This window comes from Pseudophryne corroboree, chromosome 6 (genome assembly GCF_028390025.1).
Source record: "Pseudophryne corroboree isolate aPseCor3 chromosome 6, aPseCor3.hap2, whole genome shotgun sequence".
Classification (NCBI taxonomy): domain Eukaryota; kingdom Metazoa; phylum Chordata; class Amphibia; order Anura; family Myobatrachidae; genus Pseudophryne; species Pseudophryne corroboree.
The window spans coordinates 40,842,153-40,986,331 of NC_086449.1; the positions used below are offsets into that span (position 1 = coordinate 40,842,153).

At 47.9% G+C, this 144,179-nt stretch overlaps 1 protein-coding gene across 9 annotated transcripts; it reads left to right on the forward strand.

Moving 5' to 3' along the window:
* The first annotated feature begins 15,018 nt into the window (after positions 1 to 15,018).
* On the forward strand, positions 15,019 to 114,975 carry LOC134936014 (NXPE family member 3-like). Of its 9 annotated transcripts, none has more exons than XM_063930907.1 (8): positions 42,556 to 42,625; positions 43,019 to 43,114; positions 45,370 to 45,546; positions 70,136 to 70,633; positions 75,182 to 75,402; positions 78,526 to 78,596; positions 82,407 to 82,622; positions 114,013 to 114,975. In XM_063930907.1, exons 3-8 carry the CDS (start codon positions 45,499 to 45,501, stop codon positions 114,543 to 114,545), a joined length of 1,587 nt encoding a protein of 528 aa, XP_063786977.1. In that variant the 5' UTR covers positions 42,556 to 42,625; positions 43,019 to 43,114; positions 45,370 to 45,498; the 3' UTR covers positions 114,546 to 114,975. The 9 variants fall into 9 exon arrangements, with proteins under 9 accessions (XP_063786981.1, XP_063786978.1, XP_063786977.1 ...); XM_063930905.1 differs by lacking the exon at positions 42,556 to 42,625 and adding an exon at positions 42,643 to 42,830; XM_063930906.1 differs by lacking the exon at positions 42,556 to 42,625 and adding an exon at positions 42,651 to 42,725.
* The last annotated feature ends 29,204 nt before the right edge of the window (positions 114,976 to 144,179 follow it).

Sequence of the window (144,179 nt, forward strand, 5' to 3'; positions counted from 1 at the left end):
GAAACGGGGCACAACTACTGGGGGCAAATAAAGAGGTGGCACAACTACTGGGGACAAAGAAAGAGGGGGCACAGCTGCTGGGGGCAAAAGAAATGGGACACATCTACTGGGGGCAAAGAAAGAGGGGGCACAACTACTGGGGGCAAAGAAAGAGGGGGCACAATTGCCGGGGGCAAAGCAACAGGGGGCACAACTACTGGGGGCAAAGCAACAGGGGGCACAACTACTGGGGGCAAATCAACTGGGGGGCACAACTACTTGGGGCAAATCTGGGGGCACAGCTACTGGGAGCATAACTGTGGCTACGCCCCTCCCCTATGAGGCCACGCCCCTATTTATTTTGCGCGCACAAACTGTTTTGCCGCAGGGGCGCCAGTGGAAACTTTCGCACTGGGCGCCACAAGGTGTAGAACCGGCCCTGTATGTTACCCTTTAGATAATGTATTTATGTTAGACCTAGGGGTATATTTATTAAGCTCCTGATTTTGACCGATTTTGAGTTTTTTCTTCAAAGTGTCATCTCTGGAATTTACTAAACTCAAATCTCGGTAGTGATGAGGGCATTCGTTTTTTTTTTGAAGGCAAAGAAAAAAAATACAAATGAATACACCATCGGTCAAATACTAGAGATGAGCGCCTGAAATTTTTCGGGTTTTGTGTTTTGGTTTTGGGTTCGGTTCCGCGGCCGTGTTTTGGGTTCGAACGCGTTTTGGCAAAACCTCACCGAATTTTTTTTGTCGGATTCGGGTGTGTTTTGGATTCGGGTGTTTTTTTCCAAAAACACTAAAAAACAGCTTAAATCATAGAATTTGGGGGTCATTTTGATCCCAAAGTATTATTAACCTCAAAAACCATAATTTACACTCATTTTCAGTCTATTCTGAATACCTCACACCTCACAATATTATTTTTAGTCCTAAAATTTGCACCGAGGTCGCTGTGTGAGTAAGATAAGCGACCCTAGTGGCCGACACAAACACCGGGCCCATCTAGGAGTGGCACTGCAGTGTCACGCAGGATGTCCCTTCCAAAAAACCCTCCCCAAACAGCACATGACGCAAAGAAAAAAAGAGGCGCAATGAGGTAGCTGTGTGAGTAAGATTAGCGACCCTAGTGGCCGACACAAACACCGGGCCCATCTAGGAGTGGCACTGCAGTGTCACGCAGGATGGCCCTTCCAAAAAACCCTCCCCAAACAGCACATGACGCAAAGAAAAAAAGAGGCGCAATGAGGTAGCTGTGTGAGTAAGATTAGCGACCCTAGTGGCCGACACAAACACCGGGCCCATCTAGGAGTGGCACTGCAGTGTCACGCAGGATGTCCCTTCCAAAAAACCCTCCCCAAACAGCACATGACGCAAAGAAAAAAAGAGGCGCAATGAGGTAGCTGACTGTGTGAGTAAGATTAGCGACCCTAGTGGCCGTCACAAACACCGGGCCCATCTAGGAGTGGCACTGCAGTGTCACGCAGGATGTCCCTTCCAAAAAAACCCTCCCCAATCAGCACATGATGCAAAGAAAAAGAAAAGAAAAAAGAGGTGCAAGATGGAATTGTCCTTGGGCCCTCCCACCCACCCTTATGTTGTATAAACAAAACAGGACATGCACACTTTAACCAACCCATCATTTCAGTGACAGGGCCTGCCACACGACTGTGACTGATATGACGGGTTGGTTTGGACCCCCCCCAAAAAAGAAGCAATTAATCTCTCCTTGCACAAACTGGCTCTACAGAGGCAAGATGTCCACCTCATCTTCACCCTCCGATATATCACCGTGTACATCCCCCTCCTCACAGATTATCAATTCGTCCCCACTGGAATCCACCATCTCAGCTCCCTGTGTACTTTGTGGAGGCAATTGCTGCTGGTCAATGTCTCCGCGGAGGAATTGATTATAATTCATTTTAATGAACATCATCTTCTCCACATTTTCTGGATGTAACCTCGTACGCCGATTGCTGACAAGGTGAGCGGCGGCACTAAACACTCTTTCGGAGTACACACTTGTGGGAGGGCAACTTAGGTAGAATAAAGCCAGTTTGTGCAAGGGCCTCCAAATTGCCTCTTTTTCCTGCCAGTATAAGTACGGACTGTGTGACGTGCCTACTTGGATGCGGTCACTCATATAATCCTCCACCATTCTATCAATGTTGAGAGAATCATATGCAGTGACAGTAGACGACATGTCCGTAATCGTTGTCAGGTCCTTCAGTCCGGACCAGATGTCAGCATCAGCAGTCGCTCCAGACTGCCCTGCATCACCGCCAGCGGGTGGGCTCGGAATTCTGAGCCTTTTCCTCGCACCCCCAGTTGCGGGAGAATGTGAAGGAGGAGATGTTGACAGGTCGCGTTCCGCTTGACTTGACAATTTTGTCACCAGCAGGTCTTTCAACCCCAGCAGACCTGTGTCTGCCGGAAAGAGAGATCCAAGGTAGGCTTTAAATCTAGGATCGAGCACGGTGGCCAAAATGTAGTGCTCTGATTTCAACAGATTGACCACCCGTGAATCCTTGTTAAGCGAATTAAGGGCTGCATCCACAAGTCCCACATGCCTAGCGGAATCGCTCCCTTTTAGCTCCTTCTTCAATGCCTCCAGCTTCTTCTGCAAAAGCCTGATGAGGGGAATGACCTGACTCAGGCTGGCAGTGTCTGAACTGACTTCACGTGTGGCAAGTTCAAAGGGCATCAGAACCTTGCACAACGTTGAAATCATTCTCCACTGCACTTGAGACAGGTGCATTCCATCTCCTATATCGTGCTCAATTGTATAGGCTTGAATGGCCTTTTGCTGCTCCTCCAACCTCTGAAGCATATAGAGGGTTGAATTCCACCTCGTTACCACTTCTTGCTTCAGATGATGGCAGGGCAGGTTCAGTAGTTTTTGGTGGTGCTCCAGTCTTCTGTACGTGGTGCCTGTACGCCGAAAGTGTCCCGCAATTTTTCTGGCCACCGACAGCATCTCTTGCACGCCCCTGTCGTTTTTTAAAAAATTCTGCACCACCAAATTCAAGGTATGTGCAAAACATGGGACGTGCTGGAATTTGCCCATATTTAATGCACACACAATATTGCTGGCGTTGTCCGATGCCACAAATCCACAGGAGAGTCCAATTGGGGTAAGCCATTCCGCGATGATCTTCCTCAGTTGCCGTAAGAGGTTTTCAGCTGTGTGCGTATTCTGGAAAGCGGTGATACAAAGCGTAGCCTGCCTAGGAAAGAGATGGCGTTTGCGAGATGCTGCTACTGGTGCCGCCGCTGCTGTTCTTGCGGCGGGAGTCCATACATCTACCCAGTGGGCTGTCACAGTCATATAGTCCTGACCCTGCCCTGCTCCACTTGTCCACATGTCCGTGGTTAAGTGGACATTGGGTACAACTGCATTTTTTAGGAGACTGGTGAGTCTTTTTCTGACGTCCGTGTACATTCTCGGTATCGCCTGCCTAGAGAAGTGGAACCTAGATGGTATTTGGTAACGGGGGCACACTGCCTCAATAAATTGTCTAGTTCCCTGTGAACTAACGGCGGATACCGGACGCACGTCTAACACCAACATAGTTGTCAAGGACTCAGTTATCCGCTTTGCAGTAGGATGACTGCTGTGATATTTCATCTTCCTCGCAAAGGACTGTTGAACAGTCAATTGCTTACTGGAAGTAGTACAAGTGGGCTTACGACTTCCCCTCTGGGATGACCATCGACTCCCAGCGGCAACAACAGCAGCGCCAGCAGCAGTAGGCGTTACACGCAAGGATGCATCGGAGGAATCCCAGGCAGGAGAGGACTCGTCAGACTTGCCAGTGACATGGCCTGCAGGACTATTGGCATTCCTGGGGAAGGAGGAAATTGACACTGAGGGAGTTGGTGGGGTGGTTTGCGTGAGCTTGGTTACAAGAGGAAGGGATTTACTGGTCAGTGGACTGCTTCCGCTGTCACCCAAAGTTTTTGAACTTGTCACTGACTTATTATGAATGCGCTGCAGGTGACGTATAAGGGAGGATGTTCCGAGGTGGTTAACGTCCGTACCCCTACTTATTACAGCTTGACAAAGGGAACACACGGCTTGACACCTGTTGTCCGCATTTCTGGTGAAATACCTCCACACCGAAGAGCTGATTTTTTTGGTATTTTCACCTGGCATGTCAACGGCCATATTCCTCCCACGGACAACAGGTGTCTCCCCGGGTGCCTGACTTAAACAAACCACCTCACCATCAGAATCCTCCTGGTCAATTTCCTCCCCAGCGCCAGCAACACCCATATCCTCCTCATCCTGGTGTACTTCAACACTGACATCTTCAATCTGACTATCAGGAACTGGACTGCGGGTGCTCCTTCCAGCACTTGCAGGGGGCGTGCAAATGGTGGAAGGCGCATGCTCTTCACGTCCAGTGTTGGGAAGGTCAGGCATCGCAACCGACACAATTGGACTCTCCTTGTGGATTTGGGATTTCAAAGAACGCACAGTTCTTTGCGGTGCTTTTGCCAGCTTGAGTCTTTTCAGTTTTCTAGCGAGAGGCTGAGTGCTTCCATCCTCATGTGAAGCTGAACCACTAGCCATGAACATAGGCCAGGGCCTCAGCCGTTCCTTGCCACTCCGTGTGGTAAATGGCATATTGGCAAGTTTACGCTTCTCCTCCGACAATTTTATTTTAGGTTTTGGAGTCCTTTTTTTACTGATATTTGGTGTTTTGGTTTTGACATGCTCTGTACTATGCCATTGGGCATCGGCCTTGGCAGACGACGTTGCTGGCATTTCATCGTCTCGGCCATGACTAGTGGCAGCAGCTTCAGCACGAGGTGGAAGTGGATCTTGATCTTTCCCTAATTTTGGAACCTCAACATTTTTGTTCTCCATATTTTAATAGGCACAACTAAAAGGCACCTCAGGTAAACAATGGAGATGGATGGATTGGATACTAGTATACAATTATGGACGGGCTGCCGAGTGCCGACACAGAGGTAGCCACAGCCGTGAACTACCGCACTGTACTGTGTCTGCTGCTAATATATAGACTGGTTGATAAAGAGATAGTATACTCGTAACTAGTATGTATGTATAAAGAAAGAAAAAAAAACCACGGTTAGGTGGTATATACAATTATGGACGGGCTGCCGAGTGCCGACACAGAGGTAGCCACAGCCGTGAACTACCGCACTGTACTGTGTCTGCTGCTAATATATAGACTGGTTGATAAAGAGATAGTATACTCGTAACTAGTATGTATGTATAAAGAAAGAAAAAAAAAACCACGGTTAGGTGGTATATACAATTATGGACGGGCTGCCGAGTGCCGACACAGAGGTAGCCACAGCCGTGAACTACCGCACTGTACTGTGTCTGCTGCTAATATATAGACTGGTTGATAAAGAGATAGTATACTCGTAACTAGTATGTATGTATAAAGAAAGAAAAAAAAACCACGGTTAGGTGGTATATACAATTATGGACGGGCTGCCGAGTGCCGACACAGAGGTAGCCACAGCCGTGAACTACCGCACTGTACTGTGTCTGCTGCTAATATATAGACTGGTTGATAAAGAGATAGTATACTCGTAACTAGTATGTATGTATAAAGAAAGAAAAAAAAACCACGGTTAGGTGGTATATACAATTATGGACGGGCTGCCGAGTGCCGACACAGAGGTAGCCACAGCCGTGAACTACCGCACTGTACTGTGTCTGCTGCTAATATATAGACTGGTTGATAAAGAGATAGTATACTCGTAACTAGTATGTATGTATAAAGAAAGAAAAAAAAACCACGGTTAGGTGGTATATACAATTATGGACGGGCTGCCGAGTGCCGACACAGAGGTAGCCACAGCCGTGAACTACCGCACTGTACTGTGTCTGCTGCTAATATATAGACTGGTTGATAAAGAGATAGTATACTCGTAACTAGTATGTATGTATAAAGAAAGAAAAAAAAACCACGGTTAGGTCACTGGTATATACAATTATGGACGGGCTGCCGAGTGCCGACACAGAGGTAGCCACAGCCGTGAACTACCGCACTGTACTGTGTCTGCTGCTAATATATAGACTGGTTGATAAAGAGATAGTATACTCGTAACTAGTATGTATGTATAAAGAAAGAAAAAAAAACCACGGTTAGGTGGTATATACAATTATGGACGGGCTGCCGAGTGCCGACACAGAGGTAGCCACAGCCGTGAACTACCGCACTGTACTGTGTCTGCTGCTAATATATAGACTGGTTGATAAAGAGATAGTATACTCGTAACTAGTATGTATGTATAAAGAAAGAAAAAAAAACCACGGTTAGGTGGTATATACAATTATGGACGGGCTGCCGAGTGCCGACACAGAGGTAGCCACAGCCGTGAACTACCGCACTGTACTGTGTCTGCTGCTAATATATAGACTGGTTGATAAAGAGATAGTATACTCGTAACTAGTATGTATGTATAAAGAAAGAAAAAAAAACCACGGTTAGGTCACTGGTATATACAATTATGGACGGGCTGCCGAGTGCCGACACAGAGGTAGCCACAGCCGTGAACTACCGCACTGTACTGTGTCTGCTGCTAATATATAGACTGGTTGATAAAGAGATAGTATACTCGTAACTAGTATGTATGTATAAAGAAAGAAAAAAAAACCACGGTTAGGTGGTATATACAATTATGGACGGGCTGCCGAGTGCCGACACAGAGGTAGCCACAGCCGTGAACTACCGCACTGTACTGTGTCTGCTGCTAATATATAGACTGGTTGATAAAGAGATAGTATACTCGTAACTAGTATGTATGTATAAAGAAAGAAAAAAAAAACCACGGTTAGGTGGTATATACAATTATGGACGGGCTGCCGAGTGCCGACACAGAGGTAGCCACAGCCGTGAACTACCGCACTGTACTGTGTCTGCTGCTAATATATAGACTGGTTGATAAAGAGATAGTATACTCGTAACTAGTATGTATGTATAAAGAAAGAAAAAAAAACCACGGTTAGGTGGTATATACAATTATGGACGGGCTGCCGAGTGCCGACACAGAGGTAGCCACAGCCGTGAACTACCGCACTGTACTGTGTCTGCTGCTAATATATAGACTGGTTGATAAAGAGATAGTATACTCGTAACTAGTATGTATGTATAAAGAAAGAAAAAAAAACCACGGTTAGGTCACTGGTATATACAATTATGGACGTGCTGCCGAGTGCCGACACAGAGGTAGCCACAGCCGTGAACTACCGCACTGTACTGTGTCTGCTGCTAATATAGACTGGTTGATAAAGAGATAGTATACTACTAATATTATATACTGGTGGTCAGGTCACTGGTCACTAGTCACACTGGCAGTGGCACTCCTGCAGCAAAAGTGTGCACTGTTTAATTTTAATATAATATTATGTACTCCTGGCTCCTGCTATAACCTATAACTGGCACTGCAGTAGTGCTCCCCAGTCTCCCCCACAATTATAAGCTGTGTGAGCTGAGCAGTCAGACAGATATATAATATATATAGATGATGCAGCACACTGGCCTGAGCCTGAGCAGTGCACACAGATATGGTATGTGACTGAGTCACTGTGTGCTGTGTATCGCTTTTTTCAGGCAGAGAACGGATTATAAATAAAAGTGGTGGTCACTGGTCACTATCAGCAAAACTCTGCACTGTACACTACTGAGTACTCCTAATGCTCCCCAAAATTAGTAAATCAAGTGTCTCTCTAATCTATTCTAATTCTAAACGGAGAGGACGCCAGCCACGTCCTCTCCCTATCAATCTCAATGCACGTGTGAAAATGGCGGCGACGCGCGGCTCCTTATATAGAATCCGAGTCTCGCGATAGAATCCGAGCCTCGCGAGAATCCGACAGCGTCATGATGACGTTCGGGCGCGCTCGGGTTAACCGAGCAAGGCGGGAAGATCCGAGTCGCTCGGACCCGTGAAAAAAAACATGAAGTTCTGGCGGGTTCGGATTCAGAGAAACCGAACCCGCTCATCTCTATCAAATACACCTGTTATTTTATACAACTCTGTAATTTACTAAAAATTCATATTCACAATCACTGCCGGCAATAGCCAAACACTGCCGTGAAAAAAATACAAATCGTAAAAAATAGCCAGTTTTCAAACAGACCTGCTTTTTTTTTACCGTATTCTGATAGGCATGCACATATCAGTGAGATCCGTGCATGTTTATCAGTAGGAAGGGGTGTGAAAGAGTTAAAAATAAGAAAAAAAAATTGTGTGGGGTCCCCCCTCCTAAGCATAACCAGCCTCGGGCTCTTTGAGCCGGTCCTGGTTGTAATAATACAGGAATTTTTTTTACTGGGGTTCCCCCTTATTTTAACAACCAGCACCGGGCTCTGCGCCTGGTCCTGGTGCAAAAATTATGGGGGAGAAAAACGTAGGGGTCCCCCATATTTTTAACACCAGCACTCCACTAGTCAGAGAGATAATGCCACAGCCGGGGGACACTGTTATATTGGTCCCTGCGGCCCTGGCATTAAATCACAAACTAGTCACCCGTGGCTGGGGTACCCGGGAGGAGTGGGGACCCCTTAAATCAAGGGGTCCCCCCCTCCAACCACCCAAGGACCAGGGGTGAAGCCAGAGACTGTCCCCCATCCGTGGGCGGTGGATGGGAGGCTAATAGCCTTTTATGAAAAAAAAATATAGTTTTTTTATAGCAGAACTACAAGTCCCAGCAAGCCTCCCCCGCAAGCTGGTACTTGGAGAACCACAAGTACCAGCATGCGGGTGGTGGTGGTGGGGAACGGGACCGCTGGTACCTGTAGTTCTACTACAAAAAAAATACCCAAATAAAAACAAGAGACACACACACCGTGAAAGTAAAAGTTTAATCAACATACATGCACACTTACATACATACATACTTACCTATGTTGACACGAAGCACTCGGTCCCCTTGTCCAGTAGAATCCAGGGGTAGCTTTAAATAAAATTTATACTTACAAAGAATCCGGGGTAGATCGGTCCTCTTCTTAAAAGTTATAATCCACGTACTTGGAAAAATAAAAAAACGAAATACCCAGACCACGCACTGAAAGGGGTCTATGTTTACACATGGAACCCCTTTCCCTGAATGTCGGGACCCCCCGTGACTCCTGTCAAAGAGGGTCCCTTCAGCCAATCAGGGAGCGCCACGTCATGGCACTCTCCTGATTGGCTGTGCGCTCCTGCACTGTGGATACAACGTAGCTTAGTGCATCTACATTATATCCAATAATGGGAATTTTACAGTCTGCGGTAGACCGCGAGGTTAAGTGGGGTCACTCTTGTAGTTGGCCCCACTTAACTTCGCGGTCTACCGCAGACCGCAAAGATCCCACCATTGGATATAATGTAGCGCCGCTGCGCTACATTGTATCCACAGTGTGCCGCCTGACTGACAGTGCAGGAGCACCCAGCCAATCAGGAGAGTGCATGACATGGCGCTCCCTGATTGGCTGAAGAGACCCTCTTTACAGGAGTCACAGGGGAAAGGGGTTCCATGTGTAAACATGGGACCCCTTTCAGTGCGTGGATCGGGTATTTATTTATTTATTTTGCCAAGTACGTGGATTATAACTTTTAAGAAGAGGACCGATCTACACCGGATTCTTTGTAAATATAATTTTATTATATTTTATATATTTTTTTTTGTAGTAGAACTACAGGTACCAGTGGTCCCATCCCCCCCCCTCGCATGATGGTACTTGTGGTTCTCCAAGTACCAGCTTGCGGGGGAGGCTTGCTGGGACTTGTAGTTCAGCTACAAAAAACAATATTCTTTTTTTCACAAAAGGCTATCAGCCTCCCATCCACCGCCCACGGATGGGGGGACAGCCTCTGGCTTCACCCCTGGTCCTTGAGTGACTGGCGGGGGGGACCCCTTGATTTAAGGGGTCCCCACTCCTCCAGGGTACCCCGGCCAGGGGTGACTAGTTTGTGAGTTAATATAACAGTGTCCCCTGGCTGTGGCATTATCTCTCTGACTAGTGGAGCCCGGTGCTGGTGTTAAAAATACAGGGGATCCCTACGTTTGTTGTCCCCCATATTTTTTGCACCATGACCAGGCGCAGAGCCTGGTGCCGGTTGTTAAAATATTTGGGAAACCCCAGTCAATTTTTCCCTGTATTTTTACAACCAGGACCGGTTCAAAGAGCCCGAGGCTGGTTATGCTTAGGAGGGGGGACCCCACGCAATTTTTTTTCTGATTTTTAACACTTTTTAGACTTCTTTTAAAGTACACAATGAAGCCCTGCACGGATCTCACAGATCCGGCAGGGATTCATTGTGTTAAGTCTGGCAGTGTTTTACTAATCACTCCCGTAAAACACTGCCCGACAATACGAATGACATCGACATCGGAAAACACGAAAATGCAGAATACGACAGCATAGTAAATGAGGCGTAAAACCCCCCAAAAAGTTGCAAATTCACACATTTGATGTCATTTGTGTTTAATCTCCCTCCAAATCTCGACAGTTACGAATCTTAATAAATATACCCCCTAGTTTCCTATTGTTTTCATACACCACAGTGGACGGACATTCAAAGGTTGAGTCATATAAGGTACAATTGTCCCTTTTTGTTTACTCTCTATTGTCCAACAGTGAGCTGACCAGACAAGGTGGCTCTCTGGTTTATGTAAACACTTTGATTAGACTATGTATTGTATTCTAATGTTGTAAGATCCCAAGACACAGAGGTCACACACACACACACACACACACACACACACACACACACACACACACACACACACACACACACACACACACACTATGAAGCTTCTGGAGGTGGCTAAGAAGTGATGTTCTGCCAGGGATCTGCTTGGGGACCCATTATTTTGGATTTATCTGGGACTCTGTGTTGCTAGAAGAGACTCTCTGCTCCCAGACTAAGAAGTAATGTTTTGTCAGGAGGTTGGTTTTTCATCTACCACCAAGCTTGAGTGATGTGGAACCCGATATCTTCACATTTGGTGGCAGCAGTGGGATCACTCAAGGCACCAGCAGAAAGGAATAAACTACAGCAGGCAATGGATTCCGCCCCGCTATGCTACCGATACAACAAGAAGGGAGTCCTGAAAGAACTGTGTCATGCAAGAAAAATTGTATTCAACACAGTGGATAGCAAGGAGTCCCTAATTGGAAAATTGGCTTAATGGGACTTTGAGCACCCTTGTGATGAGGAGGAAGAGGAGGATATGGTCCAGGACTCAGCGGAGGGGACAAGAAATGGAACCAGGGCAGTGGAGCTTGTGGATGGAAGTTCATCAGCATATCAGCAGGCTGGGAAGCCGGATATGTTATTTATATTTATCAAGATGCAGCACATTTGGGAGTACTGGAATGAAGCTCAGTGGGTAATCAGCAGGTGGAGAGTATCCAGCATACAGGACAAGTTGTGTCATCTGGGGAATGCATTCATGCACTGCAGAAGTGAAGCAGCCACATGGAATCTGCTGGGGGAGCCAGAGTTTGTGGAATTTTGGGAGGAAGTGATCTCCACAGTGGCCCAAATGACAGAAAGGATACAATATACAGAGACGGAGGGGCAAGTGCAGAGTAAATTGTCTTCCCGGACAGAGCCAGAGGAAGTGGCATTGGATCGGGGGCCCCTGAATACCCCAGCATGGCAAGACTAGTTTTACAGGGTGGATGCTGAAAGGCACCACCTGCAACAGCTTCTCCCATATCCAAGGGAAGAAGTTGCCCAGTGTTCTATACGGAAGGAAGCACACGTTGAAGTGAAGAAAGCAGTGATCACAATCCAGGCACCCCAGGAGGAACTGCACTACAACTTCCCTTTTGCTGAGATGGAAGATGAGAACTTAGTGAGAGAGTGCCAAGAACTGTCTGCCCAGAATGTTACACTGGAAAAGGATGACTTTGACCAGGTGGATGCAAGGAAGCACTGTCTGTAACCCGTTCTCATCTCCCTGGGGGAATGTCGCAGTGAAACACTCTGTGACCAGCCTGAGCTGTGTTACAACTGGCCATTTGCGGGCTTGGAGGATATAGAAACCATCACAGAGTGCCAGCGAGACATTGAGGAAGAAGTTGCCACTATCACCCGACCACCACTCGAGCAACAGAGCCTCCAAGTATATCCTTCAGGTGAGCACCAACCAGTCCTGGCTACTGAGCCATTTACAGTGTTGTGTTTGGGGGAGGGGGGATTGGCTTTTGAGGGATTAGGCCTGGACAGGGAGCAGTCAGTCCTGTTAGTTTATCTGTAGCCACATGGGGAATTATCAGTGGGAACAGTGAAAGTGGCTTTTGAGGGCGGCAGAGTTAAGAGACAAATTGTTGGATTTTGCTACTTCCCTGCAGCCAATGTTCAATTTGCCTTTGGCAATAGGGCAGGAGCCCCAACATGTTACTGCCATTGGACAGATTTTGGGCATGCAATCCGAGGAGGGTGGAGGAGAGCCCCACACTGTATCTGAGGCCTTGGCAGAGCGCCAGAATCTGCCCGTCCCTATGCAACTGACAAATTTATGTTTGGGACACATGGATAGAATACTCACTCCTGAAATGCCAGAGGCGAGGGATGTAATGCACCACCTGGAGGGAAACTGCTCTCAGCCAGCATCCCACTATTTGCTTGTTCTCATGTGGGAGAACCACGGAACGAGTGGGAGAAGTACAGGAATTTACAAGTATGTTTTGGGACCAGAGTTATTTGCTACCAGGGACGTGAAGAACTGAGCAATTGTGGGTTGCTAATCATAAGTCCACCAGACCCCAAAGGCCGGTCAATAGGCTCTTCAGAAAACATGGCCCTCAGTCCTTTTGACCCAGGTGAGGTTCTGCCCAGGCACATGGCATAGAAGTGGTGGAGGAACTTCTGAACTGCTAATCACCCTCTCACCAAACCTAAGGAAAGACTTACTCGATTGTCCCAACAGCCTCGCTTGGACATTGAGGACTTTACCTACAATTTCCGGGACATTGGGTCTAAAAAGTGGGAGAGGAATGTGAGGAAAAATGAGGTCTGTGACAATTAATATAGCTATGCCTCATTTCCCATGTCATATATGTACTTTTTATACCCATATCCATCTACATCCAATTCGTCTGTTTGTTCATTCTCCATAACATGTCCATTGCTGCTCACCCAATACCGTGTTTAAATCAACCTAAATATTGTTAATATATGCAATTGTTTTATGTTATCTGTTACCCTTTAGATAATGTATTTATGTTAGACCTAGTTTCCTATTGTTTTTATACACTACAGTGGACATTCAAAGGTTGAGTCATATAAGGTGCCATTGTCCCTTTTTGTTTACTCCCTATTGTCCAACAGTGAGCTGACCAGACAGGGTGGCTCTCTGGTTGATGTAATCACCTTGCTTAGAATATGTATTGTATTCCAATGCTGTAAGATCCTAAAGGGCCGTATTCACGGCCCGATTTGGGGAGAGATGTGTGCTGAGCGAACCACTCAGCACACATCTCTACCCCCGCTCAGCACAGCACGGGGGCGCTCATTTCACCCAGCGGGTGAAGTGAGCGACCTGCTAGATTGGCCTGTATGCTGGTCAATCTAGCATCAGCGATAGCGATGCGCGGGGCTGCGCATCACTATCGCTGTGAGGGGTACACACGGAGTGATCGCTGCTTAAAATCTAAGCAATCTAGTCAGATTGCTTAGATTTCAAGCAGTGATCGCTCCGTGAGTACCCCCCTTAAGACACAGAGGTCACACACAACCCTGCAATATGAAGCTTCTGGAGGTATAAGTAGAGCTACCCAGAGAGCTGAAGAGAGAACCTTTGATCCCATGCTAAGAAGTAATATTCTGCCAGGGATCTGCTTGGGGACCCATTATTTTGGATTCATCTGGGACTTTGTATTGATAGAAGAGACTCTCTGCTCCCAGACTAAGAAGTAATGTTCTGTCAGGAGATTGTGGTGGGAATTGTCATGTGGAATTGGATTACAGAAGTGTGCTGAACTGTGTTATAACCTATTCTGTCAATAAACCCCGGTTGCTTTTTCATCTACCACCAAGCTTAAGTGACTTGGAACCCGATATCTTCACATTCTTCAACACCCTCATTATCCTGCAGATGCAATCACTAATTAGCCTGCTTTGAGGCTAAAGGTTGTAAAGTGGGGTACACACGTAGAGATGTGTGCTGAGCGATCTAGCACAGACCGCTCAGCACACATCTCCCCCCCCCCCCCCGCGCTCTCAGGGAGACGGGGGAATCGCTTACTTCACACAGCGGTGAAGTGAGCGACCTGGCTAGATAGTGCCTGCATGCAGGCCAATCTAGTACCGGCGACAGCGACGTACGGGGCCGCGCATCGCTATTGCTATGGGGCATACACATGGAGCGATGACTGCTTCTTTTCTAAAGGTCCATACACACTTAACGATAAAATGAGCGACGTCGCTCATTTTCCCCCTCCTTGAGCGGCGTCGCTCATTTTATCGTCAAGTGTGTATGCCGCCAGCAACGACCGATGCACGTCCCCGCGGGTCGGCAACGATCGTCGCTGTCGGTAGGGCATGCATGAAGGATGTGGACTGTCGTCCACGACCTTCATGCAGGGCTGGCGGAGGTGTGACATCACTGAGCGATATGAGCGGTCATATCGCTCAGTGTGCATAGTCGGCCGCCGGCCGGCCCGGGAGGGGGAAACATTAGACGATGTCGCTCACAGAGCGACATCGTCTAATGTGTATAAGCCTTAAGATATCTAGTCCGATTGCTTAGAAATTAAGCAAAAATGGCTCCAGGTCTACCCCCCTTAAGACTAGAACTGGTCATAATGAATGGAGCCCGTAGCTAGCTTTTACCAAACCTGTTAATTGTTGGCAGAGTATTGCGGTGCCTGGTGCAGTGATGTTAGACCACACACTTAATGAGTTAAACAGCAATACAGGTTTATAAGGTTTACACACAGGTGACTTGGATATACGCTGTAATGATTGGCAATTGGCCCTTTATATCAGACAGCGTAACACAGTGCTGGTAGCAGTACTCATCAGTATGCTGATGTGCCTGTGGTATGTCAGAAGGGGATATTTCTGGTGGTAAGGAATGGAGGACTGCACGTCCGTGCAGTCTGACTCCTGCTGTGGAATCGCCCTGCATTAGAAACACATCAGCGTTCTTGGTGTGATGGAACCATCAGCTGACGTGCGGTTCTCAGAATAGGACTTTGCAAATACCAGACCCTCTGATGTTGATGTCCAGGGGAGCTGCAACAGTGAGGGGTGGACTGATTGTCACACCAGTACAAGGAGGTAACGACATTCAGAACTTAAGGGGTCTATTCATGAAGCAGTGAAAAGTGTGGAGAAGTGAGCCTGTGGAGAAGTTGCCCATGGCAACCAATCAGCATTGAAGTAACATTTATAATTTGCATACTATACAATTGTACGGAGCAGCTGATTGGGTGCCATGGGCAACTTCTCCACAGGCTCACTTCTCCACTCTTTTCACTGTGTAACCCCAGTCTCTGATTATAGTTACAATACTCTTAAATATTAATGTGCCTCCACAAAAACTTTTGTTCTATGCGTGTATTAGCTATAGAAAAGGGATTAGTTTAGGATAACCCTTTAAGTTAATATTATGTTCTCTTTACAGGAGCTCCCTAATTATACTCGTCTCATCGTGGGACAATTACCCTTCCCAATATCACCCAACATCAGGTAAGTATAACACAAAGTATATACCATACTTATCATAGGCTTTTTTTACTTTAACATATAATTTAATTCAATACATAGATGTGTGTGTGTGTGTATGTATATATATATATATATATATATATATATATATATATATTTATTTATTATGACTAACATACACTTGTATACATTAAAATATTAGCTTAGAATAATAGAATGACAAATTTGAACAATTCACATGAAGCATTAGTCCAATAATAGTCCAATTATAGTCCCATAGTCTTATAATTCCAAGAAAGAGTAGTTTTTAGGTCCTCTGTAATCTTGAAAATTTTATATATATATGCATATATATGAATTGTAGATTCCATAACTGCTTTTACCCTATTCCTAGTCTTGAATATATATATATATACTTCCCTTTAACTGCTGAATCCCCTAGTAGAGAGTTAGTAATACTGTAGCAACTCTATTAAGTTATAGTAACAACTGAGCTGTAACATACATCATACTTGCCTACCTGACCCTCTCCATGAGGGAGAAGATGCTCTGTTCCTGGACTTTCCTGGTAATGTATGATTGCCATCACCTGTGGTGAGCTAGTTAATTGATAAGAAAGGTGTTTCACCACAGGTGATGGCAATCATACATTACCAGGAAAGCCCAGGAACAGAGCATTTTCTCCCTCATGGAGAGGGTCACGTAGGCAAGTATGACAAACATTTGTTGCAAAGGGTTCCTCTTTATGCTGAGTAAATTGGTAACAAGTCTTTCCATCTGTAACTTGTTCACTTGGTATGCATACCCACTAGAGGTCACTGTTTCCTTACTTTTGACTATTGTGACCGGTAAGTATATACATATCTCGAGTCCTGTCCCTGTTCTTTCCTTTGTAGAAGTCAATAGATCTTTCTGAAGATGTGCATCAAAGGTTGCTGCCTTTCTTTCTTTCTCTCTACAAGATGCAGGGACTCTGCAGTCAGAAGCGGCCCCTCCTCTCTCTTTCTTACTACTTGAAACAGCGGGGCCGGCTCCGCCTCTGGTGGTAGCTGCGCCTTCTCTCCGCCCTCCGGACGTCTGCTCTCCAGCCTTATAGCCACCGTCAGCGCTGCCTCTACTGATAGCTGCGCCTGCAGCCATCCTCATGTAGCCGCCTCCTCCCCTATCCTCAGCCAATGCCGGAGCTTCGCTACTCAGGAGACAGTCACCTTGCGATTCCAATTCGATGCCGATGCGCGGTCCCGTGCGGTCGGCATCGAAAGAAAAGATAGACTGTGCAGGCAAGCCAATTTTGGCTATCTCTATAGAAGAGATAGTCAAAATTGACACTTAGCCAAAATAGCACATAGCCAGTATCGCAAGCGCATTCATTATGTGCTTGCGGTAAAAACCCCCAAAACGGGGGTTTTACCGCATTTTCAAATTTACTAACACCCTACCGCCGTGTTTTTGGATGGCAACACCATATAAAAGCCTATGGGCTTCTTATCGCCGACCACCGCAAACCGCTGACACCGCCGCAGATGCCAACCCTCCTCCCCCTTTGGCTTACCTTCCTCCAGGCTGCCCTGGACCTGGAAGGTAGTCTCCTCCTCCCCCTAGCAACGCAGCCGGACGTCCTTCCGGCTGCAGGGGGGAGGAGGTGGTGCCGTGGGCAGCCTGCTGCTGCTTCCCGGCATTTAACCAGTGTGGGGACCCCTGGGAGGTGGCGGAGACCCCCCGCAGACCACCTAACAGGTATCGCGGGGGGCCTCCATCACTGCATCGCGATATTGATCGCATGTCTCTTATATATTAGCTCAGATCTGTGACTTTGTGCCTCATTTGCTAATGCTGGGCGGAGTCACAACACTGGGCGGAGTTAGTCAATTGAGTGACAGATCTGGGCAAATCTATAGGAGACTAGGGGGTCATTCCGAGTTGATCGCTAGCTGCCGTTGTTCGCAGCACAGTGATCAGGCTAAAAACCGTAAATTCTGCGTATGGGGCGCAATGCGCACGCACGTCATACTTTCACAAAAGCCGATGTAGTTTTACACAAGCTCTAGCGACGCTTTTCAGTCGCACTGATGATCGTTGAATGATTGACAGGAAGTGGGTGTTTCTGGATGGTAACTGTCCGTTTTCGGGGAGTGTGTGAAAAAACGCAGGCGTGCCAGATAAAAACGCAGGCGTGGCTGGAGAAACGGGGGAGTGGCTGGACGAACGCAGGGCGTGTTTGTGACGTCAAAACAGGAACTAAACAGTCGGAAGTGATCGCAAGCTAGGAGGAGGTCTGGAGCTACTCTGAAACTGCACAATCTATTTTTGTAGCAGCGCTGCGATCCTTTTGTTTGCACTTCTGCTAAGCTAAGATACATTCCCAGAGGGTTCACTATGGCTTACCGACAGTGTGGCGAGTGCAAATGAGCCCCTTGCGGGCTCGCTGCACTCGCCACGCTACGGGCACGGTGGCGCGCTACGCACGCCACACTATTTTATTCTCCCTCCAGGGGGGTCGTGGACCCCCACAAGGGAGAATAAGTGTCGGTATGCCGGCTGTCGGGATCCCGGCACCGGTATACTGTGCGCCGGGATCCCGACAGCCGGCATACTGAAGACCACCCCTCCCAGAGGGCGGTTGCTTAGCGTTTGCACTGCTGCTAAAAGCAGCTAGCTAGCAATCAACTCGGAATGAGGGCCTAGGAGCAGAAGCAGATAGTATGGGCATGGCACAGGCAGGGGTGCATACCTCCCAGTTTTCTTCAGGCAGACAGGGGTGCATACTAGAGATGAGCGCCTGAAATTTTTCGGGTTTTGTGTTTTGGTTTTGGGTTCGGTTCCGCGGCCGTGTTTTGGGTTCGAACGCGTTTTGGCAAAACCTCACCGAATTTTTTTTGTCGGATTCGGGTGTGTTTTGGATTCGGGTGTTTTTTTCCAAAAACACTAAAAAACAGCTTAAATCATAGAATTTGGGGGTCATTTTGATCCCAAAGTATTATTAACCTCAAAAACCATAATTTACACTCATTTTCAGTCTATTCTGAATACCTCACACCTCACAATATTATTTTTAGTCCTAAAATTTGCACCGAGGTCGCTGTGTGAGTAAGATAAGCGACCCTAGTGGCCGACACAAACACCGGGCCCATCTAGGAGTGGCACTGCAGTGTCACGCAGGATGTCCCTTCCAAAAAACCCTCCCCAAACAGCACATGACGCAAAGAAAAAAAGAGGCGCAATGAGGTAGCTGTGTGAGTAAGATTAGCGACCCTAGTGGCCGACACAAACACCGGGCCCATCTAGGAGTGGCACTGCAGTGTCACGCAGGATGGCCCTTCCAAAAAACCCTCCCCAAACAGCACATGACGCAAAGAAAAAAAGAGGCGCAATGAGGTAGCTGTGTGAGTAAGATTAGCGACCCTAGTGGCCGACACAAACACCGGGCCCATCTAGGAGTGGCACTGCAGTGTCACGCAGGATGTCCCTTCCAAAAAACCCTCCCCAAACAGCACATGACGCAAAGAAAAAAAGAGGCGCAATGAGGTAGCTGACTGTGTGAGTAAGATTAGCGACCCTAGTGGCCGACACAAACACCGGGCCCATTTAGGAGTGGCACTGCAGTGTCACGCAGGATGTCCCTTCCAAAAAACTCTCCCCAATCAGCACATGATGCAAAGAAAAATAAAAGAAAAAAGAGGTGCAAGATGGAATTGTCCTTGGGCCCTCCCACCCACCCTTATGTTGTATAAACAAAACAGGACATGCACACTTTAACCAACCCATCATTTCAGTGACAGGGTCTGCCACACGACTGTGACTGATATGACGGGTTGGTTTGGACCCCCCCCAAAAAAGAAGCAATTAATCTCTCCTTGCACAAACTGGCTCTACAGAGGCAAGATGTCCACCTCATCATCACCCTCCGATATATCACCGTGTACATCCCCCTCCTCACAGATTATCAATTCGTCCCCACTGGAATCCACCATCTCAGCTCCCTGTGTACTTTGTGGAGGCAATTGCTGCTGGTCAATGTCTCCGCGGAGGAATTGATTATAATTCATTTTAATGAACATCATCTTCTCCACATTTTCTGGATGTAACCTCGTACGCCGATTGCTGACAAGGTGAGCGGCGGCACTAAACACTCTTTCGGAGTACACACTTGTGGGAGGGCAACTTAGGTAGAATAAAGCCAGTTTGTGCAAGGGCCTCCAAATTGCCTCTTTTTCCTGCCAGTATAAGTACGGACTGTGTGACGTGCCTACTTGGATGCGGTCACTCATATAATCCTCCACCATTCTATCAATGTTGAGAGAATCATATGCAGTGACAGTAGACGACATGTCCGTAATCGTTGTCAGGTCCTTCAGTCCGGACCAGATGTCAGCATCAGCAGTCGCTCCAGACTGCCCTGCATCACCGCCAGCGGGTGGGCTCGGAATTCTGAGCCTTTTCCTCGCACCCCCAGTTGCGGGAGAATGTGAAGGAGGAGATGTTGACAGGTCGCGTTCCGCTTGACTTGACAATTTTGTCACCAGCAGGTCTTTCAACCCCAGCAGACTTGTGTCTGCCGGAAAGAGAGATCCAAGGTAGGCTTTAAATCTAGGATCGAGCACGGTGGCCAAAATGTAGTGCTCTGATTTCAACAGATTGACCACCCGTGAATCCTTGTTAAGCGAATTAAGGGCTCCATCCACAAGTCCCACATGCCTAGCGGAATCGCTCCGTGTTAGCTCCTCCTTCAATGTCTCCAGCTTCTTCTGCAAAAGCCTGATGAGGGGAATGACCTGACTCAGGCTGGCAGTGTCTGAACTGACTTCACGTGTGGCAAGTTCAAAGGGCATCAGAACCTTGCACAACGTTGAAATCATTCTCCACTGCGCTTGAGACAGGTGCATTCCACCTACTATATCGTGCTCAATTGTATAGGCTTGAATGGCCTTTTGCTGCTCCTCCAACCTCTGAAGCATATAGAGGGTTGAATTCCACCTCGTTACCACTTCTTGCTTCAGATGATGGCAGGGCAGGTTCAGTAGTTTTTGGTGGTGCTCCAGTCTTCTGTACGTGGTGCCTGTACGCCGAAAGTGTCCCGCAATTCTTCTGGCCACCGACAGCATCTCTTGCACGCCCCTGTCGTTTTTTAAAAAATTCTGCACCACCAAATTCAAGGTATGTGCAAAACATGGGACGTGCTGGAATTTGCCCATATTTAATGCACACACAATATTGCTGGCGTTGTCCGATGCCACAAATCCACAGGAGAGTCCAATTGGGGTAAGCCATTCCGCGATGATCTTCCTCAGTTGCCGTAAGAGGTTTTCAGCTGTGTGCGTATTCTGGAAAGTGGTGATACAAAGCGTAGCCTGCCTAGGAAAGAGTTGGCGTTTGCGAGATGCTGCTACTGGTGCCGCCGCTGCTGTTCTTGCGGCGGGAGTCCATACATCTACCCAGTGGGCTGTCACAGTCATATAGTCCTGACCCTGCCCTGCTCCACTTGTCCACATGTCCGTGGTTAAGTGGACATTGGGTACAACTGCATTTTTTAGGACACTGGTGAGTCTTTTTCTGACGTCCGTGTACATTCTCGGTATCGCCTGCCTAGAGAAGTGGAACCTAGATGGTATTTGGTAATGGGGGCACACTGCCTCAATAAATTGTCTAGTTCCCTGTGAACTAACGGCGGATACCGGACGCACGTCTAACACCAACATAGTTGTCAAGGCCTCAGTTATCCGCTTTGCAGCAGGATGACTGCTGTGATATTTCATCTTCCTCGCAAAGGACTGTTGGACAGTCAATTGCTTACTGGAAGTAGTACAAGTGGGCTTACGACTTCCCCTCTGGGATGACCATCGACTCCCAGCAGCAACAACAGCAGCGCCAGCAGCAGTAGGCGTTACACGCAAGGATGCATCGGAGGAATCCCAGGCAGGAGAGGACTCGTCAGAATTGCCAGTGACATGGCCTGCAGGACTATTGGCATTCCTGGGGAAGGAGGAAATTGACACTGAGGGAGTTGGTGGTGTGGTTTGCGTGAGCTTGGTTACAAGAGGAAGGGATTTACTGGTCAGTGGACTGCTTCCGCTGTCGCCCAAAGTTTTTGAACTTGTCACTGACTTATTATGAATGCGCTGCAGGTGACGTATAAGGGAGGATGTTCCGAGGTGGTTAACGTCCTTACCCCTACTTATTACAGCTTGACAAAGGCAACACACGGCTTGACACCTGTTGTCCGCTTTTCTGTTGAAATACCTCCACACTGAAGAGCTGATTTTTTTGGTATTTTCACCAGGCATGTCAACGACCATATTCCTCCCACGGACAACAGGTGTCTCCCTGGGTGCCTGACTTAAACAAACCACCTCACCATCAGAATCCTCCTGGTCAATTTCCTCCCCAGCGCCAGCAACACCCATATCCTCCTCATCCTGGTGTACTTCAACATCTTCATCTTCAATCTGACTATCAGGAACTGGACTGCGGGTGCTCCTTCCAGCACTTGCAGGGGGCGTGCAAATGGTGGAAGGCGCATGCTCTTCACGTCCAGTGTTGGGAAGGTCAGGCATCGCAACCGACACAATTGGACTCTCCTTGTGGATTTGGGATTTCGAAGAACGCACAGTTCTTTGCGGTGCTTTTGCCAGCTTGAGTCTTTTCAGTTTTCTAGCGAGAGGCTGAGTGCCTCCATCCTCATGTGAAGCTGAACCACTAGCCATGAACATAGGCCAGGGCCTCAGCCGTTCCTTGCCACTCCGTGTGGTAAATGGCATATTGGCAAGTTTACGCTTCTCCTCCGACAATTTTATTTTAGGTTTTGGAGTCCTTTTTTTTACTGATATTTGGTGTTTTGGATTTGACATGCTCTGTACTATGACATTGGGCATCGGCCTTGGCAGACGACGTTGCTGGCATTTCATCGTCTCGGCCATGACTAGTGGCAGCAGCTTCAGCACGAGGTGGAAGTGGATCTTGATCTTTCCCTAATTTTGGAACCTCAACATTTTTGTTCTCCATATTTTAATAGGCACAACTAAAAGGCACCTCAGGTAAACAATGGAGATGGATACTAGTATACAATTATGGACTGCCTGCCGAGTGCAGACACAGAGGTAGCCACAGCCGTGAACTACCGTACTGTACTGTGTCTGCTGCTAATATAGACTGGTTGATAAAGAGATGTCTATGTAACTATGTATGTATAAAGAAGAAAGAAAAAAAAACCACGGTTAGGTGGTATACAATTATGGACGGACTGCCTGCCGAGTGCAGACACAGAGGTAGCCACAGCCGTGAACTACCGTACTGTACTGTGTCTGCTGCTAATAATATAGACTGGTTGATAAAGAGATGTCGTAGTAGTATGTATGTATAAAGAAGAAAGAAAAAAAAACCACGGTTAGGTGGTATACAATTATGGACGGACTGCCTGCCGAGTGCAGACACAGAGGTAGCCACAGCCGTGAACTACCGTACTGTACTGTGTCTGCTGCTAATATAGACTGGTTGATAAAGAGATGTCTATGTAACTATGTATGTATAAAGAAGAAAGAAAAAAAAAACCACGGTTAGGTGGTATACAATTATGGACGGACTGCCTGCCGAGTGCAGACACAGAGGTAGCCACAGCCGTGAACTACCGTACTGTACTGTGTCTGCTGCTAATAATATAGACTGGTTGATAAAGAGATGTCGTAGTAGTATGTATGTATAAAGAAGAAAGAAAAAAAAACCACGGTTAGGTGGTATACAATTATGGACGGACTGCCTGCCGAGTGCAGACACAGAGGTAGCCACAGCCGTGAACTACCGTACTGTACTGTGTCTGCTGCTAATATAGACTGGTTGATAAAGAGATGTCTATGTAACTATGTATGTATAAAGAAGAAAGAAAAAAAAACCACGGTTAGGTGGTATACAATTATGGACGGACTGCCTGCCGAGTGCAGACACAGAGGTAGCCACAGCCGTGAACTACCGTACTGTACTGTGTCTGCTGCTAATATAGACTGGTTGATAAAGAGATGTCTATGTAACTATGTATGTATAAAGAAGAAAGAAAAAAAAACCACGGTTAGGTGGTATACAATTATGGACGGACTGCCTGCCGAGTGCAGACACAGAGGTAGCCACAGCCGTGAACTACCGTACTGTTCTGTGTCTGCTGCTAATATAGACTGGTTGATAAAGAGATGTCGTAGTAGTATGTATGTATAAAGAAGAAAAAAAAACCACGGTTAGGTGGTATACAATTATGGACGGACTGCCTGCCGAGTGCAGACACAGAGGTAGCCACAGCCGTGAACTACCGTACTGTGTGTGCTGCGACTGGATGATAAATGATATAAAAAATATATATATATCACTACTGCAGCCGGACAGGTATATATTATATATTATATAATGACGGACCTGCTGGACACTGTCTGTCAGCAGAATGAGTTTTATTTTTATAGAATAAAAAAAACAACAACACACAAGTGAAGTCACACGACGAGTGTTTAACTTTTTCAGGCAATCACAATATAAGTATACTACTAACTATACTGGTGGTCAGTGTGGTCAGGTCACTGGTCAGTCACACTGGCAGTGGCACTCCTGCAGCAAAAGTGTGCACTGTTTAATTTTAATATAATATTATGTACTCCTGGCTCCTGCTATAACCTATAACTGGCACTGCAGTGCTCCCCAGTCTCCCCCACAATTATAAGCTGTGTGAGCTGAGCAGTCAGACAGATATATAATATATATAGATGATGCAGCACACTGGGCTGAGCCTGAGCAGTGCACACAGATATGGTATGTGACTGAGTCACTGTGTGTATCGCTTTTTTCAGGCAGAGAACGGATATATTAAATAAACTGCACTGTCTGGTGGTCACTCACTATATAATATTATGTACTCCTGGCTCCTGCTATAACCTATAACTGGCACTGCAGTGCTCCCCAGTCTCCCCCACAATTATAAGCTGTGTGAGCTGAGCAGTCAGACAGATATATAATATATATAGATGATGCAGCACACTGGGCTGAGCCTGAGCAGTGCACACAGATATGGTATGTGACTGAGTCACTGTGTGTATCGCTTTTTTCAGGCAGAGAACGGATATATTAAATAAACTGCACTGTCTGGTGGTCACTCACTAGTAAACTCTCTGCACTCTCTACACTTCTACAGTACTCCTCCTAGTCCTAAGCTCCAGTAAATCTCTCTCTCTTATAATCTAAATGGAGAGGACGCCAGCCACGTCCTCTCCCTATCAATCTCAATGCACGTGTGAAAATGGCCGCGACGCGCGGCTCCTTATATAGAATCCGAGTCTCGCGATAGAATCCGAGCCTCGCGAGAATCCGACAGCGTGATGATGACGTTCGGGCGCGCTCGGGTTAACCGAGCAAGGCGGGAAGATCCGAGTCGCTCGGACCCGTGTAAAAAAACATGAAGTTCGGGCGGGTTCGGATTCAGAGAAACCGAACCCGCTCATCTCTAGTGCATACCTCCCAGTTTTCTTCAGGCAGACAGGGGTGCATACCTCCCAGCTTTCTTCAGGCAGAAGAAGGGACACATGCACAGTGAAAAGGGGCGTGGCCAGCGAAAAGGGCGTGACTTCGCGGGATGACCCGTGATCCCCCATTTTCGTCAGTGAGGGGGCATGCCCAGAACTCTGTGAGCTGCTGGCATGCCCCCAGTGGCGGATTATGAGCCCGGGGGGCCCAGGGCACTTGAGACAGGGGCACCCTATCTCATTGTTGTGACTGCTGTGGGTTCAAGGCCATGGCCTAATCGTAGGAAGCGTGGCCACGCCCCCTTATGCAAATTCCGGGATTTTCCAGGATTTTTATTTTTTATTTTTTAATGGGACTTTGGCCCCTCAGCCAGGGGTAAATCCAGAGGGGGTGGTCGATCCCCCCTTCACCCCCGCACAGGTAGAAGAAAGCAGGGACCCTGCAACACCACAGACCTGCCAACACGCAGCAGCGTGTGCTAACTAGCACAATGCTGCTGCTGTTGCTGGCAGGACGGGGGAGCTTCAGAGCTGGGACAGAGCTACTCCAGCCGGGGGGCCCCCTAAAACTGTGGGGCCTGGGGTACGTACCCCCTGGGGCCCCCCCCTTAATCCGGCTCTGCTGCCAGACACCCCCCTTAATCCGTGCCCCCTGATGCCCCCTCTCCCTCTGTCTCCACTAAATAGACGATGTGCGTCTATTCACCGCTGCTCTGCTAAGCAGAACAGCGAGTACAGGAGCTTCCCAACTGCCCATCCCTCCACCGCGGGACACTGCGGCCCGCGGGTGGGACAGCAGGACAGACCCTTAAAAATAAGATTTTACTCACCGGTAAATCTATTTCTCGTAGTCCGTAGTGGATGCTCCGTAAGGACCATGGGGAATAGACGGGCTCCGCAGGAGACTGGGCACTCTAAAGAAAGATTTAGTACTACCTGGTGTGCACTGGCTCCTCCCTCTATGCCCCTCCTCCAGACCTCAGTTAAGGAAACTGTGCCCGGAAGAGCTGACATTACAAGGAAAGGATTTTGGAATCCAGCCTAAGACTCATACCAGCCACACCAATCACACCGTATAACTTGTGATAACCTTACCCAGTTAACAGTATGAACAAACAACATAGCATCAACCAAAGGATGCCAATATAACATAACCCTTTATTAAGCAATAACTATATACACGTATTGCAGAAATTCCGCACTTGGGACGGGCGCCCATCATCCACTACGGACTACGAGAAATAGATTTACCGGTGAGTAAAATCTTATTTTCTCTAACGTCCTAGTGGATGCTGGGGACTCCGTAAGGATCATGGGGATTATACCAAAGCCTCCAAATGGGCAGGAGAGTGCGGATGACTCTGCAGCACCGAATGGGCAAACACAAGGTCCTCCTCAGCCAGGGTATCAAACTTGTAGAATTTCGCAAAAGTGTTTGAACCCAACCAAGTAGCAGCTCGGCAAAGCTGTAATGCCGAGACCCCTCGGGCAGCCGCCCAAGAAGAGCTCACCTTCCTTGTGGAGTGGGCTTTCACTGATTTTGGATGCTGCAATACTGTCGCAGAATGAGCCTGCTGAATCGTGTTACAGATCCAGCGCGCAATAGTTTGCTTTGAAGCAGGAACACCCAGCTTGTTGGATGCATACAGGATAAACAGCGAGTCAGTCTTCCTGACACCAGCCGTTCTGTTAACATAAATCTTCAAAGCCCGTACCACGTCCAGCAACTTGGAATCCTGCAAGGTCACGAGTAGCCGCAGGCACCACAATAGGTTGGTTCAAATGAAACGAAGACACAACCTTTGGTAGAAATTGCGGACGAGTCCGCAATACTGCCCTGTCCATATGAAAAACCAGATAGGGGCTTTTACATGACAAAGCCGCCAATTCTGACACACGCCTAGCTGACGCTAAGGCCAACAGCATGACCACTTTCCATGTGAGATACTTTAGCTCCACGGTCTTAAGTGGCTCAAACCAGTGAGATTTCAGGAAACCCAAGACCATGTTAAGATCCCGAAGGTGCCACTGGTGACACAAAAGGGGGCTGAATATGCAGCACTCCCTTAACAAACGTCTGAACCTCAGGCAGCGAAGCCAGTTCCTTTTGAAAGAAAATGGATAGGGCCGAAATCTGGACCTTTATGAATCCTAATTTTAGGCCCATAGTCACTCCTGACTAGGAAGTGCAGGAATCGACCCAGCTGGAATTCCTCTGTAGGGGCCTTCCTGGCCTCACACCAAGCAACATATTTTCGCCATATACGGTGATAATGTTTTGCTGTCACGTCTTTCCTAGCCTTTATCAGCGTAGGAATAACTTCATCCGGAATGCCCTTTTCCGCTAGGATCCGGCGTTCAACCGCCATGCCGTCAAACGCAGCCGCGGTAAGTCTTGGAACAGACAGGGCACTTGTTGTAACAGGTCCTGTCTGAGAGGCAGAGGCCACGGGTCCTCTGTGAGCATTTCTTGCAGTTCCGGGTACCAAGTCCTTCTTGGCCAATCCGGAGCTATGAATATTGTTCTCACTCCTCTTTTTCTTACAATTGTCAGCACCTTGGGTATGAGAGGAAGAGGAGGAAAAACACATAGACCGACTGGAACACCCATGGTGTTACTAGTGCGTCCACAGCTATCGCCTGAGGGTCCCTTGACCTGGCGCAATACCTGTTTAGCTTTTTGTTGAGGCGGGACGCCATCATGTCCACCTGTGGGAGTTCCCATCGATTTGCAATCAGCGTGAAGACTTCTTGATGAAGTTCCCACTCTCCCGGGTGGAGGTCGTGTCTCCTGAGGAAGTCTGCTTCCCAGTTGTCGACCCCCGGAATGAACACTGCTGACAGTGCTTGTACGTGATTCTCCGCCCAACGAAGAATCCTGGTGGCTTCTACCATTGCCCCCCTGCTTCTTGTGCCGCCCTGTCGGTTGACATGGGCCACTGCAGTGATGTTGTCTGACTGAATCAGCACTGGTTGGTCTCGAAGCAGAGGCTCCGCTTGGCTTAGGGCGTTGTATATGGCCCTTAGTTCTAGGATATTTATGTGCAGACAAGTCTCCTGACTTGACCACAGCCCTTGGAAGTTTCTTCCCTGAGTGACAGCCCCCCATCCTCGGAGGCTTGCATCCGTGGTCACCAGGACCCAGTCCTGTATGCCGAACCTGCGGCCCTCAAGGAGGTGAGCACTCTGCAGCCACCATAGAAGAGACACCCTTGCCCTGGGGGCCAGGGTAATCAGTTGATGCATCTGAAGATGCGATCCGGACCACTTGTCCAACAGATCCCACTGAAAGATCCTGCTGAAGGGAATGGCTGCGTATGACACCACCATCTTTTCCAGGACTCGCGTTCAGTGATGCACTGACACCTGTTTTGGTTTCAGGAGGTCCCTGACCAGCGTCACGAGCTCCTGAGCCTTCTCCTCCGGGAGAAAAACCTTCTTCTGGCCTGTATCCAGAATCATGCCCAGGAAGGGCAGACGCTTCGTAGGGATCAGCTGCGACTTTGGAATATTCAGAATCCAGCCGTGCTGCCACAACACTTCCTGAGTGTGTGCTACGCTGATCAGTAACTGCTCCCTGGACCTCGCCTTTATGAGGAGATCGTCCAAGTATGGGATAATTGTAACTCCTTGCTTCCGAAGGAGCACCATCATCTCCGCCATCACCTTGGTAAATATTCTCGGTGCCGTGGACAGGCCAAACGGCAGTGTCTGGAATTGGTAAGGACAGTCCTGTACCACAAACCTGAGGTACTCTTGATGAGGCAGATAAATGGGAACATGCAAGTAAGCATCCTTGATGTCCAGAGACACCATGAAATCCCCCTCTTCCAGGCTTGCAATGACCGCTCTGAGCGACTCCATTTTGAACTTGAATTTCTTCAGATAAATATTCAGGGATTTTAAATTCAAGATGGGTCTGACCGAACCGTCCGGTTTCGGTACCACAAACATAGTGGAATAGTAACCCCTTCCCTGTTGAAGGAGGGGAACCTTTACTACCACCTGCTGGAATTATAGCTTGTGAATTGCCGCCAGCACTACCTCCCTTTCCATGGGGGAAGCTGGCAAGGCTGATTTTAGGTAACGGTGAGGGGGCGTCACTTTGAACTCCAGCTTGTATCCCTGAGACACAATTTGTATAGCCCAAGGATCCACCTGTGAGCGAACCCACTGGTGGCTGAAATTTCGGAGACGCGCCCCCCACCGCTCCTGGCTCCGCCTGTGGAGCCCCAGCCCAGCGTCATGCGGTGGATTTAGTGGAAGCCGGGGAGGACTTTTGTTCCTGGGAACCGGCTGCGTGGTGCAGCTTTTTTCCTTCACCCCTGCCTCTGGCAAGAAAGGATGCCCCTCTGACTTTCTTGCTCTTTTGCGAACGAAAGGACTGCATTTGGTAATACGGTGCTTTCTTCGGCTGTGAGGGTACATAAGGCAAGAAATTTGACTTCCCTGCCGTAGCTGTGGAAACTAGGTCCAAGAGACCCTCCCCAAACAACTCCTCACCCGTGTAAGGTAAAACCTCCATGTGTTTTTTAGAGTCGGCATCACCTGTCCACTGCCGAGTCCATAAGACTCTTCTGGCAGAAATGGACATTGCGTATATTCTAGAGCCCAGCAGGCAAATGTCCCTCTGGGCATCGCGCATATATAGGACAGCATCCTTGATATGTCCCAGGGTCAGTAGAACAGTTTCCCTGTCCAGGGTATATATCTCCTCCGAGAGATTATCAGTCCATGCTGCTACAGCACTACACATCCAGGCCGAAGCAATTGCTGGCCTCAGTAGGAGTACCAGAATGTGTATAAACAGACTTCAGGATAGCTTCCTGTTTTCTATCTGCAGGATCCTTTAGGGCGGCCGTATCCTGAGACGGCAGGGCCACCCTCTTAGATAAGCATGTCAACGCCTTGTCTACCCTAGGGGAGGATTCCCAGCGCAACCTGTCTGTTGGCGGGAAAGGATACGCCATCAGTAATCTCTTGGAAATTACTACCTTCCTATCAGGGGAATCCCACGCTTTCTCACATAATTCATTTAATTCATGTGAAGGGGGAAAAGTCACTTCTTGCTTTTTCTCCCCATACATATAAACCCTCTTGTCAGGGATAGGGTTTTCCTCTGATATGTGCAATATATCCTTCATTGCTATAATCATGTAGCGGATGGCTTTAGTCATTTTAGGCTGCAACTTTGCATCATCGTCATCGACACTGGAGTCAGACTCCGTGTCGGCATCTGTGTCAACCATCTGGGATAGTGGGCGCTTGTGAGACCCTGACGGCCTCTGCATTGTAGGATCAGGCATGGGTTGAGACCCTGACTGTCTCAAGGCTACAGACTGATGACAGGACCCCACAAAGGCTTTTGGGGAGACAGAGAGAGAGTATGCCAGCACACACCCCAGCGCTATATAACCCAGGGATTACACTGTAATTTAGTGTCTACCCAGTAGCTGCTGTTTGTGATAATTTGCGCCTAAATTTATGTGCCCCCCCTCTCTTTTTTACCCTTTTTGCACCTGGATACTGCAGGGGAGAGCCTGGGGAGCGTCTTTCCAGCTGAGCTGTGAAGAGAAAATGGCGCTGGTGTGCTGAGGAAGAAGGCCACGCCCCCTCAGCGGCAGGCTTCTGTTCCGCTTCTATGTGTAAAAAATGGCGGGGGCTCGAACATATATCCAGTGCCTGACTGGATATATGTATTATTTTGCCAAAAGGTACCTTAATTGCTGCCCAGGGCGCGCTCCCTGCACCCTACAGTGACCGGAGTGTGCGGGTGTGCTGCGGGAGCAATGGCGCACAGCTGCAGTGCTGTGCGCTACCTTAAGTGAAGACAGGAGTCTTCTGCCGCCGATTTCGATGTCTTCATGCTTCTGCTGCTTCGGTACTTCTGGCTCTGCGAGGGGGACGGCAGCGCGGCTTCGGGAACGGACGATCAAGGTTAGGTACCTGTGTTCGATCCCTCTGGAGCTAATGGTGTCCAGTAGCCTAAGAAGCGCAACCTAGCCGCAGTTAGTAGGTTTGCTTCTCTCCCCTCAGTCCCACGTAGCAGAGAGTCTGTTGCCAGCAGAGGCTCTCTGAAAATAAAAACCTAAACTAAAATACTTTCTTCTTAGCAAGCTCAAGAGAGCCCACTAAAAACACCCAGCTGTGGCCGGGTACAGATTCTAACTGAGGTCTGGAGGAGGGGCATAGAGGGAGGAGCCAGTGCACATCAGGTAGTACTAAATCTTTCTTTAGAGTGCCCAGTCTCCTGCGGAGCCCGTCTATTCCCCATGGTCCTTGCGGAGTCCCCAGCATCCACTAGGACGTTAGAGAAAATGGGACTGTCCCGTGAAAATCGGGACAGTTGGGAGGTATGGGGGTGTGTGAGGGGGTAAGCCGTACAGACAGACGGGCAACGGCTCACTGTGTACTTGACTCCCCCACATCAGCATACTCAGCATGGTCTCTCTGGCGTGGAGGAGCGTCACTTTCTGGCACACTCCACGCTTCTTAGCTGCAGTTTTGTGGGGCACCTGCCGCTGTGCAGGTTCCGTACTGTAATACCCTGATAAGACTCCTTCGTGCGTTGTGTATATGTATGTATGGATATGTGTGTGTATATATATATATATATATATATATATGTGTCTGTGTATGTATGTATGTATGTATATATATATATAATAGAAAACACGGTATGGCACTCCCAATGAATAAAGGTATAATTTGCTCCGGTGCCCTGCGTCAGTCACAGCTGAGAGATAGAATCACAAAATCGCTGGCACTCAAAGAGACTCATAAAGAAAACACAACTGCTATAGCTTTCAGTCAACGTTTCAGGGCTATGCCCTTTTATCAAGACCTACTATACATACAAAAAAGAAAACATTTATACATTACCAGTGACCCCTCGTGTACAGACAACCGCCGCTCTCCGGGAGACCCGCTGACGTCATGGGCGCGCGCCGGCGACCCGGCGTCTCCAGGGGGCGTGGTGAAGACAATTGTGTGACCCGTAACCATGGGGACAAGTGTAAGGGTACTGAAAGGGAACAAATAAAGCAGCCAAATGTAAAAGGAGAGCACAGTATGAGTCAAGAGGCAGTGTAATCAATCTGATAAAGCGGAAATGGCAATAAACAGAGGTTAGACTGTGCAGAATAAAATACAGACATGAACATACGAATATAGAATATGCTGATGCCACAAGCCCTGATATGCTAGCCAGATATAAAATGATAACTAGCATAAATGAATCTATTAATAAACGCATAGAGACTGATAATGCAACAAATACACTAACAAAAGGGCTATGCATTGAGGACTATGAAACAAATGACACAGACTAATAGCTCATAAGAAACATGTATAAGATAGCATATCATTCAAACCAAACGGTTTGACCGTTTGGAGGGTATGTATCCAACGGGCTTCCCTTTGCAATAGAAGACGACCGCGGTTGCCACCCCTAGGGTTGTCAGGAACTCCATCTATTATCTAGTCTACGTCAGCACAAGAGTTTGTCAGTAAGTTGACGGCGGACATAGATAAGTACCGCACAGAATTGATTCAGTTCAAAAAGTCCAAACGTGTCACGGTGGACAAAGATTATCTAGAACAGAAGGTTTATGCGTGGGCTTACAATCGCAACCCCGCTACAGATAGAAGACCAAGATTCAGACGTCACAAGAAATTTAACTTAGACACTGACAACTCTAGTGCGAGATCCTCAAGTGATACAGAATGTGCAGAAGCAACAGCATCAAAAAACTCCAAAAGGCCCCCATCGGGGGTCACTACCAGGGCAAAGCGAGCCCCCAAAAAAGGCGCTACACCCGCCGAGGTGGACAGTGGACGAGGCACTTCAAAAAAGACCACCAGCAAGAAGACATAGTCTTCAATCTATCAACACGCACTCTCACTCCTGATGAAACATCTGTTCTGAATAAAGGACTGTCCTTCGTCCCCATGAAAAAACCTGACGCCTTTCAAAATAAAGTTGACCTCTTTAAATTCGGACGCAGGGTCCGTCTCAAAGAATTCTTTGGTGATGAATCTACCACCGCTGCACTTCTGCCTCCGGTATCCAAACCATCCACTTTTGATCCAGCATCAAGCAACTCCAACATCAAATGCTTTGTCAATCACATGAGCAATATGTATGACAACATGGACATGCAACTTGTCCCCCAAAAGGGCAACCTGAGCAACTCTGAGTACAAGGCATTGAAAAATCTGGGCACATATACAGACATAGTTATACGCCCTGCCGACAAAGGCGGGGGGATAGTCGTCCAGGACCTCATCGCCTACAAAAGTCAAATCTATACCCAACTCCAGGATAATGCCACTTATTCATTATTACCCATGGATCCCACTGTGGCGTACAAAAGGGAGCTGGATGAAATCCTACAGCAGGCCACCCTGGAACACGTTATCGACAATAAAATGAAAGAAGCACTCACACAGGATTGGCCGATTATTCCGGTACTCTACACCATACCTAAACTTCACAAGAACCCCACTAGCCCCCCTGGGCGCCCGATAATTGCGGCTCGTGATTCCTTATACTACATGGTGTCTAAATATTTAGACCACTTTCTTCAACCTGTGGTACAAGACCAAACCACTTGCCTTAAGGACACTACAGCATTTCTTTCCAAGTTGGCTACCCTTACTCCACTTCCAGAGAGACTCCTGATGTGCACGGTCGATGTGGTCAGTCTTTACACCAACATTCCGCACCAGTGCGGTCTGCAGGCTATTAAAAGGGCCATTTCATGTAATATTCATTACACAGGCCCAGATATCAACTTCTTTATTCAATTGCTTGAACTGACCCTGACCCGCAACTACTTCATGTTTGATGGTCGCATCTACTTACAAAGATCTGGATGCGCAATGGGGTCTTGTGTGGCTCCGAGCCTAGCCAACCTATTTATGTGCGAAGTGGAACAAGATCTGTTTTTATCAAACCCGGCTGTAGCACACAAAATTAAGGCCTATTTTCGTTATATCGACGACATCTTCATACTTTGGGCTGACACTGAGGATAACTTTACGAAGGCTATGCAGGACATTAACACAATGGACGTATCCATTAAATTTACCTTTACTACCAGCTTTGAACAAATCAATTACCTCGATGTCCTGATCACACAGGATGAGGCACACAGGCTCCATACCTCTTTATTCGTAAAACCTACGGACAGAAACACCTCGCTGCATGCAGCCAGCTTCCACCCTCCAGCACTAAAGTGGGGCTTGCCGTATTCCCAATTCATCAGAATCCTACGAATCTGTAGTGACCGCACAGATGCCATTTTTCACATCGACCAAATCTCGCGCAAATTCCTCAATAGAGGGTATAAATGGCATCACTTAAAGAAAGCTAAGGAGAGAGCACTGTCACTGGATCGTATGAACCTTCTACAAACTACGACCAAAGAGCAGCAACAGGGTCGGATCCCTTGGCCACAAGATTTCTCTACCTTTAGCGCTACAGCTATGAAAACGGCAAAACGGTTATGGCCTATTCTATCACATGATAAACAGCTGCCAAGACTGGCCAAATCACGGATCTTACCGTCATTCCGTAGAGGAAAAAACATTAAGGACATTGTGGTACATAATGACATCACAAGGATGAAACCTACAGTGCCAATGCACTTTCTTTCACGCAAAGCCGGCAACTACAAGTGCTTGGGTTGCACTACTTGCAGCAGTCTGGAAACTGGCGATTCTTTTTACCATCCTAGATCTGGTAAAAGGTTCAGCATTACTCAATCATTCACCTGTTCCAGTCGATATGTCATATATTACATCAAATGCCCATGTGGGCTCCTGTACATAGGCAAGACAATACGACAATTTAAAGAGCGAATTGCCTTACATCGCTCCAGCATTCGGGCTGCATTGGAAGGACGCGGGTCTGACCAACCCGTTGCCCGTCATTTTAAAGAATTTCAACATAACCTTGCTTCTATCCGCTACAAGATAATAGATGGAGTTCCTGACAACCCTAGGGGTGGCAACCGCGGTCGTCTTCTATTGCAAAGGGAAGCCCGTTGGATACATACCCTCCAAACGGTCAAACCGTTTGGTTTGAATGATATGCTATCTTATACATGTTTCTTATGAGCTATTAGTCTGTGTCATTTGTTTCATAGTCCTCAATGCATAGCCCTTTTGTTAGTGTATTTGTTGCATTATCAGTCTCTATGCGTTTATTAATAGATTCATTTATGCTAGTTATCATTTTATATCTGGCTAGCATATCAGGGCTTGTGGCATCAGCATATTCTATATTCGTATGTTCATGTCTGTATTTTATTCTGCACAGTCTAACCTCTGTTTATTGCCATTTCCGCTTTATCAGATTGATTACACTGCCTCTTGACTCATACTGTGCTCTCCTTTTACATTTGGCTGCTTTATTTGTTCCCTTTCAGTACCCTTACACTTGTCCCCATGGTTACGGGTCACACAATTGTCTTCACCACGCCCCCTGGAGACGCCGGGTCGCCGGCGCGCGCCCATGACGTCAGCGGGTCTCCCGGAGAGCGGCGGTTGTCTGTACACGAGGGGTCACTGGTAATGTATAAATGTTTTCTTTTTTGTATGTATAGTAGGTCTTGATAAAAGGGCATAGCCCTGAAACGTTGACTGAAAGCTATAGCAGTTGTGTTTTCTTTATGAGTCTCTTTGAGTGCCAGCGATTTTGTGATTCTATATATATATATATATATATATAAATATCCCAAATGGGACCGGCACTCTCCTGTCTGGCGTGAGGGTACCCCGGTGCCTTCCGTGGTAAAGATGTAGTAATCCAGAAAAAACAGCGGCACTCGAGGATTTAGTGAAATAGACAAAATTGTATTTAAAGAAAGTTACAAGATGCCGACGTTTCGGGGCTTACAAGCCCCTTTGTCAAGGTGGGGTTCAATATTTGTATTATATGGAGTATTACCTGCATTCCTTTGTTAGTGGTTAAATATTGCACGATGAAAGGGCGTGCGGTGGTGAAGGAGGTGCAGCCCCTTGCGACGGCATGAACAGCACCTGCAGGGCATGATGTACAGAATGTAGCGGGTGCGGGGGGAACTGCGGATGGGGGAGGGTGTCAGTAGATGCTGCGGGTGGAGGGGGGCGGATGCGCGGGGGGGCCCGTATTGGGAAGGGTCGGGAGGTGCTGCGGGTGGGGGAGGGGCAGAGGAGTGGGAGCTGCAGATGGGGGAGGGGTCTGGAGGCACTGCAGCTGGGGGATGTTGCGGATGGGTGAAGGGTTCTGGAGGTGCTGTGGGATGGGAAAGGGTGGGGGTGCCGGGGCTGGGGTAGGGGTCTGAAGGCACGCGGGAGGGGGAGGGGCAGGTGCGGGTGGTGCGGCAGATGGGGAAGGGGGTCCGGAGGTGCTGCTGGTGGTGGAGGGGCAGGTGCGGGGGTGCCGTGGGTGGGGGAGGGGTGGGTGAGGGGGGTGTCTGCAGATGCTGCGGGTGGAAGGTGGTGCAGGTGTGGGGGGAGACATATATGGGGGGTGGACGGGTGGTATAGGGGGTCTGGAGGCACAGCATGTGTGGGAGGGGTGGGGTGCCGCATATGGTGGAGGGGAAGGTGCGGAGGTGTGGTGCATTGGGGAGGGGTCTGGAGGCGCTGCGGGTACGGTACCTGCCAAAAAGGGTATGTGTGATATACGGCATCTGCCCCCACTCTGACCCCTGCTGAATACAACGGCAGCCGCTGCCCTCCCACAGGGGGTTAATAGACTGCCGGTCGCTAGGCAACCCCAGCGGCCGGACCGTGACCTGGAGGAGACTGGGGTGATTGGCCGCCCGTTGAGCGGGAGAAGAAGAGGAGGAGTCGGGTGTGCGCGCGAGTGAGGAGGAGGAGAAGCTGGCAAGCGGGGGAACGGAGAGCAGCGCGACGAAGCGCCGCTACGCTGAGAGAGGGAGAGACGCGACTGCACCCGGCCACAGGGAGACGGAGACCAGCGTGACTAACCGCCGCTACGCTGGGTGGGAGAGCCGCTGGCGGAGGACAGCCACGGCGAAGTTGAAGAGCCGCCTGGAGGAGAGCGCGTCCCGCCGCTGGGCTACTAAGGGGACGTGTGGCGCTGCCTGCTGAGAGGGAGAGGGAGCTGTGTCGATCCTCGGGAGGAGAACTAAAGTACAGGTAGCCACCACGTGGCCAACCCTTTATAACCCCTTCTCTTTCATCTGCTGAACAAGAGGCACACTGTCTACACACACCCCTGCTAGTACATACTGGCCCACTATAAAGCCCGAGTGGTGCACCCAGGAACATTATATCCCCTACCCGCTGTGGAGACTGAAATAGACAGGACACTGAGGCATCATAGCACCCTAACCACCCTCACTTCGGGTCACTACCTCGCTCCCCCGTCACCCACGGAACTTAGGAAAACCGCTAAACTGCAGCACCCACTCCTCTATACCTCCCCTGTGCATTGATCACTCGCCAGACGTGGGGTTCCGTGCTATTGGCAAGGACATACATTGAACTTCCCTGGATTATATATGCATGGGGCCAGAAACCCCTCCTTATTGAGTTCATAGCGCCACCTTGTGGCGCATTCAGCGTACTGCCTAAGTTTGCAAGGAACCTGTTTTTTTCTAAATACCTTCTTGAAATTGTTAAAGTTTTAAACAAGCATTTGTGTCATTATGTTGCCATGTTTATACTAATCTTGGGAATTAAATGTGAAAAAGGTAATGATTCTAATCGCAATGTATTAGGTTTACTAACCCCAAACCCGGTTTCCCTTCGGCAATAAATCTTTGTTACTGTATCCCACCGTAGTGGTCCTTTCATATTTGGGGGTGTTGTCTGTACTGGGGTATCTCCGTCCTTCTGCCCAGGTACTATACAGGTGTCCGCAGATCCCAACGGGCTCCGCACAAGCAGGAATTGGACGACCAGAGGAGCCGCAACGGGACGAACACGAAACTTCAGGTGAGCTCAAGCACGTATCACATATGCAGTAACAGGGCCAGGACAGGGGTGAAGGGGCCAGGACAGGGGTGACGGGGCCAGGACAGGGGTGACGGGGCCAGGACCAGAATAGGGGTAGCAGGGCCAGGATAGGGGTGACAGGGCAAGGCCAGAGGTGACAGGGACATGACAGAACACAGGGCACGGGAGAGATTGGTATTTGGGACATAACAGTGGTGACAGACACCTCTTGGGATCTGCTGCTGGTGGAGACTTGGCATGGCTGACTCTCAGGCTGGAGTCCTGCTTCCTCTGCCCGTCCGCATCCCTCCCCCCACTCCTCAGTCACACAACGCGGACCTCACGCGGCTGCTGGGCACTGTGGTAAGGGGAGACTGGGAGTGACTGGTTAGCCCCCAGGAGACGCTGCAGCTGGAGGGAGGAGGGGGTCATAGCATGCACGCGTTGCGGACCTCGCGGCTGCCGGGCACTGTGGAAAGGGGAGACTGGGAGTGACTGGTTAGCTCCCAGGAGACGCTGCGGCTGGAGGGAGGAGGGGGTCGGAGCCTGCAAGCAGTGTGGACTTCTGCAGCGCAACCCGCCGGCTAAAGTTTGTGAAGGAGCTGGGCGTACCTCACTGCGGGTGGCAGCACTGCAGCTAGCGGTGGGGTTGCTGGGGCTGGAGATAACAGAGGCAGTACGGAACCTGGACAGCGGCAGGTGCCCCACAAAACTGCAGCTAAGGAGCTGGAGTGTGCCAGAAAGTGACGCTCATCCGCACCAGAGAGCCCCTGCTGAGTATGCTGATGTGGGGTGTCAAGCACACAGCGAGCCGGTGCCCATCTGTCTGTACAGCATACCCCCTCACACACCCCCTCACCTCCCAAATGTCCCGATTTTCGCTGGCCAGTCCCATTTTTTGGGGTCTGTACCGCTGTCCCAACCACGGCCGCAGTGTCCCCCGGTGCGGGGGGGAGGGGGGGCAGTTGGGAAGCTCCTGTACTCGCTGTTCTGCTTAGCAGAGCAGCGGTGAATAGACGCACAGCATCTATAGAGAGGGGGCATCAGGGGGTACGGATTAAGAGGAGGGGGGGACCGGCAGCAGAGTCGGATTAAGGGGGGGGGCCCCAGGCCCCACAGTTTTAGGGTGCCCCCGGCTGGAGTAGCTCTGTCCCAGCTCTGAAGCTCCCCCGTCCTGCCAGCAACAGCAGCAGCATTGTGCTAGTTAGCACACGCTGCTGCGTGTTGGCAGGTCTGTGGTGTTGCAGGGAGGCAGCAGCCTCCCTGCTTTCTTCTACCTGTGTGGGTGTGTAGGGGGGAGCGACCACCCCCTGTGTGCTCCTGTACTGACTGACAGGCAGCACGCGGCAGTGTTACAATGTAGCGCCTATGCGCTCCATTGTAACCAATGGTGGGAACTTTCGGCTCAGCGGTGAGGTCACTTTCGGTCAACCGCTGAGCTAAAAGTTCCCACCATTGGTTACAATGTAGCGCATAGGCGCTACATTGTAACACTGCCGTGTGCCGCCTGTCAGTCAGTACAGGAGCACACAGCCGATGAGGAAGGTGCTACAACGTGGCGCTCCCTGATTGGCTGAAGAAACCCACTTAGACAGAAGTCAGAGGGGGTTTCTGGCATTCGGGGAAAGGGGACCCATGTGAAAACATGGGTCCCCTTTCAGTGCGTGGCTCGGGTCTCCGTTTTTTTATTTTTATCAAGTACCTGGATTACAAATGGATTATCCGAGGAGCCTGGTACCCTGGATTTGGTGAGTATAATTTATTCAACAGGTACCCCATGGATTCTACTGGACAAGAGGACCGACCTGCGTGGGGACATAGGTAAGTATGTATGTATGTTTGTGTGGATGGATGTAATAAAACTTTATTTTCAAGGTGTGTGTGTATTGTCTTTTTTTGGGTATTTTTTTAGTAGTAGTACTACAGGTACCAGCGGGCCCGTTTTTCCGCCGCATGCTGGTACTTGTGGTTCTCCAAGTACCAGCATGCGGTGGAGGCTTGCTGGGCCTTGTAGTACTGCTACTAAAAACAATATCTTACACTTTTCAACAAAGGCTATCAGCTCCCCATCCGGAGCCCATTGGATGGGGGGGGACAGCCTCGGGCTTCACCCCTGGCCCTTGGGTGGCTGGGGGGGGGGACCCCTTGATTGAAGGGGTCCCCACTCCCCCAGGGTACCCCGGCCAGGGGTGACTAGTTGGATATTTGATGCCACGGCCGCAGGGCACTATATAAAAGTGACCCCCGGCTGTGGCATTATCTGTCCAGCTAGTGGAGCCCGGTGCTGGTTTTAAAAATACGGGGGACCCCTACGCTTTTTGTCCCCCGTATTTTTGGAACCAGGCGCAGAGCCTGATGCTGGTTGCTTAAATATGGGGGAACCCCTGTAATTTCCCCCCCATATTTCTGCAACCAGGATCGGCTCAAAGAGCCCGAGGCTGGTTTGCCTTAGGAGGGGGGACCCCACGCAATTTTTTTTTATTTATACAGTGCTTATTTAAAAAAAAAAAAAAAAAAATGAACCCCAGCACGGATCACACAGATCCGGCCGAGATTCATTGTGATAAAGTCGGCAGTGTTTTGATAATCACTGCCGTAAAAAACAAAAAAAAAAACACGAATGACATCGACATCGGAACAAACGAAAATGCAGAATACGACAGCTTAGTAAATTAGTCGTAATAAATTTAAAAAGTTGCAATTTTACACTTTCGATGTCATTCGTGATTGAACTTTGACCTTTTTCCGAAAATTACGAATGTTAGTAAATATACCCCTTTGTGTTTTTTCTGTTTTTCATACATTGGGACCGGAGTGGAAATAATTGCTACCTCGATACTGAAGTGAGAGGAATAAAGAACATCATTGTGGATATAAAAGGAATGTATAATCCATTTTTCCATTTTTAAACGCTTATACAAGTATTTTTTCCAGTTTAAATTGTTTTATTGTGTCTTGTCTGGGTGTGGTGACACCCTTTAGGGGGATTATATACGTTAAAGCTGTTTTTTTCTGCGCATATCTCTAAGATAACTTCCTTCTGTGTTTTGGTCTAAACTCCTGCGTTTTTATCTGGCACGCCTGCGTTTTTTCACACACTCCCCGAAAAATGGTCAGTTACCTCCCAGAAACACCCACTTCCTGTCAATCACTCAACGATCATCAGTGCAACTGAAAAGCGTCGCTAGAGCTTGTGTAAAACTACATCGGCTTTGGTGAAAGTACGACCCGCGTACGCCTCATGCACATGCACAGAATTGCCGGTTTTTAGCCTGATCGCTGTGCTGCGATCACAGACAGCTAGCGATCAACTCGGAATGACCCTCTCGTCTCCTATAGATTTGCCCAGATCTGTGACTCATTTGACTAACTCCGCCCAGTGTTGTGACTCCGCCCAGCGTTAGCAAATGAGGCACAAAGTCAAAGATCTGGGCTAATATATAGGAGATATTATATATGCAAGTGAATATATTTATTTATATATTCATATTTATATAGGGCCGGCCCTGCGCTGAGCCTGCCAGCCCAGGAATCAGGATCTCCATAATAACACTGACTCTGCACTACGCGTGAGACTGACTCCGGGCAGCGGCAGCCAGCAGGGAAGCGAGAGCAGTGCGGCCTGTGCACGGGAGGGACCCGCTCAAAGAAGTCTCCGGACTCCAGCGGCGGTGCCCGCGGTCAGGCAAGCAGCACGCACCACCACCACTATGACATTGACAGTGGCTGCAATGGCGCGGCGGCAGGCGTCCTGCCCAAACAGAGGTTGCGCATGTTGTAATGTGCAGCGTGACGTCATGACATCTCGCCGCTCATTACAGATATGCACACAGGGGGGGACTCAGGGAGGAGGAGCCACGTTCGCCGAGCAGGCAGCCGCAGCAGCAGCAGCACAGACAGTGAGTAATACTGGGCTGTGCTGAGCGCTGCTTTGTTGATTGATGACAGCAGACTGAGTGAGCACCCTCTATGTGTGGCGCCTTACTCGTGTGCGTAATTATAGGGCCGGCCCTGGTGACCCGGCACAAACGATGAACGAGCGCGGGGCCGCGCGTCGTTCATCGCTGGTGCCTACACACTGACCGATATGAAAAATATGTCGTTCATTAAAGCCGCTGGGAAAGTGTGAAACAGCCCCCTCCCTGTGTACCTGGCAGTTGTCTGGGGTGTTAAAAGTAATGTTGCGATGTTACCGATGTTCCTATGCTACCGATCTTCCTGGCCGATGTTTGAGAAAATGTTAAAAAAAAAATATGTATAATATTTTTCTTTTTTTTTAAAAACTAAAATCATTTTGGATAAGGTTAAATTCATGTTCATCTAATTTACTCATAAAAAACCCCCCGACAATTTCTGAGTGTTTTTTTTAGGGGGAAAAAAAATCGTCATTTAAGTGGTTAATTGTGGATTTATTTCACAGCTGAGTAAATTAAAACAATGATGTGAATGAGCGTGAGAGGGAGGCTTGGACTGCAGAATCGGGTTCTATTTGATTGCACCTTGTGAGAGAATATGAGACACCTGATTCACCAGTACAAGGAGGTAACAACATACAGAATTTAGGGGTCTATTCATGAGCAGTGAAAAGAGTGGACAAGTGAGCCTGTGGAGAAGTTGCCCATGGCAACCAACCAGCATTGAAGTAACATTTACAATTTGAAAAGAAAAAATGTGTGTGTGTGCGTACTGTCTTTTTAAAGCAGCTGGAAAAATCAGGGGTTTGTGAGGTCCCTGTTTCGTACACTGGGTACGTAGAACAATAATACAAGTGATAACCAGCGCTACTAGATTATAAAAATATTGGTATTAATTAAAAAGATATTGCTAGACGGTATGCATAAAATATAACTTTTTAATTAATATATTTGTAAGATAAAAATTGGTATGCAGGTATCATATGATAAAATGACAGTTTCATTGCATATCTGATTCCAGAATATATTCACCGTACGGACTTAGGACCTTTCTCTGGATTCCTCCTGTAGGCACAAAGGTGGCTGGCGTTGCCCGATGTGGTGTATTCCCCAATAGGTGAGCACACAGCAATGCCCGATGGGAAGTGCCTTAGGGGTGTCCACAGTCTGTGCAAAGATTAGTAGGAGCTTTCTGCTGGAGAGAATGTAATGTCCATTTAGTGTCCCTCAGGTGCTGATACGGAGCCCGCAATGAATATAAAAGTGTCTTTCTTGGCTCAACGCGTTTCCCTGAGTTGTTGTACCCAGAGGCGGATTGGCAATAGGGTTCACAGGGAAGATCCCCGGTGGGCCGATGCACCCGTGGGCCTGTTTTCTTTGAGGACATATGATCCTTTTTCTAGATATAATGAATAAGATGCAAAATAATTTGCATATATGAAAATGACTTTGCAGATGATCTAGTGTATGTTCTGTCTGCCTGCTTGGCTGACATATAAGATTGAGTGAATAGTGATTGGGATACGGTTGGTGTAATAAGCATAAAAGTATATCTTTCTAAATAATTATATAGTTCCCTAAATTCTGAAGATGTATCATATAATGTGCTCATAATATTTAATTTTATTTATTTTTAACTTCCTCCTTGATGCTGGATCATACTTGCCTACCTGCCCCTCTCTATGAGGGAGAAAATGCTCTGTTCCTGGACTTTCCTGGTAATGTACGATTGCCATCACCTGTGGTGAAACACCTTTCTTATCAATTACCTAGCTCACCACAGGTGATGGCAATCATACATTACCAGGAAAGTCCAGGAACAGAGCATTTTCTCCCTCATGGAGAGGGTCAGGTAGGCAAGTATGCCATAGATGCATCATCGCTTGGAAAGTGATAAAATGGAGAGTGAAAAAGTGCCATCCAATCAGCTCCTAACTGACATTTTTCAAACACAGCATGTGACATGGCAGTTAGGAGCTGATTGGCTGGTGCTTTTTCACTCTCATTTTATCACTTTCCAAGCGATGATGCGTCTAGCCCACAGTGAGAAGGGCGGAGAAAATTTTAGGAAGCATTTATCAGCTCAAGTACGCTGTTTAAAATGATCAGTAGAGACTGGTTGCTATCTGCAATTTCTCCACTTCTCCACTCTTTTCACCTCTTGATACATACAAACACCTCTCTCCACTCCAATCTATCCTCAATGCTGCTGCCCGGCTCATTTTCCTCACCAAACGCACTACGTCCACCTCTCCTCTCTTACTAGACCTTCACTGGCTCCCCTTCCCTTTCAGAATCCATTTCAAGCTTCTCACACTCGCTTACAAAGCCCTCACCCACTCCTCTCCCATCTACATCTCTGACCTTATCTCCCTCTACTCCCCCACCCGTCCTCTTCGCTCTGCTAATGCACGCCGACTCTCCTGCCTAGGGATTACTTCCTCCCACTCCTACCTCCAAGATTTTTCACGTGCTGCACCACTTCTCTGGAATTCCCTACCTCTCCCCCTCAGACTCTCCACCTCTCTACAAAGCTTCAAACGGGCTCTCAAGACCCACTTCTTCACCAAACCTAGCCAAATCTCATCCTTACCCTCTGTTCCACGTTCTCTATGTACCCCATCTGTGTCACCCCCGTCTGTCTACCCCTCCCCTTTAGATTGTAAACTCTCACGAGCAGGGCCCTCTTCCCTCATGTGCTTATCCTTTGTCTTACTTTAATAATCTTCAACTGCACCACATCCAGCAGTCTTCTGCCAGCTGATACTTATAGGATCTACACACTGGCTGACATCAGTCAAAGATATGAACGATCTCGTTCATAAATGAACGAGATACCATTCATATCTTTGAGTGTGGAGGCTCCGGCGATGAACAATGCACGGACCCGCGCTCGTTCATCGCTGGTCCCCCGTCGGCTGTACATGCAGGCCAATATGGACGATCTCGTCCATATTTGCCTGCACTTCAATGCAGCCGGGTGACGTGAAGAAACTTCACTCCCCCCGTCACTGCCCCTGCGCCGCCGGGTCGCCCGTCGGCCGTATCCACCGTCGGGCAGCTCGGCAGCGGATCGGCCAATGTGTAGGGCCCTTAATTCCAGTGTCATCTGCTGATGTAACTGTGTATTTACCCTGTACTTGTCCTATACTGTCATCAACTGTAAGTTGCTGTTTTCCTGTTTGATTATTTATGTACTCTGTAATTGGGCGCTGCGGAACCCTTGTGGCGCCATATAAATAAAGGAGAATAATAATAATAATAATAATGCATCAACCCTATAGTTCTTTGTGCATAATTTAAACTAATTACACATTCAGCGTCATTAAGTCTATTGTGTTTTTTTTTTTTTCCCCGTTCCTTTAAAATGAGGTATCTTCTTCAGTGTGTGACAGCCTAAGAGGCAGGTGACGGTGTGAGAGTCACAGGTGGAGCTCAGGGCAATAACCTATTTTACTTGTGAGGCTCTGCGTCCATTCATCACTTACACTGACATTAAGTATGAGACAACTGTGGCTGCTGCTCATCTCTGTGTGGTGTATCGGAGTGGTAAGTACAGGGGGTACTGTGTGGGGTTTATGCACTAAGCAACAGAGAGAGATAAAGTAGACTGAGATAAAGTTCCAACCAATCAGCTGCTAACTGCTTCTTCTTTTTTTTAATAAAAAAATCCCCACCTGTAACATGGCAGGTAGTAGCTGATTGGCTGGCACTTTATCTCTCTCCAAGGGTTAGGGGTCTATTTACTAAGCCTTGGAAGGAAATAAAGTACCAGCCAATCAGCTCCTAACTGCCATGTCACTGGCTGTGTTTAAAAAATACAGTTAGAAGCTGATTGGCTGGTACTTTAGCTCCACCCAAGGCTTTGTAAATAGACCCCTTAGTACTTAGGAGCATATGTACTAAGACTTAGAGAGAGGTAAGGTAGATGGAGATTTAAATGCCCGCCAATCAGCTCCTAACCGCCATGTTAGAGGTTAAGTTTGAAAAATGACAGTTAGGAGCTGATTGGTTTGTACTTTATCTCCGTTCAATTTATCTCTCTCCATTGCTTAGTACTTAGTGGGAGATGTACTAAGCAGTGATAAAAGTGGAGAAGTGAGCAAGTGGAAAAGTTGCAACCATGGCAACAAATCTGGTGCTCTGTATACTTTTTATAGTATGCAAATTATAAATGTCACGTCAATGCTGATTGGTTGCCATGGGCAACTTCTCCACTGGCCCACTTCTCCACTCTTATCGACGATGCTGAAGTTAGCTTCTTATTCGGCCAGCTTCTTATTCAGAAAATTTAGTTTTGCAAGGGTTAATGAGTCTTGGCTCACAAATTTTACCCCTGAAATCAACAGAGGGTGGTCACTTACATATGACCCAGTTGTATTTTTCTTGGCCCAACACTGTTTTGGGCATGACATACACTGGCAAAGTGGGCACAAACACCATAATTTACCATTTTGAATAAGTAGCTGTAGTTTTGCAAGGATTAACCAGTCTTGGGCCACAAATTTAACCCCCGAAAACAACAGAGGGTGGTCACTTGCATGTGACCCACTTGCATGGTTTTTCTCTATGCGTGTCCCATCTCATCTCTCTCTGTGTCCAACGTCGTAAACACGTGTGTCATGACTCATGACGGGTCACATGCACAATACTGCAGTACTGGAGACACAGGCATGCGCTGGGCTGGCACCCAACAGCTGTCTCATCCCTGAAAGCCTGCAGGAGTATTCAGCCAGACCAACGCTCTGACATTTTCGGCGGAGGTTGCGGTCCACAGGAAATGCCGTCCATACAGCCTTATCGGCGTGCTCCCCCGGGACCCACAGGGCCCTAAGCAGCTGCATTGGTTGCCTTGTGGTAAATCCTCCTCTGCTCTTATAGATAGATGTCCATCTGGTATTGCTATGCATGCTATTACAGGATCAGCCAGGGCAGGCATATCAGTTGCTGATTGCATAGCCTGGCTCTGCTGGAGTAAACCTTTGTGTTCTGTTGCCCATTAATGTGCTGTACGGCCGATATACCGCTGGGTATAAACATTGGGTTGGCGTAAATTAGTGCTTTTTTGTATTGTCCACGTGCGCAAAATACAATGACACATCTTTGCCGGTGTAGCGGTGGATACATTTACATCTTACGCTTCCTTGCTGTTGGAGATCTGGTATGGAGGAAATTGGGCGAGGTGGTGCAAGCATTGGCAGAGTACGGTAGGGGCTTATTCACACGTGTCCCATGCAGACTGCAATAAAGACACCACAAATGTTTAGATACTGTATTTGTAATTACTCCTTGATTAGTATATTTCTTTTGTATTTAATTTTATTTTACATGGTAAATGTAGATTATTTATTAACACTGTTTAGACAGAGACAATCTGTTTTATGTACTGTGGCAAAAAGAACAGTGTGCTGCAGAGGAACCAGGGGTCCACAGGTTATCCACAGGAAAACATTGGGATATGATGAAGCGACAGCGGATTTGCACCAATCAGTGAAAGCTTTTCGGCCTCCCAGCGTGCAACGGGTCCGTCCATATGGTATCCGTTCAGATGGTCGACCATGTTATGGTCGACAGTCATTAGGTCGACCACTATTGGTCGACATTGACATGGTCGACATGGACACATGGTCGTCACATGAAAATGGTCGACACATGAAAGGTCGACACATGAAAAGGTCGACATGAGTTTTTTAACTTTTTTTTCTTTTGGGGAACTTTTCCATACTTTACGATCCACGTGGACTACGATTGGAACGGTAATCTGTGCCGAGAGAAGCGGTAGTGGAGCGAAGGCACCATGCCCGAAGCATGGCGAGCGAAGCGAACCATGCGAGGTGCACTAATTGGGGTTCCCAGTCACATTACGCAAAAAACGACACCAAAAAAAGTTAAAAAACTCATGTTGACCTTTTCATGTGTCGACCATTTTCATGTGTCGGCAATGTGTCCATGTTGACCATGTCAATGTCGACCAATAGTGGTCGACCTAATGACTGTCGACCATAACATGGTCGACCATTCATAACGGAACCCGTCCATATATCCCCACCTCCTGGCTCAGGCAAATCAGTTTTTTGTTTGGTGCGGCAGGAGCATGGTAAATGAGCTGCTGGTTTTTAGCAGTCATAAGCTTTCTTATTTTATTTTTATAGTCTTACTATTTTTTCTTGAGTGATTTTTCTAAAGAGCGTCTTATACGTACCTTAGATAGAGTTGCTCCAACAACTGTCTGCCGGGTCACGACAATGCTTACCCACGAGTACAGTGCTGTTTCAGCTGGCGTCTGTGTCGGATATACTAGCAGGTGCAGCAGACATTACCAGGCTGTGGCCGGAGCACGGGGAGAAGGTAAGGCATCGTTTCCGCTTAGAAAGGGAATACGGACACAGCCGCACTGTTTTGAGATGAGACTACCAAACAGTCGCTGACGCTGCTGCCACTTCGGGTGCACCAGCGCTGGGTCTTAGGGATCATAGGCTCCAGGGATAGTATGAGGCCGCGATCCCTAGGGTTGATGTCAGCAGTGGGGAGTCAGACTCTTTCCTGGTCACCCCTCCCACTGGTTCATGACCAGTTTCCTCCGAGTCTCCCGCCATGAACTGTGTTTCCCACTTCCATCTAAGACGCTGCAACGAAGGGGACCCAGTCACACCATAGGCGGCTGTGTGACTGGTGCGTCAGTCGGTGTCAGTAGCGGATCTTGCCACGGGCAAGAAGGACTTTTGCCCGGGGCGCCGCCTTCCAGAGGGCGCAGGGCGCCATCCGGAGGGCGCTGCACCAGGGCAAGATCCGCTGCTGTGCCCCCCGCTGCCGCTGTGAAGGGAAACTAGACGCTGCTGTGCCCCCCGCTGCCGCTGTGAAGGGAAACTAGACGTCATCGCGCACCGCACATTATTTCAGTCTGTACAGGGGGCGTAAATGACTACGCCCCCTGTACGGAGCCACGCCCCCTATTGTCGCCCGGGGCACACAGCGCCCAAGAACCGGCCCTGGTCGGTGTACTCTAGTAGCGTCTGGATCCACTCAGCATTCACAAACGTATTGATCGGTCCTGGAAGCGGGGTGAGTCTCTCTGTATCCCACTCTACTGAGTACGGGTAATACAGCGCTAAGTCTCTATCTACCTTTTGAGTACGAATAGTTCGATAAGTGCCCATTGCATATGAGTCTGTATACTATTACTGTTGTTTCTTTTGCTATGCGTCTGAATACGGTAGATCTTTTTTTTTTAAAAGGATGCAGTAATATGTTCTCCTACTGCACATATTTGAAATATATTTTGTAGTTGATTATGTGCTCATATTGCTTATTATAATAATGTATAACTTGTGACTGACTGCTAGTATAATTGTGGACTTTACTATAATTCTGTCAGTTTTTTTATATATACGCCGTTCCTCAATGCTGGTGCTAGTAGGGTAGGACAGGATTGTATGTCACTTTAAAAAGCTTAATGTGATTACAGTCACAAATTGTGTAGTACACTGTGTAAGTGTTGATTATTTATCATATCATGTTTGTCTTGCAAAGATTGGTTAACATCTCAGGATCTGGTTCAGGATGGTTTGTTAGCAAATTGTTTTAGTTTTCACCAACGTCTTTTGAAAAATACACAGACACAGGTACAAGTTGATGCCCTTGGGCTATGTTTGCACAAACATTATCCAGTATAGCTGTCAAAGTCAAAAATATTACATAGAGAGAACATACAAACCACACACACATTTAAGTCGATATACTTGCAAATATGCGCAGCGAGCACAGCAATATATGGAGACACACGCATTTGCTCGGACATGGCACGGAGATGGATTCGGCGCTTGTTTCATACAGTACATGGTTATAATAATGTCAAGCACCAGACATCATGGAGATTTAGAATTGGCTGATGAATTGATGTCATGAATATGTATTATCTGAACAGAACCAGATGCGCCCATCATGTTTGGTATTGAAGCAAGCAGAATGATGTGTGGGTTAGTTTGATGCTGGTTGTGAAGTTGTGGGACATTGCAGCGGATAGATATGATTATATGTATAAAAGCTGAGATCACTTTGTTGAGAACAATGGATGATCAAGTCAACCTTTTACTAAGATTTTCAGGGCTGAACCTGATTAACATATACAAAGGAGAGAGAGAGACCCCTCCCTTAGGAACAGACACACAGGAGGATAGTTCCTGTCTGGGGGGGTTGGGGGTCAGTTTTTGCAGGTGGCCTCAGAGAACAGATGTAATGAAGCTACACTCAGAACAAAGCTCCCAGAAGCATGGCTGGATCATCACCAGGCACCAAAGGCTAAATATTGAATTCACATGGCTAGATAAGGAAATATAGACAGATTGCTTTCTGGTTTAAATAGGATATTGTAACTTGGTTGTGTGATTGTTGGGTGTTTGTGTGATAGATCTGGGAATCTGTGATGGTAGCTGGGACATTAGACAACCTGTAGCATAGCATTTGTGGTATTTGTTTGCCTATGGTGATTTAAAATAGATTGTGCTGGTTAGTTATAATATATCTTGTTAATCATAAATACCACCATGCAGTTACGTTTGAACATGTGCTGGTAGCAATGGCAGGCTGAGATGCGTGGTTACATTGTGATCTGGTCTTGTGATGAATATGCTCTGGTTATTGAGATACTGAAGTTGTTTGGAATGTGAAAGTGAATAAGATGGTTCTAGGAAGTTGGATTGAAATTGTGAAAGGTGATTTAGATGGTTTGGAATTGTAAAATCAGAACATATGCATTGTTCTGAGGCTTGGACAGTTTGGAATAAAATGGAGTCTTGTGTCTTCTGCTATGTGATTGTGGGGTAGCAGAGAGTGCCATGTGTTTGGACCTGCAAATCTAAAATGGCTGCTGCCGGGTATTTTCCCCTCCCCCTTTCAACCATGTGGTGCAGTCTTTGGAATCATGGGAGCTTTAATAAAATGGAGTCTAGCTTCTGTCCCATGCGGTATTGTAGGGTTGTGTATATAGGGACTGCCAGTATGGGTAAGGTCAAGTATTTTCTCCACAAAGATTCTCAGCATTGAATAACTGCGCAGCGATTGTTCCTCACATGTGTAAGCTTCGCTGCAACCATATTGATCTTCTTGTTATTGTGAGCCAATCTCTCTCTCTCTCTCTCTCTCTCTCTCTCTCTCTCTCTCTCTCTCTCTCTCTCTCTCTCTCTTCTCCTCTTTCTCTCTTATTTTCTCTTAAATAGTAATTGTATTATATTTCCTGTGTAGTTATCTGGTTAGGTAGTCTATGTTATATTGTAGTGTATTATTTGTATTTGTATTAATTCTTTTGCAAGTATATCATTCATAATATATATATTAGGCGTTGGACCCTGAGCACGGTATCTGTGTATTTCTTATAGTGTTAAGTATTCTCAGAGCGTCGGTGACGCTAGAACAGCTTTAAAGGTAATAAGGTTATACTGTGTTGCATTTACACTCTACCACTACACAGAGGTTTACAGTATAAGTACATTCCTTAAGGTATAGTTAAGGGAGTACCCTTGCGGTACTTTTTGCGCCAATTGCGTACTGTGTTCTTTAACCTTTAACGTGTTTTTAATAAGATAAATATTTAGCTTTGTTATAGCTGACGGATAATTCCAACGTCTGTACCAGGAATAGGTTACATGATTAACCCTTACATGCAGCTTTCCACCTGTGGTTTATCACTTCCATCAGGGGAAGGAGCAGCCTCTCAAAAGAAACATGCTGAAAAGCCAGTGGTAAGTAAACTACATCTTCAGTCTACACATGTTTCAGATGAGGATTCATCGGAGGATGAAGGGTCATTAAAACTCTGGTTCTGCATACGAAGAGGAGAAGGAAGGTCTCGGCTCAGTGGACATATCTGAGCTAATTAACACAATAAAAACCATTCTATCCTTAGAAGAATCAGCAGAGCCTGTGTTAAAATCCAAGGCTGTGTGTTTAAATGTCCCAAAACAGTTAAGACTGAGTTTCCTGGGTCAGATCAGCTGACGGAAATCATGGAAAAGGCTTGGGCTTCACCCAGTACGAAGTTTAGGATTCCTAGGAAATGTAATTCCAATTATTCTCTTACAGATGGGGATTGTTTAAAGAGGGAGGTGGCCCCCAAAGTAGATATGCATGTTATTCGATTAGTGAGAAAATCTACATTACCTCTGCCTTCAACATCATTAAATGATGTGACGGATAGTAGAGTGGATGGTTTAAAAAAACATTTTTTTCCCCCTGTCTGGGGCTGTCATAAGACCAGCCATGGCTTCAGCTTAGATGGCAAAAGTAGTGGCTGCCTGGGCTGATGCATTGGAAGGGGATCTTTCAATGGCATCTTGAGAGCAAAAATTCCATATGGCACATATAAAACAGGCTGCAATGTTCATGAAAGAAGCAGCTTTGGATATGGGTACAATTGCCTCCGGGGCATCAGCTTCAACAGTAACTGCTTGCAGAGCAGTTTGGCTAAGTACATGGAAAGCTGATTCAGAATCTAAAAATGTTTTGGAGTCTTTACCTTTCTCTGGAGATATTCTTTTTGGTAAAGAATTGAGATATTTTGGAGTCAGAAGCAGACTCCAAGAAGGTACTGAACAAGTACATTTGTGTACCTCGGTTTCATATGGAGACTTTACGTTCCATCATTTTGGTCATGGAGCCAGGGGATTTTATGGTATCCCTGGATATCCAGGATGCTTATCTACATGTTCCTAGAGCTCAGTCCCATCAGTGCTATCTCAGGTTCACTGTCTTCCAACAGCATTTTCAGTTCCAGGCCCTACCTTTCAGGTTGGCCACAGCCCCCAGAGTATTTACCAAAATTATGGTGGTAATGACAGCTTATCTCCGCCAGTAGGGAATAAGAGTTTTTCCATACCTTGACGATCTTTTAATCCTGGCACAGTCTCAGGAATTGCTCCTGTGTCATCTGCAACAGACAATGTGTCTGCAGAAGCACAGGTGGCGCATAAAACTGGGGGAAATTGTCTCTGGTTCCGCCACAGCGGATGACTCACTTGGGGGCTGTACTGGATTCGAGCATTCAGAGAGTAAATTTACCTCTGAACAAGATATCCAAAGTTCAGTGAAGGATTCAGGAGCTACTACACAGTCAACAGGTATCCATTCACACAGCAAGGCGTGTTATGGGATTCATGGTGTCAACTTACGACATGGTAGAATATGCTCATTTCCATTCAAGGTCTATGCAAAATCTGATCCTTGCTGTCAGGTCCCCGCCGCGGCCGCCGGGCTTGTCCCTCCGAGGCTGCTGGCTGCCCGGGCGCCCGTCCCCGCTGGCGGTTTCTGTCGCCCGGCGCTCCGTCCGGCGTCCATAGGGTGGATGTCGCGGGCGCGTCCAATGTCTCCGGGGACGGGTGACATCATCAGCGCCTCTCCAATCAGGGCCTGGCGGGAAGTACAAATCCAGATGCCGGGCAGAACTCCGGCGCCTGAGTATCATCGCTACTACCGTACCTGTGATCTCCAGAGCTCCTGTGCTTCCAGCATTCCGTGCTTCCAGAATCCTGTGCTTCCAGCGTCCTGTGCTTCCAGCGTCCTGTGCTTCCAGCGTCCTGTGCTTCCAGCGTCCCGTGCTTCCAGCGTCCCGTGTCTCCGTGCCTTCAGCACCTCCGTGCCTCAGCACCTCCGTGCCTTAGCACCTCCGTGCCTCCAGCACCTCCGTGCCTCCAGCACCTCCGTGCCTCAGCACCTCCGTGCCTCCAGCACCTCCGTGCCTCAGTGCCTCCAGCTCCTCCGTGCCTCAGCACCTCTGTGCCTCAGCACTCAGCACCTTCGTGCCTCAGCACATCCGTGCCTCCAGCACCTCCGTGCCTCAGCACTCCCGTGCCTCCAGCACCTCCGTGCCTCAGCACCTCCGTGTCTCAGCGCTCAGCACCTCCGTGCCTCAGCACCTCCGTGCCTCCAGCACCTCCATTCCTCAGCACTCAGCACCTCCGTGCCTCCAGCACCATCGTGCCTCCAAGCACCTCAACGTCTCTAAGCGCCTCAGCGCCTTCAAACACCTCAGTACCTCTAGCATTTCAGTGCCTCTAGCACCTCAGTGCCTCCAGCACCTCAACATCGTTCACAGTAAGCTTTTGGTACTCTCCACCAATTCACCAGCACCTTTACAAGTCTTGTTTTTCAGGAAATCTTCAAGCATCCACCCGTGTCTCCTGCCTACCGTCCTAATCCTGTATGAGGAAGACCTACATCCAGCCATCTCTACTGCGACCCAGTAGCGGTTCTTCTTCCCGGTCACCGGAAGAAACCCTGAGTCCACAACACTTCCAAACCAGGTCAGTGATAGTATACTCAGGCCACATGGACCCGGGGGATCGGAACACAGAGTCGAGTGCCATCCAAAGTTTGGCTTCCCGAGTTCAGTCTCAAGAGGCGACACAGGGTCAGGTGATGCAATATCTCCAGGAATTGTCCGGCCGATTGGATCAAATTCAAGCATCCTTAGCCTCCGCAATTCCGGCTCCAGTTCCCGTAACTGCTCCAGCTGCTGTTTCCAGTAATGTCCAGCCTCCGGCTGGTACCAGGTCACGTCTTCAGCTTCCTACTCCTTCCCGTTATAATGGGAACCCAAAGAATTGCCGTGGTTTTCTAAATCAGTGCGAGGTGCACTTCGAGCTGCTCTCTCATAACTTCCCTACGGATCGCTCTAAGGTAGCGTATATCATTTCCCTGCTTGAAGGGTCAGCGTTGGATTGGGTGTCTCCGTTATGGGAACGATCTGATCCCGTGGTTTCCAACTACACCAACTTCATCACGTCCTTTCGAAGAATCTTCGACGAGCCCGGCAGGATGACCACTGCTTCTTCCGACTTGCTCCGTGTTCGTCAGGGCTCCCGTTCCGTGGGTCAGTACGTGGTTCATTTCCAGACCATTGCCTCTGAATTGCGCTGGAATAATGACGCTCTGAGGGCTGCCTTCTGGAACGGTCTCTCCGACCGGCTGAAGGATGAGTTGGTCACAAGGGATCTGCCGGATCCATTAGAAGAGTTGATTTCCCTTTTGCGTCAAGGTGGATCTTCGGATGCAGGAGCGTGGAAGAGAACGTAGCCGTTCAGATCGTTCCAGGTTCCGGAATCCTACTCCTAGACCGGTGGCTGTGTCTAGTTTGGACGAACCCATGCAAATTAACCGATCCCGACTGTCTCCGGAAGAACGACAGCGTCGTCGTGAGGGTAAACTTTGCCTTTACTGTGGAGCCGCAGATCATTTCCTCAAGTTTTGTAAATCCCGTCCGGGAAATGGGCAGACCTAGCTTGTTCCGGAGGAGTCAAGCTGGGGGTCACGACTAAATCTTCTCCAATTTTGGACTGTTTGCTTCCTGTAACTTTAATCACCAATTCAGTCTCCAAGTCTTGTGAAGCCCTGTTGGATTCCTGAGCTGCGGGGAACTTCGTTTCTTCCTCCTGTGTCCAAAGCATGGATTTAAAGTTACGGCCTATCGAGCGGCCTATTTCGTTGACGGCTATCAACGGTACTAGGATTTCCAAGGGTCTCCTAATGTGGCGCACGGAGCCAGTTAAGCTGCAGGTCGGGGCTCTACATCAAGAAAGTCTGGAACTCTTGGTGATTCCAGAAATGCATCACGATCTGGTCCTTGGAATGCCTTGGCTTAAAATTCATAATCCCCACATTGACTGGAAGTCTTCTCAAATTTTGTCTTGGAGTTCCTTTTGTCACACTAACTGTCTCACTCCCATTTGTCCGCTCCGTGTCTCTTCTAAGACTGATGAAGAGCATATTCCGGAGGCGTATCAAGGGTTCAAAGATGTGTTTTCGGAACAGGCAGCTGATCTGTTACCACCTCATAGGCCTTGGGACTGCCCTATTGACCTTGTCCCAGGGAAGACGCCACCTCGTGGTCGCACATATCCCCTGTCACTTCCCGAGACTCAAGCTATGTCGGACTATATTAAATCCAATCTGCTCAAGGGATTCATTCGCTCCTCTTCCTCCCCTGCTGGAGCGGGCTTCTTTTTCGTGAAGAAGAAGGACGGGGGGTTGAGACCATGTATCGACTACCGCGGCTTAAATGATATCACCATCAAGAATAAATACCCCTTGCCACTAATCACAGAGTTATTTGATAGGGTTCGTGAGGCCCGCGTTTTCTCCAAACTCGACTTGAGGGGAGCGTATAATCTTATACGCATCCGAGAAGGGGATGAATGGAAGACCGCCTTCAATACCCGGGATGGGCATTACGAATACCTGGTGATGCCGTTCGGCCTTAGTAATGCTCCTGCTGTTTTCCAGGGATTCGTCAACGAAATCTTCCGAGACATGTTATATCAAAGTGTTGTGGTATATTTGGATGACATACTGATTTTTTCAAAAAATCTTGTTGAACACAGGACTCAAGTCAAAGAAGTGCTCCACCGTTTACGAAAGAATCATCTCTATGCTAAGCTCTCCAAATGTACCTTCGAAGTAACATCAATTCCGTTCCTCGGTTATATCATCTCGGGGACGGAGCTTCGCTTGGATCCGGAGAAGCTCTCTGCCATTCGTGACTGGACTCAGCCTCTCTCTTTAAAGGCAATACAAAGATTCCTGGGCTTTGCGAATTACTACAGGAAATTCGTTAGAGGTTTCTCCACCATTGTTGCACCCATTTCTGCCTTGACGAGAAAGGGCTCTAATCAGAGTTTGTGGCCTCCCGAAGCCATTGAGGCCTTTTCCCACTTGAAGTTAGCTTTCATGGCCGCTCCAGTTCTCCAACAACCAAATTTCGATGAACCTTTCTTCCTAGAGGTTGACGCATCTTCAGTTGGAGTTGGGGCCGTTCTCTCTCAGTACTCCTCTGATAAGAAATTACATCCGTGTGGCTTCCACTCTCGGAAATTCTCTCCGGCCGAACGAAATTACACTATTGGAGACCAGGAACTTTTGGCAATTAAATCCGCCTTGGAAGAGTGGAGATATCTCTTGGAGGGGGCTAAACATGTGTTTACCATTTACACGGATCACAAAAATTTGTTGTATATCAAATCCGCACAATGCTTGAATCCTCGCCAAGCGAGATGGGCACTTTTCTTTACTCGATTTTCTTTTGTTATCAAGTACCGGGCCGGGACTCTCAATACTAAAGCGGATGCGCTGTCCCGTTCACAGATTTCCACAGACGAGGATGAATCTTTCGAGCGGAGTTTAATTCTAAATCCAATTTCTGTCTCCGTTGCTTTAACTACTCCAGCTCCTCCTCCTGGAAGAATGTCCGTACCAGCTAGATTTCGGCCAAGAATTCTACAGTGGGCCCATAACTCCAAGTTTTCCGGTCATCCCGGTGCCCAGAAGATGTACAAGTTTCTGCAAAGGTCTTACTGGTGGGACACTATGAGGAAAGATGTACAGGATTACGTTAATTCTTGTCCACAGTGTACACAACATAAATCTCCTCACCTGCCTCCTGCTGGGTTGCTTCATCCTCTACCTATCCCTGTGAGACCCTGCACTCACATTTCCATGGATTTCATCACGGACTTGCCCTGTTCCAAAGGTTGCAACACCGTCTGGGTGATAGTCGACCGTTTTTCGAAGATGGCACACTTCGTTCCATTGACTGGTCTACCGACAGCTCCGAAACTAGCTCTACTATTCATCCGAGAACATTTTCGGTTGCACGGGTTGCCTCAGGAAATAGTCTCTGATCGTGGGGTACAGTTTACCGCGAGGTTTTGGAAAGCCCTCTGCTCGGCCTTACAGATTAAACTTAAGTTTTCATCCGCTTATCATCCCCAAACGAATGGACAAACGGAACGAGTCAATCAAGATCTAGAGACTTTCCTTTGTCTTTATCTCTCCCCTTCACAGGACAGCTGGGTGGAGTTGTTACCTTTGGCGGAGTTTGCCCATAACCATTCATTTCATTCTTCCACTGGTGAATCTCCATTCTTCGTCAACTATGGGTTCCATCCACGTGTTCCGGAATTACCAAGCCTTCCGATAGAAGAGGTTCCAGCTGTAACGTCCACTCTACTACACTTTGGACGAATTTGGCGTGGGATACATGCTAGTCTTAAAAAAGTCTCTGCCGATACAAGTTCTACGCCGATAAGAAACGACGAGCCGCTCCTCAATACAAGGTTGGTGATAGGGTATGGCTGTCCACACGTAATCTCCGCTTAAAGGTGCCCACTATGAAGTTTGCTCCAAGATTCATCGGTCCTTACCCTGTGCTACAAGTCCTGAATCCTGTGGTCTGTAAGTTGGGTTTACCTTCTCACCTGCGTATTCCAAATGCCTTCCATGTTTCTCTTCTTCGCCCTCTTGTCCTTAATTGTTTTCATTCAAAGTCCTCTAGTTCCACCTCGGTGGAAGCTGAAACAGGAACAGACTTCGAGATCAAAACAATTATGGACTCTCGTTATCTTCACAAGAATCTGCAATATCTGGTGGAATGGAAAGGGTACGGTCCGGAGGAGAGAAGTTGGATAAAGGCTTCTGAGGTCTCGGCTCCTCGACTAGTCCGGATTTTCCATTCTCGACATCCTACAAAACCGGGGAAGTGTCCAGGGGCCACTCCTAGAGGAGGAGGTACTGTCAGGTCTCCGCCGCGGCTGCCGGGCTTGTCCCTCCGAGGCTGCTGGCTGCCCGGGCGGCCATCCCCGTTGGCGGTTTCTGTCGCCCGGCGCTCTGTCCGGCGTCCTTAGGGTGGACGTCGCGGGCGCGTCCGACGTCTCCGGGGACAGGTGACATCATCAGCGCCTCTCCAATCAGGGGCTGGCGGGAAGTACAAATCCAGACGCCGGGCAGAACTCCGGCGCCTGAGTATCATCGCTACTACCGTACCTGTGATCTCCAGAGCTCCTGTGCTTCCAGCATTCCGTGCTTCCAGCGTCCTGTGCTTCCAGCGTCCTGTGCTTCCAGCGTCCTGTGCTTCCAGCGTCCTGTGCTTCCAGCGTCCCGTGCTTCCAGCGTCCCGTGTCTCCGTGCCTCCAGCACCTCCGGGCCTCCAGCACCTCCGTGCCTCCAGCTCCTCCGTGCCTCAGCACTCCGCACCTCCGTGCCTCAGCACCTCCGTGCCTCCAGCACCATCGTGCCTCCAAGCACCTCAACGTCTCTAAGCGCCTCAGCGCCTTCAAACACCTCAGTACCTCTAGCATTTCAGTGCCTCTAGCACCTCAGTGCCTCCAGCACCTCAACATCGTTCACAGTAAGCTTTTGGTACTCTCCACCAATTCACCAGCACCTTTACAAGTCTTGTTTTTCAGGAAACCTTCAAGCATCCACCTGTGCCTCCTGCCTACCGTCCTAATCCTGTATGAGGAAGACCTACATCCGGCCATCTCTACTGCGACCCAGTAGCGGTTCTTCTTCCCGGTCACCGGAAGAAACCCCGAGTCCACAACACTTCCAAACCTGGTCAGTGATACTTACCAAATGGAATGGTTTTCATCAGATGATAAAAACGCAGACTATGGTCCTTACTGTGGAAGTAAGGAGGTCGTTAGCCTGGTGACTACAGACATCCCATCTGGACAAAGGGAGACCCTTTTGGATATCATATTTGGAAATTCTGACAACACAGGCCAGCCTCCAGGGCTGGGGAGCAATTTCAGGAAAAGTTTTGTTTCCAGGGGCAATCGACCAAGGAAGATAATTGCCTGCCAATAAACATATTGGAACTTCGGGCCATATACATGGCGTTGTTTTAGGCAAAGGACATCCTTCGGGGGAACCAGTTCAGATCCGCACGAACAATGCGACGGCAGTAGCGTACCTCAACCATCAGGGAGGAACTCACAGCCAAAAAAGCTATGAAGGAGGTAAGTCACACACTAAAGTGGGCAGAACTTCATCATCCAGCTTTGTCCTCAGTATTCGTTCCAGGAGTCCTTAACTGGGAAGCGGATTTTCTCAGTCGACACGCCATTTAGGCAAGCGAATGGGCTCTATACCCGGAGGTTTTCCAAAACTTAGTCAAAAAGTGGGGGTTGCTAGATATATATCTCATGGCGTCCCATCAGAACAACAAAGTTCTCGCATATGGGTCAAGAACAAAAGATCCCAGAGCAATCTTTGTGGATGCCCTGTTGATGAGATGGGACTTTCATCTGGCCTATATGTTTCCACCAATAACCTTATTTCCAACGGTGGTGAGAAAGATAAAACAAGGAAGGGGTGTCATGATACTAATAGCTCTGGCTTGGCCCAGAAGACATTGGTACACAGATCTGCAGAGGATGTCGATGGATGCTCCATTCCTACTCCCTCAACGTCCAGATCTACTGACGCAGGGTCCATGTTATCACAGACATCTGGATCAACTGGCTTTGACGGTGTGGCTCTTGAGACCTCTATCCTGAAGTCAAGAGGATTCTCACAACAGGTAATTTAAACAATATTCAGAGCAAGGAGCCCTTCCTCAGCTCAAATTTATCACTAAATATGGCAAGCCTATATTCAATGGTGCAGTGAACGGGAGTTGACCCTAAGTCTTTCAGAGTTTCCAGGGTCTTAGCATTCCTTCAGGCAGGAATGAATAAATACAAAAACAATGGGAGGTAAGGATCTACTGCGCCCACAGATAACTGCAGTGAGGGCGTCCAAGGAGATGTCACTCTATCTCCACCAAAGCAATCACGAAATAAATACAAGTGCCCGCCTTCTGCTGCGCTATCAACGAGTCCTTTAACCGGAAAAGGTAGTAATCTTTCGAGAAATTTAGGTCCCAAACTTCAGAACCCAGAAAAGGGAGCCATCAACAGTCTAAATGATTCAGGGTAAATGATGTTGGAAATCCCAAATGACAGTAATTGACAGATGTGTATCGTGGGAAAAGACAGGAGAACTTCTTACAGGTACGCAGGACTCGATAGTGCAGCAGAAGGCGGACTCTTGTATTTGTTTTAGGAATGAATAAATGTTTAAAGGTGGCTTCCTTGAGAGTGCAAGTGTCAGCATTGACTGTATGGTTCCAAAAGAAAATTGCCAACCTACAGGATGTGCGCACTTTTTTCCAGGGAATGCTGCGCTTTCAACCTCCCTTTTGTTCATCCTACAGTGCCTTTGGACTTTAGGACCAAACTAAAAGGCCCTTCACGTTGCCCCATTTGAACCACTTAATAGAGTGGATCTCAAATGGTTGACGGCTAAAGTGCTCTTTCTACTGACCATGGCGTCCGCTAGAAGTGTGTCAGATTTAGGGGCATTGTTATGTTGTCCTCCATTTTATCCAGATAGAGCGGTTCTCAGAACTAAATCTGGGTATCTTCCTAAGGTGATGTCTAAATTCCACCTTAAATAAAGAAGTTTGTAGTCCTGGCTTTCCAGGAACCAGCTTTTTTGTAGGAGATGCATCGCTGGACGTGGTCCGTGCCTTATGGATTTATGTGGATCATACCAGTTCCATCAGAAAGACAGATTCTCTCTTCGTTCTCTATGGATTTCAAAAGAGAGGATGGCCTGCTGATAAGCAGACACTGGTGAGGTGGCTTCGGATAACAATTTCAGAAGCCTATTCTCAAGCTGATCTCCCTGTTCCGGCTAATGTCTCTGCTCACTCTACTCGTAAGGTAGGTCTATCATGGGTAGCACAACATGCTGCTTCAGCAGAACAGATATGTAAGGAAGCCACATGGTCTTCCATTAACACATTCATTAGACATTATGCCGTGGATACCTTTGCTTCTCAGGACGCTGAATTCGGGCGAAGGATTCTCCTGTCCATTCGGGAGCTAAATTGCTTTGGGAAAATCCAATGTTATCCTGTGGATAACCTATGGACCCTGCCGGAGAAATATATACATTATGGTAAGAACTTACCGTTGATAACGGTATTTCTCCTAAGTCCACAGGTTCCACAGGGATCCCACCCTGACGCACCTGATTTGAGGATCCTTTTACTCACTAACCTCTTCCTCCTTGTACGAAAGGTTGTGCATGTGTGTTCTTCTCACCTGATTATGGCACTCTATGATGCTCCTGCCTTGAGCTTTGGAAAATAACTGATTTGCCTGAGCCAGGAGGCGGGGATATATGAACCGGCCCGTTGCATGCTGAGAGGCCGAAACTCTTTGAGCGATTGGTGCAAATCCGCTGTCTCTTCATCATATCCCAATGTTATCCTGTGGAACCTGTGGACTTAGGAGAAATACCATTATCAACAGTAAATTCTTACCATAACGTATATTTTGCTATTAAGCTCAGGGAAGTCATGCACTTGGAGAATAATGAAGTGTGTGTCTTACCTGTTGAATTAAGTGTATTCCTCACCTGCAGCCTAGTGCAGCTGAATGCATGTAACTTGTCAAAATAGAGCTGCTTTGAGGAACTTTATTATGAAGGCAGGGTGGTAGTGTCATTTGCCTGGCAGTCTGGGAGGGGGAGGAGGAGTTTAAGGCATAAAAAGACTGTCTGTGGCATTCATCGGTGCTGGCCAGTGGCTAGGGAGTAGATCTGTTAGTGACAGTGCCACGGACATTTACTATGTACTGATGTAAAAAAACACAAATTTGGAGTGAGTCTCACTAAAATGGGCGTGGTCTAGCTTTAAAAATAGGTGTGGCCTCAGAGGAAAAGACTACCTTACACCTTACGGGGGGGGGGGGGGGGGGATTCCACCATATTAAGACCCACACAGTAATGACTATTGCACCATATTATGCCACACACCACAATGCCGTGATACATTATGCCCTACATTAAAGCTTCTAATTACTTTTAAATTACCTGCTCCTTGCCAAGGGTTTCACTCACTGGGTGTCATGCTGGTTGCCAGGGGTTTCATGCTCTGTGATCCAAGCTTGTTGCCGCACGTTTCATGCTCTGGGACAGGTGTCATGCTTAATGCCAGGGGTGTATAATGCCAGGCCAGAGGTGTGTAGTGCTTGTTGTTAGACTCAGGGCTATGTACAGGCTGTAGTGCTGTACAGTACAGCACCCCACAGCCCACCAGGCCGCCAGCACCCGCCAGCCGTTCCTCTTCTTTCCTGCCTCCCTGTCAAAGTTCTCCGCTCGGGGGCGAAATTGTGCGTAATTACGCCTTGCGTCGTGACGCAAATGCGTGATTCCGTGATACTCCACCCCCGAGCAGAGTACTAATGACAGGGAGGCAGGGGAGCAGTTACAGAAGATTGAAAAGTGCTGCGGCGGGCGCACCGTGCGATTGCACGCCTAGCCCGCTGCTAGAAACTGCACTGAACACAGGGTAAACAGAACATTACAGTAACATAACAGATCCTCTAACAATTAGCACCACAATTCTCAGTATACTATACAGCTGGGAAGCAAGGTGAATGAGTCAGTAATCGGCGTAGGTAGGAACCTGTCTCCAACAGTGACGGCATGACTAGCATCATTAGAGCAACTGGAAGAGATGAATGACCACGTGCGAAAGAAGTTTACTGCTAAACGGCCACTAAGTAAGTGAGGATAATTGATGTGGAAGACTGTGAGAACAGGAGGGAGGAGGACCCTGCTCCTTGGAACTTAAAATCTAAGGCGAGGAGGAGACAGATAGATGACATGAGGCATGAGCTAGTGAATGGGGACCTTGGGGCACGAATGTAGCGAGGTAGAGTTGGCCATGGCAGGAGGGTGGGGTGAGCAGCCTGGTGACTTGGTTATGTGGTGGAACGGTACGCTTTGATGAACAGGTAGGTTTTCAGTGCCCTTTTGTAGCTATGCAAGATTGGTTAAAGTCTGATAATGCGAGGGCGCTTGTTCCAGTCTAGGAGGGTAGTATGGGAGAAATCTTGGATTAGATCATAAGATGCAGTGATCAGGGTAGAGGAAGAGTCGATGGTCATTGGCCCACCAGGGAGGGCAGAAGGGAGTATGTAGGGAGATGAGGTTAGAGATGTAGGGAGCATTCTTGCAATGTTCCCATAGCTGCTTATGTGATGCTCCATTCTACATACAGTAGTTTATTAATCTTCGCAATGTCCAAAAATTATGCAAGAAACGTGACTGCAGAGGCACATAGTGGGGAGTTGAATTGCCCCCGTAGGATGGTAAAAACATTTTTTTTTTTTTACATAGCAGAGTTCCATCCTTTGGATTACGTTCTTCCAATTGTCTGGCAAAGACATTGGAGCACTAGAGACATACCAAGTTATACAGGTATATGTTTACAGTTATGAAGAAGGCTACAGCATATTATGGCTGAGTTATTCATACATTCAGCCACTGCGCACGAATACATACTTACCATGAAGCTTTCTGTTGTTTGCTTAAGATAAATGATAGTTGCCTTTACATTGACCATGATTATATCTCCTATCTATGACATCTTGGTATAGCAAGTTGATAGACTGATCAACATCACTGCTGGTCACAACTAGTCCTTAATTTTCATCAAATTGTGGTCTCATATCATCATATTCATAAGTTAAGTAATAAGTTACATTTCTCTAACGTCCTAGTGGATGCTGGGGACTCCGTAAGGACCATGGGGAATAGACGGGCTCCGCAGGAGACTGGGCACTCTAAAGAAAGATTAGGTACTATCTGGTGTGCACTGGCTCCTCCCTCTATGCCCCTCCTCCAGACCTCAGTCAGAATCTGTGCCCGGCCAGAGCTGGGTGCTCCTAGTGGGCTCTCCTGAGCTTGCTAGAAAGAAAGTATTTGTTAGGTTTTTTATTTTCAGTGAGATCTGCTGGCAACAGACTCTCTGCTACGAGGGACTGAGGGGAGAGAAGCAAACCTACCGGTCTACAACTAGGTTGCGCTTCTTCTTGACACCATTAGCTCCAGAGGGTTCGAACACAGGCATCTGTCTTCGATCGTCCGTTCCCGGAGCCGCGCCGCTGTCCCCCTCGCAGAGCCAGGAGAACAGAAGCTTGAAGACGGCGAAAACGGCGGCTGAAGACTCCTGTCTTCATTTAAGGTAGCGCACAGCACCGCAGCTGTGCGCCATTGCTCCCAGCACACTTTCACACTCCGGTCACTGTAGGGTGCAGGGCGCTGGGGGGGGCGCCCTGGGCAGAAATTGAAGTACCTTTTTGGCATAACATACATATATACAGTCAGCCACTGTATATATGTAAAAACCCCCGCCGTTTTTTTCACACAGAAGCGGGACAGAAGCCCGCCGCTGAGGGGGCGGGGCCTTCTTCCTCAGCACACCAGCGCCATTTTCTCTTCACAGCTCCGCTGGAAGGACGCTCCCCAGGCTCTCCCCTGCAGTATCCAGGTACAAGAAGGGTAAAAAAGAGAGGGGGGGGCACATAAATTTAGGCGCAAAAGACATAAAATCGGCAGCTATTGGGTAATCACTTATTATAGTGAATATCCCTGGGTTATATAGCGCTGTGGTGTGTGCTGGCATACTCTCTCTCTGTCTCCCCAAAGGCCTTTGTGGGGTCCTGTCCTCAGTCAGAGCATTCCCTGTGTGTGTGCTGTGTGTCGGTACGGCTGTGTCGACATGTTTGATGAGGAGGGTTACGTGGAGGCGGAGCAAGTGCGGATAAATGTGGTGTTGCCGCCGTCGGGGCCGACATCTGATTGGATGGATATGTGGAAGGTCTTAAATGATAATGTAAGCTCCTTGCATAAAAGGTTTGATGACGCTGCAGCCTTGGGACAGCCGTGGTCTCAACCCGGGCCTGCCCAGGCGACTCATAGGCCGTCAGGGTCTCATAAACGCCCACTATCTCAGATGGTTGACACAGATGCCGACACGGAGTCCGACTCCAGTGTCGACGATGATGAGGCACAATTACAGCCTAAGATGACCAAGGCCATCCGCTACATGATTATTGCAATGAAAGATGTATTGCACATTTCAGAGGTTAACCCTGTCCCTGACAAGAGGGTGTATATGTTTGGGGAGAAAAAGCAGGCAGTGACTTTTCCCCCGTCACATGAATTAAATGAGTTATGTGAAGAAGCGTGGAGTTCCCCTGATAAGAAAGTGGTGATTTCCAAAAAATTACTGCTGGCGTACCCTTTCCCGCCAACGGACAGGTTACGTTGGGAATCCTCCCCTAGGGTAAACAAGGCGCTGACACGCTTATCTAAGAAGGTGGCCCTGCCGTCTCAGGATACGGCCGCCCTAAAGGATCCTGCGGATAGGAAGCAGGAAGCTATCTTGAAGTCAGTGTATACACACTCTGGTACTCTACTGAGACCAGCTATTGCTTCAGCCTGGATGTGTAGCGCGGTAGCAGCATGGACAGATACTCTGTCAGAGGACATAGATGCCCTGGACAGGGATACTGTCTTGCTAACCCTGGGCCATATAAAAGACGCTGTCTTATATATGCGGGATGCCCAGAGGGACATTTGCCTGCTGGGCTCTAGAATTAATGCAATGTCCATTTCTGCCAGGAGGGTCTTATGGACTCTGTAATGGACAGGGGATGCCGATTCTAAAAAACACATGGAGGTTTTGCCTTATAAGGGTAAGGAATTGTTTGGGGACGGCCTCTCGGACCTTGTGTCCACAGCCTAAGAAAGCACCGTATTATCAAATGCAGTCCTTTCGTTCTCAGAGAATCAAGAAGGTCAGAGGTGCATCCTTTCTTGCCAGAGGCAGGGGTAGAGGAAAGAAGCTGCACCATGCAGCTAGTTCCCAGGAACAAAAGTCCTCCCCGGCTTCCACTAAGTCCACCGCATGACGCTGGGGCTCCACAGGCGGAGCCAGGAGCGGTGGGGGCGCGTCTCCGAAAATTCAGCAACCAGTGGGTTCGCTCACAGGTGGATCCTTGGGCTATACAAATTGTATCTCAGGGATACAAGCTGGAGTTCGAAATGACTCCCCCTCACCGTTACCTAAAATCAGCCTTGCCAGCTTCCCCCACGGAAAGGGAGGTAGTTCTGGCGGCAATTCACAAGCTGTACCTCCAGCAAGTGATAATAATGGTCCTCCTCCTTCAACAGGGAAGGGGTTACTATTCCACACTGTTTGTGGTACCGAAACCGGATGGTTCGGTAAGACCCATTCTGAATTTAAAATCCTTGAACATTTATATGAAAAAATTCAAGTTCAAAATGGAATCGCTCAGAGCGGTCATTGCAAGCCTGGAAGAGGGGGATTTTATGGTATCTCTGGACATCAAGGATGCTTACTTGCATGTCCCCATTTATCCACCTCACCAGGAGTACCTCAGGTTTGTGGTACAGGACTGTCATTACCAATTCCAGACGTTGCCGTTTGGTCTGTCCATGGCACCGAGAGTATTTACCAAGGTAATGGCCGAATTGATGGTACTCCTTCGGAAGCAAGGAGTTACGGTTATCCCGTACTTGGACGATCTCCTCATAAGGGCGAGGTCCAGGGAGCAGTTGTTGATCAGCGTAGCACACTCTCAGGAAGTGTTGCAACAGCACGGCTGGATTCTGAATATTCCAAAGTCGCAGCTGATTCCTACGACGCGTCTGCCCTTCCTGTGTATGATTCTGGACACAGAACAGAAGAAGGTGTTTCTCCCGGAGGAGAAGGCCCAGGAGTTAGTGACTCTGGTCAGGGACCTCCTAAAACCAAAACAGGTGTCGGTGCATCACTGCACGCGAGTCCTGGGAAAGATGGTGGCCTCATACGAAGCCATTCCCTTCGGCAGGTTCCATGCGAGGATCTTTCAGTGGGATCTGTTGGACAAGTGGTCCGGATCGCATCTTCAGATGCATCGGCTGATCACCCTGTCCCCGAGGGCCAGGGTGTCTCTTCTGTGGTGGCTGCAGAGTGCTCATCTTCTCGAGGGCCGCAGGTTCGGCATACAGGACTGGGTCCTGGTGACCACGGATGCAAGCCTCCGCGGATGGGGGGCAGTCACTCAGGGAAGAAACTTCCAAGGGCTGTGGTCAAGTCAGGAGGCTTGTCTGCACATAAATATACTGGAACTAAGGGCCATATACAACGCCCTGAGTCAAGCGGAGCCCCTGCTTCGAGACCAACCAGTGCTGATTCAGTCAGACAACATCACGGCGGTCGCCCATGTAAACCGCCAGGGCGGCACAAGAAGCAGGGTGGCGATGGCAGAAGCCACAAAGATTCTTCGTTGGGCGGAGATTCACGTACAAGCACTGTCAGCAGTGTTCATTCCGGGAGTGGACAACTGGGAAGCAGACTTCCTCAGCAGACACGATCTCCACCCGGGAGAGTGGGGACTTCATCAAGAAGTCTTCACATAGATTGCAAATCGATGGGAACTGCCACAGGTGGACATGATGGCGTCCCACCTCAACAAAAAGCTAAAAAGATATTGTGCCAGGTCAAGGGACCCTCAGGCGATAGCTGTGGACGCGCTAGTGACACCCTGGCTGTTCCAGTCGGTATATGTGTTCCCTCCTCTTCCTCTCATACCCAAGGTACTGAGAATAGTAAGAAAAAGAGGAGTGAGAACAATACTCATCGTTCCGGATTGGCCAAGAAGGACTTGGTACCAAGAACTACAAGAGATGATCACAGAGGACCCATGGCCTCTGCCTCTCAGACAGGACCTGTTGCAACAGGGGCCCTGTCTGTTCCAAGACTTACCGCGGCTGCATTTGACGGCATGGCGGTTGAACGCCGGATCCTAACGGAAAAGGGCATCCCGGATGAAGTGATTCCTACGCTGATAAAAGCTAGGAAGGATGCGACAGCAAAGCATTATCACCGTATATGGCGAAAATATGTTGCTTGGTGTGAGGCCAGGAAGGCCCCTACAGAGGAATTCCAGCTGGGTCGATTTCTGCACTTCCTACAGTCAGGTGTGACTATGGGCAATTAGGGTCCATAAAGGTCCAGATTTCGGCCCTATCCATTTTCTTTCAAAAAGAACTGGCTTCACTGCCTGAGGTTCAGACGTTTGTAAAGGGAGTGCTGCATATTCAGCCCCCTTTTGTGCCACCAGTGGCACCTTGGGATCTTAACGTTGTGTTGGATTTCCTGAAATCCCACTGGTTTGAACCACTTAAGACCGTGGAACTAAAGTATCTCACGTGGAAAGTGGTCATGCTGTTGGCCTTAGCATTGGCGAGGCGTGTATCAGAATTGGCGGCTTTGTCATGTAAAAGCCCTTATTTGATCTTCCATATGGACAGGGCAGAATTGCGGACTCGACCCCAATTTCTCCCAAAGGTGGTATCATCGTTTCATTTGAACCAACCTATTGTGGTCCCTGCGGCTACTCGGGACTTGGAGGACTCCAAGTTGCTGGACGTAGTCCGGGCTTTGAAAATATATGTTTCCAGAATGGCTGGAGTCAGGAAGACTGACTCGCTGTTTATTCTGTATGCACCCAATAAGCTGGGTGCTCCTGCTTCAAAGCAAACTATTGCTCGCTGGATCTGTAGCATGATTCAGCTGGCTCATTCTGCGGCTGGATTGCCGCATCCAAAATCAGTGAAAGCCCATTCCATAAGGAAGGTGGGCTTTTCTTGGGCGGCTGCCCGAGGGGTCTCGGCTTTACAGCTTTGCCGAGCGGCTACTTGGTCGGGTTCAAACACTTTTGCAAAGTTCTACAAGTTTGATACCCTGGCTGAGGAGGACCTTGTGTTTGCTCATTCGGTGCTGCAGAGTCATCCGCACTCTCCCGCCCGTTTGGGAGCTTTGGTAAAATCCCCATGGTCCTAACGGAGTCCCCAGCATCCACTAGGACGTTAGAGAAAATAAGAATTTACTCACCGGTAATTCTATTTCTCGTAGTCCGTAGTGGATGCTGGGCGCCCGTCCCAAGTGCGGACTTCCTGCAATACGTGTATATAGTTATTGCTTAATAAAGGGTTATTGTTATGAGCCATCCGTTGAGTGATGCTCAGTTGTTGTTCATACTGTTAACTGGGTAAGGTTAGCACGAGTTATACGGTGTGATTGGTGTGGCTGGTATGAGTCTTACCCTGGATTCCAAAATCCTTTCCTTGTAATGTCAGCTCTTCCGGGCACAGTTTCCCTAACTGAGGTTTGGAGGAGGGGCATAGAGGGAGGAGCCAGTGCACACCAGATAGTACCTAATCTTTCTTTAGAGTGCCCAGTCTCCTGCGGAGCCCGTCTATTCCCCATGGTCCTTACGGAGTCCCCAGCATCCACTACGGACTACGAGAAATAGAATTACCGGTGAGTAAATTCTTATTTTTCCTGTGTTCCCAGTGAGGAACCTCCACCCACTCTTGTAGTATATATTGCTTGGTGATTGGTTTATTATACAAATGTTTAATTTTTTAAGTGACGACCTTAATAATTTGTGGTATTTTTTAGATGGTTTACAAGTTCCTCACAGTCTATTCTTTGAAAAAGTATAAACCGCCCTCCCCGAAGATGCACACCACTCCATCGAGTGTTTTTCCCCAAACCATCGATTCCAACTTTAATGAACTCTTAAGACTGATTGACTGGCCTGAGCCACCATCCCCTGTGACACACTATAATCTATCTACCAGCCCAAGACATTGTGATTACCATCTGCTGAATGCACGAGACACGTACAGGATTGGGGAGACGTTGGAGGTGCTCATCACAGCTCGGGACCACCATGCTCGGCCAAAAAAATACGGTGGAGATTATTTCCGGGCCAAGCTGCACTCTCCGGCACTGAAGGCTGGAGTGACTGGACACGTAAAGGACCATGGTAATGGCAGCTATCTGGCCACGCTCCTCCTCCCATGGGCAGGGAGAGCAGAGGTACAAATCCGGCTCATTCACTCCAGTGAGGCGGTTGCTGTTTTAAAGAAGAAGAGGGAGAACCATCCAGAGAAGGTGATACAGAGTATCTCTGACTAATCTATTATCTATTAATCAAAGTCAAACAATCAATATTGATCACTATTGTTTTGCTTTTGTGTACTGTTGATTTCCCCTGGGCTTACAGTACATTATGGAGGTTACATGTATAAGGGCAAAGAAAACTCTTTTTGTTGGGTCACTCATTCTAAAATGAAAACTAAGCTTTTAAAAATAGATATAAAAAAAAGTAAATTTTTTCGCTATGGAACATCAATCACTGTGCATAAAATTATTATTCTGCTTTTTGGATGTGACAATCCTAAATAATTAGATCTTGTTAATGATCCAAATGTATTAAACATCTGTATGTATACAAGGTATAGGCATCCAATATGGTATATAATTTAGGATCATAGATGGGGGAAAAGAAAGCACATATATAGTGTGAATCTGGTTTCTACTGTTGATCGTTTGTCACATGACATTGGATGACCAAAGAGTCCCAATATGATTCAGGCTAATATGTGCAAAGAATCCTGTATCTGCTTTTGGCTTGTAGTCCCTAAGCCAATGAGAGTACATACAAAGCCAATGAGCGTACATACCAAGCCAATGAGAGTACATACAAAGAGAGGTATATACTGGAGCCGAGTATTTCTATGAGTTAAAATATATTAGACGTCAGTAAAGACATAGATCAGCATATTGTAGTCATTATGACTCGATAAATGTTGATGTCAATGCCAGAAGAAAACTTTCAATACATATAGATTGCATAGCATATCATTGCACAATTGCCTGTGGAGTATACAGACACACAAAAGAAGAGCCCAGCCTGCACATATTGTCACCTACTGTCAACTTTCTTACCTTGGCATCAAAGCGTTAATGAGTGCCAAAAATAATATATGCAGGTGGCCGGGTGCAGTGTACTTCTGCTTTTGACTGATTAACAAGGTTATGCAACCAGGCGATCAATGAAAGAGCACTGAGGGAGAGAACATAAGATAGAGGTAAAGATACCTGGATACCAATAAATATAGTCCCAATGGCCTTGGTTAGGGGGGTGTTGTAGGCGCCTCTATAGTGGCATTTGTGCCACATCTGACACACGTTTCACCCTAGTCAAAAGTCTTTGTCAAGGAAGCCAGTACCTACTGACTTCCTTGAGAAAGCCTTTTGACAATTTTGCAATATATATGTATTGAAATTTTTTATTTTTCTGGCGTTGACATTAACATTTATCGAGTCATAATGACTACAATATGCTTATCTTTGTCTTTACATAATATTTTTACTGATGTCTAATATATTTTAACTTATAGACATACTATATACCTCTTTCTGTGTACTCTAATTGCCCTAGGGACTACTACTCCCACTGAGACTACAAACCAAAAGCAGATACAGGCTTCTTTGCACATATTAACCTGAATCAAATTGGGACTCTCATTGGTCGTCCAATGTCATGTGATGTGTAATTGTGGCTCTATCTGCATCCGAAATGCCACGTTGCAGTGGTTTACATGAAAACACTGTAGCAGAGCATTTTGTATGCAAATACAGTCGCAGTCAAACACAGAATATAGGCATGCTGCATATCAGGACGCACGAGCAGCTTCTGCTAATTAAAATGATATGCTGCATGCCTATATTCTGTGTTTGACTGCGACTGTATTTGCATACAAAATGCTCTGCTACAGTGTTTTCATGTAAACCACTGTAACGTGGCATTTCGGATGCAGATAGAGCCACAATTACACACAGAATATAGGCATGCCGCATATCATTTTAATCAGCAGAAAATGCTTGTGCCTCCTATTACATTACTTTGTATCTAAGATGCATTTTTACGGAAAAAAAATGCAAGAAAAGACGCGCGGTGCTACCATGTCACATGACACTCACGTGTTATGTGTAACGCAACTTGTACCGCACGGAACAAAGACACATTTGTATATGCGCTTCCTTGCTTTTATTCTGCCTTTTTCCATCTATGATTCTAAATGACATACCATATTGGATGCCTATACCTTATATACATACGCTTGTTTAATATAGAAGTAATTTATACCGCATGTACAGTATGTGTCATCTATACATTCGGATCATTAAAGAGATTAAATTTTTTAGAATATTCACATCCTAAAAGCAGAATAATTTATGCACAGTAATTGATGTTCCATAGCAATTCTTTCTCGCAGAAATTGGAAATACAACCGAGCGGTGCTCTATCATATGAAGGGATATGGTCGTTAGGTCGACAGGCAATAGGTACTAGTTCGACAGGTAAAAAGGTCAACATGAGTTTTTAAAAAAAATAATTGTAATTTTTTGATTTTTTTCATACTTAACGATCCACGTGGACAATGATTGGAACGGTTACCTGGCCCAATGCATGGCGAGCGGATACAGTGCATTAATTGGGGTTCCCTGTCACTTTACGGATAAAACGACACCAAAACCAGTCAAAAAACCCATGTCGACATTTTACCTGTCGACCTAGTACATGTCGACCTATTGCCTGTCGACCTAACAGCATTCAGTGGTCGGCCTAATGACTGTCGACCTAAGTTGGGTCAACTCAACGACCCATACCCCATTTGAAAAGGGTTTATTTACCGTGTTTAAAAAAATACACTTTTTTTTTAAAAATATATATATTTTTCTTTACTGTGTATTTTGGATGTCAAGCATTGCTTTATGGTACCCCTAAGCTTAAAGTTTGTTATTGAGAAATTCAGAAAACGTAAGTAAATTGTGCTTATCGGTCATTCTTGAGGGTTTGTGATGTGGTGGACAGGGTTGTGCTTCTGTTTGTCCTCATATTTTGTGGTTGGCAGCCACTACCACTGATTTTGCCTATTCATTGGGACCCACGGCCCCCGACGGTGCTACGGCACCCACTCTGAGAACCACTGACATAAACTATAGACCCCAAGGAAAAAGTACCAGGGAAACAAAGAGTTTAAAATAGTAATTCAGTAACTTCACCCCGAACATATCACAGGGATGGTTTCTTTTCAGTGCAGCTGTCCTGTGGGAGTTTATACAGCAAATACATCCGGGGAAACTTCATTTTTAAAACTTTTTTTTTATTGTAGTGAATATCAGCGATAAGAAAATACAATTATCGGGTCTAAACCGCAGTACATGATAAAAATGCAACAAAGAGATCCTTAATGAGGTCACTGGTGTGTAACATACAGGGGTGCACCTATAATGAGGTCACTGGTGTGTAACATACAGGGGTGTGCTTATAATGAGGTCACTGGTGTGTAACATACAGGGGTGTGCTTATGAGGTCACTGGTGTGTAACACACAGGGGTGTACTTATAATGAGGTCACTGGTGTGTAACATACAGGGGTGTGCTTATAATGAGGTCACTGGTGTGTAACATACAGGGGTGTGCTTATAATGCGGTCATTGGTGTGTAACATACAGGGGTGTGCTTCTTATGAGGTCACTGGTGTGTAACATACAGGGGTGTGCTTATAATGAGGTCACTGGTGTGTAACATACAGGGGTGTGCTTATAATGCGGTCACTGGTGTGTAACATACAGGGGTGTACTTATAATGAGGTCACTGGTGTGTAACATACAGGGGTGTACTTATAATGAGGTCACTGGTGTGTAACATACAGAGGTGTGCTTATAATGCGGTCACTGGTGTGTAACATACAGGGGTGTACTTATAATGAGGTCACTGGTGTGTAACATACAGGGGTGTGCTTATAATGAGGTCACTGGTGTGTAACATACAGGGGTGTGCTTATGAGGTCACTGGTGTGTAACATACAGGGGTGTGCAAATAATGGGGTCACTGGTGTGTAACATACAGGGGTGTGCAAATAATGGGGTCACTGGTGTGTAACATACAGGGGTGTGCTTATGAGGTCACTGGTGTGTAACATACAGGGGTGTGCATACAATGAGGTCACTGGTGTGTAACATACAGGGGTGTGCTTATGAGGTCACTGGTGTGTAACATACAGGGGTGTGCATATAATGAGGTCACTGGTGTGTAACATACAGGGGTGTGCATATAATGAGGTCACTGGTGTGTAACATACAGGGGTGTGCTTATAATGAGGTCACTATCTGAAGCAGTAGACTTTGCGCTATAACAAAATACAGACAATGTATTTATTAATCAAATTGTTGGTATTTTACCCTTCTGATTTAATGATAATCTACAAATGATGAAAGTGCTAATCCAGTCTGTGTATATCCTGTATGCTGCCTGTGTAACATCTATGATAGTCTGTGTAAGGGCATACTTGCCTACCTGACCCTCTCCATGAGGGAGAAAATGCTGTGCTCCTGGACTTTCCTGGTAATGTATGATTGCCATCACCTGTGGTGAGCTAGTTAATTGATAAGAAAGGTGTTTCACCACAGGTGATGGCAATCATACATTACCAGGAAAGTCCAGGAGCAGAGCATTTTCTCCCTCATGGAGAGGGTCAGGTAGGCAAGTATGTGTAAGGGGAAAGGATGACCTTATGTCAGTGTCTGCCTCAGGCAGCAGAATGACTGTTTCCGACCCCAGTAAACAATATTTGGTTCCACCTCGCAGGTCTATTTCTACGGATACTTCCAATTTAACGGTAGCAGTGAAATGGTGGAGTGTAACCTGGAAGTGGCGGGAAAGGACGTGTGCACATACAGGAATCCCGTCTCCGGTGACACGTGGCAGTGTGTGCGACCACGGAAGCTGCCGTGTGACTCCTGGGTCTATCACTCCATGGGTAAAAACCGCATCATTACAGACAGCTTGGAGGACACTCTGCTGAGCAGGTGAGTGAGACTGGTGGTTAGAAATGAGTTGCTGATATTGACCCAGATACCAATTTATTTCCAGGTCATTGCTGTCTCTTGGCAAACAATGGACCTGATTCAGGTTGGATTGCAAATTCTGCCAAGTAGCAGAATTTGCAATCCATGTGATCTCATACTGGGGGCCGCCCATCGCAGGGCAAGGCCTAGGGAGGCACATCCCGGGCCATTTTTTTAATCCCGGGTATCAGGATTGAAACTTGGTCAATCCCGAGATCCCCGGGATTGGCGTTTCCCTCTGCCTGCCCCACACGCATAACTCGCCATACACCAGGGGTGGGTGGGTAGGAAACATCAACTGCTTTCCCGGCGGCTCCCAGCGGCGTGTGACGGCGCAGCGTGACCTCTCACTGCACGTCACGCTGCGCTGGGGAGCCGGAAGGATGAAGCCGGGCAGCGTCTGAGCATCTTGAGAACGCTCAACGCTGGTCCCTTAATCCCCAGGATTGGAGCTTCCAATCCCGGACATTTTTGGGCCTAATTCTCGGGATCTCACCGATCCTGATCCCGGGATTGGCCTTCCTAGCAAGGCCGCCCAGCATGCTGACCACCGCCCCCCCCAACCTTTATCAAGCAGAAATTGGGATCGCATCGCAATTTCTGCAAGATGGCATAAATTAAGGTTGCTTTGCGATCGTGGTGGCTACATGTGACGTCACATGGCCGCCGTGATCATGCCCCCGTTCGCGTCCCCCTTTTTCAGGCCACGCCCCTGCAATGCTGTGTCTCCACCTAGGAAACAGAACGTTGTCCCCCCCTGCGAACGCCTCTGCTTGATTGACAGGCAGAGGCGATCTCATTTTCTGCCCCCCCCCGCAGAAAATTCGGGAGCAGGATGGGCATTGCGCATGCAACCGCATCTTTTTTTGTAATATTTGCGGTTGGATTGTGTTCTGAATCAGCCCCAATGTCCTTTATTGACGCAGGTTCTCCAAATTGAATAGTCCGTACCACTGCTTTGACATAAATAGTTTTTTGAAGATTCGTAGTTTGGCTTCAATAGAAACAGTTCTTAATCGTCTGATACAGCAGGATCCGTCCAATTTGCCGGCTGTGGGGATCCCGGTTGTCAGGATATTGACGCCGGAATCCCGACAGCTGACAATGCCGCCAGCCGTAATCCCAGCAAAACTGGACTATTCCCACTTGTGTAGGGATAAATCCAGCGAATGCCGCCAGCCGTAATCCCAGCAAAACTGGACTATTCCCACTTGTGTAGGGATAAATCCAGCGGCGAGCCACCGAGCCCGCAAGGGTACTCTTTGCGCTTACTCCGCAGCCAGCATTTTGGCGGGATGCCGCTGTCCTTTACATCTGTAAAGATAAAAGGCATGTTTATTCTTATCCCAGCAATAGGATCATTTAAAAGAAAAAAAATAGGCATAAGCTGTCTGAAGAAGTGGTCAGCAGTCGCATGAAACGCGTAACATGCTGTACCAGATGGTCAAGACACGTTTGCATTGATACCATACGATGAATCTTCAGTTCTTTATTTAGAAGAAGTGGTGCTGACTATTTAACTGCACAAGAAAGGACTTTGCATTTGGATTCTGTTGGAGATTTTCTGGAATTGTCTCCACCTTTCAAGGCAGCAAAAACACCAAGTGCTTGTACCTGATTCCCCAAGCAGTCACACAATATGCTAACTATAAACTGAAAATAATGAAATAATGGTATTAATAATGCACATCCAGTCACCGGTGTTGATTCCGTGGGTGCTCCTGGGCCTGAACACCCACGGGGCTGCTCGGCCCTGTGCAGGTCTTTTATAGTCACCCTCTCACCCCCCTGACATCTCATGTGGTGTATGACATACACCACATGAGCCGCTAGCGAGGGTGAGCGCAGAATAGTCTCAGCAGAGCCCCGGATATGGCACTGCGGCTTCCCTCAGCCGCCCGTCGCTCCACCCTCAGCTCACAGTCTGTTTCCTGGTCCCTTGCGTGTGCATCCACGGAGTGACGTAATTACAGCGCCCCTGCAACCAGTCATACTTAAAATGTGTATATATACATTCGTGCATGTGTATGTACAGTATAAGGACGATAACAGGTTCATAAGATGGACTATCTCAATGCATCTGTTTTGTCACCTCCCAGCACTTTTCCAAGACATTTTTGTCTTTGTGCATTCATTATGTTTCCCATTTCATTATGTAGGGTGGGATGTACTAAAATGCGGCAAAGCCCCCAAAAATCCAGTGTTTGGGGGTTTATACCGAATTTTCATATGTACCAAGCTCCAGAATGCAATGCATTCCTGAGCTTCAAGTCAGTAGGTAATGCCATGTTTCAGTGCTGTTGCTCAAAAGAAGCTTATAGGCTTTGTTTGTGACTTTCTCTGAGATTGGACCCAATCCCAGCACCCCCTTCCCCCACAACCCCACCTCTTGTGGCTGCATGTGCAGAAGGGCTCCTAAGTCCTAAACCTGGAAGCCCTGAAAACACAAAGGGCAGCTCTTATTGAGAGAGCTGTCCTTTGCGATACTATTTGCATATGTAAGTTGGATGTTTTATTGATTGTATCTCCGTTTCTACTGGGAAAATGCAAACAATCCATCTGACTGGACGAGCCCCCAAATGAGTAGATATGTGCTTTTTCTGATGGTACTCCACAGTACTGATTCCTGGCAGTCTTTTTATTTCTGGAAATGGGTAGCACAGATAGTACAGGTATAGCGGAACAGTTTTGCCAGGTGCTTCTATCACCACACTAGAGAGGACATGTATCAAGCCTTGGAGAGAGATAAAATAGAGAATTTGGCCAAAACAACTGATTAGCTACTAAATCTTATTTATCTATCTCAGCAATTGCACTTAGACACTGATTAGCTGTTATGCCCAACGCCTCTATTTTATCTCTCTCAATTGATTCAACTCCCCCTATTTCATAGTAGTAACTATATAGACTGGACAGTGTAACTGGACAAAGGGCCTTTGGCGGTTTAGGTTAGTTCTTGCACTTTTTTTTATAGTACAAGTACCTATTTTCATGGGAAAAAGTTCATTGCTTATAGGCCAATTCATTTCTAATTAGGCCCCAGACACATGACCATCTTTTTAATCAATTGTTGCCCTTTCTCAGCTCTGTAGCAAACAAGATTATCCCTGGAAATGTTTCTCCAATCAATGTCTTCTCTGATATTAGCTCATTGGGTAAGTTACTGGCAGAGCAATATACAGGGGTTCGGTATCAAATAGCGCTGGTTGTGATGCCTGCAGTCACATGACTGACCGTGGCATCCCAACAATGAAGATCCTGACGTTGGCGGGGGTAAATAATTTTAACCCCCCCTCCCCTAACCATTCAGGGGTGGCAGCTAGGGCTAACCCTTCGGGGGTGGTGTCTAGGGCTAACCCCTGCCACCCCCCAGTGCCTAACCAGAACCCGGATACTTACCTTCGGGCTGTTTGTGTTCTGCTGACGATCTCCGAGTGGTGTCAAGATTCCTGCATCCCATATACAGGGTGGTCCAAAAGCCGATATACAGTAATGGTCTTTCATTATTCTTTTTGTGTTGCAGAACTGGAATGATTGCAGGGAATCTGAGTGAAGAACTAAGAAATACAGTATATAGTGTAATTATAGTATAAATACTGTATAGTAATATACTGTATATGCGAAAGCCCTCACTGACTGACTGACTGACTCACTCACTCACTCACTCACTCACTCACTCATCACTAATTTTCTTACTTCCCGAAATGTTAGGAAGATGAAATGTAACATAGGTATTCTTCAGGTGGGAAATAGGAAAACTATGTAATTCGAATTTTAATAAACCTGTCCTAAGGTGATGAAAAGGGTTGACATAATGACATCATTACCAATGCGTGGCTTGCGTTGCGTGAATGATAACGCCCAAATGCACAATCAGATCAAAATTTGGATTGCACCTAGAGTGTGTTAAATTTAATAATGGAAGTGTCAAAGATACTTTGTTGGTTGGAACGCCATCTGCCAGCCATATCAGCAGTGTTCATTCTAGGCATCCTAAACTGGGAAGTGGACTTCCTCAGTCACCAGGACGTTCACTGCGGAGAGTGGAGCCTTCATCCAGAAGTCTTTCATGTCCTAGTGGACAGGTGGGGCCTGCCAGATGTAGACCTCATAGTGTCTCAACACAATTACAAAGTTCCAGTCTTCAGATCACGGACCAGGGATCCTCAGGCAGTGTTCGTGGATGCACTGGCAGTTCCGTGGAACTTTCGGCTGCCTTACATATTCCCTCCGGTGTCACTCCTACCTAGGGTACTGCGGAAGTTCAAGCAAGAAGAAGGAATGCTAATTCTAGTCGCTCCGGCATGGCCCAGACTGCATTGGTTCTCAAACCTGCAGGGTCTGTTGACTGGGCGTCCCCTTCTACTTCCTCAGCATCAAGACCTCCTCGTACAGGGGCTTTGTCTCTACCCAGACCTGGCCAGACTGGCTTTGACGGCATGGCTCTTGAAACATCACTCCTGAGGGCCAAGGGATTTACTGAGGCGGTTATTCAAACTATGCCGAAGGCCTGCAAACCGGCCTCTGCCCGGATTTATTACAGGGTTTGGCATTCGTATTTCACCTGGTGTGCCGATAAGAATTATGATGCTGGTAGATTTAAAACTTTTACTTTTCTGCAAAGAGTTTTGGACTTAGGTCTTTATCTGGCTTCCCTCAAGGTTCACATATCTGCCTTGTCGGTATGGTTTCAGCACAAGATTGCCTCTATACCTGATGTTCATACATTCACTCAGGGTGTTCTACGTATTCAGCCTCCATATGTTCCTCCTGTGGCTCCAATGGGATCTGTCTGTTGTGCTGAATGCCCTACAAGAGTCTCACTTTGAACCTCTTGAGTAGGTTGACCTTAAATGGCTTATGGCCAAGGTCCTGTTCTTGCTGGCTATTGCCTCTGCAAGACGGGTGTCAGACTTAGGAGCTTTGTCCTGTTGTCCACCCTTTCTGATTTTTCACCGTGACTGGGCAGTTATATGAACTCGACCAGGGTATTTGCTAAGGTGGTGTCATCATTTCACCTTAACCAAGAGATTGTGGTTCCGGCCTTTATCTCTTTAGACTTGTCAGCCAAAGAACGTTCTTTGGATGTGGTGAGTGCTCTCCATGTCTGTGTGGAGAGGACTGCTTCTATTAGGTGGTCAGATGCCCTCTTTGTCCAGTTTGGTTTCCACAAATGTGGCTGGCCTGCTAACTAGCAAACCTAGGCCAGATGGATTAGAATTGTGATTGCACAAGCTTATGCGCAGGCTGGAGTCCCACCTCCCGCTGCGATTAATGCTCATTCTATTTTTGAGTGGCGCATCCGCAGAACAATTGTGCAAGGCGGCTACGTGGTCCTCGTTGAACATGTTTCTTAGGTTCTATGCCTTTTAATCCCTTCGCCTCCCAGGATGCTTCCTTTTGACGTCGGATTCTCACATCTGCTAAGGCGCGTCCCCTCTCTTGAGGAACTGCTTTAGGACATCCCTGATGTTTCCCTATGGAAACCTGTGTACCCTGCTGCAGAAAAGAAGTGTTATGGTAGACTTACCAATGTTAACTCTTTTTCTGCAGAGTACACAGGGTTCCACAGGGCGCCCACCCTGACACACCTAGCTTCTTTGGGTTTGTATGGCATTAGCCACTGGTACCTTCTCCTGTCGTGAGAGTGTGTTCTTATGTGACTAACATCTGCCTTCTCTCTTGCCTGCTCCTGCATTGGACTGGTTATCAAAACTGAGCACTCAGTGGAGGTGGGGTTATAGAGGAGGCCCCTATGCATCCTGGGGCAGCTAAAAGCTATGCCTGTTGGTGCCTCTGTATCAAAAGCCACTCTACACTCCAATGTTTCCCTGTGGAACCCTGTGTACTTCACAGAAAAAGTGTTAACAATGGTAAGTCTACCATAACACTTCCTTTTTGTCAGGATGTATGCTCATGTTAGACATTGCCCAATGCACCTTCACCATCATTGGACTATGAGAAACTGGCTAAGCAGTTTGGTATGCAAACTTTTAGTAAAATTGGTCACAATCTAGAAAGAAAGACTTACTCGGCACAAGTTCCCCAAATTGTGAAAGCAAATCATGCATGCACATATTTTCACCAGTCTCTTTCATCCCCGGATCTTCTAGCACTATAAAACCAGTCAGACCTAGCATTCAGTGCCAGCTGATTGTCAGCGTTACTTTGGATTTGCTACGGCACATCCTGCGCCTTTTCTGATACACTGTGTACTAGTTTTGGCTGACTTCTCTTGTAGGTCATTTAGCACAACAGACAGATCCCATGGAGCCACAGGGGGAACACAGGGAGGCTGAATACGCTGAACACCCTGAGTGAATGTAAGAACATCAGGTATAGAGGCAATCTTGCGCTGAAACCATGCCAACAAGGCAGATATGTGAACCTTGAGGGAAGCAAGACGAAGACCTAAGTCCAAGACTGCTCACAGCTTGCTCATTCCCTTCTGCAAATTTTTCCATGGCTCCTGCCACTGGGGGTCACTCCTGTTTTTTCTGGATAACAATCCTATATTTATAGCGTGACGTTTCCTCCAAAATTCCTACTACAGGTTTACTTGCAAAAGAACTTTAAAGAAAGAAATGCTGACTAACCAGCCTGTTGTCATGATTGCCAGAGTTTGACTGAATGACTATGGCTCTCTTTCAGTCCATTACTGCCTGCCATTATAAATGGATCAGACCCTGTGATTTTCTGAAAACAAACAAACAAACAAAACCTCTTGGATGGTACTAGAGCAGTTGATTTTTTTTGAGGCAGATGCATTCCTGAAAATATGGAATATCCAGGACAGGAACTCAGATAGTATAGTCATCTAGATGCGATTTGCTATCACCCCATCTAGTGGTCTCCATACAAGCAGCCCAAAGGTGGGTTCCCTGGTGAAGATGCATTACCATTTAAACTGCCTTAAGTTTTTTTTTTTTTCCCCCATCTCTCATCCTCCGCCCACTCTTTTGCAGAACTTACCGCTAATCTCTCCGCCTGTAGACCTGGCCTGGAACCTACACAGCCTTCTGGCTTTTATTATGGTGACAACTGGAGATCTCTCACGTGTCGGGGTCGGCATTTTCCTCAGCCATCCGATGCTCTTGCCTGTCTCAAGGGGAAGGACATCCACATGTTTGGAGACTCCACTCTGCGCCAGTGGTTTGAGTATTTGGAGAGATTTATTCCCAGTAAGATTTTCACTTTTTCTACAAAAACGTATTGACAATGGGCCTAATTCAGAACTGGTCGCAGCAGCAAATTTGTTAGCTAATGGGAAATACCATGTGCAGTGCAGGGGGGCTTGGGGGGGGGGGGGGGGCAGATATAACATGAGCAGAGAGAGTTAGATTTGGGTGGGGTGTGTTCAAACTGAAATCTAAACTGTAGTGTGAAAATAAAGCAGCCAGTATTTACCCTGCACAGAAACAAAGTAACCCACCCAAATCTAACTCTCTCTGCACATGTTATATCTGCCCCCCTTGCAGTGCACATGGTTTTGCCCATCTGCTAACAAGTTTGCTACTACGATCAGGTCTGAATTCCCCCCTATGTGCTAATGCTTGTATCAGCCCTTGGTTTACAAGCCTCTGTCTGTAAGGGCTGGGACACCCCCTGTGTGTATGAAGGGCCCACCGGGGGATGCAGTTATAGGGGCCCATACTTAGGGGTATGGCCATCCTACAAAGGGGGTGTGGCCAGCATCCACAGAGGCTTGAAATACACAATAGTTTAGTGCAGTGTAATGCAACATATACACCATGTATAATACAAGTGCACAGTCTGGAACCTGATCCCTAGAGGAAGGAGTGGGCACTCAGGCAGTGGGGCCTACCGGTGGTTTCCCTGGTACCCCTGTGGGCCAGTCCTACCCTTTCTGTGTGTATCTTTAGACGCTACTATTGGATGCACTATCAAAAATATCAAACACCATCTATCTTATGAGTACCCTTATACGTATGTTAGTGCAATGCAAGAAAAGTCTTTGATTAAAATACACCTAGATGTGTGTGGAAAAGGTGTCCTAAATTGTATTTATGTTAAGTGACCGTCCCTAGCCTGGGTGTGGATCATAGGGTCACACTTAGGTCGACAGTGTCTAGGTCAACCAGTATTGATCGACAGTAAGTAGGTCGGCATGGTTTTTAGGTCAACATGGTCTCTAGGTTGACATATACAAGGTCGACCGTCCCTAGCCTGGGTGTGGATCATAGGGCCACACTTAGGTCGACAGTGTCTAGGTCAACCAGTATTGATCGACAGTAAGTAGGTCGGCATGGTTTTTAGGTCAACATGGTCTCTAGGTTGACATATACAAGGTCAACATGACAGAAGGTCAACATGAGTTTTTTTTTTAAATTGGTGTAGTTTTCTCCGCAGAGTGACTGAGAACCCCAGTTAGTGCACCGTGTCCCCTCACATGGCTCACTCCACTACCGCTGCGCTCAGCACAGGTTACCATTCCCAGTTGTAGTCCACGTAAAGCATGAAAAAGTAAAAAAAAACAAGTTTAAAAAAACAACAACTCATGTCGACCTTCTGTCTTGTCGACCTAGAACATGTAGACCTAGAGACCATGTTGACCTAGAAATCATGTAGACCTACTTACTGTCGACCAATAGTGGTCGACCTAGAGACCGTATACCCCTACCCTTAACATCAGAAATGTTAAAGATGGTTGTTTTTTGTGTATATATTTATTTTGGCCCTCATTCCGAGTTGATCGGTCGCAAGGCGAATTTAGCAGAGTTGCACACGCTAAGCCGCCGCCTACTGGGAGTGTATCTTAGCATCTTAAAATTGCGACCGAAGTATTCGCAATATTGCGATCACAAACTACTTAGCAGTTTTAGAGTAGCTCCAGACTTACTCTGCCTGTGCGATCAGTTCAGTGCTTGTCTTTCCTGGTTTGACGTCACAAACACACCCAGCGTTCGCCCAACCACTCCCCCGTTTCTCCGGCCACTCCTGCGTTTTTTCCGGAAACGGTAGCGTTTTCAGCCACACGCCCATAAAACGCCGTGTTTCCGCCCAGTAACACCCATTTCCTGTCAATCACATTACGATCGCCGGAGCGATGAAAAAGCCGTGAGTAAAAATACTTTCTTCATAGCAAAGATACTTGGCGCAGTCGCAGTGCGAATATTGCGCATGCGCACTAAGCGGAATTTCACTGCGATGCGATGAAAAATACAGAGCGAACGACTCGGAATGAGGGCCCTAATTCGCTTACTATATTTTTAGGGCCCAAATTAATTAATTAATTCGGCTATGCAAGGTATTGTGTCTAACACTGTATCACGCTACAGCACATGCAATTACACAGTCAGGCCACAATTCCCAGCAGCCTTGGCAGATGCTCAAGAGGTCAGGAGAGCGTCACATCATCAGACTCGGGTATAAGGCCAGTGACTGTTGGAAGTGAGGGGCGGTTGGCCGGGGCAGGGTCTGGGGTACCTGGGAGCTGAAGTGGACCTGTGCTGCTGAGGGGTCCTGTGAGAAAAGTGTCCATTTGGGAGAGCTAAGAGGAGGTTGCCAGGAGTCCATCCCACCCACCTATGACAGGCCAAAGGAGCCACTATTTATGGGCAGTTATATATAGGTGGACCATGAGAGACTGTGTGGTCTAATTACTAAGGGGGACATTTTCTAAGCAGTGATAAGAGCGGAGAAGTGAGTCAGTGGAGAAGTTGCCATGACAACCAATCAGCACTGAAGTAACATCTATAATTTGCATACTATAAAATTATACAGAGCTGCTGATTGGTTGATGGGGCAACTTCTCCACTGGCTCACTTCTCCGCTCTTATCACTGCTTAGTAAATGTCCCCCTTAGCCTTGGACGGAGATAAAGTACCAACCAATCAGCTCCTAACTGCCATGTCACAGGCTGTGATTGAAAGATGACAGTTGGGAGCTGGTTGGTTGGTACTTTATCTCCGTCCACTTTATCTCCATCCAAGGCTTAGTAAATAGACCCCTATACCGGATGCTGGAAAGCTGAAGGGAGAGACTGAACTTGCTGGTCACATGGGAGCTGTCCAGTGCTGCACAGATGTATTTCTGCTTGTGGACTAAGAGGGTGATTAAGTAAGGATTGTTTATGCTATCCTTACTGCATTTACCAGATGGTCGAGTCCTGTGCTAAATGGGTCCTGCGATATCATGCACAGGCAGAGGCATTTGCAGGGATGGTCAGCCCAGCGTTCGGGAAAACAGGGGCGTGTCGCCAGTTTTCCGGGAGTGACGAAGTTAAGGACTTCATCGTGGGCGCAGTTCCCTTGGCCTTGCATGGCCACCTGCGACGGTAAGCCTGAGTAAGATCTGGCTTATTCAGCCTGCCGTCACAGATGAACATTGCTGAACACAGGCAGACCACTCAAGTGTGTAATGTTCTCTGTTTCATTCAAATTTCCTGCCAGGCCAGAGCAGGTAGACCACGGCTTCTCCTCACGGCCATCAGACTGCGCCTCATATCAGTCATACTATCCCAGCATCAGGTGTAAGATGGCGGGGCTGGCGGACACACAGTCGCATGCGCCTCTCCTGTGTCCGTCCTGACTCCCGTGTCTCCGGCGGCGTGTCTGTCAGATGAAGTGCCGGTTCGTGAGCCAATCAGAGCTCGTGGACCGGCAGCTGCAACTCCTGATTGGCTGCCAGTCCGCGAGCTCTGATTGGCTCATGACCCAGCGCTTCATTTGACAGACACGCCGCCGGAGACACAGGACGGACACAGGAGAGGCGCGCGCTGTGCCCTTCTTCCCGGACTGTACCCTCTTTCCCGGACAGCACTGGGGGCATATGTGTATCTTGCACTGGGAGCATATGTGTATCTGGTACTGTGGGGGCATATGTGGCACTGGCGGCATATGTCTATCTGGCACTGGGGGGGCATATTTGGCACTGGGGTCATATGTGTATCTGGAACTGTGGGGGCATATGTGGCACTGGGGGCATATGTGTATCTGGCACTGGGAGCATATGTGTATCTGGTACTGTGGGGGCATATGTGGCACTGGGGGCATATGTGTTTCTGGCACTATGGGGGCATATTTTTATCTGGCACTATGGTGGAATATCTGGCACTGGGGGCACACCCCTAGCAACAAGCATTACCTCCTAGCAATGAGCATGACATCCAGTGCATGAAACCCCTGGCAACAAGCATAACACCTAGCGCATGAAACCCCTGGCACCGTGCATGGAACCAAGAGCATCAAACCCCTGGCATCGAACAGGTAATTTAAAAGTAATTAGAAGCCTTACTTATAGGGCTTAATGTGTAATGGGCATTGCGGTGTGTGGCATAATGTATCACGGACATTGTGGTCTGTGGCATAATGTATCACGGTCATTGCGGTGTGTGTCATAATGTGTCATGGACATTGCAGTGTGTGTCATAATGTGTCACAGGCATTACGGTCTGTGGTATACTATATCACAGGCATTGTATGTGGTATAATGTCTCAGGGGCATTGCATTGTGTAGCATAATGTATAACGGGCATTGCAATTCCTGTCATAATGTGTCACAGGCATTACGGTGTGTGGCATATTGTGTAATGGGCATTATTTTGTGTGTCATAATGTCTAAGGGCCATTGCAGTATGTGGCATAATGTATACTGGGCATTACTATAAGGAGGAAAAATGACAAATAATGTAAGGGGCATGAATCAGGATTATTTTTTTCCTGTGGTCGCCAATGTCTGGGCGTGCATGTTGCAAAACTGGGGTGTAAGGTAGTCTTTTCCTGCAATGCCACGCCCCTTTATGCAAAGCCACGCCCATTTCAGCAAGGCCACGCCAGAGAATATTTTGGCTTGGGGGAGAAAAAATAAGATTTTACTTACCGGTAAATCTATTTCTCGTAGTCCGTAGTGGATGCTGGGGACTCCGTAAGGACAATGGGGAATAGACGGGCTCCGCAGGAGACATGGGCACTTTAAGAAAGAATTTAGATTCTGGTGTGCTCTGGCTCCTCCCACTATGACCCTCCTCCAGACCTCAGTTAGAGAAACTGTGCCCGGAAGAGCTGACAGTACAAGGAAAGGATTTTGGAAATCCAGGGCAAGACTCATACCAGCCACACCAATCACACCATATAACTTGTGATAAACTTACCCAGTCAACAGTATGAACAACAACAGAGCATCAGTTCAACCCTGATGCAACAATAACATAGCCCTTATTGCAGCAATAACTATATACAAGTATTGCAGAAGAAGTCCGCACTTGGGACGGGCGCCCAGCATCCACTACGGACTACGAGAAATAGATTTACCGGTAAGTAAAATCTTATTTTCTCTAACGTCCTAGTGGATGCTGGGGACTCCGTAAGGACCATGGGGATTATACCAAAGCTCCCAAACGGGCGGGAGAGTGTGGATGACTCTGCAGCACCGATTGAGCAAACAATAGGTCCTCATCAGCCAGGGTATCAAACTTGTAGAACTTTGCAAAAGTGTTTGAACCTGACCAAGTAGCCGCTCGGCATAGTTGTAATGCCGAGACCCCTCGGACAGCCGCCCAAGAAGAGCCCACCTTCCTAGTGGAATGGGCTTTAACTGATTTTGGCAGCGGCAATCCAGACGCAGAATGAGCCTGCTGAATCGTGTTACAGATCCAGCGAGCCATAGTTTGCTTTGTAGCAGGAGCACCCAGCTTGTTGGATGCATACAGGATAAACAGCGACTCCGTTTTCCTGACTCTAGCCGTTCTGGCTACATAAACTTTCAAAGCCCTGACCACCTCCAGTAACTCTGAATCCTCCAAGTCACGAGTAGCCACAGGCACCACAATAGGTTGGTTCATATGAAAAGATGACACCACTTTTGGCAGAAATTGTGGACGGGTCCGCAATTCTGCTCTATCCATATGGAAAACCAGATAGGGGCTTTTATGTGACAAAGCCGCTAATTCTGACACACGCCTAGCCGAAGCCAAGGCTAATAGCATGACCACCTTCCACGTGAGATATTTTAACTCCACCGTTTTAAGTGGTTCAAACCAGTGTGATTTCAGGAAACTTAACACCACGTTAAGATCCCAAGGTGCCACTGGAGGCACAAAAAGAGGCTGAATATACAGCACTCCCTTTACAAACGTCTGAACTTCTGGTAGAGAAGCCAACTCTTTTTGAAAGAAAATGGATAGGGCCGAAATCTGGACCTTAATGGAGCCCAATTTTAGGCCCAAATTCACTCCTGACTGTAGGAAGTGAAGGAAACGGCCCAGCTGGAATTCCTCTGTAGGAGCATTCCTGGCCTCACACCAAGAAACATATTTTCGCCATATACGGTGATAATGTTTAGCGGTCACGCCCTTCCTAGCCTTTATCAGCGTAGGAATGACCTCGTCCGGAATGCCCTTTTCTGTTAGGATCCGGCGTTCAACTGCCATGCCGTCAAACGCAGCCGCGGTAAGACTTGGAACAGACAGGGCCCCTGTCACAACAGGTCCTGTCTTAGAGGAAGAGGCCACGGGTCCTCTGTGAGCATTTCTTGCAGATCTGGATACCAGGTCCTTCGTGGCCAATCTGGAACAATGAGGATTGTTCCCACTCCTCCTTTTCTTATTATCCTCAGCACCTTGGGAATGAGAGGAAGAGGAGGAAATACATAGACCGACTGGAACACCCACAGTGTCACCAGGGCGTCTACCGCTATTGCTTGAGGGTCTCCTGACCTGGCGCAATACCTCTGTAGTTTTTTGTTGAGGCGGGATGCCATCATGTCCACCTGTGGCAGTTCCCACCGATATGTGATCTGTGTGAAGACTTCCTGTTGAAGTCCCCACTCACCCGGGTGGAGGTCGTGTCTGCTGAGGAAGTTTGCTTCCCAGTTGTCCACTCCCGGGATGAACACTGCTGACAGAGCGCTTACGTGATTCTCCGCCCAACGAAGAATCTTTGTGGCTTCCGCCATTGCCACCCTGCTTCTTGTGCCGCCCTGGCGGTTTACATGGGCGACCGCCGTGATGTTGTCTGACTGAATCAGCACTGGTTGGTTTCGAAGCAGGGGCTCCGCTTGACTCAGGGCGTTGTATATGGCCCTTAGTTCCAGGATCTTGATGTGAAGGCAAGTCTCTTGACTTGACTACAGACCTTGGAAATTTCTTCCCTGTGTGACTGCTCCCCACCCTCGGAGGCTAGCGTCCGTGGTCACCAGGACCCAGTCCTGAATTCCGAATCTGCGTCCCTCTAGAAGGTGAGAACTCTGCAGCCACCACAGGAGTGACACCCTGGCCCTGGGGGACAGGGTGATTAACCGATGCATCTGAAGATGTGATCCGGACCACTTGTCCAGTAAGTCCCATTGGAAGGTCATCGCATGGAACCTGCCGAAGGGAATGCCACCATCCTTCCCAGGACTCGAGTGCAGTGATGCACTGACACCTGTTTTGGTTTTAATAGATTCCTGACCAGTGTCATGAGCTTCTGAGCTCTCTCTATCGGGAGATAAACCCTTTTCTGGTCCGTGTCTAGGATCATGCCTAGGCCGTGTTGCCGTTACACTTCCGGAGAAAGTGATACGCTGTTCAGCAACTGCTCTCTTGATCTCGCTTTTATGAGGAGATCGTCCAAGTACGGGATAATTGTGACGCCTTGCTTTCCGCAGGAGCACCATCATTTCCGCCATTACCTTGGTGAAGATTCTCAGGGCCGCGGAGAGACCAAACGGCAACGTCTGAAATTGGTAATGACAATCCTGTACCGCAAATCTGAGGTACGCCTGATGAGGTGGATAAATGGGGACATGAAGGTATGCATCCTTTATGTCCAGAGACACCATAAAATCTCCCCCTTTCAGGCTTGCGATGACCGCTCTTAGCGATTCCATCTTGAACTTGAACCTTTTCAGGTATATGTTCAGGGATTTTAAATTCAATATGGGTCTGACCGAACCGTCTGGTTTCGGGACTACAACATGGTCGAATAATAACCCCCTCCTTGTTGAAGGAGGGGCACCTTGACCACCACCTGTTGAAGATACAATTTGTGAATTGCAGTTAACACTATTTCCCTCTCGTGGGGGGAAGCCGGCATGGCCGTCGGTGAGGGGGCATCCCCTCAAAGTCCAGCTTGTATCCCTGAGACACAATAGCTATTGCCCAGGGATCCAACAGGGAGTGAACCCACTTGTGGCTGAAATTACGAAAACGTGCCCCCACTGGGCCTTGCTCCGCCTGTGGAGCCCCAGCGACATGCGGTGGATTTTGTAGAGGCCGGGGAGGACTTCTGTTCCTGGGAACTAGCTGTGTTGTGCAGCTTCTTTCCTCTGCCCCTGCCTCTGGCAAGAAAGGACGCACCTCGGACTTTCTTATTTCTTTGTGTTCGAAAGGCTGCATTTGATAATGTCGTGCTTTCCTAGGCTGTGCAGGAATATAAGGCAAAAGATCAGAATTACCAGCTATAGCTGTGGAGACCAGGTCCGAGATCCCTTCTCCACACAATCCTCAGCCTTCCATATGCCTCTTAAGTCGGCATCACCTGTCCATTGCATATTCTACAGGACACGTCAAGCAGAAATCGACATAGCGTTGACTCTAGAACCCAGTAGACTAATGTCTCTATGGGCATGTTTAATATATATACATATCTTAAGACAGCATCTTTATATATATATATATATATATATATATATATATATATATATATATATACATATATATATATATATATATATATATATATATATATATATATATATATATATATATATATATATATACAATGCTCAAAAAAATAAAGGGAACACTAAAATAACACATCCTAGATCTGAATGAATGAAATATTCTTATTAAATACTTTGTTCTTTACATAGATGAATGTGCTGACAACAAAATCACACAAAAATTATCAATGGAAATCAAATTTATTAACCCATGGAGGCCTGGATTTGGAGTCACCCTCAATATTAAAGTGGAAAAACACACTACAGGCTGATCCAACTTTGATGTAATGTCCTTAAAACAAGTCAAAATGAGGCTCAGTAGAGTGTGTGGCCTCCACGTGCCTGTATGACCTCCCTACAACCCACACAAGTGGCTCAGGTAGTGCAGCTCATCCAGGATGGCACATCAATGCAAGCTGTGGCAAGAAGGTTTGCTGTGTCTGTCAGCGTAGTGTCCAGAGCATGGAGGCGCTACCAGGAGACAGGCCAGTACATCAGGAGATGTGGAGGAGGCCGTAGGAGGGCAACAACCCAGCAGCAGGACCGCTACCTCCGCCTTTGTGAAAGGAGGAATAGGAGGAGCACTGCCAGAGCCCTGCAAAATGACCTCCAGCAAGCTACAAATGTGCATGTGTCTACTCAAACGATCAGAAACAGACTCCATGAGGGTGGTATGAGGGCCCGACGCCCACAGGTGGGGGTTGTGCTAACAGCCCAACACCGTGCAGGACGTTTGGCATTTGCCAGAGAACACCAAGATTGGCAAATTTGCCACTGGCACCCTGTGCTCTTCACAGATGAAAGCAGGTTCTCACTGAGCACATGTGACAGACATGACATAGTCTGGAGATGCCAAGAAGAACGTTCTGCTGCCTGCAACATCCTCCAGCATGACCGGTTTGGCAGTGGGTCAGTAATGGTGTGGGGTGGCATTTCTTTGGGGGGCCACACAGCCCTCCATGTGCTCGCCAGAGGTAGCCTGACTGCCATTAGGTACCGAGATGAGATCCTCAGACCCCTTGTGAGACCATATGCTGGTGCGGTTGGCCCTGGGTTCCTCCTAATGCAAGACGATGCTAGACCTCATGTTGCTGGAGTGTGTCAGCAGTTCCTGCAAGACAAAGGCATTGATGCTATGGACTGGCCCGCCCTTTCCCCAGACCTGAATCCAATTGAGCACATCTGGGACATCATGTCTCGCTCCATCCACCAATGCCACGTTGCACCACAGACTATCTAGGAGTTGGCGGATGCTTTAGTCTAGGTCTGGGAGGAGATTCCTCAGGTGACCATCCGCCACCTCATCAGGAGCATGCCTAGGTGTTGTAGGGAGATCATACAGGCACGTGGAGGCCACACGCACTACTGAGCCTCATTTTGACTTGTTTTAAGGACATTACATCAAAGTTGGATCAGCCTGTAGTGTGTTTTTCCACTTTAATTTTGAGGGTGACTCCAAATCCAGATCTCCACGGGTTAATAAATTTGATTTCCATTGATAATTTTTGTGTGATTTTGTTGTCAGCACATTCAACTATGTAAAGAACAAAGTATTTAATAAGAATATTTCATTCATTCAGATCTAGGATATGTTATTTTAGTGTTCCCTTTATTTTTTTAAACAGTGTGTGTGTGTGTGTGTGTATATATATATATATATATATATATATATATATATATATATATATATATATATATATATATATATATATATATACTAGGGTCGCAATCTCTGCTGATGAGGTACCTGTCCACGCTGCTACAGCGCTATAAACCCATGCCGACACAATCGCCGGTCTGAGTAGTGTACCAGAATGTGCACGCTATCTGCAGGATCCCTGAGGATAGCTGTTAAGTCAGGGCTACCTTTTGGGCAAACGTGACACCCTAGGGGAAGATTCCCATCGTATCCTGGATCTAGTAGGGAAAGGATACTCCCTGAGAATTCTTTGTGGGAAACTGCAGTCTCTTGTCTGGAGATTCCCGCTCTTTTTCTTCATGGGAGGAGGGAAATTTACCTCAGCTTTCTTCCCCTTAAACATGTGTAGCCTTGTGTCAGGGACAGATGAGTCATCAGTGATATGCAAATCATCTTTTATTACAATAATTATATATTGAATACTTTCCTGCCCTTTTGGCTGTAACTTTGCATTATCGTAGTCGACACTGGAGTCAGACCCTGTGTCGATATCAGTGTCTATTATTTTGGATAGTGTGCATTGAGAGACTCTGAAGGTCTCTGCGACATAGGGACAGACATGGGTAGATTCCCTGTCTGTTCTCTAATCTTTTGTGCAATAAATTTTTCTTAGCACTTAATTACACATATCCAAACAGGTGTCGGCGTTGTCGACGGAGACACCCCTCACACACACATTTCCTCCATCTCCTCCTTAGTGGTGTCTTTTGCCTCAGACATGTCGACACACACGTACCAACACCACACACTCAGGGAATGCTCATCTGAAGACAATTCCCCCACAAGGCCCTTTGGAGAGACAGAGAGAGAGTATGCCAGCACACACCCCAGCGCTATTAACCCAGGAATAACACAGTAACTTAATGTTAACCCAGTAGCTGCTGTTTATATTGATTTTTGCGCCTATTATGTGCCCCTCCCCTCTTTTTACCCTCTTCTACCGTGTATCTGCAAGGGAGAGGCTGGGGAGCCTCCTCTCAGCGGAGCTGTGGAGAAAAAACATGGCGCTGGTGAGTGCTGAGTAAGAAGTCCCGCCCCCTCGACGGCGGGCTTCTGTCCCGCTTAAAAATACATTTACTTGGCGGGGGCTCATACATATATACAGTGCCCAACTGTATATATGCTAAACTTTTGCCAAAGAGGTCCCAATTGCTGCCCAGGGCGCCCCCCCCCTGCGCCCTGCACCCTTACAGTGACCGGAGTATGTGAGGTGTGTGTGGGAGCAATGGCGCACAGCTGCAGTGCTGTGCGCTACCTCAGTGAAGACTGGAGTCTTCTGCCGCCAATTTCGAAGTCTTCTTGCTTCTTATGCTCACCCGGCTTCTGTCTTCCGGCTCTGCGAGGGGGGCGGCGGCGCGGCTCTGGGATCGGACGACGAGGGTGAGATCCTGTGTACGATCCCTCTGGAGCTAATGGTGTCCAGTAGCCTAAGAAGCAGGACCTATCTTCAGAGAGTAGGGCTGCTTCTCTCCCCTCAGTCCCATGATGCAGGGAGTCTGTTGCTAGCAGAGCTCCCTGAAAATAAAAAACCTAACAAAATACTTTCTTACAGCAAGCTCAGGAGAGCTCACTGAACAGCACCCAGCTCGTCCGGGCACAGATTCAAACTGAGGTCTGGAGGAGGGACATAGAGGGAGGAGCCAGAGCACACCAGAATCTAAATTCTTTCTTAAAGTGCCCATGTCTCCTGCGGAGCCCGTCTATTCCCCATGGTCCTTACGGAGTCCCCAGCATCCACTAGGACGTTAGAGAAATTTCTAGTTACACCACTGGGTACTAACCACCTTGTTTTGTGTTTTTTTGCCGTGGGAGGGGAGCCAAAAGCATATTTTTGTACCTGGGCCCACCACTCGCTAGTTCCGCCACTGCCCAAAACATTCCAAAATATAATATGAACAATAATGTAGTAATATCTTCCTACCCGACCTCTCCGCTTTGCACAAGCTCTGTGTCTCTCATCCACACTCATTACTTGCTCCCATGCACGATTGCAGGACTTTCTTCGGGCTGCACCCACTCTGTGGAATGCCCTACCATGCACGATAAGACGCTCCCCTAGTCTCCAAACCTTCAAGCGTTCTCTGAAAACTCACCTCTTCAGGCAGCTTATCACATTCCAGAACCGCTCACTCAACCTTCATAAGCTTTCCTATCCGATTATGGGGGTCATTCCGAGTTGGTCGCTCGCTAGCAGTTTTTAGCAGCCGTGCAAACGCATTGTCGCCGCCCACTGGGGAGTGTATTTTCGCTTTGCAGAAGTGCGAACGCCTGTGCAGCAGAGCGCCTGCAAAAACATTTTGTGCAAAACAAGACCAGCCCTGTAGTTACTCTTCGTGTGCGATGATTCTAACGTTGGAGGGATGGTTTTTGACGTCACACACCCGCCCAGCGTTCGCCCAGACACGCCTGCATTTTTCTAAGCACTTCCTGAAACAGGTCAGTTGACACCCAGAAACGCCCCTTTCCTGTCAATCTTCTTGCAGCCGCCAGTGCGAATGAAAATGTCGCTAGAACCTGTGCAAAACATACAAAAGCCTTTGTACCCGTACGTCGCGCGTGCACATTGTGGGGCATGCGCAGAAATGCAGATTTTTAGCCTGATCACTGCGCTGCGAACAACGGCACCTAGCGATCAACTCGGAATGACCCCCTATATCCCCACTGTACAGTCCGTACATATCCTCCACATTTTTCTCTTTCTTCACTTTCCCTTCTTTCTGACCATGGTTCATCATTGCTGTGATGTGATATTATGCAGCCCACCTAGATCCTTTGCAATCCAGTGGACAAATATGCAATAGATAGCACCTATCCTTATGTATCAATGCCTATTTCCCTACAGATTGTAAGCTTGCGAGCAGGGCCTTCCTACCTCTATGACTGTTTGTTTATTACCCAGTTTTGTTTTACCATAGTGTCCAATTGTAGAACGCAACGGAATTTGCTGCGCTATAAAAGAAGCTGTTAATAAATAAATAATATCAATGTTTATAGGGGTGGTCTTCAGTACGCCGGCTCTTGGGATCCCGGCGCGCAGTATACCGGCGCCGGAATCCCGACAGCCGGCATACCGACACTTATTCTCCCTCGTGGGGGTCCACGACCCCCCTGGAGGGAGAATAAAATAGCGTGGTGACTGCAGCGAGCCCGCAAGGTGCTCATTTGCGCTCGCCACACTGTCGGTATGCCGGCGTTCGGGCTCCCGGCGCCGGTATGCTGGTCGCCGGGAGCCCGACCGCCGGCATACCATACTACACCCGTTTATAGAGATAATGGTCAAATATATAGATCATGCAAATCAAGCAAACTATATTGTTAAAAACAAAGGAAAGGATGTACCAAGCATCACATTTTGGATGTGATACATCCCACCACTTATCGGGTACATAGCAGTGTTGATAATGCCGGTAGGCATGCACAAATGCGATTAACATCAAGGACAGCTCTTCCCAAACAATCTGTCCTTTGTGATAATAGGACTTCCAGGTTTATGACCCAGATGTCTTTCTACATATGTTCTGGCCAGCGAGCAAAACATGGGGGACACTGGAAGGGGATCCTTTTGGGTCCCTCTCAGGGGAGCTCTGCTTACAGAATCCCATAGGATTCTATTAGGTAACATAGTATCTAAGGTTGAAAAAAGACAATTGTCCATCGAGTTCAACCTATTTGTGGTCTCCTATGCAGGATTATTTGGTCTAAAATTTGGACTGATGCTGATGTCAGCCGTTGTGTTTTATCCCTCTTTTTATAGTAACTATAGTGCATGACTAGGCACCATAACCCTGGATATCCTTTTATCTAGCCCATTCTTAAAGGTGTTGACTGAGTCGGCCATTACAACTCCCTCAGGCAGGGAATTCCAAACACGTATTGTCCTTACCGTGAAAAAGCCTTTACGCCGTATTGCGCCGTATCTCCTCTCCTCTAACCTGAGCGAGTGTCCACGAGTCCTCTCTGTTAATATAACCAAAAACAGGTCCTGCGCTAGATCTGTGCAAGATCCCCTTATATATTGGTAGATGTTGATAATGTCCCCTCTTAGTCTCCTCTTTTCCATTGTAAACATGCCTAGTCTTGCAAGCCTTTCCTCGTATTTCAGCGTCTCCATGCCCTTAATTAGTTTGGTCGCCCGCCTCTGAACCTTTTCTAGCTCCAGGATATCCTTTTTGTATTATAGTGCCCAGAATTGTACACAGTATTCAAGGTGTGGCCTCACAAGTGATTTATGTAACAGGAGTATAACACTCTCGTCCCTAGCATCAATTCCCCGTTTTATGCATGCTAATATCTTATTAGCCTTCTTTGCTGCACTCCTACTTTGGGTACTACTGCTTAGTTTGCTATCTATGAGGACACCTAAGTCCTTTTCCAGTACAGAATCCCCTAATTTTACCCCATTTAGTATGTAGGTGTAATTTTTGTTCTTGTTACCACAGTGCATTACCTTACACTTGCCTGTATTGAAGGGCATCCTCCATTTCGCTGCCCATGCTTCTAATTTAACTAAGTCGTTCTAATTTAACTAAGTCGTTATTGCCATCTATTAGGTAACATCACCTATAGATGTCAATTGCCTTTCCGGTTTCAAGCCCCAGAAAGTTTCACTTTCCGCAGCTTTGTAAATATAGGGAATTCAGTCAAACCTCCGAAAATGGTAGATTTGGCCACATTTTGACTAGAGTACATCCTGCCCAAAGTATTTACAGGTGAAAAATGTATAACTTTTTTTTTTTTTTTAAATGGCCTTTGGCAGATAAATGGAGAATGAGGTTCATTATAGAAAAATGTAAAGTTATGCACTTTGGGACTAAAAACATACATGCAACCTATAAACTAAATGGGGAAATTGTAGGGGAAATGGTAGTTGAAATGGATGTGGGGATGTTCATTGATAATAGATTTAATAGCAGTATGCAATGTCATAGTGCAGCAACAAAAACAAGTAAGGTATTGGCATGCATAAAACGGGGAATGGAGACGAGGGATGAGAATGTAATCCTGCCACTGTATAAATCATTGGTGCGGCCACACCTGGAATATTGTGTACAGTTCTGGGCCCTGCTCCACAAAAAAGACATCTTGGAACTTGAAAGGGTTCAGAGGCGAGCCACCAAATTGATTAGGGGGTTGGAGGCACTGGATTATGAGGAAAGACTTACGAGGTTAGATATGTTCACACTCGCAAAAAGGCGTCATTATTATTTACAAGTATATAAAGGGATAATACAAGGAGCTATCACAAGATTTGTTTATTGAAAAATCTCTACACAGAACACGTGGAATTCTCTGCCAGGAAGGTAGTAATGGGGGACTCAGTCAATATGTTTAAAAATGGACTAGATAAATTCCTAACTGATGGAAATATCCAAGGATATAGCAATTAAAGAGAGTGTATTTTAGAAAAAAAGCATGAATTATAGTGGTAGTTAGACTTAATAACTTAACTTCATCTGGGTCAGTATAGTAAAATAGTGTTAAACACAGATTAGTATTAGTGTAAAGTAGTGATGAGTGGGTTCGGTTTCCGAGAAACCGAACCCACCCGAGCTTTACCTTTTTTTACACGGGTCCGAGCAGACTCTGATCCTCCCGACTTGCTCGGCTAACCCGAGCGTGCCCGAACGTCATCATCCCGCTGTCGGATTCTCGCGAGATTCGGATTCTATATAAGCAGCCGCGCGTCGCCGCCATTTTCACACGTGCATTGAGATTGATATGGAAAGGACATGGCTGGCGTCCTCTCCGTTTATATACGAGACAGTTGATCTGATTGCTTTGCTTTGCTTGTTTATTTTACTATTGTGGGGAGGATTTTTTATACTAGTAGTTTAGCAGTTTGCTGACAGTGTCCACCAGGTCCATTATACTGTATATAGCAGTACGGTAGGCCACTGCTGTACCTACCTCTGTGTCGTCACTCGTCATCCATAAAGTATACTATCCATCCATCTACATTGTATACCTGTGGTGGCTTTTTTTTTTATACTAGTAGTTTAGCAGTCTGCTGACAGTGTCCACCAGGTCCATTATACTGTATATAGCAGTACGGTAGGACACTGCTGTACCTACTTCTGTGTCGTCACTCGTCATCCATAAAGTATACTATCCATCCATCTACATTGTATACCTGTGGTGGCTTTTTTTTAAATACTAGTAGTTTAGCAGTCTGCTGACAGTGTCCACCAGGTCCATTATACTGTATATAGCAGTACGGTAGGCCACTGCTGTACCTACCTCTGTGTCGTAACTCGTCATCCATAAAGTATACTATCCATCCATCTACATTGTATACCTGTGGTGGCTTTTTTTTTTATACTAGTAGTTTAGCAGTCTGCTGACAGTGTCCACCAGGTCCATTATACTGTATATAGCAGTACGGTAGGCCACTGCTGTACCTACCTCTGTGTCGTCACTCGTCATCCATAAAGTATACTATCCATCCATCTACATTGTATACCTGTGGTGCATTTTAGTTGTGCGCATTAAAATATGGAGAACAAAAATGTGGAGGTTAAAAAAATAGGGAAAGATCAAGATCCACTTCCACCTCGTGCTGAAGCTGCTGCCACTAGTCATGGCCGAGACGATGAAATGCCATCAACGTCGTCTGCCAAGGCCGATGCCCAATGTCATAGTAAAGAGCATGTAAAATCCAAAACAAAAATCAAAATTAAAAGCGTCTGAGGAGAAGCGTAAACTTGCCAATATGCCATTTACGACACGGAGTGGCAAGGAACGGCTGAGGCGCCCTGGCCTATGTTCATGGCTAGTGGTTCAGCTTCACATGAGGATGGAAGCACTCATCCTCTCGCTAGAAAAAAGAAAAGACTTAAGCTGGCAAAAGCACAGCAAAGAACTGTGCGTTCTTCGAAATCACAAATCCCCAAGGAGAGTCCAATTGTGTCGGTTGCGATGCCTGACCTTCCCAACACTGGACGGGAAGAGCTTGCGCCTTCCACCATTTGCACGCCCCCTGCAAGTGCTGGAAGGAGCACCCGCAGTCCAGTTCCTGATAGTCAAATTGAAGATGTCACTGTTGAAGTACACCAGGATGAGGATATGGGTGTTGCTGGCGCTGGGGAGGAAATTGACAAGGAGGATTCTGATGGTGAGGTGGTTTGTTTAAGTCAGGCACCCGGGGAGACACCTGTTGTCCGTGGTCAAAATACAAAAAAAATCAGCTCTTCGGTGTGGATTTATTTCAACACAAATGCGGACAACAGGTGTCAAGCCGTGTGTTGCCTTTGTCAAGCTGTAATAAGTAGGGGTAAGGACGTTAACCACCTCGGAACATCCTCCCTTATACGTCACCTGCAGCGCATTCATCATAAGTCAGTGACAAGTTCAAAAACTTTGGGTGACAGCGGAAGCAGTCCACTGACCACTAAATCCCTTCCTCTTGTAACCAAGCTCCTGCAAACCACACCACCAACTCCCTCAGTGTCAATTTCCTCCTTACCCAGGAAAGCCAATAGTCCTGCAGGCCATGTCACTGGCAAGTCTGACGAGTCCTCTCCTGCCTGGGATTCCTCTGATGCATCCTTGAGTGTAACGCCTACTGCTGCTGGTGCTGCTGTTGTTGCTGCTGGGAGTCGATCGTCATCCCAGAGGGGAAGTCGGAAGACCACTTGTACTACTTCCAGTAAGCAATTGACTGTCCAACAGTCCTTTGCGAGGAAGATGAAATATCACAGCAGTCATCCTGCTGCAAAGCGGATAACTGAGGCCTTGGCAGCCTGGGCGGTGAGAAACGTGGTTCCGGTATCCATAGTTAATTCAGAGCCAACTAGAGACTTGATTGAGGTACTGTGTCCCCGGTACCAAATACCATCTAGGTTCCATTTCTCTAGGCAGGCGATACCGAAAATGTACACAGACCTCAGAAAAAGACTCACCAGTGTCCTAAAAAATGCAGTTGTACCCAATGTCCACTTAACCACGGACATGTGGACAAGTGGAGCAGGGCAGACTCAGGACTATATGACTGTGACAGCCCACTGGGTAGATGTATTGCCTCCCGCAGCAAGAACAGCAGCAGCGGCACCAGTAGCAGCATCTCGCAAACGCCAACTCGTTCCTAGGCAGGCTACGCTTTGTATCACCGCTTTCCAGAATACGCACACAGCTGAAAACCTCTTACGGCAACTGAGGAAGATCATCGCAGAATGGCTTACCCCAATTGGACTCTCCTGGGGATTTGTGACATCGGACAACGCCAGCAATATTGTGCGTGCATTACATCTGGGCAAATTCCAGCACGTCCCATGTTTTGCACATACCTTGAATTTGGTGGTGCAGAATTATTTAAAAAACGACAGGGGCGTGCAAGAGATGCTGTCGGTGGCCCAAAGAATTGCGGGCCACTTTCGGCGTTCAGGCACCGCGTACAGAAGACTGGAGCACCACCAAAAATACCTGAACCTGCCCTGCCATCATCTGAAGCAAGAGGTGGTAACGAGGTGGAATTCAACCCTCTATATGCTTCAGAGGATGGAGGAGCAGCAAAAGGCCATTCAAGGCTATACATCTGGCCACGATATAGGCAAAGGAGGTGGAATGCATCTGTCTCAAGCGCAGTGGAGAATGATTTCAACATTGTGCAAGGTTCTGCAACCCTTTGAACTTGCCACACGTGAAGTCAGTTCAGACACTGCCAGCCTGAGTCAGGTCATTCCCCTCATCAGGCTTTTGCAGAAGAAGCTGGAGACATTGAAGGAGGAGCTAAAACAGAGCGATTCCTCTAGGCATGTGGGACTTGTGGATGGAGCCCTTCATTCGCTTAACCAGGATTCACGGGTGGTCAATCTGTTGAAATCAGAACACTACATTTTGGCCACCTTGCTCGATCCTAGATTTAAAACCTACGTTGTATCTCTCTTTCCGGCAGACACAAGTCTGCAGGGGTTCAAAGACCTGCTGGTGAGAAATTTGTCAAGTCAAGCCGAACGTGACCCGTCAACAGCTCCTCCTTCACATTCTCCCGCAACTGGGGGTGCGAGGAAAAGGCTAAGAATTCCGAGCCCACCCGCTGGCAGTGATGCAGGGCAGTCTGGAGCGAGTGCTGACATCTGGTCCGGACTGAAGGACCTGCCAATGATTACTGACATGTCGTCTACTGTCACTGCATATGATTCTGTCACCATTGAAAGAATGGTGGAGGATTATATGAGTGACCGCATCCAAGTAGGCACGTCAGACAGTCCGTACGTATACTGGCAGGAAAAAGAGGCAATTTGGAGGCCCTTGCACAAACTGGCTTTATTCTACCTAAGTTGCCCTCCCTCCAGTGTGTACTCCGAAAGAGTGTTTAGTGCAGCCGCTCACCTTGTCAGCAATCGGCGTACGAGGTTACTTCCAGAAAATGTGGAGAAGATGATGTTCATTAAAATGAATTATAATCAATTCCTCCGTGGAGACATTCACCAGCAGCAATTGCCTCCAGAAAGTACACGGGGACCTGAGATGGTGGATTCCAGTGGGGACGAATTAATAATCTGTGAGGAGGGGGATGTACACAGTGAAAGGGGTGATGAATCGGACGATGATGATGAGGTGGACATCTTGCCTCTGTAGAGCCAGTTTGTGCAAGGAGAGATTGATTGCTTCTTTTTTGGTGGGGGCCCAAACCAACCAGTCATTTCAGTCACAGTCGTGTGGCAGACCCTGTCGCTGAAATGATGGGTTCGTTAAAGTGTGCATGTCCTGTTTATACAACATAAGGGTGGGTGGGAGGGCCCAAGGACAATTCCATCTTGCACCTCCTTTTTTCTTTCATTTTTCTTTGCATCATGTGCTGTTTGGGGAGTATTTTTTTGAAGGGCCATCCTGCCTGACACTGCAGTGTCACTCCTAGATGGGCCAGGTGTTTGTGTCGGCCACTTGGGTCGCTGAGCTTAGTCACACAGCTACCTCATTGCGCCTCTTTTTTTTTTCTTTGCATCATGTGCTGTTTGGGGACTATTTTTTCAAGTGCCATCCTGTCTGACACTGCAGTGCCACTCCTAGATGGGCCAGGTGTTTGTGTCGGCCACTAGGGTCGCTTAGCTTAGTCACACAGCTACCTCATTGCGCCTCTTTTTTTCTTTGCATCATGTGCTGTTTGGGGACTATTTTTTTCAAGTGCCATCCTGTCTGACACTGCAGTGCCACTCCTAAATGGGCCAGGTGTTTGTGTCGGCCACTAGGGTCGCTTAGCTTAGTCACACAGCTACCTCATTGCGCCTCTTTTTTTCTTTGCATCATGTGCTGTTTGGGGACTATTTTTTTCAAGTGCCATCCTGTCTGACACTGCAGTGCCACTCCTAGATGGGCCAGGTGTTTGTGTCGGCCACTAGGGTCGCTTAGCTTAGTCACACAGCTACCTCATTGCGCCTCTTTTTTTCTTTGCATCATGTGCTGTTTGGGGACTATTTTTTTCAAGTGCCATCCTGCCTGACACTGCAGTGCCACTCCTAGATGGGCCAGGTGTTTGTGTCGGCCACTTGGGTCGCTGAGCTTAGTCACACAGCTACCTCATTGCGCCTCTTTTTTTCTTTGCATCATGTGCTGTTTGGGGAGTATTTTTTTCAAGTGCCATCCTGTCTGACACTGCAGTGCCACTCCTAAATGGGCCAGGTGTTTGTGTCGGCCACTAGGGTCGCTTAGCTTAGTCATACAGCTACCTCATTGCGCCTCTTTTTTTCTTTGCATCATGTGCTGTTTGGGGACTATTTTTTTGAAGTGCCATCCTGCCTGACACTGCAGTGCCACTCCTAGATGGGCCAGGTGTTTGTGTCGGCCACTTGGGTCGCTTAGCTTAGTCACACAGCTACCTCATTGCGCCTCTTTTTTTCTTTGCATCATGTGCTGTTTGGGGTCTATTTTTTTCAAGTGCCATCCTGTCTGACACTGCAGTGCCACTCCTAGATGGGCCAGGTGTTTGTGTCGGCCACTTGGGTCGCTTAGCATAGTCACACAGCTACCTCATTGCGCCTCTTTTTTTCTTTGCATCATGTGCTGTTTGGGGAGTATTTTTTTCAAGTGCCATCCTGTCTGACACTGCAGTGCCACTTCTAGATGGGCCAGGTGTTTGTGTCGGCCACTTGTGTCGCTTAGCTTAGCCATCCAGCGACCTCGGTTGCAAATTTTAGGACTAAAAATAATATTGTGAGGTGTGAGGTGTTCAGAATAGACTGGAAATGAGTGGAAATTATGGTTATTGAGGTTAATAATACTATGGGATCAAAATGACCCCCAAATTCTATGATTTAAGCTGTTTTTTAGTGTTTTTTGAAAAAAACACCCAAATCCAAAACACACCCGAATCCGACAAAAAATTTCCGGTGAGGTTTTGCCAAAACGCGTCCGAACCCAAAACACGGCCGCGGAACCGAACCCAAAACCAAAACACAAATCCCGAAAAATTTCCGGTGCACATCACTAGTGTAAAGGTGTGTACACACGGTCAGATAAATCTGTAAGATTTTGACTATATAGTCAAAATATTATGAAAAGTTAGTGCATATCTCATGGTGCTAGGCAGCTTGCGATGCAGGTTCGATCCCGATATGCGCTCCCGCGGGATCGGTAATGTAAAGCTAAATAGACTGTGTAGGCAAGTCAATCTTAACTATCTAGTGTACTATCTAGTATAAAGTATAGTCAAAATCGTACATAGACAAAATCTGAAGCACAGATAGTCAAAATCTGTACAATCTGTGCTATCTGGGCTCTGGGGGAGTTCAAGGGAAATCGTATAGTCAAAATGGGGCAGAGCAAAGATCTCACCATGTGTACACACCTTAAGAATAAAAAAAAAAAGTTGAACGAAATGGACGTTTGGTCTTTTTTCAACCTCAATAACCACGTTACTACTAGGTGCTTCATCGCGCCCTAGGGGCGCTCTTCACAGCGTCGCAAGGGGCTACGCCCCCTTAACCCTTACACACCTTTCTGGGGTTCAATATTTGTATTATATTGAGTATTACCTGCATTCCTTTGTTAGTGGTTATTATTGCACGATGAAAGGGTGAGTGATGGTGAAGGAGGCGCAGCCCCTTGCGACGGTGTGAACAGCGCCTGCAGGGCACGATGTACAGAATTTAGCGGGTGCGGGGAAACTGCGGATGGGGGAGGGTGTCTGTAGATGCAGCGGGTGGAGGGGGGGCAGACGAGGGGGGGCCCAGATGGGGAAGGGTTGGGAGGTGGTGGGGGAGGGGCAGAGAAGTGGGGGCTGCAGATGGGGGAGGGGCCCGGAGGCACTGCAGGTGGGGGAGGGGCAGGTGCGAGGATGTTGCAGATGAATGAAGGGTCCGGAGGTGCTGCGGCATGGGAAGGGCCGGGGGTGCCGGGGGTGGGTTAGGGGGTCCGGAGGCGCCGTGGGTGGGGAGGGGCAGGTGCGGGAGGTGTGACGGATGGGGAAGGGGGTCTGGAGGTGCTGCAGGTGGTGGAGGGGCGGGTGCGGGGGTGCCGCGGGTGGAGGGGCGCAGGTGTGGGGGGAGACATATATGGAGGGGTGGATGGTGGAGGGGGTCTGGAGGTGCTGTGGGGGGTGGGAGAGTGGGAGCCGCGGGTGGTGTAGGGGGTCTGGAGGCACAGCATGTGGGGAAGGTGAGGAGGTGTGGTGCATTGAGGAGCGGTCTGGAGGCGCTGCGGGTACTGTACCTGCCAAAAAGGTAGTTGGAGGGTATGTAGTAACAGGGAAAGGACAGAGGCGACGGGGCCAGGACAGGGGCGACGGGGCCAGGATAGGGGCGACAGGGCCAGGATAAGGGTGACAGGGCAAGGCCAGGGGTGACAGGGACATGACAGAACACAGGGCACGGGAGAGATTGGTATTGGGGACAAAACAGTGGTGACAGTGACAGACAGATGTGTCTTACCGGAGTCACTGCTGCTGGCTGCTGCTGTTCCACTCCAACCTGTTGGGATCTGCTGCTGGTGGAGACTTGGCATGGCTGACTCTCTCAGGCTGGAGTCCTGCTTCCTTTGCCCGTCCGCATCCCTCCCCCCACTCCTCAGTCACACATCGCGGACCTCGCGTGGCTGTCGGGCACTGTGGTAAGGGGAGACTGGGAGTGACTGGTTAGCCCCCAGGAGACGCTGCGGCTGGAGGGAGGAGGGGGTCAGAGCCTGCAAGCAGCGTGGACTTATGCAGCGCTGCCCGCCGGCTAAAGCGTGAGAAGGAGCTGGGCGCACCTCACTGCGGGTGGCAGCGCTGCAGCTAGCGGTGGGGTTGCCGGGGCTGGAGATAACAGAGGCAGTACGGAAGCTGCACAGCGGCAGGTGCCCCACAAAACTGCAGCTAAGAAGCATGGAGTGTGCCAGAAAGTGACGCTCCTCTGCACCAGAGAGCCCCTGCTGAGTATGCTGATGTGGGGGGGTCAAGCACACAGTGAGCCGGTGCTCGTCTGTCTGTACAGCATACCCCCTCACACACCCCTGCCTGTGCCATGCCCATACCATCTGCTTCTGCTCCTAGTCTCCTATAGATTTGCTCAGAGCTGTGACTCATTTGACTAACTCCGCCCAGCAATATGACTCCGCCCAGCGATATGACTCCACCCAGCATTAGCAAATGAGGCACAAAGTCACAGTTCTGGGCTAATATATAGGAGATGGGTCTAATTCAGACCTGATCGCTCGCTAGCAATTTTTTGCAGCGCTGCGAGCAGTAGTCGCCGCCTATAGGGGAGTGTATTTTTGCTTTGCAAGTGTGCGATCGCATGTGCAGCCGGGCGGTACAAAAAAGATTTGTTCAGTTTCTGAGTTGCCCAGAACTTACTCAGCCGCTGCGATCACTTCAGCCTGTCCGGGCCCGGAATTGACGTCAGACACCCGCCCTGCAAACGCTTGGGAACGCCTGCGTTTTCCCAACCACTCCCAGAAAATGGTCAGATGCCACCCACAAATGCCTTCTTCCTAACACTCTCCTTGCGATCGGCTGTGCGAATGGATTCTTCGGAAAACTCATTGCACAGCAACGATCTGCTTTGTACCTTTGCGACACACGTGCGCATTGCGGTGCACTTGCACGCACAGTTCTGACCTGATTGCAGCGCTGCAAAAAACGCTAGTGAGCGATCAGGTCTGAATTACGCACTATATGTCTTGTCCCCGTAAGTATTTCCCTCTATAAAATTCAGTATGGTGTGTGCGTGGTCAACGTTGTATCATGAATAATATCCACTTATGTCCCAGTGGCGATTTTACCTAGCAGCCCCCCTCCCAGCAAAATCTGACACCCGCAGGGACTAATAATCTCAAGAGATCCTGCGCTATATTCACAATATATGTTTAAATATTAAAAGTATTGTACATTAAGCTACTGATTACTATATAACAGGCATAAGAATAAAATATCTCAGATCAATAGTTATAATATCAGTAGAAATTATTATTTAAAGATTACGAAGGAGCTGGATAATATGCTGGAATATATTATATAGTGTTCTGATGTTGAATGTCCAGAGACACATACCAACATTAGAGTTCACTGCGTCCACACTTATATCAGAGTTCAATTTCTGTAACTGCCTATAATTGTGCCTGAATTTTATTGATTTTTCACTTGCAGGTACTGACTAGCAGTCAAAGCACTCCCTGCTAATCTCAGCCAGACAGGCAGTTCCAGGGAAGGAGGGTGTGTTTTCTCCCCCTGAGACTGCCAGTCCGGACTGCCATAGCAGAGAGAGCACTTCCCATGGGAAGCCACTCCCTTGCTAATACGGCAGCCCTTTCCGGCTTCCAGGGGCTGCAGCCGATGCAGTCCATAGATGTCAGGCTGTTTCCTATCTGTGCCAGACTTAAGCCCTGCCCCTGACTTAAGTCCCACCCCTGCTGCCAGTGGATTTAAGCCTTACCTCCCGGTGATTTGTAGCCATCAATCAACGGGAGGTCACGGAGCCAGGGAGGAGATTGGCGACACACACACACACAACCTGGCCAGACAGGTATGGAGCCGCTACTGGATGCAGTCACAGAGATATTGTATGCAGTGTCTGTTGTGGTGCATAATCAAACATGTATGGAAGTCTATAAGGATACTGTTACATAATTGAGGAAGCATATGATAGGCCATATAATTCAAAATTACAGCTTTCTGTATATGGCTAAATGGTAGTTTCTGGATATAACATATAGAAAGGTGGATATGACATGTAACAGGATGAATATAACATAGTGAAATTGATATAACATATAGCGAGATGGATATGGTATATAACAAGATGGCTGTAACCAGAGCCGTTTCTAGACAATTTGGCTCCCAGTGCGAGATTTCAAAATGCGCCCCCCCCCCCCCCATTGCTATAAAAAAAAATTGCGTGCCCCCCCCCATACAGCCAGAAAAAAAGCATGCGCGCGCCAAAGGCGCGCGCGCTCCCGACAAGGCTGTGTGGCCTGATTAAAATGGGCGTGGTCTCATTACAGTGGGCGTGGCCTCGTCTGATATCGCACCCACCACAGGGGGAAAAAATAAAAAAAGTCCCCTTTTTACACATTACACCAGGCAAGTGTCCCCATATTACACAGCGCGGCAGGCAGGTGTCCCCATTTACAAAGTGCGGCAGGCAGGTGTCCCCATTTTACACAGTGTGGCAGGTATCCCCATTTTATACAGTGCGGCATGTATCCCCAGTTTATACAGTGCTGCAGGTGCCTCCATTTTACACAGTACGGCAGGTGCCCCCATTTTACACAGTGCGGCAGGTGCCCCCATTTTACATAGTGCGGCAGGTGCCCCCATTTTACATAGTGCGGCAGGTATCCCCATTTTATACAGTGCGGCAGGTATCCCCATTTTACACAGTGCGGCAGGTGCCCCCATTTTACACAGTGCGGCAGGTATCCCCATTTATACAGTGCGGCAGGTATCCCCATTTTAAACAGTGCGGCAGGTATCCCCATTTTACACAGTGCGGCAGGTGCCCCCATTTTACACAGTGCGGCAGGTATCCCCATTTTATACAGTGCGGCAGTGTGGCAGGTATCCCCATTTTATACAGTGTGGCAGGTATCCCCATTTTACACAGTGCGGCAGGTGCCCCCATTTTACAAAGTGCGGCAGGTATCCCCATTTTATACAGTGCGGCAGGTATCCCCATTTTACACAGTGCGGCAGGTGCCCCCATTTTACACAGTGCGGCAGGTATCCCCATTTTACATAGTGCGACAGGTATCCCCATTTTACACAGTGCGGCAGGTGCCCCCATTTTACACAGTGCGGCAGGTATCCCCATTTTACACAGTGCGACAGGTATCCCCATTTTACACAGTGCGACAGGTATCCCCATTTTACACAGTGCGGCAGGTGTCAAGTGGGGGGGGGGAGGGAGAGGGGGAGAGAGAGAGAGAAAATACTTACAACTTGCCGCTCTTCGGGTCCCGCCGCCTCACGTCCCTCGCGCCGGCCGCCTCCTTCTTCGATGGTTATCTCCAGTCCTCTCCTCCCTCTCTCTCCCCCCGCCGAGCGCTCCTGCTCGGGGGGCGGCGCTTCGCGGAATGACGCATTTGCGACGTGACGTCGCGACGCAAACGCGTCATTCCGCGAAGCGCCGCCCCCCGAGCAGGAGCGCTCGGGGGGGAGAGAGAGGGAGGAGAGGAGTAGTCACAAAGTGCCGCGGCGGGCGCCCCGTGCGACTGCACGGCTCGCCCGCCGCTAGAAACGGCACTGGCTGTAACATAGTGAAACGGATATAACCTATAGCAAGATGGAAATGACATATAGGGAAACGGATATAACATATAGCAAGATGGATGTGACACACAGGCCGGGATGTACTAAAGGGAAATATGTGGTGAAACCCCCGTTTTCGGGGTTTTTACCGCATTTTCATATGTACTAAGCCCAGGCCGCCGCGTTTTTGCCACACAGGGTATCGCCATCTTTTGATTGGCGATACCTTATAGAAGCCTATGAGGCTTCTTAATGCTGGCCGCCACAACCCGCTGTCTCCGCCGCTGACACCGGCCCCCCTCCCCCCCGGCATACCTCTGTTAAGGCATCCTGGCATCGGAAGTCAAACTCCTCCTCCCCTTAGCAACCCAGCCGGTGGTCCTTCCGGCTGCAGGGAGGAGGAGGAGGCGCCGGGGACAGCCTGCTGCTGTTTTGGAGTTGAATGCACCATAGCACTTCCTACACAGAATCAGACTCCGTTACGCAGATGTACAAACGTTGCTCATCCTGGTGATAAGTACAATCTAGCAATGCAGTTCCGTTGCTCCCAGTTGTTTTATTTATGCACATAAGAAGGGCATTTCCAGAGAGAACGACGATGAGTGCGTCCAATTCACCTGAGACATAGCATGCTGAGAGGGGCTACAGTATATGCCGCGACTGAAGCCACAGTCTATAAGGACACATCTGTACAAAGGGGATCCGGTCTGAAGATCGACAGTATCTAGGTCGACAATGTTTAGGTCGACCACTATAGGTCGACAGTCACTAGGGCGACATGGATGGAAGGTCGACAGGGTTTCTAGGTCGACATGTGCTAGGTCAACAGGTCTAAAGGTCGACATGAGTTTTTCACATTTTTTTCTTTTTTTGAATTTTTTCATACTTAACGATCCACGTGGACTACGATTGGAATGGTAAAGTGTGCCGAGCGAAGGCACCATGCCCGAAGCATGGCGAGCGAAGCGAGCCATGCGAGGGGACGCGGTGCACTAATTTGGGATCCCGGTCACTCTACGAAGAAAACGACACCCAAAAAAACAAAAAACCTCATGTCGACCTTTAGACCTGTCGACCTAGCACATGTCGACCTAGAAACCCTGTCGACCTTCCATCCATGTCGACCTAGTGACTGTCGACCTATAGTGGTCGACCTACACATTGTCGACCTAGATACTGTCCATTTGATGAACCACACCCGTACAAAGAACCACTATTATTATTTTATTTCCATTATTCAGTATCCTACATATTGTACATAACATACATATTACCACAATTAGAATCATACATTTCACATAACACACATGTATCTGTCAATGGGTATCTGCCAGGGTCTGACTGGCCCATAGTGGTACAAAGGAAACTCCCGCTGGCATAGCTAGAATAAGGCAGGTCTGTTCGTGGCCCCCCTGGGCACAGAACACTGGCATCACTAGCATCCCCCTCTTGTGCAGCAGAAGAACCTTTCGGACAGAATGTGAGCAGTCAGTATGCAGTGCAGACATAGATGCAGGAGTATCCGGTTCCATGAGCTACCAATGGAGCATCCCGACCAGAGGAGAGATAGAAGGGGGAAGAGAGCTTTCAAGTGACACAAGGATCCCAGATTCTTCTCCACCCCGCCTGGGTGTCTGGGTTCAGTGTAACCTGTTATTTGATGAGAGCATTTGGGTCTAGACAGACAGACAGACAGACAGACAGACACAGACACAGACACCTCTCTCTCTCCTGAGTCCTGTCCCAGTGTGTAAGTAGTACAGATGCTGCTGCAATTCTTGCATTTGACAAGATAAATTATATATTTTATCTTTCTATGTGTATTTTAGGGTTGTTAAAGTTGTCTTTGTCCACTACAAGAAAACTTTATAAAATTGATGTCTCCCATATAGGTGGTGCTATACACAGAACCCAGGCATTATTAAATGATTAGTTTAAACCTAATATACACAATTGCTTTAAATGTAATATACACAATCTATGCCTCCCACCATGACCCATTCCAGGAGGGACAAAATGCTCTCTACCAGGACCTGTGTTGAAATGGGTCAGGTATGATATCCCAGTGGATGTGATGCCCGGTGTCACTTTCCTGACACCGGCACCCTGCCAGCCAAAAATGCCAGCAGCAGCAGGGTGCGCACTCGGTGTCCCCTTGCGGGCCCTCTGCACTCACCATGCTGCGGGCTCGGTCGTACACTGCTCTTAGGTCTCCCGGGCTCCCCCAAGGCTTAATCTGGCCCTGCCTGGTAGGCTCCACTGCCTGAAGGCGCAACCTCTCCTCTAGGGATCAGGTTTTAGACTGTGCGCTTGATTTATACATAAGTTACATTATACTCAGTGGCGTCACAAGGTGGGTGCGGGGGGTGCGACCCGCACCCGGGTGTCATCCGCCTAGGTGTGACACCAAAGTGCCGACTTCTGCTCACTGAAAGGGTGCTGAACTGTAACATTACATGCAGCACCACGGCTCCTGTCACCATGTAGGAGCTGGCACTGCAGACACGCCAGCTCCGGGGGCAGGCCGCAACTCCCGATCCCCCGGAGTGACGAAAATGCGGGTCGGGGCACTTAGCCATGCCCCCTCCGTGAAACCATGCCCCTCCCACAAAGCCACGCCCCCCATATTCTCTACGAATGTAGCCTCTGTGGTGGATGGCCACATCGCTAAGCATGGGCCCCTATCACTACATTCCCTCAGTTGGCCCTTCATACCCCGGTCCGATATCACAAACTGGCTAAGGTCCTTCCTGTTCAGTCTTTTCTCAGAGCTAATTCAGATGATTGAGACATAACAAGAAAACAAGATAATTTTCACCAGTAATACTAATTATAGCTACATACAGCGGCATCAATGTGGGGGTGCGGGCCATTCCCGGATGCCACTCTCCGAGGGGTGATACCGAAATGTGAGCTCCTCTACAGCGACAGGAGCCGGGTGCTGCACTGTGGCATTACATGCAGCGCTCGTTTCCTCTAACAGTGTAGGAGCTGGCACTGCAGCCACAACAGTTACTGGGGCAGCTCTGCATCTCCCGAAGTGATGAAAACAGGGGTCAGGCCGCAAGGCCACGTCCCCATCCCAGGAGACTACGACCCCGTTTTGGTGGCCCATGCGACTTCAGCACAGGGGTCCCGCTATGTTGTATGTGCGAGAGAGACAGCGCTTTTTGGCTGAATGCTATGCTGAGGGGTGTGATTGGTTGTGGAGAAGCAGTGCCCTGTAACAAGAGTTATGATTGGTTATGGTGCGGGGTGGGCTGTGACTGTCTTTCCTGTTTGACTGTCTCTTGCTCTTTCTGCTGCTGACAGATGGGTAACAGAAGAGATCACCTCCTGTCAGCCCACGTGGCTGCTTCAGATACTGGTCGCGGGGAGTGGGGAATCTGGGCAACAACTACAGAGGGCTGTGGGCCAGCTGGACTGTGAATCAGGCACAGGTTGTGCAGTCTCTCTCTCTCTCACCATCACCAACAAAGTGTGAGCTCAGCTGCCCTGTAGTTGGCAGATGGGCCCTGGTCAGTACAGCAAACAGGCGATTCAGGGCATGGTTCAGAGGTGGACGCAGTTGCAACCACGACTGCCTCTTTTGCTGCAACTGTATCTGTATGCTAATACCAGCGGCTGTTGGTCTTCTTACTGTGATGCTTACCAGCTGACATCACCCACAAATGCCCACCAAAGTTGCATCTATCTTAGTGCAATTTCAATCTCTTTGAGCACTGGTGCTGAGAGACAAGGGCGGCTACTAATTGCCCAGGCCCGGGCATGCTGGATGGGCCTGGCGCGTGCCCGGTTCTGCTGCCCCATCCCCCAGAGAATACCTAGCTTAATCTGGGAAGTGGGTCTCTCCACCACGACTGGCACCATCTTCCCAGTGACATCTTGGCGCCACACATTGAGAGCTTCTAGTGCAGTTGCGCCATCTTCCCAAATAGCACCGGGAAGATGGCACCTGCTGAGGAGGGGGTACCCACTTCCTGTAGGCAAACAATAAAGAAGTGGTTTCCCTCCCTCTCTCCATCTTGGTCACCCCCCCCCCCCGCCTCCATTGTACAAGGGTCTATACTGAGAAGGGGAGGAGCTGTGACCAGTGCCAAGTGGGTGTGTACACCCCCAATATTATCAGACCCTCTGTCTCCCTAAATACATAAAATAGAAGAATAGCATAATTTTGTGAGTGAACAAGAAATGTATTCTTTTGTGGACTGTGGGCTTTTTTTATGTGCCGTAGCTCATTTACCCCATTGTGGCCATGTCTAAGACCATACACACCCCCCCCCCCCCCCACCCCCATTATGATCTACAGTACCTTGTCAACCTAACTTGAAAAAACAGTATTCAAATAAGGAAAGATGGGGAAACCACTAAAATTTTTAGTGCTTATCAATATTTTGTACAGTATATAGTATTAGTATATGTTGTAATGGTTGTGGCACTCTGTTATTTTTGTTGGCTTGCAACATTGAACATTTGGCTCTCAAAGAGAGAAAAAAGTTGCCTACCCGAACATTCAGATAACCATAAATATTTTCTTTTGTTTTCCTCCTAGGTCTGCAGAGGATAGACTTGCATGTTAATTATAAGTCGGGACCTCTGATAGCTGTGGATGCTATTGCTGGGCTGGCTGTGCGATGGAGGGCCCATGGACTTCCCTTGAGGACCTCCAAGACTATGGTTTCTAACCTGCATTATGAGTCAGCCCACTTGGCTGGGATTGGCGGAGGACCTCATACAGTCATTGTGATAACCCTATGGGCCCACTTCACCACCTATCCTGTGCAGGTCTACTTAGAAAGGTTGGGGCGCATTCGTAAGGCAGTTGCATCTTTACTTTTCCGTAGCCCTCAGACCACTGTGATACTTAAATCAGCTAACACGGGTTCTAAGTCAGTTTATGGAAGTGACTGGTTGTCGCTTCAGCTGGACATCTTGCTGAGGGTATACTTCAAGGGGTTAGCTGTCATTATTTTAGATGCTTGGGACATGACCTCCTGCCACTATCTCCCTGATGCCATCCACCCAGGACCAGCAGTCATCAGGAATGAGGTGGACCTTATGTTGTCTTACATATGTCCACAATGAGGGATGGGACGCTATCCAGTTACAAGTGAATAATTGCTACCATCCTCTGGTTTGAAGTGCAAATCTCGCATAACAATCAGATGGGACAAGGACCAGATGCAATTATCCACTGATACAACTGAAACGGGTTCCTGTGTTACAGCTCAGAAAGCTGATTCTGTTCACAGATTAAGGAGCCGCGAGAAGGATCAGCCTTCAGTACTATACCTGTCAGGAAATGGTCCTACTTGAATCCAGCCTCAACACTGGCATTGTAGCACCAATTGCACTTTGGTCATTGTTGTGAGGTTCTAATTGCAGAAGATTTAAATGAAATTAGTGTAGATGAAATGTCTCACTTGGTTACATTTGTTATTTAAATGAAACTTTGTATATTATGTATTGTATTGTTATTACAGTTTAATGCCATACAATAAAACCTTAAGATCTACTAAGGAAGTTCACAGTCCATGATAAAAGCCATCATACTAACCATGTACGTATATGGACACCGGTACAGCTTACATGGTGCAAAGCTTATTTCTCCAAGGTGATGGGGAGAGGTGGTGAGACCAATAATGAGACTGCTACGGGGCCCTGAAGATGTCAAAAAATGTTACCATAACAGTCACCACCAGTGCCAGACTAAAGTCCACATGGGCTTGGACCTGAAATTTATGAAGGACCTATTGTGTGCCTCGGCAAGAGGTGTGACAAGCGATGTGGTGGTGTTACTTTTTATGTGGGGCTGTAACTAGTGTGGTGTGGGTGTTGTCTATCTCCATGGAGGTCATAGCTAGTGCCTACCTTCAGCCACTTAGTAGTGGAGCTTAGCTATAACAAGAAAAAGTTTATGACCACCATATAACACAGAGCATCAGTGACCGCCATATGATAGAGAGAGCATCGCAGTGACTGCCATATGATGCAGAGAGATGTATCAACATGCAAAGAAGGTGGAAAGGGGAGCAGCAATGGGGTAAAACAGAGCAGATGTGGAAAGTTTAGAAAAGATGGGGTAAAACATAGCAGACATGGAAAGGAGAGCAGAGATGTGGGCAAACCAGAGCAGACAGGGAATGAGGGCTCCTAGGTCACAATGACACAGACACCCCTCACTGACACATACACTTCTTACTGACATGGACACCCATTACTGACACAGACCCACTGATACCGACACATTGACACATACTTATTGACACAGACATAATTACCTACACAGACACCGCTTCCTGACACACACTCCTTACTGACAGGTACCACTTGCCGACATAGACACACCTTACTGACACAAACTCGTTACTGACACACACACACACACACACACTTATTGACAGACACCTCTTACTGACAGATACCACTTACTGACACAGACACCACTTATTGGCACATACACACAGTGACACAGACACCCCGTACTGACAGATACCACTTACTAACATAGACAACTCTTACTGACAGACACACTGACAAATATACCCCTTAGTGACACATACACTGCTTATTGACAAATACCCCTTTACTGACACAGACACCCCTTACTGACACAGATTTCACTTACTGGCACAAACTAGAGATGAGCGGGTTCGGTTTCTCTGAATCCGAACCCGCACGAACTTCATGTTTTTTTTCACGGGTCCGAGCGACTCGGATCTTCCCGCCTTGCTCGGTTAACCCGAGCGCGCCCGAACGTCATCATGACGCTGTCGGATTCTCGCGAGGCTCGGATTCTATCGCGAGACTCGGATTCTATATAAGGAGCCGCGCGTCGCCGCCATTTTCACACGTGCATTGAGATTGATAGGGAGAGGACGTGGCTGGCGTCCTCTCCGTTTAGAATAGATTAGAGAGACACTTGATTTACTAATTTTGGGGAGCATTAGGAGTACTCAGTACAGTGCAGAGTTTTGCTGATAGTGACCACCAGTTTTATTTATAATCCGTTCTCTGCCTGAAAAAAGCGATACACAGCACACAGTGACTCAGTCACATACCATATCTGTGTGCACTGCTCAGGCTCAGGCCAGTGTGCTGCATCATCTATTATCTATATATAATATTATATATATCTGATTATCTGTCTGACTGCTCAGCTCACACAGCTTATAATTGTGGGGGAGACTGGGGAGCACTACTGCAGTGCCAGTTATAGGTTATAGCAGGAGCCAGGAGTACATAATATATTATATAGTGAGTGACCACCAGACACACAGTGCAGTTTATTTAATATATCCGTTCTCTGCCTGAAAAAAGCGATACACACAGTGACTCAGTCAGTCACATACCATATCTGTGTGCACTGCTCAGGTTCAGGCCAGTGTGCTGCATCATCTATATATATTATATATCTGTCTGACTGCTCAGCTCACACAGCTTATAATTGTGGGGGAGACTGGGGAGCACTACTGCAGTGCCAGTTATAGGTTATAGCAGGAGCCAGGAGTACATAATATTATATTAAAACAGTGCACACTTTTGCTGCAGGAGTGCCACTGCCAGTGTGACTAGTGACCAGTGACCTGACCACCAGTATATATAATATTAGTAGTATACTATCTCTTTATCAACCAGTCTATATTAGCAGCAGACACAGTACAGTGCGGTAGTTCACGGCTGTGGCTACCTCTGTGTCGGCACTCGGCAGCCCGTCCATAATTGTATATACCACCTAACCGTGGTTTTTTTTTCTTTCTTTATACATACATACTAGTTACGAGTATACTATCTCTTTATCAACCAGTCTATATTAGCAGCAGACACAGTACAGTGCGGTAGTTCACGGCTGTGGCTACCTCTGTGTCGGCACTCGGCAGCCCGTCCATAATTGTATATACCACCTAACCGTGGTTTTTTTTTCTTTCTTTATACATACATACTAGTTACGAGTATACTATCTCTTTATCAACCAGTCTATATATTAGCAGCAGACACAGTACAGTGCGGTAGTTCACGGCTGTGGCTACCTCTGTGTCGGCACTCGGCAGCCCGTCCATAATTGTATATACCACCTAACCGTGGTTTTTTTTTCTTTCTTTATACATACATACTAGTTACGAGTATACTATCTCTTTATCAACCAGTCTATATATTAGCAGCAGACACAGTACAGTGCGGTAGTTCACGGCTGTGGCTACCTCTGTGTCGGCACTCGGCAGCCCGTCCATAATTGTATATACCACCTAACCGTGGTTTTTTTTTCTTTCTTTATACATACATACTAGTTACGAGTATACTATCTCTTTATCAACCAGTCTATATATTAGCAGCAGACACAGTACAGTGCGGTAGTTCACGGCTGTGGCTACCTCTGTGTCGGCACTCGGCAGCCCGTCCATAATTGTATATACCACCTAACCGTGGTTTTTTTTTCTTTCTTTATACATACATACTAGTTACGAGTATACTATCTCTTTATCAACCAGTCTATATATTAGCAGCAGACACAGTACAGTGCGGTAGTTCACGGCTGTGGCTACCTCTGTGTCGGCACTCGGCAGCCCGTCCATAATTGTATATACCACCTAACCGTGGTTTTTTTTTCTTTCTTTATACATACATACTAGTTACGAGTATACTATCTCTTTATCAACCAGTCTATATTAGCAGCAGACACAGTACAGTGCGGTAGTTCACGGCTGTGGCTACCTCTGTGTCGGCACTCGGCAGCCCGTCCATAATTGTATATACCACCTAACCGTGGTTTTTTTTTCTTTCTTTATACATACATACTAGTTACGAGTATACTATCTCTTTATCAACCAGTCTATATTAGCAGCAGACACAGTACAGTGCGGTAGTTCACGGCTGTGGCTACCTCTGTGTCGGCACTCGGCAGCCCGTCCATAATTGTATATACCACCTAACCGTGGTTTTTTTTTCTTTCTTTATACATACATACTAGTTACGAGTATACTATCTCTTTATCAACCAGTCTATATATTAGCAGCAGACACAGTACAGTGCGGTAGTTCACGGCTGTGGCTACCTCTGTGTCGGCACTCGGCAGCCCGTCCATAATTGTATATACCACCTAACCGTGGTTTTTTTTTCTTTCTTTATACATACATACTAGTTACGAGTATACTATCTCTTTATCAACCAGTCTATATATTAGCAGCAGACACAGTACAGTGCGGTAGTTCACGGCTGTGGCTACCTCTGTGTCGGCACTCGGCAGCCCGTCCATAATTGTATATACCACCTAACCGTGGTTTTTTTTTCTTTCTTTATACATACATACTAGTTACGAGTATACTATCTCTTTATCAACCAGTCTATATATTAGCAGCAGACACAGTACAGTGCGGTAGTTCACGGCTGTGGCTACCTCTGTGTCGGCACTCGGCAACCCGTCCATAATTGTATATACCACCTAACCGTGGTTTTTTCTTCTTTCTTTATACATACATACTAGTTACGAGTATACTATCTCTTTATCAACCAGTCTATATATTAGCAGCAGACACAGTACAGTGCGGTAGTTCACGGCTGTGGCTACCTCTGTGTCGGCACTCGGCAGCCCGTCCATAATTGTATATACCACCTAACCGTGGTTTTTTTTTCTTTCTTTATACATACATACTAGTTACGAGTATACTATCTCTTTATCAACCAGTCTATATATTAGCAGCAGACACAGTACAGTGCGGTAGTTCACGGCTGTGGCTACCTCTGTGTCGGCACTCGGCAGCCCGTCCATAATTGTATATACCACCTAACCGTGGTTTTTTTTTCTTTCTTTATACATACATACTAGTTACGAGTATACTATCTCTTTATCAACCAGTCTATATATTAGCAGCAGACACAGTACAGTGCGGTAGTTCACGGCTGTGGCTACCTCTGTGTCGGCACTCGGCAGCCCGTCCATAATTGTATATACCACCTAACCGTGGTTTTTTTTTCTTTCTTTATACATACATACTAGTTACGAGTATACTATCTCTTTATCAACCAGTCTATATATTAGCAGCAGACACAGTACAGTGCGGTAGTTCACGGCTGTGGCTACCTCTGTGTCGGCACTCGGCAGCCCGTCCATAATTGTATATACCACCTAACCGTGTTTTTTTTTTCTTTCTTTATACATACATACTAGTTACGAGTATACTATCTCTTTATCAACCAGTCTATATTAGCAGCAGACACAGTACAGTGCGGTAGTTCACGGCTGTGGCTACCTCTGTGTCGGCACTCGGCAGCCCGTCCATAATTGTATATACCACCTAACCGTGGTTTTTTTTTCTTTCTTTATACATACATACTAGTTACGAGTATACTATCTCTTTATCAACCAGTCTATATTAGCAGCAGACACAGTACAGTGCGGTAGTTCACGGCTGTGGCTACCTCTGTGTCGGCACTCGGCAGCCCGTCCATAATTGTATATACCACCTAACCGTGGTTTTTTTTTCTTTCTTTATACATACATACTAGTTACGAGTATACTATCTCTTTATCAACCAGTCTATATATTAGCAGCAGACACAGTACAGTGCGGTAGTTCACGGCTGTGGCTACCTCTGTGTCGGCACTCGGCAGCCCGTCCATAATTGTATATACCACCTAACCGTGTTTTTTTTTTCTTTCTTTATACATACATACTAGTTACGAGTATACTATCTCTTTATCAACCAGTCTATATATTAGCAGCAGACACAGTACAGTGCGGTAGTTCACGGCTGTGGCTACCTCTGTGTCGGCACTCGGCAGCCCGTCCATAATTGTATATACCACCTAACCGTGGTTTTTTTTTCTTTCTTTATACATACATACTAGTTACGAGTATACTATCTCTTTATCAACCAGTCTATATATTAGCAGCAGACACAGTACAGTGCGGTAGTTCACGGCTGTGGCTACCTCTGTGTCTGCACTCGGCAGCCCGTCCATAATTGTATATACCACCTAACCGTGGTTTTTTTTCTTTCTTTATACATACATACTAGTTACGAGTATACTATCTCTTTATCAACCAGTCTATATATTAGCAGCAGACACAGTACAGTGCGGTAGTTCACGGCTGTGGCTACCTCTGTGTCGGCACTCGGCAGCCCGTCCATAATTGTATACTAGTATCCAATCCATCCATCTCCATTGTTTACCTGAGGTGCCTTTTAGTTGTGCCTATTAAAATATGGAGAACAAAAATGTTGAGGTTCCAAAATTAGGGAAAGATCAAGATCCACTTCCACCTCGTGCTGAAGCTGCTGCCACTAGTCATGGCCGAGACGATGAAATGCCAGCAACGTCGTCTGCCAAGGCCGATGCCCAATGGCATAGTACAGAGCATGTCAAAACCAAAACACCAAATATCAGTAAAAAAAAGGACTCCAAAACCTAAAATAAAATTGTCGGAGGAGAAGCGTAAACTTGCCAATATGCCATTTACCACACGGAGTGGCAAGGAACGGCTGAGGCCCTGGCCTGTGTTCATGGCTAGTGGTTCAGCTTCACATGAGGATGGAAGCACTCAGCCTCTCGCTAGAAAACTGAAAAGACTCAAGCTGGCAAAAGCACCGCAAAGAACTGTGCGTTCTTTGAAATCCCAAATCCACAAGGAGAGTCCAATTGTGTCGGTTGCGATGCCTGACCTTCCCAACACTGGACGTGAAGAGCATGCGCCTTCCACCATTTGCACGCCCCCTGCAAGTGCTGGAAGGAGCACCCGCAGTCCAGTTCCTGATAGTCAGATTGAAGATGTCAGTGTTGAAGTACACCAGGATGAGGAGGATATGGGTGTTGCTGGCGCTGGGGAGGAAATTGACCAGGAGGATTCTGATGGTGAGGTGGTTTGTTTAAGTCAGGCACCCGGGGAGACACCTGTTGTCCGTGGGAGGAATATGGCCGTTGACATGCCAGGTGAAAATACCAAAAAAATCAGCTCTTCGGTGTGGAGGTATTTCACCAGAAATGCGGACAACAGGTGTCAAGCCGTGTGTTCCCTTTGTCAAGCTGTAATAAGTAGGGGTAAGGACGTTAACCACCTCGGAACATCCTCCCTTATACGTCACCTGCAGCGCATTCATAATAAGTCAGTGACAAGTTCAAAAACTTTGGGTGACAGCGGAAGCAGTCCACTGACCAGTAAATCCCTTCCTCTTGTAACCAAGCTCACGCAAACCACCCCACCAACTCCCTCAGTGTCAATTTCCTCCTTCCCCAGGAATGCCAATAGTCCTGCAGGCCATGTCACTGGCAATTCTGACGAGTCCTCTCCTGCCTGGGATTCCTCCGATGCATCCTTGCGTGTAACGCCTACTGCTGCTGGCGCTGCTGTTGTTGCCGCTGGGAGTCGATGGTCATCCCAGAGGGGAAGTCGTAAGCCCACTTGTACTACTTCCAGTAAGCAATTGACTGTTCAACAGTCCTTTGCGAGGAAGATGAAATATCACAGCAGTCATCCTACTGCAAAGCGGATAACTGAGTCCTTGACAACTATGTTGGTGTTAGACGTGCGTCCGGTATCCGCCGTTAGTTCACAGGGAACTAGACAATTTATTGAGGCAGTGTGCCCCCGTTACCAAATACCATCTAGGTTCCACTTCTCTAGGCAGGCGATACCGAGAATGTACACGGACGTCAGAAAAAGACTCACCAGTGTCCTAAAAAATGCAGTTGTACCCAATGTCCACTTAACCACGGACATGTGGACAAGTGGAGCAGGGCAGGGTCAGGACTATATGACTGTGACAGCCCACTGGGTAGATGTATGGACTCCCGCCGCAAGAACAGCAGCGGCGGCACCAGTAGCAGCATCTCGCAAACGCCAACTCTTTCCTAGGCAGGCTACGCTTTGTATCACCGCTTTCCAGAATACGCACACAGCTGAAAACCTCTTACGGCAACTGAGGAAGATCATCGCGGAATGGCTTACCCCAATTGGACTCTCCTGTGGATTTGTGGCATCGGACAACGCCAGCAATATTGTGTGTGCATTAAATATGGGCAAATTCCAGCACGTCCCATGTTTTGCACATACCTTGAATTTGGTGGTGCAGAATTTTTAAAAAAACGACAGGGGCGTGCAAGAGATGCTGTCGGTGGCCAGAAAAATTGCGGGACACTTTCGGCGTACAGGCACCACGTACAGAAGACTGGAGCACCACCAAAAACTACTGAACCTGCCCTGCCATCATCTGAAGCAAGAAGTGGTAACGAGGTGGAATTCAACCCTCTATATGCTTCAGAGGTTGGAGGAGCAGCAAAAGGCCATTCAAGCCTATACAATTGAGCACGATATAGTAGGTGGAATGCACCTGTCTCAAGCGCAGTGGAGAATGATTTCAACGTTGTGCAAGGTTCTGATGCCCTTTGAACTTGCCACACGTGAAGTCAGTTCAGACACTGCCAGCCTGAGTCAGGTCATTCCCCTCATCAGGCTTTTGCAGAAGAAGCTGGAGGCATTGAAGAAGGAGCTAAAAGGGAGCGATTCCGCTAGGCATGTGGGACTTGTGGATGCAGCCCTTAATTCGCTTAACAAGGATTCACGGGTGGTCAATCTGTTGAAATCAGAGCACTACATTTTGGCCACCGTGCTCGATCCTAGATTTAAAGCCTACCTTGGATCTCTCTTTCCGGCAGACACAGGTCTGCTGGGGTTGAAAGACCTGCTGGTGACAAAATTGTCAAGTCAAGCGGAACGCGACCTGTCAACATCTCCTCCTTCACATTCTCCCGCAACTGGGGGTGCGAGGAAAAGGCTCAGAATTCCGAGCCCACCCGCTGGCGGTGATGCAGGGCAGTCTGGAGCGACTGCTGATGCTGACATCTGGTCCGGACTGAAGGACCTGACAACGATTACGGACATGTCGTCTACTGTCACTGCATATGATTCTCTCAACATTGATAGAATGGTGGAGGATTATATGAGTGACCGCATCCAAGTAGGCACGTCACACAGTCCGTACTTATACTGGCAGGAAAAAGAGGCAATTTGGAGGCCCTTGCACAAACTGGCTTTATTCTACCTAAGTTGCCCTCCCACAAGTGTGTACTCCGAAAGAGTGTTTAGTGCCGCCGCTCACCTTGTCAGCAATCGGCGTACGAGGTTACATCCAGAAAATGTGGAGAAGATGATGTTCATTAAAATGAATTATAATCAATTCCTCCGCGGAGACATTGACCAGCAGCAATTGCCTCCACAAAGTACACAGGGAGCTGAGATGGTGGATTCCAGTGGGGACGAATTGATAATCTGTGAGGAGGGGGATGTACACGGTGATATATCGGAGGGTGAAGATGAGGTGGACATCTTGCCTCTGTAGAGCCAGTTTGTGCAAGGAGAGATTAATTGCTTCTTTTTTGGGGGGGGTCCAAACCAACCCGTCATATCAGTCACAGTCGTGTGGCAGACCCTGTCACTGAAATGATGGGTTGGTTAAAGTGTGCATGTCCTGTTTTGTTTATACAACATAAGGGTGGGTGGGAGGGCCCAAGGACAATTCCATCTTGCACCTCTTTTTTCTTTTCTTTTTCTTTGCATCATGTGCTGATTGGGGAGGGTTTTTTGGAAGGGACATCCTGCGTGACACTGCAGTGCCACTCCTAGATGGGCCCGGTGTTTGTGTCGGCCACTAGGGTCGCTAATCTTACTCACACAGTCAGCTACCTCATTGCGCCTCTTTTTTTCTTTGCGTCATGTGCTGTTTGGGGAGGGTTTTTTGGAAGGGACATCCTGCGTGACACTGCAGTGCCACTCCTAGATGGGCCCGGTGTTTGTGTCGGCCACTAGGGTCGCTAATCTTACTCACACAGCTACCTCATTGCGCCTCTTTTTTTCTTTGCGTCATGTGCTGTTTGGGGAGGGTTTTTTGGAAGGGACATCCTGCGTGACACTGCAGTGCCACTCCTAGATGGGCCCGGTGTTTGTGTCGGCCACTAGGGTCGCTAATCTTACTCACACAGCTACCTCATTGCGCCTCTTTTTTTCTTTGCGTCATGTGCTGTTTGGGGAGGGTTTTTTGGAAGGGACATCCTGCGTGACACTGCAGTGCCACTCCTAGATGGGCCCGGTGTTTGTGTCGGCCACTAGGGTCGCTAATCTTACTCACACAGCTACCTCATTGCGCCTCTTTTTTTCTTTGCGTCATGTGCTGTTTGGGGAGGGTTTTTTGGAAGGGACATCCTGCGTGACACTGCAGTGCCACTCCTAGATGGGCCCGGTGTTTGTGTCGGCCACTAGGGTCGCTAATCTTACTCACACAGCTACCTCATTGCGCCTCTTTTTTTCTTTGCGTCATGTGCTGTTTGGGGAGGGTTTTTTGGAAGGGCCATCCTGCGTGACACTGCAGTGCCACTCCTAGATGGGCCCGGTGTTTGTGTCGGCCACTAGGGTCGCTAATCTTACTCACACAGCTACCTCATTGCGCCTCTTTTTTTCTTTGCGTCATGTGCTGTTTGGGGAGGGTTTTTTGGAAGGGACATCCTGCGTGACACTGCAGTGCCACTCCTAGATGGGCCCGGTGTTTGTGTCGGCCACTAGGGTCGCTTATCTTACTCACACAGCGACCTCGGTGCAAATTTTAGGACTAAAAATAATATTGTGAGGTGTGAGGTATTCAGAATAGACTGAAAATGAGTGTAAATTATGGTTTTTGAGGCTAATAATACTTTGGGATCAAAATGACCCCCAAATTCTATGATTTAAGCTGTTTTTTAGTGTTTTTTGAAAAAAACACCCGAATCCAAAACACACCCGAATCCGACAAAAAAAATTCGGTGAGGTTTTGCCAAAACGCGTTCGAACCCAAAACACGGCCGCGGAACCGAACCCAAAACCAAAACACAAAACCCGAAAAATTTCAGGCGCTCATCTCTAGCACAAACACACACACACTGATACAGACACATTTACTTTGAGACACAATGATACACCTTACTGACAAACACTTACTGACACACACATTTATTGCCACAGATACCCCTGACACAAGACACCACTTATTGTCACATATATACTTACTGACATACTTTCATCATAATTCCTCCATCTGATTGTCATGGCAAGCAGTGGGAATGGTAAAGCAAGCAATAACTTTGATCGGTCAGGGGTTGGAGTCTCAGGAGGTATGGAGCTATGGGCAGGACCGGTGGCGAATCCTCAGGCAGATTTGGGGCAAGATTTCAGACCTACCGTTGGTTGGTCGGGACTTCGGTCAGCCAGGGTGAATGGGTGATCTACTTCGGGTGGCCGGGAGGGGAGTGAGCTGAGCTACTGGTGGTGACAGGATTTTTTTTGTTTCCTGTCAACGCTGGTTGCAATGTAGGGGATCATGTGGGCCTATTGTCAATGGAGGGCCTGGAGCTGCAGCTCCATCCGCCCCATTGTTAATCCAGCCCTGGTCACCACCATTCTCTCTATTAGGCAGAGTCAGGAAAGACATGCCTATTTTGTATCACTAAAAAATTAATTTTAATTGGACCCATTAGCAGGTTTATACATATGTGCACCAAAGGAATATCATGGGAGTGTTGTGTGGCCTGTAGGCCTGCATAGACTGGACACCTTTCTTACACAGATATTACACGCAGCACGTGTTGGGTTTACGTGCAGATGTAAATAATGGCTTTGGCTGGGAAAACAGTGGGTGGAGTGATGCAGATGAATGGCTAGCATAAGAAATTAAGTGTGACATGTACTAAGCAGTGATAAAAGTGGAGAAGTGAGCTAGTAGAGAAGTTGCCCATGGCAACGAATCAGCTGCTCTGCATACGTTTATAGTATGCAAATTATAAATGTTACGTCAATGCTGATTGGTTGCCATGGGCAACTTCTCCGCTGGCTCATTTCTCCACTTTTATCACTACTTAGTACATGTCCCCTTTAATCTGGAAGCCAAGGATGCCCTTATAGGCTGGCACTGTGCTATTAAGGTGCAGAAGAACACAAGCTTGTTACTGCTGATGTATACAGATCTGTGTTGTGTTTGGCTGTATGTGGCTGCACATTACATAGACCTGCTTAGCTGCAATGGTTTTAAACTGACCGTTACAACTAGCTTCATATAGTTAGCAGCCTTCCTATTCAGGAGCAAAGACCTCCTGTTAGGTGTCTGACTGTAGAGTATGAGGTTTTGAGTTCAAGTACCTATTAAGACAATGCAGAGAAATGTGTGTTTTAAATAGATGAGCGGGTTCGGTTCGTCGAGATCCGAACCCCCCCCAAACTTCACGTGTTTTACACGGGTCCGAGGCAGCCTCGGATCTTCCCGCCTTGCTCGGTTAACCCGAACGAGGCTGAACGTCATCATCCCGCTGTCGGATTCTCGCGAGATTCGTATTCCATATAAAGAGCCGCACGTTGCCGCCATTTTCACTTGTGCATTGGAGATTGAGCGGAGAGGACGTGGCTACGTTCTCTGCCTGAAAAGCTCAATATCTGTGCTCCGTGTTCTGCAAATATCTGTGCTCAGTGTGATGCATTGTGGTGACCACCAGTATATTATAGTAGTACAGTACAGTAGGCCATTGCTGTATCTTGCAGCTCCGTGTCAGACTCCGTTCTAGACAGTATCCTGATCAGTGCTCAATATCTGCTGCATTGTTGTGTGACCAGTATATACTATATAGTAGTACAGTGCAGCATTTTGGTGACCACCAGTATATAGTAGTACAGTACAGTAGGCCATTGCTGTATCTTGCAGCTCTATGTAACTTCTAGTATCCATATCTGTGCTGCATTGTTGTGAGCAGTATATAGTAGTACAGTGCAGCATTTTGGTGAACACCAGTAAATAGTTGTACAGTAGGCCATTGCTGTGTCTTGCAGCTCCGTGTCACTTCAAGTATCCATATCTGTGCTGCATTGTTGTGAGCAGTATATAGTAGTACAGTGCAGCATTTTGGTGAACACCAGTATATAGTTGTACAGTACAGTAAGCCATTGCTGTATCTTGCAGCTCCGTGTCACTTCAAGTATCCATATCTTTGCTGCATTGTTGTGAGCAGTATATAGTAGTACAGTGCAGCATTTTGGTGAACACCAGTATATAGTAGTACAGTACAGTAGGCCATTGCTGTATCTTGCAGCTCCGTGTCACTTCAAGTATCCATATCTGTGCTGCATTGTTGTGAGCAGTATATAGTAGTACAGTGCAGCATTTTTGGTGACCACCAGTATATAGTTGTACAGTACAGTAGTCCATTGCTGTATCTTGCAGCTCCGTGTCACTTCAAGTATCCATATCTGTGCTGCATTGTTGTGAGCAGTATATAGTAGTACAGTGCAGCGTTTTGGTGAACACCAGTATATAGTTGTACAGTACAGTAGGCCATTGCTGTATCTTGCAGCTCCTTGTCACTTCAAGTATCCATATCTGTGCTGCATTGTTGTGAGCAGTTTATAGTAGTACAGTGCAGCATTTTTGGTGACATCCAGTATATAGTTGTACAGTACAGTAGGCCATTGCTGTATCTTGCAGCTCTGTGTCACTTCAAGTATCCATATCTTTGCTGCATTGTTGTGAGCAGTATATAGTAGTACAGTGCAGCATTTTGGTGACCACCAGTATATATAGTAGTACAGTACAGTCGGCCATTTCTGTATCTTGCAGCTCCGTGTCACTTCTAGTATCCTTAGCAGTGCTTAGTATCACTGGTCAGTGTCATGTCAGAACAAAATGTTTTGGAGGTTGTGGAGGTGTCTTCCTCAGAGGAGTCTGTACCAGGTACTCAGGATTGCCTTGAGTGGTTTCATCCCATTAGGATGGAGACAGAATGGCTGGATAGCCTAGGAAATAAGATTCCTCAGAGTTCATTAGGGCATACTCTATTAAGTTGCTGGAAAAAAGCTACGAAGAATGCTCTAGATATGGATCAGTCCATTTCATCTAGGACCCCCTCAGCTCCTGATACACAGGTCTTGCAGGCCAACGCGGACATCGATGCCAACACAGGGATCGACACAGAAGTTAGAGGGGGACACTATGATAGATTGGAATATAAAATTCAGCAATTTATCAATGCCATTAGGGATGTGTTAGAAATACCTATACAAATAGAGGAAAATTCTTGTATGCTAACTGCAAAATCATTAGTGACATTCCCGGTTTCTGAAGAGTTGAATACCCTATTTGAAAGATCCTGGATAAACCCAGAAGAGGTTTTTCACATCCCCAATAAAGTACTTAAGACATATCACTTTCCTGAGGAGGATAGAAGGAGATGGGAGATTCCTCCCATAATGGACATCAGGGGTAATTACATTACCTGTACCAGGCTCGGCCTGGTTAAAGGATCTGACTGACCGCAAGATAGAGACAACTCTAAAATCCATTTACATGGCTACTGGAGCCACCCTTAGGCCCACTATTGCATGCACTTGGGTAGCTAGGGCTATGTTAAAATGGTCAGACAATTTAATAGAAGACCTTGATACAATCCATAGGGACGATGTTGTCTTGATTCTAGGTCACATAAAGGATTCGGCTAAATTCATGGTGAAAGCCATGAGGGACATTGGGCTGATGAATTCTAGAGCATCCTCCATGGCAGTAGTGGCTCGCAAAGGTCTCTGGATCCGCCAATGGAACGCAGACGCCGAATCCAAGAGGTACCTTCCCTTCGCAGGTGAGACACCGCTTGGGGACACTCTGAATACAAATCCTTCCGCAGCACCACCTGTGAGAAGACGTAACTCTGCTTCTCTGATGTAGTCCCCTTGGACTGCCAGATCGAGAAAATTCGGGAGGGCCTACTTCTGCACGAGGCTAGGCCATAGAAAGAGCAGAAAGTCTGCACCCTCTACAGGTGCACGGGTTCAGAGGTTGGATTCTACTCCCTTAGCGTCCTCAGCGTGACGCGGAAGGACTCCCATGTGGGGGTCCACTGGGGGGGGGGGATATCTCATCTACATCCCTACAGGGGAGCCTTAGTGATTATAATTATATCCCGGGTAATAAAAATTATTACCCAGGGTTACAAACTGGATTCAGGAGTTTCCCCCTGGCTGTTTGTTTAATCAGCCCTGCCAGTTGTTAGGACAGTGGGTTTCTCCCTGTCATATAAAAAAAAAAGTTTTTTTAATGTGCCATCATGTCTGACACTTCCGTATATGTCCAGTGGTACTGCCATTTGATATAATTCCCGACATTACTGCTATTTAATTCCAGTGATTTTGTAATTTTCTTCCAGTGATTTGGACCAATAATACCATTGATTAGAACTAATAATTCCTGTGATTTTGTCATTTTCTTCCAGTGATTTGGACCAATAATACCATTGATTAGAACAAATAATTCCTGTGATATTGAGGTGTTTGTGTCGCTTAGCTTAGCCATCCAGCGACCGCCATCCAGCGACCTTGGTGCACCTCTTTTTTTTCTTTGCATCATGTGCTGTTTGGGGGCTATTTTTTTAAGTGCCATCCTTTCTGACACTGCAGTGCCACTCCTAGATGGGCTAGGTGTTTGTGCCGGCCACTTGGGTTGCTTAGCTTAGCCATCCAGCGACCTTGGTGCACCTCTTTTTTTCTTTGCATCATGTGCTGTTCGGGGACTATTTTCTTAAGTGCCATCTTTTCTGACACTGCAGTGCCACTCCTAGATGGGCCAGGTGTTTGTGCCGCCCACTTGGGTCGCTTAGCTTAGTCATCCAGCGACCTCAGTGCAAATTTTAGGACTAAAAATAATATTGTGAGGTGTTCAGAATAGGCTGGAAATGAGTGGAAATTATGGTTATTGAGGTTAATAGTACTATAGGATCAAAATGACCCCCAAATTCTATGATTTAAGCTGTTTTTGAGGGGGTTTTGAAAAAAAACACCCGAATCCAAAACACACCCGAATCCGACAAAAAAATTTCAGAGAGGTTTTGCCAAAACGAGTCTGAATCCAAAACACGGCCGCGAAACCGAATCCAAAACCAAAACACAAAACCCGAAAAATTTCCAGTGCACATTTCTAAGATATATATATATATATATATATATATATATACTGTATTATACAAACTCGGTGTCCAGCACTCTATTACATGGAAAGCTTGCGTGGGAGCCTTCACAACAAATACCAGATAGGCAACATACAGACAACCACAGGTGCTGCACTCCAGTTCAGAAAGGAACTAGTCCCACACAAAAAGTATTTTAGTGGAGTGCCACACCTCAGAAGAGCTGGATTAAGGGGGGGCCAGGAGTACGTTTCCCCGGGCCCTCCAGTCTCAGGGGCCCCCTGTGCCTGCCCTCCTGCACTCCGTCTCCAGTGCTTTTGCTGGTATGCACTGGAGTCCCAGCGGTGAATTGTATGCAGAACCCAGCAACACACAACATACCGTCCAACATTTTACACATAAAATCGGTACAAATTAGAAAAGGGGGCGTGGCCATGACTAAAGGGGGCGTCCTTTTCCAATAATTTCAATGGAAGTTTGGAGAGCCAAAAATCGGTACAGACCATAAAAATAAAGTACTGTACCTATTAAAATGGTACAGTTGGAGAGTATGCACACAGGATCGAAGGTACAATACTCTAACACTCCGGGGAGCCGCGCCTCCCAGCCACCTCCTTCTCACGGTCAGCTGCAGAGGGGTGGCTGTTGGCTGGCTTAAATATTAGCTCCGCTCCCCCGGGTCCGTCTCCATGTACCTGGTGCTGCGGTGTACTCGTACAGATAGCCATCTGACACCACAGCACATCGCTGTGCAGCTCCCCTCTCTGCCGGCTTCCCTCAGCCCACTACTAACGGTCAGTCCTGCGGGGGTATCTGTCCATCCATCTGTACTTTTTTAGTCTGCGGGGGCCCCTTTGTCCTACATGCCCCGGGCCCCCTGGAGCCTTAATCCATCTCTGCGCACCTGTGGATGACTATATATATATATATATATATACATGTATATATATATATATATACATACACTGCTCAAAAAAATAAAGGGAACACTTAAACAACACATTGTAACTCCAAGTCAATCACACTTCTGTGAAATCAAACTGTCCACTTAGGAAGCAACACTGATTGACAATCAATATCACATGCTGTTGTGCAAATGGAATAGACAACAGGTGGATATTAAAGGCAATTAGCAAGAAACCCCCAATAAAGGAGTTGTTCTGCAGGTGGTGACCACAGACTACCTCTCAGCTCCTATGCTTTCTGGCTGATGTTTTGGTCACTTTTGAAAGCTGGCGGTGCTTTCACTCTAGTGGTAGCATGAGACGGAGTCTACAACCCACACAAGTGGCTCAGGTAGTGCAGCTCATCCAGGATGGCACATCAATGCGAGCTGTGGCAAGAAGGTTTGCTGTGTCTGTCAGCGTAGTGTCCAGAGCATGGAGGCGCTACCAGGATACAGGCCATTACATCAGGAGACGTGGAGGAGGCCGTAGGAGGGCAACAACCCAGCAGCAGGACCGCTACCTCTGCCTTTGTGCAAGGAGGAACAGGAGGAGCACTGCCAGAGCCCTGCAAAATGACCTCCAGCAAGCCACAAATGTGCATGTGTCTACTCAAACGATCAGAAACAGACTCCATGAGGGTGGTATGAGGGCCCGACGTCCACAGGTGGGGGTTGTGCTTACAGCCCAACACCGTGCAGGACGTTTGGCATTTGCCAGAGAACACCAAGATTGGCAAATTCGCCACTGGCGCCCTGTGCTCTTCACAGATGAAAGCAGGTTCTCACTGAGCACATGTGACAGACGTGACAGAGTCTGGAGACGCCAAGGAGAACGTTCTGCTGCCTGCAACATCCTCCAGCATGACCGGTTTAGCAGTGGGTCAGTAATGGTGTGGGGTGGCATTTCTTTGGGGGGTTGCACAGCCCTCCATGTGCTCGCCAGAGGTAGCCTGACTGCCATTAGGTACCGAGATGAGATCCTCAGACCCCTTGTGAGACCATATGCTGGTGTGGTTGGCCCTGGGTTCCTCCTAATGCAAGACAATGCTAGATCTCATGTGGCTGGAGTGTGTCAGCAGTTCCTGCAAGACGAACGCATTGATGCTATGGACTGGCCCGCCCGTTCCCCAGACCTGAATCCACATCTGGGACATCATGTCTCGCTCCATCCACCAATGCCATGTTGCACCACAAACTGTCCAGGAGTTGGCAGATGCTTTAGTCCTGGTCTGGGAGGAGAACCCTCAGGAGACCATCCGCCACCTCATCAGGCGCATGCCCAGGCGTTGTAGGGAGGTCATACAGGCAGGTGGAGGCCACACACACACTACTGAGCCTCATTTTGACTTGTCATAAGGACATCACATCAAAGTTGGATCAGCCTGTAGTGTGTTTTTCCACTTTAATTTTGAGTGTGACTCCAAATCCAGACCTCCATGGGTTAATAAATTTGATTTCCATTGATAATTTTTGTGTGATTTTGTTGACAGCACATTCATCTATGTAAAGAACAAAGTATTTAATAAGAATATTTCATTCATTCAGACCTAGGATGTGTTATTTTAGTGTTCCCTTTATTTTTTTTGAGCAGTGTATATATATGTAATATCCCTATAGGGTGGGTGGAGTGTGTTGGTACCTGTGGTTCAGTCGTTTTCTTAATCTACGGTATCCTGTCTTCAGCGATGTTGAGGCCAGCAGCTACTTTTCACGTCACCTGGGGACTTAGGACAGAAGGACCAGGAGGACCCCGGCAGGACAACCCAAACACAGCGTGCTCAAAGACCACTACACAGGAATGCGGTGACAACCATTTATTGCACTGAAAATATCGGTCACCACTTTAACTCAATCCTCACTTGGATCAATTGCATATATTAAACATCATCACAATACCCTGTTTCTTTCCCTGTCTACAACAGTAATCGCAGCTTAGGTATCTCAAAAGGCATGACAATAACTTGGTCAAACAATCAAATATTGTTACATGCAACAGCCATCATTTGGTATGTAATGATATCTTAGGGTAAGGAATGTCCTGACAGTGATTTTGACACACTTCCTAAACGGTCCATAGGATGGCGCTGCACGCCAGGTACTAATGTTCAGTTCCTGCGCCTGGGTGGGCGTTTGCAGTCAGAGTCTCCTGTACAGGACAATTGCGCTCCTACAGTTAACTCCTGGGAAGATGTCAGTGGACTTAAGGTACGTATCTGTAGGAAGGTGTGTGTGGAACTAACTGTTTGTAATACAACACAGCAGCAATGAGTACGGTACTATCCGTATTTGTATCCACGGAAAAGTAAGGGGTTCGGCAGCGTCAGGCGCCTCAATGACTGGAGAGGTGGCAGGCAGGGGATTGAAGTAGTCGTACGGACTATTCGGGATCAGGGGCGTCCCCCTTTTCTTTTGTTAAGAGGCAATTAGTGAGAGTCCTCCACTATATATATGTATATGGGCACTTAGATCTATAGAGAACCCGCTATCCTTATACTGGTGGCTCCTTTGAATCAGCCAGCTGGGGTGGTGAGGATGTGTGCGAGTACCTGCGGTGTCGTTGACGGTCACTGGACACAGCCATGTCTCTCTGCCTGCGGCTGTTCTCCCTCTCTGGCAGTGGTGGCAGGCGGCTCGGAGGTCTCTCCGCATTCCCCTCCCTGATGCCGCTCACTCCTCACTCTCCGCGGCGGCTGTGGCGGGCGGCTTCCCCCTCGGGCGGTTCTCTGCAGCGGCTCTCTGTAGCAGCTCTCCTCTTCCCCGCTCACTGCCCTGTCTAGCAGCAGCACCACGCCTCGACCAATCCTGCGGGTCTAAGACTTCCCGCTCTCAGGATCGGACGGCCGGTCTCCCCTGGGTCCTGGTGTCCGCTTTCAGGGGGAAGGTTAACCCTCTCAGTGCCAGGGTTTGTGCAGGCAGCGTTGGCTGCAATTAGAGTTATGGGGGGCTGTTAGGGGTATCCCCAAACGTGGGTACCACATGTGCCCCTGGTGGAAGGATGCGTGTCCTCACGCATATGTCAGCAAGTCAAAGTCTCTAGCATGAGTCTCAATTCAAAAATAATCATTAAACAAGTGCAAATGAAACAGGTATTAGTATACATTGTAAAACGGTTAACAATTTACTCTCTATATCTTAAAAGCGGGACGCCTTTCGTGCTGCGTCCCGACCTTCTGGTCTCAACTGCAGACATGTCGCTCTCGCTTGGAGCGGTAACTAGACTAGGCCGATCCTGGCTTTCAACAAGCCCGTCAAACACCGGGTCTGGAGCTAAAGGTGGGGCTGAATACAGTGGTGGTAGGCCACCCCTGAACACTAAGAGCTCCATGGGATCGTGTAAGGGTATGCCCCCCAGGGTCTCCTGTCCCTCTGCCACAGGTGAGTCTGCACTCCTCGTCGGTAGTTCTACGGTACAGCGCTTGAGTTGGTCTCTTTGCACAACGCTGACTGGACCTTCGGGGCTCTTACGGATCTCGTAGGTATACAGTTCACCCTCAGGAACACTGACCATGGCATACAGGCAACTCTCCCACATAGCGTCAAGCTTGCTGGTGCGATGATTCCATTTCTTCCAGACAAGGTCTCCAGTGTTCATTGCCTCCGGTCGGATGTTGGCATTGTAGTTCATCTCCTGGCGATGCTGAGCATGCTCCACTCTTTTTGTTACAATTTCTCGGGCAGCTTCTATTCTTCGCTGGTGCTCACGGACCCAGTCGGTCCTTGGGTCGACGGGAGGGACCACTGCAGGGGCCAATTCCAGGTCCTGGGGTAATTTACCTCGTCGGCCAAACATAAGGTAGTACGGCGTGAAGCCGGTAGAGCAATGTTCAGTGTTGTTGTAGAGATAGGTTAATTCGGGGAGTACGGTCGGCCACTTGGTGCGATCTTCTGCCGCCAGGCTCTGGAGCATCCCGATGAGGGTTTGGTTAGCTCGTTCACACAATCCATTCCCCTACGGGTGATAGGCTGTTGTTCGAGCTTTCCGACAGCCATAGTAGGAACAAAGTTCTTGGAATAACTGTGACTCGAAGGCAGGGCCCTGGTCGGTCAAGATGCAGTCTGGGTACCCGTAAGGTCTGGTGAAGTGCTTTAAAAACAGTTCAGCAGTGGTTTTAGCAGTGAGGTCTTTGGTCGGGACGGCTACTAGGAATTTGCAGTAATGATCTGTTATTGTAAGGGCATACAGATATCCATTAGTGCTCGGCTCCATTTTCACATGGCTCAGGGCAATGATTTGTAGTGGATGTTGGCTCTTAATGGGATGCAGAGGGTCCTTTTGAGTAGCGTCGGGCTGCCTTTTCCTTGTGCATGGAACACAGTCACGGCACCATCTTTCCACATCTTCTCGCATACCCACCCAGAAATATCGTGTGCTTCAGTCTTTTGAGTGCCGCAGTGTCCAGATTTGTCATAGTAGGCCGTGAGCAGAAGAGTGGCTTGATCTTTAGGGACAACCACCTGAGTGACTGGTTGGTGAGTACTTGGATCTATGCTGGTACGCACTAGGATCCCCTCCTCCAGGTGACTACGGTCCCTATGCCGTTGTAACTTGATCAATTCCGGGTCAGCTTTGGCCCGTTGGATCCGGGTCAACTGGCGTCGCTGGTGCATTAAGGCCACAAGTTCCCTCAGCACTGGACTCTTCCACTGCTTCTCGCGCCAATCGACTGTGGGAGCATCCAGTAGGGCGTTTTCCACCAGTGTATTTCCGGTGATGGGGGGTCCGACGTGACTGTTCGTCCCTTTCGAGAGACTTTAAACACCAGGGTGTCGACATCCTCATACACATCTCTATCTTCCTCCGCAACATTTACAGTGGGTAATTGGGAGAGGGCGTCAGCGTTCCCGTTGGACTTCCCACTTCTGTAGGATACGGTGTACCGGAAATTTGCTAGTCAGGATACCTATCTCTGTTCAAGAGCTCCGAGCTTAGCAGTAGATAGATGTGCCAGCGGGTTATTATCCATCATGATGGCGAACGGAGTGGCGGCCAGATAATGTTTAAATTTCTCGGTGACTGCCCAGATGAGGGCGAGCAACTCCAACTTAAATGCGCTGTAATTCTCACAGTTCTGCTCAGTCTTGTGGGGGCCCCGGCTGGCGTATGTGATCACTCTTTCACGTCCGTCCTGCACCTGGGAGAGTACGGCTCCTAGCCCCCGGTGACTGGCGTCTGTCTACACTTGAATTGGTTGTTCATAATAGGCATAGGCCAATAACGGGGCTTCGATTAAGGATGTCTTCAACTGGTAAAAGGCTCGCTGCTGTTCCTCTCCCCAACATACCAAAGATGACCCTATTCGCTCATGACCCGATTGGCCTCTGAATAATTCATGCAACGGGGCCGCCACTGCAGCAAATTGTTCAATGAAGCGTCTATAGTAGCCCACATATCCCAAATAATCTCTGATGGTCTTGGGGCCTGGCCAGTCCTGAACGACTCTGATCTTCTACGGATCAGGCATCACGCCCTCGGCGCTGATGACATGTCCAAGATACTGGACTTTGGGCTTGAGCAGGTGACATTTGCTCGGATTAAGCTTCAGGCCGCAGTTGGTCAATTGTTGGAACACTTCTTCCAAATGTCGCAGATGGTCCTCGTAGTTTCTTGAGAAGATTATCACATCGTCGATGTACAACAGGACCATCTCGAAGTTGCGGTGTCCGAGACAATGCTCCATGATGCGCTGGAAGGTGGCCGGAGCGTTGCAGAGCCCGAATGGCATCCTCATATACTCGAATAAGCCCATTGGCATAGTGAAAGCCGTCTTCTCGATGTCTTCAGGGGCCATTTAGACCTGCCAGTAGCCACTGGTGAAGTCCAGTGTGGAGAATTACGCTGCCGTCTTTAAGGCCGACAGAGATTCTTCGATTCGGGGAAGCGGATAGGCATCCTTGTGAGTTGCAGCATTGAGCCTGCGACAGGGCCGGCGCCACCACTAGGCAGCTTTAGGCAGCTGCCTATGGGCGGCAGCGCTGGAAGGGCGGCACTGAGTGCAACTAAAAAATCCTCCTCACTCCCCCCTCCCTCCCGTCCCGATGACCGTGTAAGACCTGCTTTCACCAACGGGTCCTGAAACCGCGCAAAGAGGCCACGGAGCTGCTGCAGCCAGAGGAGGAGGCCGGGGGCGGACCTTAATCGGGGACCAGGAGCGGATTTACGTTCATTGTGCAGGTTAGTTCTGTTGGGGGCACAGGTATAGCTGCCGTAGTGGCATGCAGCTAGGAAAGTCCCGCTTTTACGCACTTTACACATCTCCCGTATGTCTTAAAGTTGCAGCCACTGTTGAATGAAGGGAAATGCTCCAAGTGCTGCCGCAGCACAGCCACTGAGAGCCAGGCTCAGGCACTGCAGGCAGTCTGGGGACAGGGGTAGGCTGTTGGAGCTGCTTATCGTGCTATGTTTACATACAGATGCTCGGTTGGATTGCCTGTTAAAGCTCTTTGAATAAAGGGGTGGGCGGGGCGAGTGCCGGATTATAGGCAGGACAGACAGCCAGGGCACCCCACAAACTGACCCCTCCCCAACACTGCTGCAGACATTACCCTAACTGCCGGCTCCAGTAATCAGCACTGTTGGTGAGTTCTGTTCATTCATTCAGTCCCTGTACAGAGTGGAGTGGGCGTGACTGACAATCGTAGCCCCGCCCCCTCACGGACATAATGCCGTAAATTTGCGGGTGTATGTTGAAGGAGGCCTAATGCCATGAAGTGTCCATTCACCAAAAAGACCTGATGCTGGAACAGGTAGTACCCCCGCCCTTGCTCCAATTCTCTCACTCTTCTTGGCACTCTGTCTCTCTCTCTGACACCTTAGCACTCTGTCTCCTCTCTCTCTTTCTGTCCCTGACACCCTTTCTCTCTCTGACACCTTTTCGCTCTCTCTGACACCCTCTGTCTTTCTCGCTAACCCCCATCCCTAGCAGTAACTCTCTGTCCCCCCTCTCTCCCTAGCACCTGCTCTCTCTCTCTCTGACTTTCTCTCTTTCTCTCTCTCCCCTCTCTCTCCAGTATGACACAAGTAAAACAGAATAGCTTGTTTGTACCGAATGTAGCGGACCCAGTCCCAGCTGAGTACTATATCTTATCTGTCCTGCTTGCAATTCACATGCAAGTATTATTTGTACAAAAACTGAATTTGTACAATTAGTCTATTTGGATTTATATTACACATTGTTATGTATTAAACCTACATATTTCATTAAACTTTATATGGTTACTGATAAACACTTGAGTGTGTGTGTGTGTGTGTGTGCGTGTGTGTGTTTGTGTGTGTTTATGTATGTATGTATGTATATATACACATATATATAGTACATATATATATATATATATATATATATATACACACATACATACACTCTCCTGGGAATGCGGCACTCCTTGCGACTTCAAAAAAACACTTCAAACTGGCATGCTGAAGCGGTTTTTGAAGTCGCCAGCAGTGCCGCATTCCCAGGAGAGTATGCGTTTATGTCTATGGAGGCACCCGGCGCGGTAGTGCTTTATTATTGGGAGAATATATATATTTATGATATCTTCTACATTTCAAAACTTTATTACTGCGTTTTCAATCACAACAAAGCAGCATGTGATGCTTGAATAGATGCCTTGCGCACGTTATCCAAACATTGCAGAGAGAGGAGTTTGGGGGTTGCCCAGCTGCTCAGGGAGCACTGGGCATGCCCCAAAATGACAAAAACAGGGGAACATGTCCTGAGGCCATGCCCTCCCACCTGAAGCCATACTCCCTTTTCGGAGGTGCTCTGGAGTCCTGGTATCGATTACTGAATAGTTTGGAGGTATGATATCAGTTTGTTAGGTGCAACCTTTTCCTGTTACCTTTGCTCAGGTGAATAGTACTGTACATATTTATTGGATAGCAGCAGTGGGGGGCTCTTTGATCTCTGGCAACTGTTTTGTTATTGCTTAACTAATTTTTTTGGGGATTTGAGTGAATATTCTAATCTTTCAGGGTTTTTTTTCTACAAAACAATAATTTTAATAATTTAGGCCAAATGGTTCTTATGTGCCATCAAATTCTATGTTTCTGGTTTTTGCAGATGTGTACGCCACACTACCATATAGTGCTATGGATTGTTTGAGGAAGGGGGGGCCCAAATCGGTGTCATGCTTGGGGCACCATTAGGTCTAAATCCGCCTCTGCCGGGGACGGAGATATTTCACCAACCATTGGCGGATCCATTGCTTGAGCTGCTTCCCACACCCCCTTCCATGCGTGTCCCCGCCTCGGAGCTCAGCCCGGCAGAGAGGGCGGTGAGTAGCAGCGCAGGGACCTGCAGGCAGCGGGTTACACGCTGGTAGCACTGCACCATCGCTTCCTGGCAGAGTCCGGCGTCTGCTCTCCCTGCCCCTGTGCAGCCAGAAGTGAGCAAAATACTCCCACACAGTGACCGCCGTGTGGGACTGCCCCAATGTCAACACAGGATCACCCTACTCTGTGTTTTATATTTATATATATATATATATATATATATATATATATATAATGTGTGTGTGTGTGTGTGTGTGTGTGTATATACACACACACATATACATAAATGCCATATAGTCTGTGCGTCTCCATTATGAACAGGGGGCTTGGGGAACCAGTGTAGCATTGTAGGATGGGTCCAAATTACTATTTTGGGGGGAGAGGTTAGGCTGCGGGGGTGGGTGGGTTAGAGTTTGTCTGCAGGGGTGGGAGGGTCAGGCTGTGAATAGGGGGGGGTTAGGCACCCCTGGGGAGGGTTAGGATTAGGCTGCGGCGGAGGAAGGGTTAGGGTTAGGCTGCGGTAAGGGGGGGTTAGGGTTAGGCACCACTGCGGAGGGTTAGGATTAGGTGAGGGGGGGTGGAAGATTAGGGATCGGGGTTAGTTTACATAATTAGCAAGTGTTGGGATTTTAATCTCCGGGATGCCACTGTCAGTATTTTTACAACCAGAATCCCGAGCGCGGGGGGGGGGGCGGCTGCTGACTATTTGCCTAGGGTGCAGAGAAACCTTGCACCGGCCCTGGCCTGCGATAATCTATGCAGAAGCGCAGACTACTGTCTTTCTTCTTCACTATCACCAGTGGAGCGGCCCATGGGCTGTGGCTTTCACGGATGACCCCAGCCTCTTTCATCTCCACGATCATGTTCCTCACTGGCTGGTACATGGCTGGAGGGAGGGGTCAGTGTCATTCCTTGATACGAATGGGGATGTGATGATACACTTCGTCCGCTTGCCCAAAATCAGAAGGGTGTTGGCTGAATGCAGCAGCGTTGTGTCGCACAATCTGTAATACTTGGTCTCTTTTCTCAGTAGGGGTGTCAACATCACCGATCTGGATCTCGGCCCACCATGGGGATTCTTTCTCAGTTGCCAACGTTTCTTCGTCTGCTGCTCCAGATTGAGCTGCGGTTACACCCTGTCCCACGATGTCTTGGAAGTCGATCCAACTGACCTTCGCCACAGGACAGTACTTGTAGAGTCTGATGGCATACGAGTGTGGGTTCAGAAGATGTACCACTTTGGCTAGTGTCCTCGCCACAGCGAACAGCTGTTGTCCATCCCAGTCACAGGGTTCCACCAGAGCCTTGTAGTCTCTTCCCCCGGACCAATTCTTGTTTTGCACCACACCACTTGCTCAGAGGTCAGTCTCAGTAGAACAGGTTGGCGGTCGGTGATTCAGGCCTCCCCAATCTTCCCCTGACCATTAACGAATTTCCTTTGGCCCTCTAGCACTTTGACGGTCTGTTGCAGGGCCTTTCATTCCATAGGGGCCGCGGTCTTCATCTCGTGTCGTAGGGCCTCTGCTAGCTCCTCTGGACAATTTCTCAGAATGTTCATGCCCAGGATCGCGGGTGGCAAGTGTGCACTGGGCGCGGTGGTGATGAGGTATCCTTGGTGGGTCAAGGCGGCATTTCCTACTTCCACATCGGTTTCCCAGTAGCCCTGGAAGGCGATGGGTTGTCCATTGCTGGCTAGCAGGTGGAGCCATGTAGTGGGTGGGGACACAATGGTGGCTTCGTCCCAGTGTCGAAGGAACTCCGTGCGTCGGATTGTAGAGACTTGTGAGCCCGTATCCAAAAGAGCCGGTATCTCGGTCCCATTTATGTGGATGTTCAGGTGAGGGCACTCTCCAACATACTAGGGCCACCAATCCCGTGACGGCGGACCTGTCAGTGGTTCTCCTCCCGAGGGTCGGTCCCTCGCCTCGGGGTCCCCCTGTTTAAAGGGTCAAGTGGACAGTTCCGTTCAATGTGTCCGCTCTGGTGACATCCCCTACAAATCGGTCAACCCTGTGGATCAAACCAATCGGTAGGCCGTCGGCCTGACTCTCTCGTGACCTCCCATCAAGGGTGGTTTTTTCCACCGTGTTCTTGATGCCATTTTCTGCGTCGGCTTCCACTTGGTTCTTTGCCGAGTTCTTCTAGCCTCTGGATCATCCGGGACAGGCTGAGTGTCACTTCTGACATCTGTCGATTCAGGACTTCGATAGGGTCTGGCCCTGGTGGGGCCTGTGCCTGCTAAAGGACTGCCCCCGCTCCTGTGACGGCATCTACATTTTTGTACGGAGGGGTGCTCTGGAGGTTTTCTTCGACCACTTTCCTTGGTGCCTCGTCATCTTCATTCCCGTCACCCTGATTCAATCCTAATATCTGTAGAACATCTTCTTTAAAAGCAGAGAAAGAACTGTCTGGCTTTTGGCGTCTCCACATTCGAAATTGTGACCAAATTGCTTCACCTTGCGCTCCTTCAATAAATAAATTAATTAGGGTGTCATCGGTCAGTCTGACATCCAGTGGGTCCAGCGCTCGTACAGCCCTCAAGGCTTCCTGTAGGCCTAGTGCAAATTCCCGTAAAGATTCACCTGGTCATTTCTTTTTCACGTACAGATGGATCTTTAGTTCTACTACCATTTTGCATTCAAATATGTTCCTTAATTTCTGGAGTATACAATCTGCACTCTTCTTCTCATAGTCCTCCCATGCTCCTACTTCCCTCAGTGCTGGGCCTGTTAATTGTCCCTTCAGGATCTCTACTTTTTGTTCTTCTGTGAGTGTATATAGGTGAAACATGGAGAGCATTTTGTCTCTGAATGCCTTGAAAGTACTTGAGCCAGGGACTTGTTTTCCTGCGTATGTCAGCAACAATGGGGACCCAAAGTAATATGGCATAGTGATAGGTGATGCAGTTGTCCCTGTCGGGTTTCCGGGTGCCGCCGGTGGTTGTCCCTGTCCCGAGGACGACTCAGGAGTGTCTGGGTTCGACATCTTGAAACGATCCTGTTCGTGACGCCAAGTGTAATATCCCTATAGGGTGGGTGGAGTGTGTTGGTACCTGTGGTTCAGTCGTTTTCTTAATCGACCGTATCCCGTCTTCAGCGATGTTGAGGCCAGCAGCTACTCTTCACGTCACCTGGGGACTTAGGACAGAAGGACCAGGAGGACCCCGGCAGGACAACCCAAATACAGCGTGCTCAAAGACCACTACACAGGAATGCGGTGACAACCATTTATTGCACTGAAAATATCGGTCACCACTTTAACTCAATCCTCACTTGGATCAATTGCATATATTAAACATCATCACAATACCCTGTTTCTTTCCCTGTCTACAACAGTAATCGCAGCTTAGGTATCTCAAAAGGCATGACAATAACTTGGTCAAACAATCAAATATTGTTACATGCAATAGCCATCATTTGGTATGTAATGATATTTTAGGGTAAGGAATGTCCTGACAGTGATTTTGACACACTTCCTAAACGGTCCATAGGATGGCGCTGCACGCCAGGTACTAATGTTCAGTTCCTGCGCCTGGGTGGGCGTTTGCAGTCAGAGTCTCCTGTACAGGACAATTGCGCTCCTACAGTTAACTCCTGGGAAGACGTCGGTGGACTTAAGGTACGTATCTGTAGGAAGGTGTGTGTGGAACTGTTTGTAATATAACACAGCAGCAATGGGTACCGTACTATCCATATTTGTATCCACGGAAAAGTAAGGGGTTTGACAGCGTCAGGCGCCTCAATGACTGGAGAGGTGGCAGACAGGGGATTGAAGTAGTCATACGGGCTATTCGGGATCAGGGGCGTCCCCCTTTCCTTTTGTTAAGAGGCAATTAGTGAGAGTCCTTCACTATATATATGTATATGGGCACTTAGATCTATAGAGAACCCGCTATAATTATACTGGTGGCTCCTGTGAATAAGCCAGCTGGTGTGGTGAGGATGTGTGCGAGTACCATGCCATGTCGTTGACGGTCACTGGACACAGCCGTGTCTCTCTGCCTGCGGCTGTTCTCCCTCTCTGGCAGTGGTGGCAGGTGGCTCGGAGGTCTCTCCGCGTTTCCCTCCCTGATGCCGCTCACTCCTCACTCTCCGCGGCGGCTGTGGCGGGCGGCTTCCCCCTTGTGCGGTTCTCTGCAGTGGCTCTCTGTAGCGGCTCTCCTCTTCCCCGCTCACTGCCCTGTCTAGCAGCAGCGCCATGCATCTCCCCACTCTGGTGGTGGTGGCAAGCGGCAGCGTGTCTGGCCGGCAGGGTGCGCTCTCCTGCTCCCTCACGCTGCGGTCCTCTCTCTACACCTGCACCCATCCTGCTGGCTTACTCCACCCCTCTCCTCCTTGGCGCACAGCCCCTCGACCAATCCTGCGGGTCTAAGACTTCCCGCTCTCAGGATCGGACGGCCGGTCTCCCCTGGGTCCTGGTGTCCGCTTTCAGGGGGAAGGTTAACCCTCTCAGTGCCAGGGTTCGTGCAGGCAGCGTTGGCTGCAATTAGAGTTATGGGGGGCTGTTAGGGGCATCCCCAAATGTGGGTACCACATATATATATATA

Bases quoted from the DNA above. Each gene is read 5' to 3' on its own strand.
- LOC134936014 (XM_063930907.1), top strand. From the start codon at position 45,499: ATGAGACAACTGTGGCTGCTGCTCATCTCTGTGTGGTGTATCGGAGTG. The intron at 78,597-82,406 runs GTAAGTTACTGG...ACTCTTTTGCAG, and splicing joins CTCTGATATTAGCTCATTGG to AACTTACCGCTAATCTCTCC. The intron at 82,623-114,012 runs GTAAGATTTTCA...TTTTCCTCCTAG, and splicing joins TTTGGAGAGATTTATTCCCA to GTCTGCAGAGGATAGACTTG.